The sequence below is a fragment of the Bufo gargarizans genome, chromosome 2 (genome assembly GCF_014858855.1).
Source record: "Bufo gargarizans isolate SCDJY-AF-19 chromosome 2, ASM1485885v1, whole genome shotgun sequence".
NCBI classification, from domain to species: domain Eukaryota; kingdom Metazoa; phylum Chordata; class Amphibia; order Anura; family Bufonidae; genus Bufo; species Bufo gargarizans.
Window position 1 is genome coordinate 430,538,125 of NC_058081.1, and position 144,179 is coordinate 430,682,303.

A 144,179-nucleotide genomic window follows, 5' to 3' on the forward strand; every position below is an offset into this window, starting at 1 on the left:
CTCTTGAAGCTCATCAAGAGAATGCCAAGAGTGTGCAAAGCAGTAATCAAAGCAAAAGGTGGCTACTTTGAAGAACCTAGAATATGATATATTTTCAGTTGTTTCACACTTTTTTGTTATATATATATAATTCCACATGTGTTAATTCATAGTTTTGATGCCTTCAGTGTGAATCTACAATTTTCATAGTCATGAAAATAAAGAAAACTCTTTGAATGAGAAGGTGTGTCCAAACTTTTGGTCTGTACTGTACCTGCGCTTAACACAAATCTAAGAAAACACAGAACAGAAGATTGAGGATGGTGGTTAACTAATAAGGAAACTGAAAACCCCAAACAAACTTAAATTTTGTAAGATTTCAAATATGTGCTCTTTTTACTGCTTGTAAATAGTAAGTATTTTATAGAGCTTAAACACTGTCTACACTAATTTTGGATGATAAACTGCACAAATTCCCTCCCAATATACTGCTCTTATCCCTCCCAATATACTGCTTAAATTCCCCCCAATATACTGCTCTTATCCCTCCCAATATACTGCTCAAACCTCCCCAAATATACTGCTCAAATCCCCCCCAATATACTGCTCAAATCCCAATATACTGCTCAACTCGCCCCCCCAATATACTGCTCAACTCCCCCCTACTATCCTGCACCCAGACCGACCTGATCAAAGCTAGCCAGCAATGCCCCCCAATATGCTGCACCCACCACCCCAGAATGGAGCAATGCCCCCTAATATACTGTACCCATACCCCCAGATGGCTGATAGTGCTGGGAGCATGGAGAGACCCACCGGATCAAAGCCAGCCAGCAATGCCCCTCAATATGCTGCACCCACCACCCCAAATGGAGCAATGCCCCCAAATATGCTCCACCCACCACCCCAGAATGGAGCAATGCCCCCCCCTCCCCCCAATATGCTGCACCCACACCTCCGGAGGGCTGATAGTGCTGGGAGCAGGGAGAGACCGACCTGATCAAAGCCAGCCAGCAATGCCCCCCAATATGCTGCACCCACCACCCCAAATGGAGCAATGCCCCCAATATGCTGCACCCAAGACCCCAAATGAAGCAATGCCCCCCAATATGCTGCACCAACCACCCCAAATGAAGCCATGCCCCCCAATATGCTGCACTAACCACCCCAAATGGAGCAATGCCCCCAATATGCTGCAGCTACCACCCCAAATGGAGCAATGCCCCCAAATATGCTGCACCCACCACTCCAGAATAGAGCAATTCCTCCCAATATGCTGCACCCACCACCCCAAATGGAGCAATGCCCCCCAATATGCTGCACCAACCACCCCAAATTTAGCAATGCCCCCCAATATGCAGCACCTACCCCCGGATGGCTGACCGACCTGATCAAAGCCAGCCAGCAATGCCGCCCCAATATGCTGCACCCACCACCACAAATAGAGCAATGCCCCCCAATATGCTGCACCCTCCACCCCACAATGGAGCAATGCCCCCCAATATGCAGCGCCCACCACCCCAAATCGAGCAATACCCCCATTATGCAGCACCCACCACCCCAAATGGAGCAATGCCCCAATATGCGGCACCCCCCCCCCCCAGATGGCTTACCGACCTGATCAAAGCCACCCACCACCCCAAATGGAGCATTGCTCCCCCAATATGCTGCACCCACCACCCCAGAATAGAGCAATGCCCCCCCGGATGGCTGATAGTGCCGGGAGCAGGGAGAGACCGACCTGATCAATGCCAGCCAGCAATGCCCCCCAATATGCTGCACCCACCACTCCAGAATAATAGAGCAATGCCTCCCAATATGCTGCACCCACCACCCCAAATGAAGCAATGCCCCCAATATGCTGCACCCACCACCCAAAATAAAGGAATGCCCCCCAATATGCTGCACCCACCACCCCAAATGGAGCAATGCCCCCAATATGCTGCACCCCCCCCCCCCCTCTCCCCGGATAGCTGACCGACCTGATCAAAGCCAGCTAGCAATGCCCCCCAATATGCTGCACCCACCACTCCAGATGGAGCAATGCCCCTAAATATGCTGCACCCACCACCCCAGAATGCAGCAATGACCCCCAATATGCAGCACCCACTACCCCAAATGGAGCAATGCCCCTCCATATGCTCCACCCCCCAATATGCTGCACTCACACCCCCGGTTGGATGATAGTGCTGGGAGCAGGGAGAGACCAACCTGATCAAAGCCAGCCAGCAATGCCCCCCAATATGCTGCACCCACCACCCCAAATGGAGCAGCGGCCCTCAATATGCTCCACCCACCACCCCAGAATGGAGCAATGACCCCCCCAATATACTGTACCCACTACCCCAAATGGAGAAATTCCCCAAATATGCTGCACCCACCCCCCACATGGCTGACCAACCTGATCAAAGCCAGTCAGCAATGCCCCCAATATGCTGCACCCACCACCCCAGAATGGAGCAATGCCCCAATATACTGTACCCACCACCCTAAATGGAGCAATGCCCCGCAATATGCTGCACCCACCACCCCAAATGGAGCAATGCCCCCCAATATGCTGCACCCACCACCCCAAATGAAGCAATGCCCCCCAATATGCTGCACCCACATCCCCAGATGGCTGATAGTGCTGGGAGAAGGGAGAGACCGACCTGATCCTGATCGAAGCCAGCAAACAATGCATCTGAAGCGTGCCGTGTACGCATGTGCACATTGGGAGGGTAAGATTTGACAATCACAGTGTGACAGTGTCTGTGCCATGTAATTTTACCTTATCCTTGCGCTAGCACTGAGGCGCACACCCCCAGAAGTCACGAGGGGTAAGGTATTTTGACGAAGTAAGGATTTTTGGCCATCTTGCTTTAAGTCAAGGTAACCACACCCCCTCTTGCCTGAGAGTGACAGCCTGCAGTGTGGCCGCGATTACCCAAGTCTGCCCGGCACTATAGTGCTGATGGAGAATAAAACTGCATTTTTTTTTTTTTACTTACGCAGCATTGGACAACAGGATGAAATATATGATTATTAACAGGCTGCAGGCTACTATAAGGTACTGCTGGCGGGTGTAGATGCATTTTTGAGGTGACAGGTTCCCTTTAACCACTTCAACCCCGCTAGCTGAAACCCCCTTAATGACCAGGCCACTTTTTACACTTCTGCACTACCCTACTTTCACCGTTTATTGCTCGGTCATGCAACTTACCACCCAAATGAATTTTACCTCCTTTTCTTCTCACTAACAGAGCTTTCATTTGGTGGTATTTTATTGCTGCTGACATTTTTACATTTTTTGTTATTAATCAAAATTTAACGATTTTTTTGCAAAAAAAAAGACATTTTTCACTTTCAGCTGTAAAATTTTGCAAAAAAAAAAACGACATCCATATATAAATTTTTCGCTAAACTTATTCTACATGTCTTTAATAAAAAAATAATGGTTTGGGTAAAAGTTATAGCGTTTACAAACTATGGTACAAAAATGTGAATTTCCGCTTTTTGAAGCAGCTCTGACTTTGAGCACCTGTCATGTTTCCTGAGGTTCTACAATGCCCAAACAGTAGAAAACCCCCACAAATGACCCCATTTCGGAAAGTAGACACCCTAAGGTATTCGCTGATGGGCATAGTGAGTTCATAGAACTTTTTATTTTTTGTCACAAGTTAGCAGAAAATGATGATTTTTTTTTTTTCATATTCCACTAACTTGCGACAAAAAAATAAAAAAATTCTAGGAACTCGCCATGCCCCTCACGGAATACCTTGGGGTGTCTTCTTTCCAAAATTAGGGTCACTTGTGGCGTAGTTATACTGCCCTGTCAATTTAGGGGCCCATATGGGTGAGAAGTAGTTTGCAATCAAAATCTGTAAAAAATGACCGGTGAAATCCGAAAGGTGCACTTTGGAATGTGGGTCCCTTTGCCCACCTAGGCTGCAAAAAAGTGTCACACATCTGGTATCGCTGTACTCAGGAGAAGTTGGGGAATGTGTTTTGGGGTGTCATTTTACATATACCCATGCTGGGTGAGAGAAATGTCTTGGCAAAAGACAACTTTTCCAATTTTTTTATACAAAGTTGGCATTTGACCAAGATATTTATCTCACCCAGCATGGGAATATGTAAAATGACACCCCAAAACACATTGCCCAACTTCTCCTGAGTACGGCGATACCACATGTGTGACACTTTTTTGCAGCCAAGGTGGGCAAAGGGGCACATATTCCAAAGTGCACCTTTTCGGATTTCGCAGGCCATTTTTTACACATTTTGATTGCAAAGTACTTCTGACACATTTGGGCCCCTAAATTGCCAGGGCAGTATAACTACGCCACAAGTGACCCCATTTTGGATAGAAGACACCCCAAGGTATTCCGTGAGGGGCATGGCGAGTTCCTCGAATTTTTTATTTTTTGTCACAAGTTAGTGGAATATGAGACTTTGTAAGAAAAAAAAAAATCATCATTTTCCGCTAACTTGTGACAGAAAATAAAAAATTCGAGGAACTCGCCATGCCCCTCACGGAATACCTTGGGGTGTCTTCTTTCCAAAATGGGGTCACTTGTGGGGTAGTTATACTGCCCTGGCATTCTAGGGGCCCTAATGTGTGGTAAGTAGTTTGAAATCAAAATGTGTAAAAAATGGCCTGCGAAATCCTAAAGGTGCTCTTTGGAATGTGTGCCCCTTTGCCCACCTAGGCGGCAAAAAAGTGTCACACATCTGGTATCGCCGTACTCAGGAGAAGTTGGGCAATGTGTTTTGGGGTGTCATTTTACATATACCCATGCTGGGTGAGAGAAATATCTTGGCAAAAGACAACTTTTCCCATTTTTTTTATACAAAGTTGGCATTTGACCAAGATATTTATCTCACCCAGCATGGGTATATGTAAAATGACACCCCAAAACACATTTCCCAACTTCTCCTGAGTACGGCAATACCAGATGTGTGACACTTTTTTGCAGCTTAGATGCGCAAAGCGGCCCAAATTCCTTTTAGGAGGGCATTTTTAGACATTTGGATCCCAGACTTCTTCTCACGCTTTCGGGCCCCTAAAAAGCCAGGGCAGTATAAATACCCCACATGTGACCCCACTTTGGAAAGAAGACACCCCAAGGTGAGGGGGGCATGGCAAGTTCATAGAATTTTTTTTTTTGGCACAAGTTAGCGGAAATTGATTTTTTTTTTGTATTTTCTCACAAAGTCTCCCTTTCCGCTAACTTGGGACAAAAATGTCAATCTTTCATGGACTCAATATGCCCCTCACGGAATACCTTGGGGTGTCTTCTTCCCGAAATGGGGTCACATGTGGGGTATTTATACTGCCCTGGCATTTTAGGGCCCTAAAGCGTGAGAAGTAGTCTGGAATATAAATGTCTAAAGATTTTTACGCATTTGGATTCCGTGAGGGGTATGGTGAGTTCATGTGAGATTTTATTTTTTGACACAAGTTAGTGGAATATGAGACTTAGTAAGAAAAAAAAAAATAATAATTTCCGCTAACTTGGGCAAAAAAAAATGTCTGAATGGAGCCTTACAGGGGGTGATCAATGACAGGGGGGTGATCAGGGAGTCTATATGGGGTGATCACCACCCTGTCATTGATCACCCCCTGTAAGGCTCCATTCAGATGTCCGTATGATTTTTACAGATCCACGGATACATGGATCGGATCCGCAAAACGCATATGGACGTCTGAATGGAGCCTTACAGGGGGGTGATCAATGACAGGGGTGATCAGGGAATCTATATGGGTGATCACCCGCCTGTCATTGATCACCCCCCTGTCAGGCTCCATTCAGACGTCCGTATGCGTTTTGCGGATCCGATCCATGTATCCGTGGATCCGTAAAAATCATACGGACGTCTGAACAGAGCCTGACAGGGGGGTGATCAATGACAGGGGGGTGATCAGGGAGTCTATATGGGGTGATCAGGGGTTCATAAGGGATTAATAAGTGACAGGGGGGGGGGGGGGGTGTAGTGTAGTGTTTTGTGGTACTTTACACAGCTACCTGTGTCCTCTGGTGGTCGATCGAAACAAAAGGGACCACCAGAGGACCAGGTAGCAGGTATATTAGACGCTGTTATCAAAACAGCGTCTAATATACCTGTTGGGGTTAAAAAAATCACATCTTCAGCCTGCCAGCGAGCGATCGCCGCTGGCAGGCTGGAGATCCACTCGCTTACCTTCAGTTCCTGTGTACGCGCGTTCACAGGAAATCTCGGCTCTCGCGAGATGACGCGTATATGCATCACTCTGCGCAGGGCTGCCGCCTCCGGACCGCACATCTGCGTTAGGCGGTCTGGAGGCGGTTAAAGGAATGATGTCGCCAAATTTTTTATCTGCAAGTTAAAATCATATAGTGACACAAATCCGATTTCCTGATTACATATTTTTTTATTCTATTTCCTGAACGGGTAATGGGGGCCCGAGCTGTTCTTAACAGCGTAAAAAAGAAAGCAATTAAAAAAAAAAATAAAAAAAAAAATTGCTTTACGGCAGCCCCATAAGCCATAGACATAATGGTCAGGAGGAGACCCTATTGACTTCTCACTTCTCCTCTGTGCCCTGTGGAGAGGTCACTGTACAAGGAAAGAAATTATAAGCTTTGACAGTCACCTATTGTGAATAGTGGGTTATGTCTTATCTATACACAGAGGTGATATCATTACACACAGGATTATAATTACAGATAGGTAACTGCAGTAAAATGATCTGTGCAGACCATGAAGTGGTACCTATTAGGCTTAGTGGCCAGTGCGCAAACAGGTGCTTTTATTTTATTTTTATTTTTTAAATGCTTTAATTTTTCAAGAAGCAAAAGAAAAAAATTGCATCATGAACAGACAATAGTAAACCCAGAGACACTGAATATGCATATTAAGTATGTTTCAAACCCATGGCATAATCAACACAAATATGGAAAACATAAGTAATAATGCCTAGTGAACGCTAGAACATAGAAAAATAAAGGAAGAACAAAGTTAGAAAGTCAGGGAGGAGAAGGGTAATAGAGAAAGGAACCATGCCCCCCCCTCCCCCAAAAAGGGGGGGAGTAAAGGTTGGTTTGGAGGAAAGGGGCGGTAACCCTGTCCTGGTTATGCTGCCAGTAAAGCTTAGTACTCCTGGGAGCCCTGGAATAACATCCAGCGGCGCCATGTTTTATGAAATTTGGCATGTGTATCCCTCATAGATGCAGTTAGGTCCTCTTGACCTAAATATTGCACCATCCTTTTTGAATCACCCCAAAAAACTGTACTATATGCTTATTTCTGAAAATAAGCCATTTATACCATCTTTAAATTTTTTTTTTTTTTACATGAAAGCTAATATTTTTGGCCCAAATATTTTTCACCATTTGGCTTCTACTATATGTAGGCTTGAGCGAATCGAACATCAGATCATAGATCGATTCGCTCAAGTGTATTACACTACACTGCAGGCTGCAGAAAGCCACTCACGGTCAATTCTGTCAGTTCTTCTGATGGCTCAGTCTCCAGCCACTTGTGATCTCCTAAACCAGGCATGCTCAACCTGCGGCCCTCCAGCTGCTGCAAAACTACAATGCCCAGCTGATGGCTGTAGGCTGTTCGGGCTTACTGGGAGTTGTAGTTTTGCAACAGCTGGAGGCCGCAAGTTCAGCATGCCTGTCCTAAACGATCTTCTAAGTTGATTTATGACCAAATCAAACTTGAACTGTCCAAATAAAAAGAACAATGTCCAAACAACAAGTCCAAAGAGTATACACTGTGGATGACAAAATGGGCCACAGAAAGGATAACAATATTTTAGGAATCTTTATTAATTGCCAAGTCTTATAAATTAGCACAGATAAAATAATCATTTGCATGTACTACAAATGACTTTTTACAGGGATAACAGAAAATTACAGTACAAACTGTAAAAATAAAGACAAGTTACTTGTCTCAATGATTATTTTTTTTTCAATAAGGTGAAGTGTTCTCTATTGTTAATAATTCAAAGATTTTCCTCCTACAGACATGATTTTAATGTTACAAATATTGCACTACTTTACAAAATTCAAACTTGCTAGAAATGAATATCAATTGCTATATACAGAATGTGAGACTGCTGTCCGTTTTTGACTTCCACAACTGGGTTTCTTTTGATCAAATATTATGACAAGGATAACATTTTCCCTGCCAACAGAGACCCACATTTTTCTCTACCTGTGAAATATTACAATTTTTACAAGGTCATTTGATTTTACATTTTTGTACACAAGCGATAAGAACTACCAGTTGAGTTTGAGAGCTACAGTCCACAGGCATTAAAAAACTAGACATGTCTGTCTAGTTTTTCAGTTTGCAGTATTTGCTATAGGTGTATGTGATATTGCCTGGTAGTTGAAAAACATGTACATTCAAAAATCTTAAAGAAAATTAACACAAGAATACACAAACATGGCATATTGAATCAGTAAATCTAATGAATATATTTTATATTTCTCACATATACTCAGTTTCCTGGCTGGTATATATAACACTCCCTTGATGCCAGGTGCAAATCCTCAACTGTTCCTAGGACATGGAACAATGGATGTATAGCGGCAAAAGTAAGGCAGCAGTCCAGTCTTCAAGCTCGACAAAGGCTCCACTGGTGTTGGGTGCAATAAAGTATTCACCAGAAGACCGGAGTGCCGCCTTACTTTTTTCCGCTATATATATATTTTATATATCTTATTAAAGTTACACAAGTGGACTATTTATTTTATGCAATTCATAAACAATTTTTGTGGATTAAAACAGACTGTAATATGGATGATCTATCTATAGAATAGGTCATCAATATCAGATTAGTGGGGGTTCAACTCCCAGCACCCTAACCGATCAGATGTGTGAATGAGCGCTGCTCTATTTCCATTAAAATGAAGTTAACGTCTATGTACACCTTTGAGAGCAATTTTTTAAAAATATTGCATTGTACTCATTTTGAGCTAAATCTTTTTTTCAATTAGTCTCCATTAAAAATACAGAATTTATTTTCTGTACATAGCTGAGATGCTCTAGTAGCAGCCTCTGGATTTTCTTTCTTTTCTGTCAGTTGGGGAGCTGATAGGCTCCTTATCTCTGCTCTCTTACCTTCTAAAAACTTATTATAGCTCAGTTCTTAATAAGAATGTGGCTTAAATAAGTGTTTATGACCTCTTAGTAGTTTAGAGATGAGGTTTATTAGATGACCAGCACAAAGTTAAAGTACCAGTCATGCAGTTAGAAAACCAGTTAACCCTTCGTGACAGAACTTCAAAATTTTTAATAAAGGCCAACTTATAATTTGATTTTTAGCCAAAAATGACTAAAATACAAATCAAAACAAAATTTGCCTGTGAAGTTGTTCATTGCCTTTAAGTGCCATTCACAGCTACAACCTAGCCTACGAAGTTGTCCTGTTCCTATGCCTGCTCCAGAACACAGCATCCGATTCTGACAGATATGTGGTGTGTATTCCAGGAGTGGGGCCTCCCCGATCGGATATTGATGTCCTATCAATAGGTCATCAATATTATAGTTCCTGACAACCCTTTGAATGTACTCCCTGAACATGCAACGTACAGTACTTTTTCAGTATGCACACAAGAGGTTGAACTTCTCAGGCTGTGTTATTTTGGTATTGTGGAACAAAATGGCAGCTTACGCAGAGAAACACTGCAGCTCTTGTTCACTGCATCTGAATGAGACTGTGCTGTAATATCAAATACATCCCAAGGACAACAATAGCACCATTTCTGGAAGAGCCATATTATTGGCCACATGCAACACTTACATGACAATATTCCAGAAGACACTTTTATTATTTGCATGTGATTATACTAACCCAGATATCCTAACAAAAAAGAATTGATGTCATGTAAAAATGTATCAAGTGAGGGAACCAAACTCAACAATGTTTAGAGTATTTGATGCCTGTGGTGTTGTATTGCCCCAGAAACCAGAGGTGTTGAAGTTTATACCTTCTGACAGCCTCTCTCTTCGCTTGCTCACTTGATGAGGAGCACTCATGTGCACAAAAAAATGGTGTCAGCTACCTTGATATAATACAGTTCAATATTGTGGTATAGTAAATAATAATTCCTTTACATGAATAAGGACATGTTGCTGTCCGAAATGCATCATTTTTTTTTACTTCCTCGTGCTTTTAACATTTTGAAATAAAGAAACTTTGGATTTTTTCTGGACAATTGCTGGAGAAGATGTGTTTTCACACTATTGAACATTTTATCTATCATTTTGACAAACTGACACATCAAGTCAGAGGTTTAGATCTATCTGGCTCCAGGAGCTGAAAACCCCACTGATTACTAAAATGAGAGGGCAGATGTCCTCGGCGGAGCACCGTGCGCCTTAGGTCCCTTTCACATGAGCGAGTTTTCCACGCGGGTGCAATGCGTGACGTGAACGCATAGCACCCGCACTGAACCCTGACCCATCCATTTCAATGGGTCTTTGTACATGAGCGGTTTTTTTCACGCGTTGCGTGAAAAATCGCAGCATGTTTTATATTCGGCGTTTTTCACGCAGCCCTGGCCCCATAGAAGTGAATGGGGCTGCGTGAAAAACGTATTGCATCCGCAAGCAAGTGTGATGCGTTTTTCACTGATGGTTGCTAAGAGATGTTGTTTGTAAACAGTTTTTTATCACGCGCGTGAAAAACGCATCAAAATGCATTGCACCCGCGCGGAAAAAACTGAACAACTAAACGCAATCGCAGACAAAACTGACTGAACTTGCTTGCAAAATAGTGCGAGTTTCACTGAACGCACTCTGAACGCATCCGGCCCCAATCCGCAACGCCCGTGTGAAACCAGCCTTAATTTCTGTTTGAATCTGTTCAGCTTTATCAGAGAGCGAAGAGGGTAGTGCACACAATGCCTAACTAGTTCAAAATGCATGAACTCATGTTGGTGGCCCCTTTTCTCTTTGGCTTGAATTTAAATTATACAATTTTTTATTAATTATATTTTTATATTAATTTGATATTTTATTAATTAAACTATATGTACTTTGTAAATTGTGTATACAGGGAAATGACTGTTCATTCACCTGCAACAAGCTCCCTCTCCGCTTTGCCTGTCCATAATTGCAAGCCTGCACACTGCTGCACGAGAACATAGTCAGCTAAATGTCTGCAAAAATGTTGCTCATGAAGAGACTGCTGGTCTGTCCTCTTTGCACCTCCGCTGTCTCTTCATAAGCTGTTCCTAGAGACTCCGTTGTAGTCAGGCTCATCATTACTGACAGGCAAAGCACGTCTATTGCTTTGCAGTAACCCGTTCTTCAGACTGACGATTGCCCCTAGGCAACAAATGAGCCATTATAAATAATGATGGATATGTGGTAATGTATTTATAATAAAGTAAACTTTTCTCAGTAAAATGTATTATTTCCAGAAGTTCTTAAATTTATTGTACAACACAAGAATAAAAAAGCATATTTTCCAAAACTAGAGCCAGTGTGTCACCTTGAGCAGTGTCCCATGTTTATGGACCAGAGTGGCACTGTTTCTGGAAACAACGAAATCTTTTTTCAGACACTATATGATTTATATCTGTCGACATACAGATTGTGCTTCGTAAATCTGAAACATGGGTGAACATACATTTCATTTTTACCACATACAGTATAAATTTATCCTAGTGCGCATTCTGATCTTCCGTCAAACTGGCAGACAGTTTCTTCACATTCTATTTGAAGGCTATAAGAAAGAAACGCTCCTATGATTCCAGTTACCCTTAAAAGCATAGGCCACAGCTGAACCGCTATGTTCAGTCCTGATATCCTTCTGTTAGTAAGATCACAATTGAAGCTGTAAGGTACTACTACAATCCCAGCAGCAGTCCAGACGACCGCTTGCAGTGGTATTATGGGGTATGGTGCTGTTTCAGCACGGGAGCATGCTCCATACATGATTATGCGTGAAGGGGTTAAAGGCTAATCATTTACATGCTCACTTACCAGGTATAAAGATGCGTTTTGCTTTGTATTAGTGTTCTAACTTGCTATGCTTTCAACATCATCTCTTGAAATGCTGGCTCAATATGCATACAACTATGAAAAAGTTACTTGATCTTTAAAAACTTTATTAACATGAAATTCAGAATAAAAGGTGCATTTTATTAAAATGAGGAAAATCAAAATCTATCACACATCTTTGTTCTAACTTTCCACATTACAATAAATTAATCAATAATATAGAAAGTTGTGGCAAATCATTACAAAAAAGATGACAAGGACGGCAGAAAGACTCCTTACTTAACAAAGTAGTCTACTCTGTAGTGACAATCTGCAGTTAGGAGTCGAATGCCAAAGTGGTAGCAATTCGGTGTCAATTTCCCAATGTCAAGTCAGAATAAGCATTTCATTTAGTCTTTTTCCCAATATTTAGTACCATACTCCCAATGTATAACATGGGCATTGGTAAGGGCAACAAAATGGCTTTGTATTCCTTAACATGTGCACATTGATAGAATGCTAAATAACTATGATCATAGAAAAACATAATTCTACAACTTCACAATTTGTTGTGCAGTTGCAGAAAAAAATGAAAAACTTTTTGCTGTGAGTACTATTCGTTCAAAATATTACTGTGTGTGGTTTAATATTTCACTGTATTGCTGAATGTTAAAGCACAAAGTGTTAAAAGGGATATCCCAAGACAAAGGATAGTCACAGGACAGATGATGAATGTATGATTGCTAGGGGTCTGTCCACTGGAAACAACTACAAATCACTAGAACTGAAGTCTCAAGTTTTCCCGAATCTGGAAACATTTAAATGGAAAGTATATGGGAACAGACAGTGGGACCCCTGAGATCACACACTTATCATCTACTTGGTGGACAGGTGATGAATATTTCTTGTGGGTTAACCACTTTAACCCGACTGTGCTGGATCACCTTTTCTCATTTTCAAAAGGCAAATCTATGCTTGCTTCACAAGTTCTTCAAGACCCCACACTCATACAGTTTTTTTTAAGGTTTTGCACTGAATGCACGCAAATTACTTTGGTCCTAGAGGAGGAACAAAATTGTAGCAATGGACATGCTCTTGCATATATATCATTAGTTGTAGCACTAAGTTAGGCCTTTGTTTAATCAATTCTTCTGATCTTTTCCTACTTTGCAAAACTTAGATGCAAGCTATTGCTAAAATACAAATGGCTTCTCTGTCAAATAACTTCATTTTGTATTCACAGCATGTGTTATTTTACCAAACCTTTAAGTAGAAATCAATTCTTAGGGTCTTCTGATGGCATTTCCATAGAGCCTCAATCTTCTCCTCCCTTACTCATTTCACACATGTAGGACCCTCTTCGAACCATCTGCATGGATTTTAGTTACTAGCAAAAGTCGGCTGAGGTCTGACACAACTTTGTCACTTCAGAAAGCAAAAACCATGCTCAGTGAAGGGTTGGTTCAAAAAAACAAACAAAAAACCAAAAACAAAAAACACAAGAACTGCCTCTCAATGACAGATTTTCAGCATAATGGTTTGCGTTCTCCTTTAAGATATTTCAGAAAATATACTTTATATGAAGGCTTGCTACATAACTACATTTCTATCCCTGTATGTTTTTAAGCCAATATAATGGCACAAAGCACAGGAATAATGAATGCAGACGGAAACCACATTTATGGCCTGCTACAAATACACAGGTAAAGTTCTGCCAATTTATGAAAACATTTACACATATACATGTGAGTACAAAGCCGTTTCTGTCATAGCAGCAACTTGTATTTCAGCCAGTTACATTTTGAAATCTAGCAGCAAAATAAAAGCAAAAAAAAAAAAAAAAAGAAATTAAAATCTGTTCTCTGTAGTAAGTAATCTGACTTTATTTTCTTAAATGTCTTTTCATCTCTTGAATATTGCAGAAACCGTAAGGTGCCAATATGGGCTTCTGCATAAGGGCTGCAACCACCTAGCTGAAAGCAGTGAACAGATTTTCAGCAGTTCTGGTAGACACCAGGTACAAAGGCATGTCTGAATTCTTGTAGTTTTCCTTATACACTGTAGAAAATAGCTTGTGTGCTTGCACAGATCTGTACCCATATATATGGTCACTTGATTATTTTTGCTGAAATCACAGTGTATGCACATCATATTTCATAAGGCCTAAGCCGTAGCGATACAGATGTAGCTCCAAACCACTGGACGTGATACTGTTGGGATAGATGGTTCTCATGCACACTTGCTTTGTGCAAAGCTTGTTTTTGTTTTGTTACTTGTTCACTTGTTGCTGGAGATGGAGAAGAAACTCATAGTAAGATAAGGCTGACTCTGTCCTGTCTTCAATCAAGTTTTGAAGGAAAGTAGTCTTTAGAGGACTCTCATCCCTTAGAAGAAAAATAAATACAAAAATTAGCCAGACATGCACTACTGAAGCCTTTTAGGGACATTGATGTTCAAGAAAATTGTCTTTTTAATTTCTAAGAGCATCATAAATTACGGTTTTATTTATATTTTACCCTTTGTTGTCGCTTATATAGTGCCAACCTATTCCACATCTCTGTACAGAGCCTGACATAACCCACATCACTGCCTGTCTCCCATTGGGCTTACAGTTTATTTTTCACATATACCAGGACCAATTTTTGTGAAAGCCATTTCAATTTACAGGTACCAGTATGGTTTTGGAGTGCGGGAGAAAACCCTCACACAAAAAGCACCATAAAAGCTGCATGCATCGTGCTGGCCATGGTGTAAATGATGTATCATATGTACAGCGCTATGGAATGAATGGCGCTTAAATAATAAATAATAATAATAATAATGTACGTAAGTAACACAGTAAGTGTCCAGTTTAAAATGGCTACATCTGTAACCAGACAAGGTACGGTTTGGATGTAAATCTGCTATAAGATATTAGACCATGGGTTTACCATAGCTAGAGAAAGCAAGGCATTTTCATTCCCAGGGCATCTGATAACCAGCAGCAATGCCGTTTTGCATTACTAATAAGTTAAGATAGAGGCAGCACTGTGCTGGAGAATTTAAAGGATTTTCTGCCACTTAAATAATGATGACTTCAGAATAGGTCATCAATATAATGGTGGGGGTCTGACACTAGGGTTGGGCGATATACCGGTATCACGATATACCGCGGTATAAAAAAAAACGGCGATATGGCGATATCGCCGTTTCCTAAATACCGCGGTATTTCGTGACGTCATAGAAGCGGTCATGTGCGCTGACCGCTTCTAAATCTGCGTCCGCGGCCGCCCGCCCCAGCATGAACCGTACAGCACATTTACAATTCAGCCAGCGTGAGGGAGGGAAGGAATTCTGTGACTCGCATTCCCGGCACCCGACCTCTGAGAGGACGCTGTGATCCGCGCAATTAATCCCAGCGCGGTGATCACAGCGTCCTCTCAGAGGTCGGGTGCCGGGAATGTTCTTAAGTCCCTGCATTGGTGGCAGTGGGCAGTTCTGATCGGAGTCCCAGCAGTGTAATGCTGGGGCTCCGATCGGTTACCATGGCAGCCAGGAAGCTACTGAAGCCCTGGCTGCCATGGTAGGTTAGTGAGCAGCATTATACTCACGTGCGCCGTGGCCGCCGGTCGCTCCTTCTTCTCATAGGTCTGTGCGGTGCATTGCTAATGGTATAAGCATTAGCAATGCGCCGCACAGACAGAAGAAGGAGTGCCCGGCGGCCATGGCGCACGTGAGTATAATGCTGCTCACTAACATACCATGGCAGCCAGGGCTTCAGTAGCTTCCTGGCTGCCATGGTAACCGATCGGAGCCCCAGCATTACACTGCTGGGACTCCGATCAGAACTGCCCACTGCCACCAATGATGGGGGACGACCCTGTGGCCTCCAATCAGGGCCGGCGTCAGCACTCGGCATACCCGGGCCTGTCCCTTAGGGAGCCCACTCGTTTCCGCGCCGGTCCCTTTAAACATTTACTGCTGCTGCTATCTCGCAGGATCTCCAGGCCTGCGAGACAGATCGGAGGACTGGAGGACAGCAGGGACGGAGCTGATTAGCTGCGCAGGTGCAGAAGTCAGCGCACAGCATAGCAGCCGAGCTGAAAGAAATCAGGAGTTTAGACAGGTGTGTGTGAGTGTGACCATTAACATGGCAGTCGCTTATCGCATCAGAAGGGTTCTGTGCCACAGAGAGCTGCCAGTGTATGGGACAGTAGAAGGGCTAGTGATTTAGGGTGCGGTGGTATTAATGATATGGCCAGTCGCGATATGTGTAAAGCACAAATCTCCCTCAGCAGCTAGCACACAACAGGCACCATTCATAGCTTCACCTCCTCCTACACAGCCTGTCGCCTTTAGCGCAGATATGGCCAGCATCCAGGTCACATCAGCCCCAAAAGCTCTTCATCCTTCCAGTCATGTGAGCCCCACAGATACATCCTGTCACTCAGCATGAACAGGGAGCCCCAAAATCCACAGCAGGGTTCACTGGTGCTTATGGGAAAGGAAGCAGAGGAGGAGATATCAGTGGAGTGGAGCCTTAAGTCAGCATGAGGAGAGCTGCTCCTTCCCCTCATCCATGGCTTCACCTGGCTCTGAGGAGAGCAGCCACTTTCCTAAATGCCCTGGAGAAGCAGTCTTCAGTCCCCTCACAGCCTTAGTTTTTGGTGCTGAGTTTGTCTTCCCTCCCTGTGATCCACAGATGAATCAGTGGAAAACAGTCAGTTAAAAATGGACAGTTTATCCGTTTTTAATGGACTTTTTTTTTCATTGTCATGTGCATATAGCGTAAGACCTCCTATAAAACACTGCATTTTTTTCTACTGTTTTTAATGACTTTTTGTTGTTAATGACATGTGTTGCGGAAAATGCCACAAGGGGGCCCACTGAGGCTTTATCGCCCAAGGGCCCACATGAATCTGGAGCCGGCCCTGCCTCCAATGATTAATACTGGGGAGGGAGGAGGGGGGGCCCACTGGCACCAATAATGGGGGGACGACCCTGTGGCCTCCAATGATTAATACTGGGGAGGGAGGGGGGCCCCACTGCCACCAATGATGGGAGGGGGAGGGGGACCCTGTGGCCACTGCCACCAATGATTAATACAATTAACGTCTCCTTGTGGCTGCCTAGCTGCCCCCATACAGTATAACGTCGCCTTGTGGCTGCCCCCATACAGTATAACGTCGCCTTGTGGCTGCCCCCATACAGTGTAACGTCTCCTTGTGGCTGCCCCCATACAGTGTAACGTCTCCTTGTGGCTGCCCCCATACAGTGTAACGTCTCCTTGTGGCTGCCCCCATACAGTGTAACGTCTCCTTGTGGCTGCCCCCATACAGTGTAACGTCTCCTTGTGGCTGCCCCCATACAGTGTAACGTCTCCTTGTGGCTGCCCCCATACAGTGTAACGTCTCCTTGTGGCTGCCCCCATACAGTGTAACGTCTCCTTGTGGCTGCCCCCATACAGTATAACGTCTCCTTGTGGCTGCCCCCATACAGTATAACGTCTCCTTGTGGCCCCAAGTGTTTTTTTCTTCTAAATGGGCATTTATCGCGATATATATCGTTATCGCGATAAATTTCTTAATATCGTTATCGTGGGAATATTTTTGATATCGTCCAACCCTATCTGACACCCTACTGATCAGCTGTTTCAAGCGCCGGAAAATATACAGTTGACAGATGGCGTACTGCAGCTTCGCTCCAATTCACTTGAACCCAGCACGGACAATATATAGTGTACAGAATATGGTGTATGGTTTCCAGCGCTGAGTGGGGGTGCCGGGTGTTGGACAGAGGATCTCATATTAATGAACCATTCTGAGGATAGGCCATCAATATCCAAGTAATTTATTGAAAACAACATGTCACTGCAGGTTTTACATAAAAGGGAGGGAAATCCGCTCGTCACGTGTACAATCACAAAATTTTGCGCAGCCACCTCCTGTGACTCGGGGAATGTCAGACTATTTTTTGAGTGGAAGTTTTCACCCAATTATTTGCCCAAAAATATGCTTAGTAACCTAACCGCCAAACTAGAGGAGCCATTGTCTGTTGGCTGTTGTGGCAGTAAGTCTGGATATTCATCAGGCTGCATATAGCAACCAATCACTGACAATAATGCCCATAAAAAAATAAAAATAAATTTGATTGGACGATTGTCATCAGATGCAAAGAGAAGAGACTTTTAAGGGAGAGCGGGGTACTGTGGAGGCCCCATTTTGCGGGAGAGCGGGGTACTGTGGAGGCCCCATTTTGCGGGAGAGCGGGGTACTGTGGAGGCCCCATTTTGCGGGAGAGCGGGGTACTGTGGAGGCCCCATTTTGCGGGAGAGCGGGGTACTGTGGAGGCCCCATTTTAAGGGAGAGCGGGGTACTGTGGAGGCCCCATTTTAAGGAGGTAGGGAACTTGGGGGGAGGGGGGGTCAGTATTAAGGGGTGGGGGGCTGTGGAGTTCACTATTAAGGGGGCAAGGTGCTGTAGAGGTCACTCTTATGAGATATACTGTTGATACCTTAACGACACACAGAAACTTTAAATGAAAGATAATATACCTGTTATATATATTTCTGCCAAAGAAAGGCAGTATTCTCTTTACATTTAGTAAAGAACAGTATAAAAACATTTAAAGAAAGAAAAGCATTGCAAGAATCTCATAAATCATATCCCAGTGGTCCTTTTACATAGGCACATAAATTATCCTACGCACAAAAGAAGCCGATTGGTACAAGTTGATCAGATGTTTTACAGAGCTGCCATCTAAGCACAGAGCCATACATCGTATAGTAACTGTGGTTGGTACTGCAGCTCACTGACTTGAATGGTGCGGAGCTGCAACTAGGCAATGGGACCTTTGCACAGTCACATGGCCTTCGTGATGGGCTAACCTCCGACACTTCGGCTGTGGTGAAACTACAACTCCCAGCATGCTCTATTCATTTCTATGGAGTTCTGAGAACAGCCAGGCAAGCGTGCATCTTGGAGTTGTAGTTTTATCACAGCAGGAGTGCCGGAGGTTAGCCATCACAGGCCCAGGAAGAGGCTGCGGCACTCATGGAGCGTCAGCCTCTTCTAAAGGTTGACCAGTGGGGCTCCTGGGTGTCGGACCCCATCGATCTGATATTGATGACCTATCCTCAGGATAGGTCATCAACATATATTACCGGAAAACCCCTCTAAGACAGCTAAAATATGGGTAAATGAAGGAAAGCCTTCCGCCCAAGAGGAAAAAATTAATAAAGTTGTGGAAAGGTTTTCCCGATCTCGCACAACGGGACCAATTTCCTTAATTTCACACCATTAGGGCTCATGCACACGAACGTCTGCTGGTCGTGCCCATATTGCGGCCTGCAAATGGAGGGCCCGCAATATCACAGATTCACTTGAATGGGTCCGCAATTCGGAAGTTATGGAGCGTAAGGCCACAGAAGCGAAAAAAATAGAACATGCTCTATTTGCGGTGCGGACGGATAGTGGACCCATTCAAGTTCAATGGCTCTGCATCCGTTAGCACCATGCGCGTGCATTGGGGAATGCAATTTGTGCCCCCCCCTCCCCCAATGCACGTCATGGGTGGTGCACAATCGTGTGCAAGAGCCCTTACCCACAGATATCTGTTTACCATATAGAGTAATAGGAGGGCTGGTCAGATACATATCTCTTTCCCTACAGAAGGGTGCAAGGTCAGTAAAAGAACTAGAATACAATGATATACCCAGGACTTACCGGATTATATGTAATGTTGGGAAGAAAGGCCTTTGCTCTCGAAGCCAAGTGATAAAAGCTATCAGTTTAATAGATTCAGCTGTATCCAGTTCAGGAAGCTGAGTCTGTTTTAGAATTGAAAACATTACATTACAATTAATAAGTGAGCCTTTTCCATCTACATAATTTAGATTTTCACTGAAAACTAAAATGGGCTGCGATATGGTCGCTGTTTCATGCATCTTTAGCCAGTATGCTTCAATCTGTCAGGGAATAATGCATAGCTAAGTTCCTGAAGATTGTCTAAGCTTTCTAACTCAGATGGACATGCTTACAGGTTATCCTGACAGATAAAAGCTATTGGAACGTGTATAAACAGGAAACACTTGTCATCAATCTGTTTTAGAAGAGGCTTCACCACATTAACCAAAACCAAATACAGTTCAAATCACGTTTTATGCCTCCATTTGACGTATACGTTACAAAAACGCAGCACGGCACGTTCTTGTATTCTGCACAGTCCGGTAAAAAGAAAAAAATTATATATATATTAGGGCTGAAACGATTATTCGAATAACTCGATTAAATCGAGTCAAAAAATTCATCGATGCAGTTTCCCTGCATCGAGTAATCGTTACATCACATGATCACGGAGCGGGAGTGAAATTAAGCGTCTCACTCATCCGCTCCGTGTCCTCCGGAGGCCAGAGAGGCAGAGTAGGAGGCTGCCGCTGAACACCAATGAGGACAGAGTAGGAGGAGGAGGGGAGGGACTGTGGCCACTGCGCCACCAATGAATGTGCCGGCCATGTCCTACAGGGTCCCCCTCCTCCCCCCCATCATTGGTGGCAGTTTGCAGTTCCGCTTACAGCATTAGCAATCCGCCGCACAGACCTATGAGAAGGAGCGACCGGCGGCCACAGCGCACGTGAGTATAATGTGCTGCTCTCTGCTCACTAACATACCATGGCAGCCAGGACTTCAATAGCGTCCTGGCTGCCATGGTAACCAATCGGAGCCCCAGCATTACACTGCTGGGGCTCCGATCGGAACTGCAAACTGCCACCAATGATGGGGGGGAGGGACCCTGTGGCCACCAATGATTAATACTGGCGAGGGGGGGGGGTTTGCGTTACCAGAGGGGGCAGATCAGAGGCTGGGGGCAGGCAGATGGAGAGAGAGTGGTTAATGGAGGCTGCAGGCACCACCTTGGCATGTATAAAAAGTTATTGGTTTAGAGAGGGGTTAATGAAGGCACCTCCAAGGTGCTTTCATTAACCTCTTCAAACCAATAACTTTATACATGCCCATTGGGTTTGGAGGGGTTAATGGAAGCACCTTGGCATTAGGCATGTATAAAGTTATTAACCCCTTCAAACCAATAACTTTATACATGCCTAATTACGTACGTTATTTTAAGTAGCTTTTTCTTATTAGATTACTCGATGAATCGAGAAATATAATCGATAGAATACTCGATTACAAAAATATTCGTTTACTGCAGCCCTAATATATATATATATATATATATTTTTTTTTTTTTTTTTTCCCACAATGGAACCCAATGGCGAACAGATGTCACTGTATGGCATCAGTCAGGCATCCGTTTAACATATACGTTTGTGTACGTTAAAAAGATGGGAAAAAGGTGATGCGAACCCAGCCTTACAGATAACAGAAATATGTTTTATGTTACAGGATCCACAAACATGAAGCATGAGACACTCCATGAATAGAAGCATTTGAAAACTTACCATGTCTTGAGATAATGCTGAGTAGTTAGCAACTCCAAGAGCTTGAGTCAAGAAGTTCTGTCCACAGTTGCGGCCCAGCCACAGCAGCATAATCTAAATAAATAATCCAGCAATTTTACTCATTATTATAAAGTTTTTTACTCTGTGCCATTCTACTGGCACAGTCATACTGTCACCACATTTCCAAATAGAGAAATAAAGGCAAATCTGTTCAATTTACACTGACCTGAGGCCTGACCATCTCCACTATCCTAACTGCAACTATAACATATATAACCATTTTTAAAGGCCTTTTTTTCTGGGATTTATACAATATTTTATGAAATAAAAAGTACCAATGCCAAAGAATACAGTTTTGTGCCACTCTGGTGTGGTAGACGTCAATGATTTACCAGAGTCAAAAAATAAATAAAAAAAGTCAATGAATAGGAATGCTTTTATAGACAACTCATTTTTGCAGAATATTTCTATAGGCTGCAACACAAAATGCATCATCAAAGTCATAACATGCAGCAATAACTCTTACAGCCCTCAATACAAATAAGAAATAAATTAATTTAATTAGTATGGACAGTCCTTGGTTAGAATGACAGCCCCTGTAAGCAAGCTGACAAGGAGCTAAAATATGTCCAGAGGAACAGAACACCGGATATGCCTTATCTGGCATAACTGGACAACACTAGATCCCATTCACTATCGGTTACATCAGGTCTCTATTATGAATGCCGGCATTGTGACGTACAAAAAAAAAAAAGTGCTGCACCCAGTATTTTCTTTTGTCTGACAAAATGCCAGCATTTGTACCAGACACCTGACAAACCCCATTAAAGTAAATGTGATTTGTCAGGCCCTTGCGGTGTCCAGCTATGGCTACTTTCACACTGGCGTTTTGAATTCCGTTTGTGAGATCCGTTTCACAAACGGTTCAAAATGGATCAGTTCAGCCCCAATGCATTCTGAATGGATAAGGATCCGTTCAGAATGCATCAGTTTGGCTCCGTTCAGTCTCCATTCCACTCTGGATGCGGACATCAAAACGCTGCTTGCAGGGTTTTGGTGTCCGCCAGGTGACGCGGAGCCAAACGGATCCATCCTGACTTAGGCTAGTTTCACACTAGCGTTTGGCTGTCCGCTCATGAGCTCCGTTTGAAGGGGCTCATGAGCGGACCCGAACACTTCCGTCCAGCCCTGATGCAGTCTGAATGGATGCGGATCCGCTCAGACTGCATCAGTCTGGCGGCGTTCAGCCTCCGCTCCGCTCAGCAGGCGGACACCTGAACGCTGCTTGCAGCGTTCGGGTGTCCGCCTGGCCGTGCGGATCCATCCAGACTTACAATGTAAGTCAATGGGGACGGATCCGCCCATTGACTTTCAATGTAAAAGTCTGGACGGATCCGCTCAGGCTAATTTCACACTTAGCTTTTTTTTGCCAATATAATGCAGACGGATCCGTTCTGAACGGAGCCACCGTCTGCATTAATATGATCGGATCCGTTCAGAACGGATCCGATCGAACGCTAGTGTGAAAGTAGCCTTACAATGTAAGTCAATGGGGACAGATCCGTTTTCACTGACACATTCCGGTATTCTGTTCCTCTACAGTATAGAAAGAAATGCATGTGTTTTTTATGTCCATTTTAGCTGTAAAAGAATGGACACCGCAAGCTTGTGTGTGTAAGAAGTCACAAAGCAATACAAGCCTGTTTAATTGCAGCAGAGTCATGAATTGACACATACTGACCACAGACCGCTAATATAACTGCAGTGATTCTCCCGTTAAAACATACCGTGCCGGCATCCATTAGGTAGGCTCCATCTCTGCTCAGCTTTTCTACAGACAACTGAAGAATAGGAGGCTGCGGTATTGTTCTGTCGTTGATGTTAAGTGCTCCCTGCATGAGAACAAGAGTTATTCATACTAGAAATGAACCAGCAACCAGTCAATATACGGCTTATTACTCCCAACAACATACTGCAAGAGCTCAAAGATCCCTGGGTAACATACAAGAGTTGCTCAACAGCATTTTCAGGAACAATTGTAACTTTTTATAATTACATTTTTGTTCCAAACTAAAACATAAAAAAAAAAAAAAGAGAGACAACATAATCTGATATATAGGTTACTCGTCTTAGGCTCCAAGTCCAACCCACTAGCTGAATTTAAGTAAGTTGTCTTAAAAAGTTGAAGTAGGTCAAAACTAGGGCTGTGGATAAAAGCAATGGCAACAGGTCATGAAACATAAAGAAGATATAACCCCATTGATTTCTCCTGCAACTGGGGCTGACATAGTAGTCCCAGTTACAGGGGAAATATACCCCCCCCCCCCTCCCAGAGAGGTTGTACTAGGGTTGGACGATATCAAAAATATTCAGACGATAACGATATTAAAAATTTTACCCGTTTAAAAGAAAAAAAAACACAAGGAGACGTTACACTGTACGGGGGGCGGCCACAAGGAGACGTTACACTGTACGGGGGGCGGCCACAAGGAGACGTTACACTGTACGGGGGGCGGCCACAAGGAGACGTTACACTGTACGGGGGGCGGCCACAAGGAGACGTTACACTGTACGGGGGGCGGCCACAAGGAGACGTTACACTGTACGGGGGGCGGCCACAAGGAGACGTTACACTGTACGGGGGGGCGGCCACAAGGAGACGTTACACTGTACGGGGGGGCGGCCACAAGGAGACGTTACACTGTACGGGGGGGCGGCCACAAGGAGACGTTACACTGTACGGGGGGGCGGCCACAAGGAGACGTTACACTGTACGGGGGGGCGGCCACAAGGAGACGTTACACTGTACGGGGGGGCGGCCACAAGGAGACGTTACACTGTACGGGGGGGCGGCCACAAGGAGACGTTACACTGTACGGGGGGGCGGCCACAAGGAGACGTTACACTGTACGGGGGGGGGGGGGCCACAAGGAGACGTTACACTGTACGGGGGGGGGGGCCACAAGGAGACGTTACACTGTACGGGGGGGGGGGCCACAAGGAGACGTTACACTGTACGGGGGGGGGGGCCACAAGGAGACGTTACACTGTACGGGGGGGGGCCACAAGGAGACGTTACACTGTACGGGGGGGGGCCACAAGGAGACGTTGCACTGTACGGGGGGGGGCCACAAGGAGGCGTTGCACTGTACGGGGGGGCCACAAGGAGGCGTTGCACTGTACGGGGGGGCCACAAGGAGGCGTTGCACTGTACGGGGGGGCCACAAGGAGGCGTTGCACTGTACGGGGGGGCCACAAGGAGGCGTTGCACTGTACGGGGGGCCACAAGGAGGCGTTGCACTGTACGGGGGGGCCACAAGGAGGCGTTGCACTGTACGGGGGGGCCACAAGGAGGCGTTGCACTGTACGGGGGGGCCACAAGGAGGCGTTGCACTGTACGGGGGGGCCACAAGGAGGCGTTGCACTGTACGGGGGGGCCACAAGGAGGCGTTGCACTGTACGGGGGGGCCACAAGGAGGCGTTGCACTGTACGGGGGGGCCACAAGGAGGCGTTGCACTGTACGGGGGGGCCACAAGGAGGCGTTGCACTGTACGGGGGGGCCACAAGGAGGCGTTGCACTGTACGGGGGGGCCACAAGGAGGCGTTGCACTGTACGGGGGGGCCACAAGGAGGCGTTGCACTGTACGGGGGGGCCACAAGGAGGCGTTGCACTGTACGGGGGGGCCACAAGGAGGCGTTGCACTGTACGGGGGGGCCACAAGGAGGCGTTGCACTGTATGGGGGGGCCACAAGGAGGTGTTGCACTGTATGGGGGGGCCACAAGGAGGCGTTGCACTGTATGGGGGGGCCACAAGGAGGTGTTGCACTGTATGGGGGGGCCACAAGGAGGCGTTGCACTGTATGGGGGGGCCACAAGGAGGCGTTGCACTGTATGGGGGGCCACAAGGAGGCGTTGCACTGTACGGGGGGGCGGCCACAAGGAGACGTTACACTGTACGGGGGGGCGGCCACAAGGAGACGTTACACTGTACGGGGGGGCGGCCACAAGGAGACGTTACACTGTACGGGGGGGCGGCCACAAGGAGACGTTACACTGTATGGGGGGGCCACAAGGAGCGTTATAATAAGGTCTTATGGGAGCGAGGAGGAGGGAGAGCCGGGGCGGCCGCTGCGGGGAGTAGTAAGTTTATAACTTTGTCATCAGACAGAACGCACTAGTGAGGCAGCCGCAGGAAAAGTCTCTTCAGAGACAGTACTCACACAGGGGATTGCCACATATACAATAGAGCCGGCGCCCGGCACTGGTGGGTGACGACGGTGATGATGTCAGATGGTGGGTGGAGACTTGACTAAGGGAGGCGGAGCAAGAAGGAGGCAGGCCAGGAGCGAGAGGAAGAGCAAGGTGCAGGGGCGGGCGGTAAGTGATCAGTCAGTTCCTGAAGGAGAGTTGTTAGAAGCGGGCGGGCGCACGTTTAGAAGAGGTCACAAAATACAGCGGTATTTAGGAAATGGCGATATCGCCGTTTTTTTAATACCGCGGTATATCGTGATACCGGTATATCGCCCAACCCTAGGTTGTACAGCATAATTCTGCACTGTACAGCCTCAGTGCAGGGTTGATCGAGGTCTGTGAAAGACCTGACAGTTCCTGCACTCTCCCGGCGGCCACATGACCACCGGGCCGGTACGCTTCCTGCTCACTGACAGCGGGCAACCCGCTCTGCAGCTGCATGATTAGCGTGCAGCTGCAATCTCTGAATCGATGTTCCAGAACATCCATTCAGAGTTTAACATCCAGCCATAGGACATTTATATCTTATGGGCGGATGCGAGGTGGTTAATGATATCAAGGACGAGATTAATAGCACCATTTCTATTTTTGCAGATAATACTAAGCTATGTAGAACTACTGTATAGTCTATGGTAGCTGTCCATATACTACAAGCTGACTTGAACACTGAGTGATTGTGCATAAAGAAAGTTAAAGATTGGGCTGAGCACTCAAATACTGCATATATAAGGTCAGAAATTAATATTATTTATTCTCTGCAAAGCATACACGATAAAAGCAATATAAAACTGACAAAATAAACTCTGCATAAAATGGATCCAATTAAATGTGTTGATATATTGCAAAATAATCTCAGTTGATCCTCTCACATGAAGGGGTGGTATCCACCTCAGGTTTAGGGTGTATCCACCTCAGGTTTTGTTGGTGAGTGTGAATACACCAAGTTCAGTTTGCCAGTTTCGATTAATTGATGAACAGGTGTGTTCCTCCATCTGCAGAGTTTATTTTATTCAGAGTTTATTTTATGTCCGTATTTGCTATATATGTCAGTTTTATATTGCATATATATTGCTTTTATCGTGTATGCTTTGCAGAGAATAAATATCATTAATTTATTACCTTATATACGCAGTTTTCCAGTATTTGAGTGCTCAGACCAATCTTTAACTTTCTTTATACACAATTGCGTTTGTTGGGTGGATCAACAGGGCTTGTAGCACCACTCCCTTGTTAAAGGCACAGTGAGCCACTATTACTTTTGTATTTGAGTGATTGGGCATCAACTTGGCAAATGAGGTTCAATGTAGACAAATGTAAAGTTATGCATCTGGTAGTAATAATCTCTGTGCTTCATATCTCCTAGGTGATGTAGCACTGGGAGAGTCACTTATAGAGGAGGATTTGGGTGTCCTTGTGGATGGTAGATAAAATTACAGCATACAATGTCAATCAGCTGCTTCTAAGGCCACCAGTATATTGGCATGCATTAAATGAGGCATGGACTCGTGGGGCAGGGATGTAATACTATCACTTTACAAAGTGCTAGTGCGGCCTCATCTGGAATATGCAGTTCAGTTCTGGGCACCAGTCCATAGAAAGGATGCACTGCAGCTGGAAAAAAGTACAAAGGAGAGCGACTAAACTGATAAGGGGCATGGAGGGTCTTAGTTATTAAGAAAGAATAAAAGAATGAATTTATTTAGTCTTGAGAAGAGACATCTAAGGGGGGACATGTTTAACCTATACAAGTATATAAATGGGCCATACAAAAAATATGGTGAAAAACTTTTCCATGTCAAATGCGCTCAAAAGACAAGGAGGCACTGCCTCCGAATGGAGAGGAAAACGTTTAGTCTCCGGAAGAGTCAAAGCTTCTTTACTGCAAAACTGTAAAGCTGTGGAATAGACTTCTTCAGGACGTGGTCACAGCAGAAACAGTGGACAGTTTTAAAAAAAGGGTTTAGATGAATTCTTAAAAGTAAAAAACATTAATGCTTATGAAAACGTGTAGAAATCAGAGTCTCACTTCCTTCTGATCCCCACCTATCCCTTGGTTGAACTTTATGGACATGTTTTTTTTCAACCGTATTAACTATGTAACTATGTAACAAAGGAAATGTCACCACTTCCTGAAAATTGTCATAGCGTCCCTGCTGCCACAGACAAACTTAGCAGGAAAGGAGATCCCCAGTGGCCAGCAATATAGTGCGTTTTTAGAGGCAGAAGACAGAATTTTTGTTAAATAAAGTGAAGTACATTTTTACTGTTTAGGGCAAGTTATCAATATATGCTTGGTGGGCATCCAGCACCCCTGCTGATCAGCTGTTTTAGGAGGCTGCAGTGCTCTGGTGAGTGCTGCGGCCCCTCCACAGCATACCAAACACAGCACTGTACATGCAGCCTAATTGCATTTACCAGTACTTGAATGGGACTGACTTATAATTCATTTGAAACAAAAAAAGGGGAATCTGTTATCAGTATAGGTCCTCAATATCAGATAGACAGGAGTCCAAAACCCAGCACCCCCACCGATCAGCTGGTTGAGAAGGCTGCCGCCATGCCAGTACAGCCTTTGTTTATCTGCTCACTGTCGTCATTGCAGCAGTGACCAGGAGAAATTACAAGAAACCATCCCATTTAATTTCAATGGGACAGCACGTACCAAAACACTTTTTCCCCATATCTCTAGAGTTGTAAACCTATGACCCATGACCAGACAGACTGCTTATCTTCATAGATTTTTTTTTTTTTTTTTTTTTTTTTAGAACTGATCACAATAATACATTAAAGACAATTTAAAGACACACCTCATCTGATAGATTGTCCACTCTGTACAGGTTAGGGTGTATCATAAGCATCAGGTATGCCAATGGCTGATTCTTAATCTGACACATGGAGTATATTCTCTCATCCAAACTTGCACTTGTCCCCGTTTGGAAAGCTTTCTGTAGGAGAAAGTAGAAAAGGCTGGTAAAATTTCACAGATGGTTGATGCAAGGTGATGCATGACCGCTGCGGCCAATGTTGATGTGGGACCAGAGGCATTGGAAGTGGAACCCAGCGGCCAGGAACAGGAAATAATTACCACAGCGGGTCTGGCCACCCTTCTGTGAAAAGCTCTACAAAAGTGAGAAACCCCTTGTCCAACCCCCTTACAACATATCAATATAATTTTCACTAGGCTTGAGTGAATCAAGCTTGGGATCATAAATCCCAAGTTGATTTGTTAAAAAACAAAAACAACAACAACAACTTTAAAAATGTTTTTTTTTTTATATACAGGACTAAAATGTTTGGGCTCTGTGTAGCCAAACGTCGTCTCGGCCAAAGCTGCGAGAGACTTCAGTGAATGACTACAGTATTTCTATCTGCATATTTAAAAACATTTTAAAAAAGGAATCCGAAGTGGGCTTTGGCATGAAGATACCAGCCAGTACTAAAGCCGAATTCGCATTCCTATTTTAAAATGTTTTATTTTATTTATTTTTTTAAATACGCAGATAGGAATACCGTGGTCATACACTAAGGTCTCGTGCAACTTCAGCCGAGACGAAGTTTGGCTACACGAACAAATACATTGTAAATGCTGTACGGGAACAGCATTAACGTTTTTCAACAAATTGACTTTGGCTCTATAATCTGAAGCTCAATTCGCTCAAGCCCATTTATCACATATAGGACAAAATATGAAGAGATCTAGTTCGTTAAAGAGGTTAGCCAGGATTTTCCTATCGATTTCCTATCCTCAGGATAGGACATTGATATCAGACTAGTGGGGGTCTGATTCCTGGCACCACTATCGATCAGAAGTTTTAAGTAGCTGTGATGCTCACCGGAGGTATGGCGAGTGCTGCAGCCTCTTCACAGCTCACCAAATACAGCCCCGTCCATTTGATAGCAGCTGTGCTTGGTATTGCAGCCCAGCCCCATTCACTTGAATGGGGGGTGCTGCGGCCTCTTCATAAAGCCGATTGACGGGGATCTCGGGTGTCAGACCCCCTGCCAATATGATACTGTTGACCTATCATGAGGATAGGTCAACAAAATCAATTTCCTGCCTCCATTGTCTAATAGGATCTAATATGGCTCTGTAATATATGGCTGATTGCCACATCTGAATATAAACTTAAAGAGGAGATATGCAAAATATAGTTGTTCTGCATTCATTAATTTGTGCCTTTAAACTGCATCACAAAAAGACTAACCTGCTTCAAAAGAGCCAGTACAAACAGAGGGAAGAGACGCAACGAGTGTGGCGCTAGAAGACCTGGCTGTTGTACAGTTAGCACTGAAGTACGGTAAGCAGACAGGGAATCAATTGCAGCATTAACTAGAGCATCCCGAGCATCACTCAGACTTGATGAAATGGATCGATCAACAGCTAAAACAATGCAACAAAAGTTAAATTAGTATTGCTGAAAATAAGCATTCGTTTTTATGACTACATTTCTACAATTATACTCTATATAAGGAGTACAAAACAGACATCTAAACCTTCAAAAGCTACCTGAAGATTCAACTCTTTTCCACAGAACTATACATACATTTGACCATATGTTTTGCTGCATTTTCAAGGTTAGATGGTCGCTTTAAAATGGCTGAAGAGGCATATAAAAAAGGTATAATACACTTAAGTGAATCTCAGTGGGCGAACATGCAGTGTGGTGAAGGAAAACACTCCTAAAACTCATAACGGGTAGAAAGATGACCATCTTATAAGAGGCGTATTCAGTCTCTGAATAGTGAAAAGGTTTGTCTAGGAATCATTTAAAATGGCCATCAGCAACCTGTCCTAGAATGAGAGCAGGACTTTGTGCCACCACTATCAGCTGCCTAGATTGGCGAGTAGGCACTTGCATATACTACATATTGGTGAGTCTTCCTGTCAGGCTGCTCAGCCATGATGGCATATAATAGGCAGGATCACATCATTACCACCTGTTGTAGGAGTAGTGTATTGAGTCCATGCCCCCTCCTAGACAGCTCTGCAATTGTGAAAAATTCCCTTCTAGTTGGAGTAGACAAGCAAGGGTAGCAAAAGTTGCAGTAGACAAGCAAAGGTTAGAAAACCTAAGCAAGAATCTATTTATCTCATATACAGGATCTTAAAACACTGGTTCCTTTCTCTGAACAAACATTTAACTAATGGACTTTGTATACCTACCCATATTTGCCAACAGTGCAACCACAGCCTGCACATCAGCCCCAGCATATACATCGGATAACGCTGGAACAACAGGAAGGCACATTGTGTGCACACGAATCCTTCGCTCTCCTGTTAGGAGTAGAAAGAAAAGAAAAGAAAAGAAAAAAAAAACATCAAAAAAGTCACAGCAAAAATATTATACTGCAAAACACCATTGCCATGAAACATACTGGACATTATTCTATGTCCAAGTCAACATCTAGTCTTCCAAACACAAATTACCAGTGCGGCACTGCCTCTGGATCAGGACCTTTACACAATGTACTAAACCTCCTAAGCAGAAGATAGCAGTACTTCTCTAACCTCCTGACTGGAGTACTTTTTACTCCTCTTTTCGGCCCCTTTCACACGAGCAAGAATACTGTGCAGGTGCAATGAGTGAGGTGAACGCATTGCACCAGCACTGAATCCAGACCCATTCACTTCAATGGGGCTGTGCACATGAGCGCTGAGTTTCACCCATCACTGATGTGTTGCGTGAAAACCACGGCAAGCTCTATATTGTGAGTTTCACGCAATGCAGGCCCCATAGAAGTGAACAGATGCGGTGCGATTTTCACGCATGGTTGCTAGGAGACGACCGGGACGGGGACTCGATCTTTATTATTTTCCCTTATAACATGGTTATAAGGGAAAATAATAGCATTCTTAATATAGAATTCTTAGTAAAATGGTGATGGGTTAAAAAAAAAATATATATATTATATATATATATATATATATATATATATATATATATATATATATATATATATATATATATATATATATATATATATATTAATAAAAACTCACCTTAATCCACTTAAATGGACCTGTGGTGACATCACTGTGCTCATCACATGGTCCATCACCATTGTGATGGACCATGTGATGAGCACAGTGATGTCAAAGGTCCTTTAGCCAGGTCCTGAAGAAAGTAGAAAGAAGAGAAGATCCGCTATGCGATCAAGTGGATGGGGTGAGTTAAATTTGTTTATTATTTTTAACCCCTCATTGGACATTTTACTAAGCATTCTGTATTAAGAATGCTATTATTTTCCCTTATAACCATGTTATAAGGGAAAATAATCAAATCTACACAACACCGATCCCCGAATCTCTGTGAAGAAGTTCGGGTCTGGGTACCAAACATGCCTATTTTTCTCACGTGCGTGCAAAACGCATTAAAACGCTTTGCACTCGCGTGGAAAAATCGTGCATTTTCCCGCAACGCACCTGCATCTTGTCCGGCCCTCAAACGTGACACCCGTTTGAAAGAGGCCTTATGCTTTTACATTTCGAGGGATACAATTTTTTTGTGTTTAGAGGCATAATTATGGCGGCTTAGCCCCCATTACTCCCAAGTGGGGAGCACAGTGTTTAAATGTCCATGGGACAAAATACTGTTGTACTGATATTTAAAAAGTTGCAAAAAGGGGTTTTGCGTCAAAAATGTTCTTAAATGACCCCCACAGTGCCTATTTTACTTCTTCCCATAAATGTAAGGAAATCCCTAGACATTTTGTCCAAAAATGGAGAAAAAGCCCCAGGAGTCCTCCTCTTCTGTCCAAGTCTGTTTAGTCGTCATATATTTTATATACAGTTCAGGAAAGCTTGATTATGAGCAATATCAATTAATGCCAAACTCTCCCTTCCCCATAATCTACAAAGTTATGCAAGAACACAGGGTGGGGTGCGTCACTGTGAAGAAACTATGTGAGCGCTAATGTGCTCTATAAACCTGTATCTATAGTACACCAAAATACCCCAAGAAATACATATGGCTGGCATTACAACACTTGCCACCAGTCTGAAATACCACATCTGCTTAGTTATCCTGAGATTTAGGAGCACAGAAAATGTTTTACTCTACAAACAGGCATTTGTTGTCTTACAGCTTTCCCACACGTTGGATATTGCAAAGAGAGCTATAAACCGGCCTACCCCATGTCAGACAGTGATAAAAAAAGTGACTGGGGATTGCTATATTTCTCCAAGATTCTTCTTATATGTGTACTAGGCTCCAGGAAGTATATATCTTCCAAGGAAATCTGAATGAGATATAAGGAATCCAGGAAAGCTGAGTATCCTTAGCGAACAGTAGTTGGCTAAGGGCTTTGGCAAGTCCTGTTTTCAGCCTGGATATTTAACGATGGGCAGGTTGGTAGTGGATCCCATCATTACCTTCCTGGCCAGTACAAGTTTTCTTTGTAACAAAGTCCAGCTTATTTCTGGGCTATTAAGGTGTGCACTTAGGAGTGGTTAGTAGTAAGCCACTTGTATATACAGGGAAACACATGTTTAGTTAGCACTCAGCCCAGCAGTGGTTCACTTGCATTTTTGGCCCTGGATACCCATTCTGCCTACCGCCACAGAGTTAATTCCCACACCAATATAAGCTATTAGGGGAGTTATATAATGTAAAATCATGTTCACAGACCACTATGAATAAATCTTAAAGGAGTTTTCCCAAGATTTTCTTACCAATGACCCTATCCTCTGGATCTGATCGTAGGGGGAAGGGGGGGGGGTCAGACACACAGTAATCCTGCTGATCAGCTGCTTGAGAAGGCAACAGCATGCCTATGAGTGATGACACGTTCATGTGACCTAGGAGCAGCTCAGTCCCATTTAAGTGAATGGGGCTGAGTACAACAACAAGCACAGCCGCTATACAATGTACAGCGCAGTGCTTTGTAAGCTGTGAGAAGGCAGCATCGCTCACAGGTGATCGTCGGACCCCTACCGATCAGATATTGATGACCTATCCCAGGGGTGGCCAACCTTACAGACACAAAGAGCCAGAAAAAAAAATCTTATGACTGCCAGGAGCCACAAGCTATCCGTTTACACAAATATGCGTGCACACGACAGTATTACTGCAATTGAGTTATCAAACATTTAAAAGTGCATTTAAACCACCTTTCCTACCTGTAGTGTAAACAGCTTTAGTGAGAATTCTGGCAATCTTTGTTTTTCACAATGTGTTTCAAGATTGCTCAGATGACCGCCCCATGCTCAGATGACCGCCCCATGCTCAGATGACCGCCCCATGCTCAGATGACCGCCCCATGCTCAGGGGTGATTTGACATAGGGGAGATGTGAGCATGGGGTGTCCGATTTTTCGTGTCTTATATGAGCACTGGTGAGGCTTATTTTGTGGGTCTGATGAGGATTTGGGGGTCTTATCTGAGCTCATACTACCCCCATGTCAGATAAGACCCCCAGATCAGTACTTTAATAAAATAAAACTGTGTAGGAGGCTTATCCTACCTCTGCTGCCGCTGCTCTGAAGACTTTGGCGCCCTCTCCACAGTGACCTGACGTGCACAGCGTCAGGTCAGAGCGCGGGCCTTCACGTATTAAGGGGGGGGGGGGGCACTGCGCCACCAATGACATGTCAATTAACTGCCGCGGATCTCAGCTATAGAGGTCGGGTGCGGGCTAAATTATTCTGCAGCCTGCACCCGCCTCCTGTATTTGAATAAATGAGTGCGTTACCTTCATTGGTGGCAGTGGCCACAGCCCCTCCCCTCCTCTTTCCCTCTGTATTCTTATTGGTGGCAGCGGCAGCAGCACAGGGGGTAGGGCGGACTGCTTTCTTCTTCCTTCTCCCCTGTACTGCTAATATTTTGATCCCCTGCGAGCCGCATATGTAAACGAGAGCGCGCTCCTCTGAGAGCCGCAGGTTAAGGTGCAAGGAGCCGCATGCGGCTCGCGAGCCGCGGGTTGGCCACCCCTGACCTATCCTATCCTGGAAAACCCCTTTTAACACATCTCTGTACAACCCACTCCCCCCAAAATACAAAACAAAAACAAACTCTTCAATTACATGCCAAGCTTTTACCTTTGCTAGAAGTGTATAAAAGAGCAGACTGAAAAGAGACCACAGGTGTATCGGTCAGATTCTCCTCCACAGACATCTGTACTGCATAACCAGCATCAGGGTTTACATTGGGAAGTGACAAGAGATCCGTAGAGCGAACAAAGAAGTTTCCATGAAACGTATGGATAGAAAGGCCTAAAGAAGGGTGCAAATAAAACAAGTTTAATCTCAAAACATGCTGGACATACACATTAGAAAACATTAGGATTGGCTATCAATCTAATATATATGAGAGCAACAAGCTATTCTGGTGTCAGGGGGGGCACAAGAGACCACACGTCATGCAGAGGAGGATTTTGGGGTATAGGGCTTGGAGCCCTGCTGGCGAGGACTCCAGGGAGGGTGAGGCTTGAAAGATGGCTTGCGCTTCTGCTCTGGGGCAGATTTGTCGGCTGGTTGCTTCGGGCTGGAGGAACTCCGAAAGGGCCGAAAAAGAGGTCTGCGCTATTTAGACCTGTTGAAGCGCGACCTACTCTGCAGAAAAATGGTGCTTTTACTCCCTTGTAGCATCAGAGATTATTTCATCCAGACGCTTTGCCGAAAAGCTGGAATTAGACTTACCGGTAATTCATTTTCCACTAATCAACCATGACGGCCCAGAGAGATTGACCCCTGACCTCTGTAGGGGCAGGAACAGAGATTGGTGGTGGGAGGGGTCCTTTTAACCTTTCACCAGCGAGTTCCATATTATAGTGCCACAACCACCGGTAAAGAAGTGAAACAACTCAAAAAAAAATTTTTTTCTTGGTATTAACTCATACCAAGTCTGCATAATAATTTTCTGGGTGGGATATCATGCCGTCATGGTGGATTCGTGGAAAATGAATTACCAGTAAGTCTAATTCCGGCTTTCCACTTCACCACCATGACGGCCCAGAGAGACATAACAGATTATATACGTCTTAGGGTGGGGCAACGACCTGTAGGACCTTGCGACCAAAGGCCAGGTCGGAAGACCTGGATAAATCAAGTCTATAATGTTTAACGAAAGTGTTTACACACTGGACCAGGTTGCGGCCCGGCATATCTGATCTAGGGAAGCTCCTGCTTTTTCAGCGAATGAGGCAGATATGGCTCTCGTACTGGATGCATCTGGCGGTCAATTTTGTGCAGATCCAGTATAGATGCATTATACCAGAAGACCTTAGGGGAAGGGGTGGGCTCCTACCCAGTGGTTACCTGAGGCTCAAGCTGCCGGCATGCCCAGGTGGGCTACTCACGCAGGGGCGCTCTGGAGCGGTCTGCTCCTTCTGCTGTGCATGTGAGTTTTTGAAGACATCCACTCCCAGGTCTCGCCCAGCGGCCCGGAAGTGACGTCAGACGTGCGCGCCTGCACAAACGTCCTCCCAGCCAGCTACCTACACAGGGAGGTAGGCGACCCCGCAGCAGCACAGGTCAGGCTCCCGCACAACAGGGAGCGTGACCCCGGCGTCTCCCTGTCAGCTTTGGAATGGAGTCCGCTGGAGAGCTGGGTGGGAGGCCCGCAAGGGAAGCACCCAGGTACCGAGGAAAAAAAAAAAAAAAAAAAAAAAAAAAAAAAAAAAAAAAAAAAAAAAAAGGTCCTTTATACACTTTACCTCCCTGAAAGCCAGAGAGGACTTTTCTCTATCCTGGCCGCTATAGGGGCAGGAACACACTGGTGAATGGTGGTGGGAGGGGTCCTTTTAAAGGGATTCTGTCACCTCCCCTCAGCCAAAAAACGATTTAAAAGCAGCCATGCAGCACAGCTTACCTTGATTAAGCTGTGCTGTTTAATCTTGAAATCCGTCCAGCAGTTACTTTAAAAAACGACTTTGATCAATAAGGAAATGCGTCCTGAAGGTGCCCAGAGGGGCGTTTTTTTCTTCCTAGTGAGCCCAGTACCGCCCCTCTTTCAGTGCCCAGCCCGCCTTCCTTGTATTTTCTAACTGCCGCCCCCAGCCTGCCACAGCCTCTCCTGCCTCTCCTCCCCCTCCCTCACGCCGAACGAAGTCTCGCACAGGCGCAGTACCCACTGAGGGCTGCGCCTGTGCGATCATCAGGAGACTGAGGGCGGCAGCTTCATCTTCGTCACTGGGCATGCGCCGAGCCCAGTGACGTCCGATGCTCGCTCTTCCCTCAGTCAGCAGGGAAGAGAGAGCATCGGACGTCACTGGGCTCGGCGCATGCCCAGTGACGAAGATGAAGCTGCCGCCCTCAGTCTCCTGATGATCGCACAGGCGCAGCCCTCAGTGGGTACTGCGCCTGTGCGAGACTTCGTTCGGCGTGAGGGAGGGGGAGGAGAGGCAGGAGAGGCTGTGGCAGGCTGGGGGCGGCAGTTAGAAAATACAAGGAAGGCGGGCTGGGCACTGAAAGAGGGGCGGTACTGGGCTCACTAGGAAGAAAAAAACGCCCCTCTGGGCACCTTCAGGACGCATTTCCTTATTGATCAAAGTCGTTTTTTAAAGTAACTGCTGGACGGATTTCAAGATTAAACAGCACAGCTTAATCCAGGTAAGCTGTGCTGCATGGCTGCTTTTAAATCGTTTTTTGGCTGAGGGGAGGTGACAGAATCCCTTTAACCGGTCTCTGTTCCTGCCCCTACAGAGGTCAGGGGTCAATCTCTCTGGGCCGTCATGGTGGTGAAGTGGGAAGCCTGTTACCTGCAAAGGGAAGGGATGTCAAGGCCCGTTTAGAAGCATTATCTGCTGCCCAGCAAGATAGCCACAGGGTACGGCGAATAGCCCCCAAAAGGGCTGAAAAGCGTGGCCAAAGGCGCGTCCAGACAGGTGTGGGAAAGTTACACTGCAGTATCCGAAAGTCAAACCGGTCTGGAGACCGGGAGGGAGCAGCAGGCTTGCCTCCTCCTACGGACACTAAGCTAAAACGGTTTTAACTGTTCCTAATGGCAACAGCTATACCCAAGGTCAAGCCTGTGTCCTCCAGTGATCCGGATGAGAAATGAAAGCTGTGCTGTGATTGTTTGCTATGGGCAACACAGTTTTTCTTGTAGTCAGTTTCATTAAGCCAACCCTGTGGTCTCAGTAGCCATGTACTGTACACCTTTGGTGGCTTTTTTTTTTTTTTTAAAGAGGACCTTTCGCCTGTAAAAACAACGTGAACCAAGTATGCTGACATAGAGAGCAGCGCCTGGGGATCTCACTGCACTTACTATTATCCCTGGGTGCCGCTCCGTTCTCCCGTTATGCCCTCCGGTATTTTTTTTAAAGAATAATGCAAACGGATCCAGATCCGTCTGTGCAGATACAAGATGGATCCGCACCAAACGCAGGTGTGAAAGTAGCCTTATCTGTGTTCTCTCATATTTTAAACACTCATTAAATCTCAATCCTTATCTTACTGATAAGAAAGTAGTTTAAATGAGTGTTTATGACCTCTTAGTAGTTTAGAGAAGAGGGTTATTAGATGATGGCACAAAGTGAAAGTACCAGTCACACAGTTAGAAAAACAGTTAACCATTTGTGACTCAACAGCTCACTTTTTTTTTTTTTTTAATAAAGGCATATTGAAAATATGATTTTTAGCCAAAAATAAGTTAAATGCAATCATAAAAAAATTGACTCCAAAAAGGTGTACATAGCCTTTAAATACTTCATCATACAGACCTTTGGTACACCTTATCCTCATAACAGCCTCAAACCCAATCTTCCGGGTAAGGTATCGCTTAAATTCTTTCTGAAGCTTCTCCACTTGCACTGGATTATGCTGGTGATGGTAAGCACGATAATAGTAAACACTACCGGCTGAATATCTGGAAATGCAACCTATAACAAAGAGCGAAACCTAAGCAGGCATCTTAACACAAAAACACTTACATACTAAATATTGAACGAGAAATTTGAGGCTGATACCGTACCCAAGGAAGCCAAATCCGAGTATCTGCCACTTAAGAGAAACAGATCAACTGCTACTTGCTGTCCTGAACAATCTAAAGCAAGCTTCTTGTAGAAGTCAGTTGCTGGTGTCAAATTATGAACATCCTGTAAAAATACATAATGTAATAATTCATCAACATTGTGAGGGCTGAGACTCCATATTGTGCCTTATGACTGCATCTTGTATTTCATACAGCCATTTTACGTAATAAACGGAACTTCTTTGCCAAGGTTACTATAACCTCAAGGTCACTTCTAGCCCCCACCATTCATTAGTAAAGAATTTTTTTGCAATTATTAGGAGGATGAGTCCGTGAATAACACCATGCTACTGCTGATCATCAGGGATTTTTACATACAACAATATCCAAAACATAAATAGCAAGGCCAAAGGAGAATGGTCAAAATGGCTCTTTTATGAAGAATACTGAACCCAATATGCCCTAAATATAGTATTTCAGTTGTTAATACCCCTTTAAATTTTATTTTTGTCCCTCATCATTGTTTCAGTCTGGAAATGTGGCCCCTAACCAGAAAACGTTGTACTCAAGATCAAGATCAAGGTCTGGTTTAGCAGAGTAAGTGTAAGAACCTACTCAGGGGAAGGTGGTGTGCCGGCATGCAGGAAGGGTCCAGCTACCCACCGTAAAATGTTAAATCACATTTTTCAAAAGGGTAATGGACAGGCACAGAAGGAGGGAACAAGGAGGAGAGGGGAATACTTATCAAAATCCTGAAATAACCACCCCACCTTCATCATCTCTGCTTTGGCTCCCTAATGAGACCAGTAGGGTCATCCACTCAGTGACTAGCAGGAGCCTTGTGTTAACTACAACACAAAGTACTCATTACATGGACAAAATACTGATCAGTAGTACAGTATTTCTCACTGTGGAGCACCCCACGTCTGTAGGTAATGCTAGTTTCACACTAGCGCTAAAATCTCCCAACAGAGGAACAGACTACCGGAATTCATCATAAGCGGATACTACCTCTCCCCCCCCCAGAGACCATTGACTGAAACAGAACTCGGCATGACTCTGGCCTGTTTCTGGCATTCGTGCTTGTATTTAATGAATGGTCTCTGGTGGTGAAAGGTAGTATCCGGCTATGACGGATATGGTGAACTCTGGAAGGCTGTTCCTCTGCCAGAAGATTTTAGCACTAATGTGAAAGAAGCCCAATATGGGCAGGCTATTAAACTGAATTCAGTAGGTACCATGTAAAGATTAATTTCTCATTTGCTGCCTCTACAGGAGAATTTAACACTTGCTGCTGGCTTTCCCTAGAGATTACTGCTTACTATTGTCAGTCTCTGCGACTGATCTGTTTATTGTCTGGGGTTCGTAAACAAAAAAATTAATAAATAAAAAATCTAAATAAGACAACCACCCTTAAATGATAACTGACTTTTTAAGATATATGCTAATGTATTTGCTTAAAGGGGTTCTCTGGGAATTAAGAAACTGAAATTACTTAAATATTACTTTATTATAAATATATTCCCAAATACCTTTAGTTATAATGGCTCATTTTATCTGGGGAGCGATCATTAGGATAAATAAAATGGGCACCGTCCTATTAGTATACACAAAACCTGTCCTAAACACACAGGAGGACAAGTTACTTCACTGAGCTACAGAGCTGCCTCGTCCTCCTCTCTGCTCTGCTTGTCAGTTATTATGATCCTGAATACAGTTTAATATGATCTTCAGCTGAAACTCTATAAGAATGGAGATCATGAAGAGACATGAAGTACAGAGGACAGACTGTGATAATGTGGAGCTGTGGTAATGGAGACTGCATACAAGTGCTGCTGCTCATAAGCCACATCCCTCCTCTCTGTACTTCATGTCTCCTCATGAACTCCACTCCTACAGAAATTTCACAGAAGATCTTATCTCTATTCAGGATCATAATCCCTGACAAGCAGAGCAGACGACGAGGCAGTTCTTTAGCTTAGTGCTGTGAAGTAATTTATCCTGCTGTGTGATTAGGACAGAGTTTTGTGTGGACCAACAGGACGGTGGCTATTTTATTTCTCCTAATGAAATCGCCCTAGACAAATTGAGCCATAACTAGTCAAAAGGTATTTGAGAATACATTTATAATAAAATAATATTTAAATATTTTCATTTTCTTAATTCCCGGAGAACCCCTTTAACTCCTGTACATCTTCCTCCCATCAGCTAGTTACACAGATACTCCCTCATCACTGCCCCTGTGGGAAGATTGACATGCCCATGGACATAAAATCACAAAAAATAAGAAAGAGCTGCATAACACAACAGTAAATAGGAGCAATAAAGGTAAAAGAAATACATTACAAAATTACAGCTACCATCATAAATTATTATTTTAAAGGATGTTGAAGCAAACTGGATAACCTCCAGTAATCAATGTGATTCTTTATCATTGGAGAATAATTCAGTCTGCTTCTAATAGGAAAAGGATTTATGGAATTAAAAAAATTAATTCTATGATTATAAATTTGCACAAACCATGCACTTAAACTGAGGTTTCACCTTTGCAGAGGATTTTTGGGTAGGTTCCTCTCGGGGTTTCAAGGCTCCGGCACCCACTGTTGGCAGTTGTGTCTGGAACACAGATATTCGTCCTCCAGTGGGCGATATCAGCTTGTATGCAGCCTGTAGTGCTGGTCCAAGAGCACTTTGAGTCTCTGATGACTTTGTGAACATTTGTGGAAGGTTCTTTAGTAAGTCCTGGACCAACTAAGTACAGAAAACATAACTCAATTCTTTAATAAGAAGAGCACATTTGAAAATATCCCCATTTCAGTTTTCACCTTTAGAACAAAGCAGGATATTGCCACATATTTGTTAGTTACAAATATGTGGCAATATCCTGCTTTGTTCTAAAAGGTAAAAACTGAAATGGCGACTATGGTATATATAAAGGGTCCGGCATACAGAGGTGAATTTATCATGACAGTTATATTAGAATTCAGTTTTGTTTGAGTCTTCCTTGGCATACTTTGCACTCAATTTATTAAATCTTGCAAACCGAACGCTTACACTACTCCAGTATTCTTGCACAACCCCCTACTGGACTTCGTGAATAAAGTGATAAATCCTGAGTGCAACCAATTACCATAGCGACCAAAACTCACTGTCCAAAACTTGAATCAGTGGTGTAAAAATGCAAAAAGTGCATGTGAGAAAAAAAATAAAATAAAAGAAAATAAACCCTCAAAGGCCCTAGTTGTTATTTTAACTTTTTGAAGCCAGAATTCTGCACTGCAAGGCTTGATAAATTTCCCCCTACAATCTTCATGCACACGTTGTTTACGTTTTGTGGTCATGTGCATGCTGCATTTTATGGGCAAATAAAATACATATTCTATCATTTCTGGAGAGGACATATGGATGCCGACATGTCTTGCTAGTGGTTTTCAGCCACCCTGTAGAACAGATTATACAACATATGCAATAGAACAGTCTCCTCTGTTTCACGACTTGTCTTTGATGATGCACTTTACAAATTTTATGAGTACAGTAACAAACAATAGCTCAAACACTGTATACATCGCAACATCTCAGACGAATAATGTCTGGAACTAAAAACAAAATAAAAAAGTTTACATTTTTTACATATTGCGGTGGTAAAATGTGTGCAATATTCCATACCTCTTTGCATTCATTTAAATTAACCAACAGGTTCTCAGGCATTGGGATAAACACATCTGCAAATGGACAGAAATATTCAAGTTGAGAAATACTTATTACATGGTATAGTTTTACAGCTTAGTAAAAAGTTATCCAAGTTTTAAGAATAGGACAATACTAAGCAAGGATCAACGCTTAACACTCATTGATACTTTGAAAAAATGCACAAGTGCCATGGTTCTGCTTACGCATACAGTCTTCCTCCTTGCTAAAGTACCCTTGAAGTCTGTGTAACTACTTTTGCCACAAGGGATGTACTTCATTGCCGTCAGGGTCATGCTCTAATGCATCCAGTAACCAGACAAATCAATGGTAAGAAGCAATAAAAATATTAAAGGGGACCTAAACCATTGGTGAAACCACCATCATGCAGCAGTGCCTTACAAGTGCTTTGCACCAGCAGGTTACATCTACTCTGCCCTTCCAGCACATGCAGTATAGATCCCATATACTTTCTTTGGCTTTGAACTCCGCAAGCTGGAAAATGCAAGCAGAGCGGATGTACCCGTCAGTGCAGAGTGGTCTGAGACGCGCATCTGGATGATCATGGTTTCACCAAAGGTTGGGGCCCCTTTATTAATATCTTTGATGATTATAATATATACAGTACAGACCAAAAGTTTGGACACACCTTCTCATTCAAAAGAGTTTTCTTTATTTTCATGACTATGAAAATTGTAGATTTACACTGAAGGCATCAAAACTATGAATTAACACATGTGGAATTATATACATAACAAAAAAGTGTGAAACAACTGAAAATATGTCATATTCTAGGTTCTTCAAAGTAGCCACCTTTTGCTTTGATTACTGCTTTGCACACTCTTGGCATTCTTTTGAGGAGCTTCAAGAGGTAGTCACCTGAAATGGTCTTCCAACAGTCTTGAAGGAGTTCCCAGAGATGCTTAGCACTTGTTGGCCCTTTTGCCTTCACTCTGCGGTCCAGCTCACCCCAAACCATCTCGATTGGGTTCAGGTCCGGTGACTGTGGAGGCCAGGTCATCTGGCGCAGCACCCCATCACTCTCCTTCATTGTCAAATAGCCCTTACACAGCCTGGAGGTATGTTTGGGGTCATTGTCCTGTTGAAAAATAAATGATGGTCCAACTAAACGCAAACCGGATGGAATTGCATGTCGCTGCAAGATGCTGTTGTAGCCATGCTGGTTCGGTATGCCTTCAATTTTGAATAAATCCCCAACAGTGTCACCAGCAAAGCACCCCCACACCATCACACCTCCTCCTCCCTGCTTCACGGTGGGAACCAGGCATGTAGAGTCCATCCGTTCACCCTTTCTGCATCGCCCAAAGACACGGTGTTTGGAACCAAAGATCTGAAATTTGGACTCATCAGACCAAAGCACAGAATTCCACTGGTCTAATGTCCATTCCTTGTGTTCTTTAGCCCAAACAAGTCTCTTCTGCTTGTTGCCTATCCTTAGCAGTGGTTTCCTAGCAGATATTCTACCATGAAGGACTGATTCACACAGTCTCCTCTTAACAGTTGTTCTAGAGATGTGTCTGCTGCTAGAACTCTGTGTGGCATTGACCTGGTCTCTTATCTGAGCTGCTGTTAACCTGCCATTTCTGAGGCTGGTGACTCTCATGAACTTATCCTCCGCAGCAAAGGTGACTCTTGGTCTTCCTTTCCTGGGGCGGTCCGCATGTGAGCCAGTTTCTTTGTAGCGCTTGATGGTTTTTGTGACTGCACTTGGGGACACTTTCAAATTTTTCCCAATTTTTCGTATTGACTGACCTTCATTTCTTAAAGAAATGATGTCCACTCGTTTTTCTCTACTTAGCTGCTTTTTTCTTGCAATAATACAAATTCTAACCGTCTATTCAGTAGGACTATCAGCTGTGTATCCACCTGACTTCTCCACAACGCATCTGATGGTCCCAACCCCATTTATAAGGCAAGAAATCCCACTTATTAAACCTGACAGGGCACACCTGTGAAGTGAAAACCATTTCAGGTGACTACCTCTTGAAGCTCATCAAGAGAATGCCAAGAGTGTGCAAAACAGTAATCAAAGCAAAAGGTGGCTACTTTGAAGAACCTAGAATATGACATATTTTCAGTTGTTTCACACTTTGTTGTTATATAATTCCACATGTGTTAATTCATAGTTTTGATGCCTTCAGTGTGAATCTACAATTTTCATAGTCATGAAAATAAAGAAAACTCTTTGAATGAGAAGGTGTGTCCAAACTTTTGGTCTGTACTGCACATACACACATTTCCCCAACAGAATCTGAGCTCTAACTCCTACTAAAGTACTTACCATCTATATCTGACACCACCAACATTTGGGGCTGTGACAATCCTTCTTGTAAACTGTAGAAGTGGATTGTGCTGTCAAACGTGATAAAACCTATCTTCGTCCTTGTGTTGCCAGGAAGCCTGCATGTAAAAGGAATGAATGGGTTTGTAAGAGATACATGGTCATTTCTGCAACCTACATACTTCAAGGGTCAGCTTTTGGTCATGGGGCTACACAACCCAAACCATTATTTAACTGAACAGCGTCATTACAGAGATCCCCTGCAGCAGCAGAGAATCACTGAGGAGAGTAACCTTTGGTGTTTGTTTCAAAGAACTTGCAGCCTACAGGGAAGTTGCTGGAATAAATACCAATTTAAAATATCTTAAATGTGCGGCAAAATATGTATGCCAGGCTTTTGGCAGAATTGCGTTGTTTTTAGCTTTGGAAATCTCCCTTGTTGTTTTCAATGGAAAATGTTAAATTTTTTTCCTATCCCTGTGGGAGGCACTAATTTGTGTGCCACCAACTACCATGTATGTAGGGAGATGCAATTACCATATGGCTGACTCAGTTACTGACCCAGCAAAATTGTATCATGGAAAGAACAGCCTCTTTATGCTAAAATGCAGAAAACATGCAGTACCAGCAAATAACAGGAGCACAGAGGCGTTAGAAGGTGGCAATACAGAGAGGGCTGATGACACCAATGTGCCTTCATATGTTGTACAGTGCATTTCTCTAAGAACCAGCCCGATATGGCAATACATGTGTACCTACCATTCCAGATTGTCAAGTACGGTCTGACAAACAGTGTTGAGATAACCCGTTTCTATGGCGTTATGGGACACATCGAACATAAAAAGATATACAGGAGGCTGAGGGGGGCGCAGCTGGAAAAAATAAATAAAATAGGAGGAAATGAAGCTAAGTTGATTTTGTTAATTACATAAAATTGTGTAACTAATTGTAATCGATTAATATCAAGGTAACATGACAAAGTTTCTTCAAACTCCATCCACTGGACAACTCAAATGCTCAGAGCGCCATATGTATGTACAGCTGTGGTCAACATTACTGGCACCCTTGATTGTTTAGTATGAAAGTCACTAGCTTCAGATATAAGTGGATACATACCATCATTAAAAAGATAAAATAAAGAATAACACAGCAATTAGCAGGACTAAAGGCACCCTTCCCTAATACTTGGTTGCACAACCTTCTGAATCAATGGCAGCCTCCAAACATTGCTGTAGCCATCTGTGAACTTTTTCCACTGCACTTCTCTCAACCTTGCAGGGTTCCTTTTCCCAAAAGCAGATTTTAGCTCTCTAAAGACTTTCAGCTGGCCCGAGATCAAGACCTAACGATTCTTGTGTACTTTTAGATGCTTGCTCCGAGTCATTCAAAGGGTTTACCGCTTTTGTCATTTGATAACGGATAGGATAGGACATCAATCTCAGATCGGCAAGGGCTTGACTCCCGGAACCTCCACTGATCAGCTATTTGAAGAGAAAGCAGCACTTGTATGAGTGCTGTGATCTCTTTTTTTCTTTACCTGTTGGCCGTGGACATTACAGTGGTGAGAAAGTGTAATTACAGCTCCTATTCAAGTAAATAGGAGGGAGCCATTCTATTGAAGTCAATGAGGACGGTGGAGGTGTAACTGCACCCAGAGGTAGCAGGTAAACTGAGAACAACGCTCACACCAGTCAGGCCCTTGCTGATCTGGTATTGAGAATAGGTCATTAATATAACAAATGTGGATAACCCCTTTAACCTGCTGTAAGACATATTTGGCTCCATTCAAACGTAGTTTCCTTAAATGGGTTTTCTGAGATTTTTTAACGATGACCTATCCTCTGGATAGGTAATCAGTATCTGATCATGGGAGTCCGACACCTGGGACCACCACCAATTAACATTTTGAGAAGGCAGTGGCGTTCGTACTAGCACCGTAGACTTCTCTCTTCTCACCAGAGTGGCTGTATATTGCATAGCCATGTTACCAATGAACGAGTTTTCATAAGGCCTAGACAAAGCTGCGAAAAAGCCTTGGTGCTTCTGCGACTGCCGATGCCTTCTCAAATGGCTGATGTTCACAGGTTTTACCGACTCTTCTCCCATAATACTATATATCAATCTTCTCAGATTGAATTACTTTTTTGTGGCCTCGTTACTGCAGGTGATCCAAAGGCTACATACAATTGGGATGCTTGCGTTAAAAAATAAATAAATAAATGAATGAATAAAATAAAAAATGTGTTTGTATGGTAGCTTTAAATTCAGATTCAAACAGAGATAATAAGCAAAAGGTCATTGAAAAGATTACCATGTATTCAGATGGGGCCATAAATTCAATAGTGGCATTCTGTACTTCTGGTCTTTTGTGTGGCTCACCATACACTCGTGTTACAGGGTTATACATGAATTCTTCAGGGACTGTGAATATATATAGAAAAAACTCAATGATTACTGACATTAGCAATTACATTATAAGAGACCAGTAATGTGTAAAAAGTTACTTTTTACCATCATTTACTCTGTAGCACAAGTTGCATTTCCATCGCCTTTGGTCCAGAAAACTGACGAAGGGATTGATGTATGTCCGACAAGTGCGACATCTTACGATGGTACTAGATGTTACAACGGGTAGTTGCTGGGGAAAAGAAATAAAGGCATGTTTATTCCATGCACTGCACTTGAAAATATGGTGTAGTCCGATCCTGTAGTCATATTCTTTTATCAGTCCTCTACTTCTGATTAATCTACCAAACATACTTTAGCACAAAGTAGCGGACAAATAAAAGACTGCAGGATTATCCTACAATGAATATGTTTATTGTATGTTACTACTAAACAATACATGTTTAAAACAAATAAAGATTTTTATCCCATACAAATCAAGGTCGCCTGCACTTTTTTGGGGATAGGTATATCTATAAATCACAGGTTTTAAAAATGTTGGAAGATACAACAGTTTATACTCCTCTGAAAAGTAACCCCCTCACCCTTTTTCAGCTGAAACTTATGAAGTTCTTGCAACAGCGTCTCTCAAATGGTATTTTGAGTAAGAAAGAATTGGAATATATTTATGTGGAACATCCCATAATATTGATATTCCAGCCACTGCCAAAGGGTACACAAAAGGAGAGTTTCCACCCCCTATGAGGCCAATAGTGGCAGGAATAGGCTCATATTCAGAAAGGCTCTCAGAATGGGTGGACACTCTCCTTCCACCCTTAGTGCAGCTTATACCAGGCTTCCTTAAGGATACTCATACAGTTTTGCAATCTTTTCATAATTCTGAATGGTGTGATGCTTTCACATGGATCACAGCCGATGTGGTTTCATTATATAAGAACATTCATCATAATTTGGCGATTACTGCCCTCAAACATTTTTTAGGTAGTTATAGCAACTATACTGGGGAGTTGCAAGATTTCATCTGTATTTCAGTCGATTTCTTTATGTTTGATTGCAGTTTTTTTTCTCGAGGTCTCCGGTGTTACTATGGGGTGAAATTTTCGCCCTCCATAGCAAACATCTTTATGGCATTGTGGGAGAGCAAATTTTGTTTGATATTAATAATCCCTTTTTTCATAACAAGGTGGTATGGACGTAATATCGATGACCTGCTCTTTGTATGGTCAGGTGATGTAGCGGACATTCCACTTTTTGGAGATTATCTTAATGGCAACTTGGATTGATTGAATTTTGTTCTACACCATGACCCATTTTCTATTGCATTTTTGGATCTGCTTTTATATGTAGATGGTACACAAACAAAAAAGGTTTCCTCTGTTACTTACAGAAAAGAAACCGCAGGGACCACCACATTGCTAGCAACTTCATGTCATCCTACACATGTAATGAAAAATATACCAAAAGGAGAAATGGTGAGAGCATGACGCAATTGCTCCACCAACAAATCTTTTGCTGAAGAGCTGCTGCCATTAGCTGTTGGTTACTGTCCAGGCTATACACTGCACAATCTATTAGTAAAGCCAGACAATGGGCATTAACATTAGATAGGAAGAGCCTAGTATCTCCTGGAGAACCTAGCACCAAAACAAATACCCAAGAAAAAAATGAAAAATCGGTTACTTTTACCAATTGTTAAAAAAAAACAAAAAAAAACAAAAAAAAAAAAAACACCCATCTACCAGTGCTAAACTATGATGCAGAGTGAAGTGAAGCGACTTCAACATGCATTAGATGTGCTGCGCGCAGGGCCCCTACTTTGGGGGTCACATGCTCTATGCAATATATAGGATGTACCACCAAACAGATTAAAACCAGAATACAGAGGAGTTTATCTGACATTCCTCGCTATCAAACATGCAATGTTTCTTTTGCCACTTTGCGCTTTGCCATTGTACATAAGGGTAATATAAAAAGAGTTCAGGGTATGGAGAGGGTCACGCAAGCTACTAAGTAGAGAGGCATATTTGATGTTCAAGCTTGGTAGCTGCTTCCCACAGGCATGAACAAAAAACATGACTTTATCAATGAATTTGTTAATTTTATTTTATTTTTTCCTTTTTTCCTCCCATGTTTTGCGATTTCTCCACACGTGATTATCATGTGATGTTATTTCTATGCATTTGATTGGAGGAAGCGTATTTATATGGGAGAGTCACAGATGGCATTTTATATCATGAGTAAGGATGGTTAACTTGAGATCCGAAATGCGTCAATTTAGCATATCTCTTGTTTTGTATGGATTTTACCACATTGAATAAAGGATATCGTTTTATCAGAAGCTGGACCCTTCTACTTTTCACACAGTTTATATTGGCTTTGTCCTGGCCACAGCCATGCCTCTGATACGATACTCAGGTGAGAGCTGCAATTTGACTTTCTATATCTATAAACTGCTGTATGGGCACACCACAGGACTCAGAAGAACCATTTTGCTTTTGAATGGCAGATTTAGCTGGAATGGTTCTCGGGTGCCATTTCATATTTGCAGAGCCCCTTAGGTACCAATGCAGTGTGTAACCCCAAAATGTGACCCTATTTTGGAAACCAAACCCTTCAAAAGGAATTTGCCTAAGGGAATCGTGACCATCTTGACACAGGTTTTTTTTAAAGAATAATAAAAAAAAAATTGGGACAAATAAAAAAAAATACATTGCATCTAAAATTAAAAGTTGTTTTAGCTGCAAATGTTTCATTTTCGCAAGTGGTAATAGGAGAAAAGGCATCCCAAATTTTGTTACATTATTTCTACTCCCCTCTCCAAGTATGACAATACGCCCTTTGTGGTCATAAACTGCATTTTCGGCATACAGCAGGAGAAAGAGCACAATGTGCATTTCGGGCTTAGTTTGGTGATTTAAAGTGACCTCTATTTTGGAAACCACACCCCTTATTGAATTTTCCAAGAGGTGTTGTAAGCATTTTGACCCCATGTGGTACATCAAATGCACAGCAGATGGCGTAAAGTGAAAGTTGCAATTTTTGCACAGATATGCCATTTCAGTGCCCCAAATTTTGTGTCCAGTGTATGCCAGTGTGAAAAGTCATGCCTCCTCTTATGCTGTGTTTCCTGGTTTAAGTAACACCCTACCCATTTGGCTCCAGGAGAAGTTTATAGTGGGCTCAGCATGCATGTTGGTACTTGCATCCCTGGATCCGATGAAAGCTGTAATGGCACCAGACGGGGTTAAAAGCAGAGTGTGCTTGGCATGCATGCTGTACCTGCGCTCCCTGGACTTTGTGTGGCTGTCGTGGCCCATAACAGGTAGGAACTAGTGTTAGGGACCACTCATGAAGCGACCTTGACGTGGTGAGTGGCTTATTACGCTTTGGCCAAAATGTACACCAATGCCTTATTCAACATCCAGCATAAAGGCAGGGCAGAATGCTGGTTGCAGAGTGCGATTGCATTTGTGTTTTTGCGTTTGTATCTGTATTTCGCCATAGCAATGTGCACCCCCCACACCAATTTTACATTTTTTTTTTTCCTACTTTTACACAATGAAAGCATTTTTGAAAGCCATTTTTTTTACATTTTTCTACAACTGGTCTTGTGTGACATTTTCATTAGTATGATTTTGGGGTACATAAGATTTATCCCATGATAAGTTTTTTGCAAGCTGAGGTGACCAAAAATGGCTGTTCTGGCATGGTTTTATTACATTTTTTTACAGCGTTGATCTGATGAGATGATCTATGTGATATTTTTATAGAGCAGGTTGTTACAGAAGCAGCAATAGCAAATAGGTCTATTCCGGAGAGCCATTTTTTTTATTGTTCTGGCAATGGTCTTGTGAAGGTTCGTTTTTGGCAGAATGAGGTGAAGTTTTTATTAGTACCAGTTTAGGGTTCAGACGACTTTTTGATTACTTGATATTATGATTTTTTTGGGGGTGAGGTGAAAAAAAAAAAGTCTATTTTGGCACAGTTTTTTTTTACGGCGTTCACCTGACAGTAGATCACGTGATATTTGCATAGAACTGGTTGTTACGGACATGATAGTACCCAATATGTCTTTCTTTCTTTTTTTTGCAATTGTAAATGGCTTGATTAGGTGAAAGGGACGCTAGTTTGTTTTACACATACAAAAATAAAAAAGTTTCTACTTATCTCCCTATTTCAATGCAGTACAATACATGCTATATTGTACAGCATTCAAACTGTCAGTTTCACACTGATAGTTGGCTATGAGTTGCAGCCTGAACATGGCAAGCCTGGAGGCCTTTGTAAGGCTTCTGGGTACCATGCCATCCATCGGCACCCCACAATATCATCACAGGGAACCAATGGAGTTACAATAAAAAATGACTGACCTTGAGAACACAATGTGGGAGATTTAACCAGACTGGCGTTTCCATACATCAGTTTTGATCTACCTGTAATGGAGGAAGATGCACCTAATTTATTAAGGGCCAGATGCCTCTTAATAAATTGGGCACATCTCTGGTACTCTGCCCTCTCCTCTAAATCCGGCCCCTTTGTCACTACTTTTGAAAAGTGTCGATAACCTCAAAGTCACAAATTATCGTGCAAAGATGGTGTACGCCGTAGACTTTTTTTACGCTACTATTATGGCACAAAGATATTACACTAAATGTCCCCTAATCCGTTTTAAATAATCAGAGCAATTTTCAGGGTAAGATGAGGGCTTAATTCAGTGCTCTAGCCTCGGCATAAGAGAAACTAAAACTCAGTTACTTCATACATTTCATCTTCTCTTACCGACAAATCTTTGAATGGATGTAGCAGGAGCCCAAGGGGAAGTTTGGCTTTATTCAGCAGAGCCTGTGTTTGAGGGATGTTGGTTAAAGTACAGCGGAACAGCCTATGAGAAGTAATATGAACAAAGTAAATGAGCAGGTTAATAAAAACCATTGAATTATCTGAAATAAACACGCGGCCCCCACTGTTTGTCAGTCTACAAAATTTTCTGCATGATCCTGAAACAGTCTTGAAGAACTCTCACAGACAACAGGGGGTTAATCTCCCGCAGATCTGCTACAGCTTTGGCTGTTGGTCAGCTGGGTGGTGGGTCTTTGAAAAAAGGGAGAAACGTAATCTTTTGTCCTATCGCAGACTGGGCACAGTAGACCAGCTCCTGTTTAGCCAGTTGTTTAACAGCTTGTCAGAGACTTTAAGACGAAGAAGGGGACAACTTCCAAAATCTGGCTTGTGTCTGCTACGCACTGCATGTAGGGAAGTATAGGAACAGACACCTACCAGACTGACATCTAAGGGACATATTCTCGGCTATACAGACAGCAGAAATGGGGGAATTGGAAAGGAAAAGTATCTGGCTTCAGTAAGATGAGGCTCTTCTGGCACAGAATGGTTGGCCAGTGAGAAACCAGCATAGTTTGCAGTTTTTGGTGAAAACTCAGGCACACTTTAAAGAGGACCTTTCATGTTTTTTCTTTAGTTTAGATAAATACCTTTCCTTGCGGGGTACCCCCCCCCCCCCCCCCCCCGATGATGCTGCCACCCTGCTTGTTTTTTTAAAATACCGCTTGTATGCCCCGCTGAGCGCCCCCCTGCAGTTTTACCGCTCAGTATGTTAATCCTGAGCATCGGTACAGGGAGGAGAAGACGCCAGGGTTTCTCTATGGGCGTCTCCTTCTCCCTGGCTGTGCCGCAAAAAAATCACAGCAGAGCGCGTCACAGCCAGAGAGAGCGGGGAAAAAAAAAAAGCTCACCTTCTCCCTGGCTGTGACTGGATCGTGCCACACCCAGGGGAGAAGGAGACCCCCATTGGGAAAATCGGAATTAGACTTACCGTTAATTCGGTTTCCATGAGATCACCATGACGGCCACAAAAGAGATTGTAGGGGCAGGAACAGAGAAAGCTTAAAAACACCCCCTTCAGCCACCATACACCAGTGCTTTCCAAAATTATCAAAGTGAAAGTGGAGACAATCTATAGTCTTCTTATTATCGGATTACCAGGTATTGACTCATACCCGTACTCAACAAAAAGGAAAAATAAATTGGGGAGGGAACAGGCCGCCATGGTGATCTCATGGAAAAGGAATTACCGGTAAGTCCAATTCCGATTTTCCATATAACCACCATGATGGCCATAAGGAGATATCCAAAATTATAATATCAAGGGGTGGGGACTGCCTGAAGGACTTCACATCCAAAGACAGATCAGCAGTATTATAAAAAAATAAAAAAATTTGAGGCGGCAATGCTTTTAAAGAGGTATGCACACTGGACCAGGTTGCCGCTCTACAAATGGCTTCCAGGGAGGCACCTGCTCTTTCAGCCTGAGAAGAGGACATAGGTCGAGTTGAATGTGCTTTTAGCTGGACAAGAAACTCCCTGAGCGGTATAGCAATGGGAAATTGTGCACTTAATCCACCTAGTAATGGAAGACCTAGATAGTCTTCTGGTTCAGTTCTCAGGAAAGAACAAAGGAGAGAAGTTATTGGACTTCCTGAAATTTTTTGTGCCCTCCAAGTATTTTAAAATCATACGTCTAACGAGTGACAAGAACTCTCCCCGCTATTTTTTGGATTATTGCAAAATGATGGGAGAATGATCTCTTGATCTCTGTGGAAGTCAGATACCACCTTGGGTAGGAACCCGGGTCTAGTCTGAGTACTATCCTATCTTCCAGGATTCTAAGATAGTGCTCCCTAATTGAGATAGCCTGTATCTCACCCAACCTGCTAGCAGATGTTATCGCAATCAGAAAGACTGGCTTAAAAAAGATAGAAATTTGAGCGGACTGTCTACCATGGTTACGTCATTTAAAACGGTATTAAGGTTCCAGCAAGGAACTCGTGATTTTAGTGTGGGTCTCAGTCTTGCTGACGCTCTCATGAATCTTCTGATCCACCTGTGGCTTGCCAAGTCTGCATCAAAGAAACAGCTGAGTGCCGATACCTGTACTTTTAGAGTAGATGGCTTAACTCTAGGCCCTGCTGGAGAAAAGCTAAGATTTGTTAAATCTTTGGTCTAACTAGGTTAGGAGAAGATTCCCCTGACCAAGAGCAGAACCTCATCCAGATTTTCAGGTATATGGCAGATATTACCTTTTTCCTACTGGCCCTGAGAGTAACTATGACCTTATCTGAAAGTCCTTGATGCCTCAGTATTCCGACCTTCAGGATCCATGCTGTTACCTTTACGAATTCTGGATGGGGATATAGGATTGGCCCTTGATATAGAAGGTCTTTCCTGAGTGGGAGAGACCATGGCTGGGAGATTGAGAGTCTTTTGAGGGAGGAGAACCAACTCCTTTTTGGACAGAAAGGGGTCACCAGGATGATAGTCAAATTCTCTTGTAGGATTTTCTGAATTACTCTCAAAATAATTGGCATTGGAGGGAATGCATAAGAGGTTCCAGTCCCATGTCGTGGCAAATGCATCTAACACCCAAGGATTGCCCCTGGGATCGAGGGAACATAATCTGTTCACTTTTTTGTTTTCTTATGATGCAAATAATGTCTATGTCTGGTGTCCCCAATCTGTCTACTATAATCTTGAAAACTTCTGGATTTAGGGACCATTCTGTTTGGTCTAATGTTGTTGTGCTTTTTCATACCCGACAATGTGTGACGGCTGAGGCAGTTCACTTCCTGATTGAGAGCCCCTTTGAGGCAAGTCGCCGATAAATATCCGCCTAGTGAAATATCCTATTTAAAAGGTCTACGAGCTTCTTTGATTTTGTACCTCCTTGATGTGAGAGGTAAGCCACAGTCATTGTATTGTCCAACAGTATCCTCAGGTGGTGATTCTGAAGGGTCTCTTCCACCACCTTTAAAGCTTCCCACACTGCACTCAGCTACCTGAAGTTTGAGGATTGTCTGCTTACCGAAAGGGCCCAGGAACCTTGGTAAATAGGAGTCCCCAATTTGTACACCCCAGCCCGACTTGCTGGCATCGGTCTTGATCTGGACATACGGATACTTCCTCCAAGCTTCTAAATGTGAGAGATTGCTGCTCACCTTCCACCAGTTTAAGGAGGTGTTCACGTAGCCTGGAATGTGAACCTTGCGATCGAGCGACTGCTGCTGTTTGTCCCAGATGTCCAGAATCCAGGACTGCATGGGACGGGAATGCAGCTGGCTCCACATTACTGATGGGATACAGGATGTCAATATTCCCAGCAAACTCATAGCTTCTTTCACAAAGCAGATTCTCTTCCTCTGGAAGGTCATAATTTTTCCCCCCCAAAGCCTGAATCTTGTCTGCGGGCAGGAAGGTGGCCTGTGACGGCGAGTCCAGGATGACACCCAGGAACAATACTCTGGTTGATGGATCTAAACAGGATTTCTGGGGATTTACGATCCAGCCCAGCTCCTCTAGAGTGGATAAAAATGTAGATCTGTTAGTAACTGATCTACTGTATCTCCCACTAGTAGGAAATTGTCTAGATAGGGGATCAGATTCAGCTCCTTCTGTCTCAAGAATGCGACCATCTCCATCACCAATTTTGTGAATATTCTGGGAGCAGAGGAAATTCCAAACGAAAGAGCCGTAATTTGAAAATGGCGAGTGTTGCCATGCTGGTCTTTTATGGCGAATCTTAGAAATTTGTGAGAGTTGTGGTGGATCGGGATGCAATAGTATGTGTCTTTTAAGTCCACAGTACACATCCATGAGTTCTTTTTTATTAGGGGAATCAGGGATGCCATCCTGAATTTCCTGTAGGCAATATACTTGTTTAGGAATCTCAGGTTTATGATCATACGGAATGAGCCTTCCTTTTTTTTTTTTACCAGAAAGAGACTGGAGTAAAATCCATGGCCCTGTTCTGAGACTGGGACCTGAATTACGACACCTAGTCCTATGAGGTCCTTGATACTTTGCCAAATGCTGCTCTGAGATTTCATTGACCCCAGATTTGATATAAAAAAAAAATCTTTGGGGAGACTGAAGAGAATTCTATCTGGTAGCCCGCTCTGACTACCTCCTGAGCCTAGAGGTTTGATGTTATTATTTCCCAGGCACATAAAAAAAAAAAAAATCTTCAGTCTCTCTACCCCTCCCCCACCTCTGGCATCATTGTTTATTGCTGGATTTACTCTGGGGGTTAAGGAAAAACCCTTTCCCTCCTTTGGGGTAACTCCAGCAGCCTGACTTCCCTTTACCCCTGCAGGATCTCTCTTGGCCCTGAAAGGAATGAATGGGAATTTTCCTCCTATAAGGACTATCCTCTGGAAATCCCTTCTTTTTATCTAAAGCCTTTTCCAGGATCTTGTCTAAAACTGGCCCAAATAAATATTCATTTTCAAAGTTTTGTCCCCAGACCAGGATTTCATCCAGAGTGCACGACATGCTGCGTTAGAAAGACTTGCATCCTTGGCAGAAAATCTAATGGACTCCTCTGAAGCATCCGCTAAAAAGGCCGTGGCAGATTTAAGGAGAGGGAGAGAGTTTATTATTTCCTCCCTGGGGGTCTTATTCCTCAAATAGGATTCTAACTCGTTCAGCCAAAGGTTCTAAGGTCGCAGCGATGTTAGCTTATTACACAAATCTAGGGAGGCATCTATGTTTAATCTCAAATCTATCAGCTTTCCTCTCCATGGGGTCTCTCAATTGTGATGCCACGAAGGGCAACAAGCGTTTTTTTTTTATTGACCTTGGCCACTTGTACATCTTGTACTATCTTGGGGATCTCGTCAAATAGTTTAGACTCTGCTGGATCAAACAGGCGGTTCTTGTATTCTCTGGACACTCTTAGCCTCCTCTCAGGGTCTGACCATTCTTCTAAGATCACATCTCTAATTTTTTAGTCAATTGGGAAAATCTTGGCTCTTTGTCCCAAACATCTCCTCTGGAATGGAGTGAGGTTTTTGAACGTCCTCCACCCCCATGGTGGCTCTTACAGCTTTTAGGAGGTCCGACATATCAGTGGCAAAGTCAAATTTTGTACTGCCCTCCAGGATCTTAAGTTCCGAAAGAGGTTCCCCCCTCCCACTGCCTGGATGAGGAAGCATAGTCACCCATGCATTCTGAATTAGAAGAGGAGGGTGGAATAATTTTTTTGCCCTTTGGGAGGTAAGAGTCCCTGGTCAGACTCCGACCTTTGGGATAATGTAGCCTTGACCTCCTCCTGAATCATGGAACGGAACTCGTCCCTTAGAGACACCAGTTCCTCCTGGACAATGAAACAGAAGATACATTTAGCGTGTTTTTGTTTCTTCTGTGCCTCTTTAATTACGTATGAGGCGAGAACAGATCCAAATTTTTTTTAAATATATATATATATATATATATATATATATTTTATTATAATATCTCTGTACAGATGCTCATTAGTATTAACATACTGAGTGGGAAAACTGCAGAGGGGCACAGCGGGGTAGGAGCGATATTTGAGAGGGGGGGGGGGGGGGGACAGGCAGGGTGGCAGCATCAGCGGGTGTACCCTGCAAGGAAAGATATTTAACACAACATCAAAGGTCCTCTTTAAGTTAAACATCACTACCAGTTTAGCGAAAGTGAATGGGATGGTACGCACATTTCTCAATTAAGTGCCTGGTGCCCAGTGGTTTACTAACCTGTTCAAGCTCCAGCAAGGTCTGCGCGCTAATCACTGATCTACAATTAGGCTGCCAGGACTCCTGCTATACAGACAGCCAATTTTGAGTTGCAATTTCAGGTTCAGAGCTTCTGAGAAGAGGGGCAATAAGTATCACCTAAACTTTTCTTTAAGCATATCCCAGCCACTTATATTGGCCATGCCTTTAAACACTTCAAATCTACTAATCTAAAAGTAGGATATATATTCTTCAACACACTTTGAGATTAACAAAGACCCTAATTCAAACCTCAGAATAAACAGACCCAAAATAAGCACAGTCCTAAGAAATAAGCACAGACACCAACCCCCCCCCCCCCCCCCAATGTACCCCAAAATAGAGACCTACAACAGAACACAAAATAAATACAAACCTCAGATCGGGCCTCTAAATACAGACTCAGATCAGACCCAAGCATAAATACCTAGCTCTGACCAGACCACAGAATACAGACCCCAGAGAAACTACAAATCCCAGACCAGACCTCTCAAGTAAATACTGAGCCCAGATTAAACAAATGTATACCTCAGCCCACCCCTGAATGAACAAACGCGCCAATCTAGACCCCTTAATAAAATATGTATTCCTGATCAGACCTTAATAAATATAAACATCAGATTAGAGCCACAGTACAGACCCATGAATGCATATATACCCCAGATAACGTCTAAATAAACAGACCCCCAACTCTCTCAATTATTCCAATCCCCCTTGGGGAAAAAAAAAAAAAAAAAAAAAAAAAAAAAAAAAAACAATCACAGGCCCCCGCACTACACCCCACCAAAACTTAAAGGAGTTGTCCGGGTTCAGAGCTGAACACGGACATATCCCAGTTGTCGCCCCTCCGCCCCCATATTAGCATCGGAGCATTTCATACTTCAATGCTGTATTGCGCCGGCCAAGGGCTTTTTTGTTTAAAATAACACACTGCTGGGAGGAGGCTTTACAGGCTAGGGCAACACTAAAGCCTGCTACCGCCTTATTCCAGCGCAAGCCATACAGGGCCATAGAGCCCCACATCACTGCAGCAACCTGCCACCCACTGTGGGTACTTTAACGCTACGCTTTTTCTCCACCTATGCGGCTCAACCAGTTGTACTGAAGAAGGCTATATGCCGAAAAACATTTTTTGACTGGAACTGCTCTTTGAAATAAAAGCATTTATCCAAACAGCAAAGTGGAGTACAGGAGTCTGAATTTATACTAAAGCCTGCCCATCAGTGCCGGTGATGTCACCAGGCTCACTGCTGGGGCGGAAGCCTCCACCTAGCAATCCATATGGAGAGCCCAGTACATCACCAGAACTCCATAAAATGCCTTTGCACTGCGAGATTCAGTGCAGGACAAAAGGAGAGCATCGGAGCATGAAATGCTCTGATGCTCATATCAGGGGGCTGGCTAGGTTAAAATGTGGGTATGTCCTGGTTTAGGGATATATCTCAGTATCTCACACCCTCCTCTGTGGAGCTTTGTGGATTCACTCACTGAGGGAAGATTTCTGAAACAGCTTAAAAGAAAACCTGTTTTTGTCGCCCACAGCACCAGTCGGGGCTCAGCTTCAGTTTTAGTAAAATGCCTTGCCAAAATGAAAGCTTTACTGTGATTGGTTGCCAAGACCGTTTTCATAAATCTGCCCCACAAGACTCAACATCTGCAAAGATATGGCCCTGTAACCTTATATGCAGGTCCTTCTACTCTAGAAGGACCTGCAAAGAAATCTAGGATAACTGCATGTCAATTCAATCACAATTTTTGCACAGCAAAAATAGAACAAAAGTGAAATGTGCATAAAATCTAACTGGGAAGGGGAATGTCCAGTTATTTTATATTTAATCCATAAATACTCAGGAGGAATAACTGAGGAATGAAAAAATGTAGAGCTCGAAGAGCTCCAGAATTATTTCATCAAAGGTAATACACATTCAGTCAGACGTGTCAGTAGAGGCGACAAGTCTTGATCACATAACTACATAAAACAGAGGACAAACATACTCTGGGCTACAATTCAGCTTCTGGATATCTTCCTGCAGACAAGGTGCAGGAGCCTTGAAGGAAGTTGGTGGCAGTATGTTCCTCTCTTGGAGAAGATTCACAGCTCGAAGTCCATCCAACTGCTGGGCTTGATGGATACTCAGACCCCCTACCGATGACGCCAAACTGTTCACACCAATGCTGGGCTAAAAGGGAAAGAAGATACACTACTGTAGATAAGGCACATTCAAAAGACAGAAGCAACATACACACATCGCCAATGAAGACAGACCTACTTCTAAAAGGGAATAAAAGTTTTTTGCTGCTTTAACCAAGGGCAGCATAAACTATTGACTGCTGAAACCTTGTAGTGAACAGCTCCAGCGCTGGAGCTCTTCAAGACAGTGATGAATCCTAATATACATGAGGACTTTTCTCCCCTGACGATTTACAGATTTTCCCTAGTGCAGACAACAGCACGGAGGGCGAGGACAGCCGGGTCTCATTATCCTGCGCTGGAGCTCTTCAATACAAGATTTTTAGCAAAATGGCTATTAAATAAACTGACCTTGCATTTTGCTGAGGGGATCCGTTACTAGTTTATGCTTCCATTAGTTAGGGTAGCAAAACCGTGCCGATAGATTCACTTTAAAAAATAAATTATTCTGTTGTTTCTAGGGAACAGGTCACTGGAATAGGCCACTTTACATTTATTACAAGAATGTGGATGTCTATATGTGCAATTGTGCAATAATAATCTAAAGTGATGCATTAATATACATTTCCTTAGCCATTATGTTGTCACACAGAAGTCTACACCGCTCTATCTTGCTTTTAGCATTGGATTATGCCACTTGCGTTATCCTACAGAATTTTTTCTGTTCCAGCAAATAGACTATGAAATACGCTGGGCAGCTGCTGTTTTCTGACTGGATTCTGGATTCATACCTGTAACAATCTGAGAGCTGATAGTTGACTAAATTGTATTATTATATTTTACAGTTTTGACTTTGGCAAGATATATTACAAATCTTGGTCTATTTAAATACTGAACCAATCATATGTTAATAAAATGTTTGTTTTGGATCAGATCTGAATAAAGTTTTGTTTCTCATTTAAAGGGGTTGTCTCATATCAGCAAGTCACATTTATCACGCAGAGTGTTAATAACTCAATTAAAGGCACTTACTAATGTATTGTGATTGTCTATATTGCTTCCTTTGCAGGCTGGATTCATTTTTCCCCATCACATTATGCACTGCTCCTTTCCATGGTTACAACCACCCTGCAATCTAACAGTGGTGGTCATGCTTGCATACTACAGGAAAAGACTAGAATGAGGTGGCTCTACAGTCTGACTTAGTGGTGGCAGTGCTCTTGCTATGCTTCACCCAGGCTCAAATGGAAATTTATACAATAGTAGCAGGCACTCGCTATTACAGCTGGATACACGTATACTTTATTAAGGAAATAAAAAACAGATAAAGATATGAATAAAATTATCAATAAAAATTAGTATAAACAGAGCTCTGTGACTTCTCAGCTATCTCTCTAGGTAAGCTGGATGTGTATTGTACACTTTGATGAAGCGGCTCAGTAGGGTTAATTGCCAACAGTCACTGTATATTTATAGGTCTGTTGAGTTAATACAGTATAACAAGTCCCGACATGGCAAGTGTTGAAATAAAGCAGTTCTGGGTACAATAATATTACGATTCCATTATTGCATTGAAAGTAAGAGTAGGGTCTTCCTCACTGATGAAGGGACCTTGCGTCTCGAAACGCGTTTGGGAAAAGAAAGGGTCCATCTTACACTAAAGTGATCACGAAAGACCTGAAGGAAAAGATTCCTAAAGCATTTACCATTGAACCAGCATTTGGTCTACGGAGCTCTTGGGTCACATGACCGGAGCCTGAAGTCACGTGGAGAGGCACGTCATCATACCCGGAAGTACACGCCGCCGGGAACCTCGAGGAACGCTGACCGACGTGCTCACACACAGCGCAGCACCTAGCTCCGGCTAACAGAACACCAAAAGAAGAAAGCACTCCATAAAGGGGAAGGTCATAATCAGAGGTAAGAACAGTGCCATAGACTAAGCGGGACGCCGCGTCCAGGCACATCCTCGAGACGACATCACCCCCAGAAACGCGAGTTACCTTATTAGATGAAAGGTGTAAAATTGTTCTGGAAACATTTGTCTGCAACACATGAAGTTTGAATTGGACACTAGTGTTTGCATTACGGTGTGTGAAACCAGCTATTTGATTACCATACCTGGCATAATCAGTATGGGGACTTTCAATGCACTAATGGAATCATAATATTATACCCAGAACTGCTTTATTTCAACACTTGCAATGTCGGGACTTGTTATACTGTATTAACTCAACAGACCTATAAATATACAGTGATTGTTAGCAATTAACCCTACTGAGCCGCTTCCTCAAAGTGTACAATACACATCCAGCTTACCTAGAGAGATAGCTGAGAAGTCACAGAGCTCTGTTTATACTAATTTTTATTGATAATTTTATTCATATAATTTTTATCTGTATTTTATTTCCTTAATAAAGTATACGTGTATCCAGCTGTAATAGCGAGTGCCTGTTACTATTGTATCATACTACAGGAAAAAGTGAGCACGCCTATGCCCACTCTAGTGGTCCCGGCCACCATAGAGACTAGCACTTTTTCCTATATAGTCTTCAAGCATGGTCAACTCTGATGGATTGCAGGGTGGTCATAACCATGGAAACGAGCAGTGTATAACATGATAGAAAAATGAATCCAGCCAGTAAAGGAAGCAATATGGATAATAACAATACATTAGTAAGTGCCTTACATTAACTTTATCTACACAATAAATGCTACTTACCGACATGAGGCAGCCCTTTAAGATTTGAAGGTCTAACATGTAAGAGGCAATACATAAAAAATAAAATAAAAAAGTCTACCTGTGAAAGAGGCTGTGGTCTATTAGGATACTGCTGGTTGGTAGGCGTTAAGCCTGGGCCACTTGCTGGAAAAACATTCTGGTAGCCAGGTGGTAATGATGGGTACGCATTCCTTGCTATTTTAGGATTCTGTGGTGGAGTAGGCTGAACAGGTTGAACCATCCCTAGGACAGAAAAAAAAAAAAAAAAAAAATAAAAATTAATTATCATAAATCCCACATTTTTTTCAGCTTCCAGATCTTTGTAATTAGTCCAGTATGGAACCAAATGTGCCATTTGAAGACAGATAGCTGACTATAGTAGGGATGTAACATAAAAAGACATTAATTGAGATAGTGTTCTCCCTAAATGCCTAGGTTTTGTACCTGTGGTATATGTAGCCTTGGAGGTACACACACCATATATGTCTCTTGTATGTATCTCAATCGTCATGCTAAACTTTGAAAGTGCAGCACAGTATGATCATGGCCTGGTACAAATTATAATTAATAAAAATATATATATATATATATATATATATATATATATATATATATATATATATATATATATATATATATTATAATTTGTACCAGGCCATGATCATATATAATCTATATACAAAAAAAAAAGTTCAGGAATATTTCCAATTTTTATAAATACATTTTCCCGAATGCCATATTAAAGATAATACAAACAGATCCATTCTGAACGGATGTAGACTGTTGTATTATCTCAACGGATCTGTCCATGACGGATCCGCACAAAATGCGAGTGTAAAAGTAGCCTAAATTAAAACAAGTGCCAATATGCTATTGTAGAGCCTATGTAACTCCTCCACCTTGCTGGCTGCCCTGCTTCTTATGACGACTCTCTCTGCTCTCCTCTTCAGGTTCTCAGCATTAGAGATAGTAGCAGCAAGTTTTGCAAATTGGAACAGAATGTGGAGAGGGGAAAAACATTCACATTTTAAGGGAATAGATCACAGTCTGTAGAAAGGGGAGTAAGAAGGACATCACATATAGTATGAAGTAGGGTTGTTGCGGGTATCGAAATTTCGATACCCAATCAATACTTTTGTCCCGGTATCGATACGATACCGGGATTTCAGTTTTTTCGATACTGAGCTGCGCTTCTGCGCAGTCTAGTATCTCTGAACATGAGCGCGCTGCTATCGGCGCGCTCATGTTCTCTCTCAGCAGCACGGGGAGAAGGAAGCTGTCCTCCCTCCCCCTGTGCTGCTGCCGCTGCCACCAATGAGAAGAGAGGGGCGGAGGAGGGGCGGCAATGAGAAGAGAGGGGCCGAGGAGGGGCGGCAATGAGAAGAGAGGGGCGGAGGAGGGGCGGGCGCACTGCGCCACCAATGATAGGATTATTTCCACACAGAGCGGCGCCCAGCGATGTCCCAGCACTCACCATTAGTCCTGGGCGCCGCTCCGTTCGCCCGCAGTGCCCCATTACTGTCTCCTCTCCTGCTCCACATGCTGCTGATTACTATTGGAGCGATGGGAGGAGACATCAGCTTCACTAGTGGGCGTTCCTTTTCCCTGCGCTGCGATTGGACAGTGCTACAGCCAGGGAGAAGGAACGCCCACTAGTGAAGTTGATGTCTCCTCCCATCGCTCCAATAGTAATCAGCAGCATGTGGAGCAGGAGAGGAGACAGTAATGGGGCACTGCGGGCGAACGGAGCGGCGCCCAGGACTAATGGTGAGTGCTGAGACATCGCTGGGCGCCGCTCTGTGGGGCCTAATAGTGAAAGTCTGGACTCATATACAGTAGTCAGTCTTTAACACATACGGGTGCAGCAGAATCGCATTACCGGCACCCTGCCCCTAACAGGGAGCTGCGATCAGCGGCAGTTAACTGCTGCTGATCTGCCAGTACCCGCCTCCTGTATAAAGGGGTAATTATCATTGGTGGTGCAGTGTGCCCCCCCCCCCCCCAACCCCCCATCCCATTAAAATCATTGGTGGCACAGTGCGCCGGCCCCTCTCAACCCCCTAGTATTAAAATCATTGGTGGCAGTGGCCACAGGGACCTCTCCCCTCCCCCTCATTGGTGGTGCAGTGGCAGCTTCTGATCGGAGCCCCAGCTGTGTAAGCCTGGGGCTCCGATCAGTTACCATAGGAGCCAGGACGCTACAGAAGCCCTGGTTGCCATGGTAACATCCCTGATGCTGTGTGCACAAAGCACAGGGCAGCAGGGACAGTGTGGAGTCCTATTCACCCTGATAGAGATCTATCAGGCTGAATAGGAAAAGGGATGAAAGATCCCAGGTTCTAGCCCCTAAGGGGGGAAATAGTTATTAAATAAAAAGTGTAAAAAAAACCCCACTAAATATGAAGTATAAATCACGCCCTTTTCCCATATAAAATATATAAATAATAAACATATTACATTGACACGTCAGAAAAGTCCAAACTATTAAAATATAAATAAAATAAAAAATCTAGGTGGTGAATGCCGGAACAGAAAAAATAAAATAAAAACTGCGCGATTCGCCATTTTTAAAAATGAGGAATGCACGTGGCTTTTTTTGTTTATTTTTTTCGCGTGGTATCAAATGGTATCGAGTATCGCAATACTTTTTCATGGTATCGAAACCGAATCAAAAATTTGGTATCGCAACAACTCTAGTATGAAGGCAGAGAGAAAACATAGCACCAAAAGTAAACTATGCAGGTAGAGAAGGAAATCACAAACTTGTCATGTGCAGTAAAAGCAGAAATTAAGCTGCGCTAATACAGGAGAGCTAGTAAAGATAGCAGCCTACTGGACAAACAAACCTCACATAAAAGAAGTAAAATAAATAAATAGAATATCTTCTTCATGTCAAACAGGTCCATATCCTTTAACCACTTCCAGAACAGGCCATTTTGCCCCTTCCTGATCAGCCCTATTTTTGCAAATCTGACATAAGTCACTTTATGTGGTAATAACTTTGGAACGCTTTTAAGCCAGTGATTATGCTCTCGTGACACATTGTACTTCATGTTAATTGTAAATTTGAGTCAATATGTTTTACATTTATAAAAAAAATTAAATCCAAAAGTTAATTAACATTTGAAAAAAATTAACTTTTGTATAATTGAATCTCTGCTTTTAAGACAGACAGTGATGCCTCATAAAATACTCATTCATTAAACATTCCCCATAAGTCTACTTTATATTGCCATCATTTTGGTAATGTCATTTTAAGGACGTTAGAAGGTTTAAAATTTTAGAAGCAATTTTTGAAATTTAAGAAAATTTCCAAAGTCAGCTTTTTTAAAGGACCAGTTCAGTTCTGAAGTCACTTTGTGGGGCTTACATAATAGAACCAACCCATAAATGACCCAATTTTAGAAACAACACCCCTCAAACTATTCAAAACTGGTTTTAGAAATGTTGTTAACCCTTTAGGTAATCCACAGGAATTAAAGCACAATAGAGGTGAAATTTCAAAAAATTTCCCTTTTTTTTTGCAGCCTTTTGCTGGGAGTTATAGTTTTGCAACAGCTGGAGGCACACTGGTTGGGAAACACCAAGCTAGATTATGTGATATTATTATAGAGCCGGTCATTGCGGACACGGTGATACCAAATATGTCCCAATTTTTTTCTTCAATTTTTTAGGGTACTTTCACACTTGTGTTGTTGGATGCCGGAACTGCCAGCCGAATCCGGTAATCTGTATGCAAACGGATACCATTTGTAGGCAGATCCCTCTCACAAATGCATTGCAATACCGAATCAGTCTCTCTGGTTGTCATCCGGAAAAACTGATCCGGTATTTATCTTTTTCACATTTTTAAAGGTTTGCGCATCCAAAAACCGTACGATAACTGAACTAAAGACATTCTGATGCATAATGAATGGATTGCTCTCCATTCAGAATGCATTAGGATAAAACTGATAATTTTATTCCCGGTATGGAGTCCCTAGGACTGAATTCAATACCAGAAAAGTTTAACTCAAGTGTGAAAATATCCAAACATTTTTTAAATGACGGATTTGGGGGGGTATTTTTTATGTGAAACAATTTTTTATTTTTCATTTTACATGTTGTGTTCCCCCCATAAGGGCATACAAGACCTATGGGGGACATTTAACATGCATATATATTATATTTGTGGTCATGGCTACGGCCAAGAGGTATCCGGAAAACCCTAGGGAGAAAACAACGGGAACAACCTAACCCAGCTAGGCGTGTCTTAGCTGACCTCACTAAATGGCTTGTTGTGTGCCCTAAGCCATGATCGTGGGTAGGCCTATAAGTGGGCAAAAACCAAGCCAAGTAGGGTAGAAGAGGAATTTGAATGGCATGTACAAACTAATCCCCAAGCCAACTGCAAGGCATCCGGGATCTAGAGCGAAAATTCGGGGTATGTGAGGCAAGACCAGTAGGAAACCTACAACCCATCTTGTGGATGACAAGGCCAAAGACATGATGCTCAATATTGCGGATATTGCACAAAAGCAGAATGGAGGACCGAGAAAACGTTGTGAAATGGATCATAAAAAACAACTGAAACTTGTAAAGTTTGGTTCTAGTGTGAGTACTGGCAATGCCCTAGCGTCAGGAGATCATGGGACCAAAACCTAACTGCCTAGACTATGCAGGAATGAGGGCCAAAAAGAACCATGTAGATAGGAAGAGAATCCTTGAATAGTTACCCAGACAACAGCTATCCGCGCTTTGTTCTACTGTGCGCCCCTGAGAATTGTTTTTTTACGCTTGAGACGTGAAGACCGACCTACTATCTGAATCTTCTACCGTGAGAAAATGCTGGACCTTGTCCAAAATCCGATTCAGCGTGGTTGTAGGGAGTCGGAGGTTAGTGCGGCAAGAAGCTATGAAGCCATAATATACAAGATTCTGTCTATGCCCTCCCATGAGTGAGGGAATGCAATGCAATGAAGCTACTGGCGAAAATGAATTCCTGGTCGTGGTAAAAAGGCAAAGACTTTGCGTGGGGACATGGTTGACAAGATATGATCGACTACAATCAGAGACTGAAATGCTAGAGCGAATTGCCCTACTTGTTCTTCCTCTGGCAGGACCTGAACAAAAGCATGAACAATTAAAGAAAGACGAAATATCTGCGTAAGACATGACAATAATGCTGTAGGGCGAACCGGACCAGTTTGCGGTCAAAACCTAAAATGAGCGATCAACGTGGATTATTAGGGAAGCAGGTATGTATGCGATACATAGGGGCCATGGGGCCGAAGCAGTCGTTGGCCCCCGAAGCCATGGGGCCGAAGCAGGTCGTTGGGCCCCCGAAGCCATGGGGCCGAAGCAGGTCGTCGGGCCCCCGAAGCCATGGGGCCGAAGCAGGTCGTCGGGCCCCCGAAGCCATGGGGCCGAAGCAGGTCGTCGGGCCCCCGAAGCCATGGGGCCGAAGCAGTCGTCGGGCCCCCGAAGCCATGGATCAACATGGAGCGATCAACATGGATTATTAGGAAATTAGGGAAGCAGGTATGTGTGCGATACATAGGGGCCAGCCTAGCTGCACAGATGGACAACCAACCAGGCAATCAGCCCAGCAGGACTGAAAACAGTCGTCGGGCCCCCGAAGCCATGGGGCCAAAGCAGGTCGTCGGGCCCCCGAAGCCATGGGGCCGAAGCAGGTCGTCGGGCCCCCGAAGCCATGGGGCCGAAGCAGGTCGTCGGGCCCCCGAAGCCATGGGGCCGAAGCAGGTCATCGGGCCCCCGAAGCCATGGGGCCGAAGCAGGTCGTCGGGCCCCCGAAGCCATGGGGCCGAAGCAGGTCGTCGGGCCCCCGAAGCCATGGATCAACATGGAGCGATCAACATGGATTATTAGGAAATTAGGGAAGCAGGTATGTGTGCGATACATAGGGGCCAAATCAGCTTAGATGCACAGATGGACAACCAACCAGGCAATCAGCCCAGCTGGTTTGAAAACAGTCGTCGGGCCCCCGAAGCCATGGGGCCGAAGCAGTCGTCGGGCCCCCAAAGCCATGGGGCCGAAGCAGTCGTCGGGCCCCCGAAGCCATGGGGCCGAAGCAGTCGTCGGGCCCCCAAAGCCATGGGGCCGAAGCAGTCGTCGGGCCCCCAAAGCCATGGGGCCGAAGCAGTCGTCGGGCCCCCAAAGCCATGGGGCCGAAGCAGTCGTCGGGCCCCCAAAGCCATGGGGCCGAAGCAGTCGTCGGGCCCCCAAAGCCATGGGGCCGAAGCAGTCGTCGGGCCCCCAAAGCCATGGGGCCGAAGCAGTCGTCGGGCCCCCAAAGCCATGGGGCCGAAGCAGTCGTCGGGCCCCCAAAGCCATGGGGCCGAAGCAGTCGTCGGGCCCCCAAAGCCATGGGGCCGAAGCAGTCGTCGGGCCCCCAAAGCCATGGGGCCGAAGCAGTCGTCGGGCCCCCAAAGCCATGGGGCCGAAGCAGTCGTCGGGCCCCCAAAGCCATGGGGCCGAAGCAGTCGTCGGGCCCCCAAAGCCATGGGGCCGAAGCAGTCGTCGGGCCCCCAAAGCCATGGGGCCGAAGCAGTCGTCGGGCCCCCAAAGCCATGGGGCCGAAGCAGTCGTCGGGCCCCCAAAGCCATGGGGCCGAAGCAGTCGTCGGGCCCCCAAAGCCATGGGGCCGAAGCAGTCGTCGGGCCCCCAAAGCCATGGGGCCGAAGCAGTCGTCGGGCCCCCAAAGCCATGGGGCCGAAGCAGTCGTCGGGCCCCCAAAGCCATGGGGCCGAAGCAGTCGTCGGGCCCCCAAAGCCATGGGGCCGAAGCAGTCGTCGGGCCCCCAAAGCCATGGGGCCGAAGCAGTCGTCGGGCCCCCAAAGCCATGGGGCCGAAGCAGTCGTCGGGCCCCCAAAGCCATGGGGCCGAAGCAGTCGTCGGGCCCCCAAAGCCATTTTTTTTTTTTAAGAATTATAACTATGAAAAGTGACATGAATAAGGTGCACGTGAATTAAACCATGAGCCTGACCGATGTGGCAGGTGATACCCAAGATAAACTACGTGGCCTGAATAACATGCAAGGCGAAATATCATTAGGAACAAGACCTGACCAACGTGGAAGGTGACCCCAATAGTTCAACTGCATGACCTGAAAAGACAAGGGGAAACGTGACAGAAAATGGAGATAATAACGGACATTAACTCAAATTAATAACATAAGCAGGTAAAGATATGAGTCATTCAAAAGCATAGCTGCACAGGTGGACAGACAACCATTGGTCAGACCCCTGAAGCCATGGGGCTGAAGCAACCACCAGGGGCCCATGGGGCCGGGCAGCCGCCGGGATGCGAACCTTAGAATTAAGGACGGCTGGGGAAAAGATTGGGCCTTAACCCAACGGGTTTAGTAAGCAACCGGGACTCGAGAACCTAGAAAGACAAAGACATGGACTCGCATAACCTCCAACAGAAACCTGGGACACTAACCAGCCTACAACCATGTCGTACCCTTAACAAACAAAACATGAAAAGCGGTCAAGGGGCCCCCGGAGCCATGAGGCCGGATCGGTCATAGGGCCCCCGAAGCCAGAGGGATGACGTTGTGGTGACGATAAGTAATTAAAACGTAAGCCGGACTTGATGGCATATGAAGCGACTTGAATGATTGGATTGGTTAGAAGGTGGCCTAAGGAACATGACTGCCAACAGGCGTTAAAAATATAGACATTAGTAATCCGAAGCACGTGCATACATAAAACACTAACCACCGTGAACCATAAACGTAAACATGAAATGCCTGGGGCATTGCGAGTTCGCTAAGAGAAGTCTCTTATCGTGACAAACAAATGAACAGCTTGTGAAAACATACCAGGAAACGGACTCCTATCGGCGCACTGACCTCCGCTGAGGAGCTGTTTGGTGAACTGGGGCAGGAGACCAGTCTGAGTAAATACGAAACAGGATTAAACAGAAACTAGGCCTATGGAATGTGACAGACCACCGAGGAAGGGAACGTAAGCCTGAAAAGAACGCAGTTATGTTTGTCAGGAGAGAGGTACCAGAGCGGTGGGTGCAGACTGCCCCGGTGAGATTGAGCAAAACCATGATGTAGCAATAAACAGGAGAATGCAGCTTTGAGTGGGAGCAGAGTACAACACATGATGTAACAACAAATGGGTGAATGCAGCTTTGGATGTGAGTGGTACCCAAAAACATGGTATAGGCGCATGAAAAGCATGGTATAAAGACGTATAAATGCAACCTGAAAGTGAGCAGAGTATTGACGTGATGCGAAAGCAGACATGTGGACGCAGCTCTAGTAGTGAAAGGAGTATAGGACAAGATGTGAAAAGCAGACATGCGGACGCAGCTTTGGATGTGAACGGAATATTAACTTGATGTGACCGCAGACATGGAAAGCGGCTTTGGTGAGTGGGGTATACAACCTGGTGTAGCAGTAGAACTGTGAACACAACTTTGGGTATAAGCAGAGCATGAAGATTGGTATAAACGCAGCTCTGGTTGTGAGTGGAGCAAGGTGGGAACACCAGGGTGGTGCGTCCAGAGCATGAAAACGGAGTAACAGTAGCAGCTATGGCTGTAAGCCGAGTATACAACATGTAATAACAGGCATGTAATACGGATCTGGCTGTCGGCTGGGGATTAAATGAGATGTAACAGCCAACAGGTGAGCGCAGCTTGAGTGTGAGACCAATCTGAGTGAATACGAACCAAGAGTAGAAAAGTGCAGTACAGTGAAGACGTGCCGATGCAGCATAAGACATTAAATAAAAGCCGAAAGTGTAAATGCCGCTCAGGATAACAGCGGAGCATGAAAGTATGAGATTGTGAAGAAGCTCTGCCTGTATATTTATGTTTAAATTGTACTGGAGCTGTCATTTGGCATTCCGGGCACTAGAGGCCGCTGTTTTGCAGCACAGTCAGCATGCTTCTGGGTGAACCAGTAAGTGTTGATCTGACACGGTGGAAGGATTGTGCTGTGAGGGGCTGAATCCGATTCCATCCTGGCTTGCAGATGTCCGGCAGTGAATGGACACTCAAAGGAAGGAGAGCATCTGCTGTCCCCTGTCTGGATCCAGCACTTTGTAAGGGAGGTTGTCCCAGGAAGACCAGTTCCATTGTATGGACAGAAAACCTTAGCATCAAGCAAGGCCGCACGGTTGCTGAGAGCTTGGTGGCCATCCTGGGTAAGCGGCATCCTAGGGCCCAGAACGGACGCAGGTCAGTACACCTGATTACCAATTGTACTTCACTGTTTGGCGCCTAAAGTAACAGAGACTAGCCTAGGCCTTGTATGAGCTAGTTAGATAGGGTTATAGCTTTGTTAGGCCTTACTGTACTGGACTGCAGCGCAGTAATTGACTTGCAGACTCTGCTGTGTCTGCCAGGTGTGTCTTCTATAGCGGCACAGTGCAACTTGCAGGCTCTGCTGGGTACGCCAGCAGGCTAGGCCTGTCCCTCGGATAGGGACGGTGACTGTGGGCCTGGGGTATTACTTATACTGTTTGTACTTGTGTTAATACTGTTTCCAAAGTAAAGTTTATATTCTTGCATATAAAGCTGGTGTCAGTGTTGCTTCCATGTCTGTGACTTTGCTGTATCCTGGGGCGCCCACCCCGGTACACGGCTTACGAAAGTGAAATACATGAAGTTTAAAGATGGTGGTAGCGGGGGGAGGGGGGGGGAGACACATGGCAAGGAACAGCTACAGCAAAAGGCCTAAACAATAAACGCTGCGTCCGATCTCCAAACATGACGTCACGTGCAGCCCGGGTAACTCTTACTTCAGCCGGATTGCTGTAAAGAAACTTTTCATACGAGACGAACGAAGCAAAGTGAAACTTGTAAGATTTATGGGAACCAACTCTTATTACCAACAAACAAAAATGAAAAGCAAATGGAAGTATTTAGGCCCAAACGAGCAAACCTGAGGTAGCAGATTCTGAGGCGAAGCCTCCCGTTCGCTAGCAAAGTCGGATCCGACCGGCCTGGAGAGGCGGCCCCAGCCCAACCTACTTACGTAATATGGCGCGTGCATGCTACTGTAGCAGAGAGCAAAATAACAAGCTCCATGCTGCAAAGAAAGACTCCTACCACCAGAGAACCTAGTGTGCTAATGACACCCAGCGGCAGCTGTGCACCTGAAAACACACACCTGTGAGTGAGGGTGTGGCTCGTATATGAAGAGCCTCCGCCCCTCCCACAAATGCAGGCTGACTAATCAGCCTTACAACTTATATATATATATATTTTTTTACTATTGATTTCTCCTGTAACTGGGGCTGACATAGCATCCCCAGTTACAGTGGAAATACACCCCCCAGACAGGCTGTACAGCATAAGGCCTCATGCACACGACAGTTTTTTTTTCACGGTCCGCAAAAACGGGGTCCGTGGGTCCGTGATCAGTGACCGTTTTTTCGTCCGTGGGTCTTCCTTGATTTTTGGAGGATCCACGGACATGAAAAAAAAGTTGTTTTGGCGTCCGCCTGGCCGTGCGGAGCCAAACGGATCAGTCCTGAATTACAATGCAAGTCAATGGGGACGGATCCGTTTGACGTTGACACAATATGGTGCAATTGCAAACGGATCCGTCCCCATTGACTTTCAATGTAAAGTCAGGAGTCCCTTTACTTTCACACTTGTGTTCATAATGCCGACGGTGGCTCCGTTCAGAGCGGATCCGTCTGCATTATATTGTTAAAACATTTCTAAGTGTGAAAATCGCCTCAGACGGATCCGTCCAGACTTTACATTGAAAGTCAATGGGGGACGGATCCGTTTGAAAATTGAGCCACAGTGTGTCATCTTCAAACGGATCCGTCCCCATTGACTTACATTATAAGTCTGGACGGATCCGCTTGCCTCTGCGCGGCCAGGCGGACACCCGAACATAACTTGAAGCGTCCCCATCATGGGAACGCCTCTACGTTAGAATATACTGTTGGATATGAGCTACATCGTGAAACTCATTTCCGACAGTATATTCTAACACAGAGGCGTTCCCATGGTGATGGGGACGCTTCAGGTTAGAATATACTGAAAAACTGTGTACATGACTGCCCCCTGCTGCCTGGCAGCACCCGATCTCTTACAGGGGGCCGTGATCAGCACAATTAACTCCTCAGGTGCCGCACCTGAAGGGGTTAATTGTACTATCATATCCCCCTGTAAGAGATCAGGGCCCTCTATTGTTATAAATCGTTGGTGGCACAGCGTGCGCCCCACATCGCCCCCCCCCCCCCCTCCCTCCCTCTATTGTAATAAATCATTGGTGGCACAGTGTGCGCCCACCATCGCCCCCCCCCTCTATAGCAGTAACAACATTGGTGGCAGTGTGCGGCCTCCCATCTCCCCCCCCCCCCCCCCCATCATTGGTGGCAGCGGAGTTCCGATCGGAATCCCAGTGGCTCCGATCGGTAACCATGGCAACCAGGAAGCTACTGCATCCCTGGTTGCCATGGTTACTTAGCAATAGTACAATTGTAGAAGATTCATACTTACCTGCTTGCTGCTGCGATGTCTGTGACCGGCAGGGAGCTCCACCTACTGGTAAGTGAAAGGTCTGTGCGGCGCATTGCTAAAGAACTGTCACTTACCAGTAGGAGGAGCTCCCGGCCGGTCACAGACATCGCAGCAGCAAGCAGGTAAGTATGAATCGTCTACTGTTGTACTATTGCTAAGTAACCATGGCAACCAGGGCTGCAGTAGCTTCCTGGTTGCCATGGTTACCGATCGGAGCCCCAGCGATTAAACTGGGACTCCGATCGGAACTCCGCTGCCACCAATGATGGGGGGGGGGGGGGGGAAATGGGAGGTCGCACACTGCCACCAATGGTTGTTACTACTATAGAGAGGGGGGGGCCGGTGGTGGGCGCACACTGTGCCACCAACGATTTATTACAATAGAGGGGGGGGGCAATGGTGGGCGCACACTGTGCCACCAACGATATTCAAACTGGGGAGGAGGGGGTCTGCCCCCTGCTGCCTGGCAGCCCTGATCTCTTACAGGGGGATATGATAGTACAATTAACCCCTTTAGGTGCCGCACCTGAAGGGGTTAATTGTGCTATCATATCCCCCTGTAAGAGATCGGGTGGCTGCCAGGCAGCAGGGGGCAGTCCTGTACAAAGTTTGTAGTGTATTCTAACTAGAAGCGTCCCCATCACCATGGGAACGCTTCTGTGTTAGAATATACTGTCGGATATGAGTTTTCACGAAGTGAAAAATTAGATCAGAAAAAGCTTTTATGCAGACGGATCTTCGGATCCGTCTGTATGAAAGCAACCTACGGCCACGGATCACGGACACGGATGCCAATCTTGTGTGCATCCGTGTTCTTTCACGGACCCATTGACTTGAATGGGTCCGTGAACCGTTGTCCGTCAAAAAAATAGGACAGGTCATATTTTTTTGACGGACAGGATACACGGATCACGGCCTCGGCTGCAAAACAGTGCATTTTCCGATTTTTCCACGGACCCATTGAAAGTCAATGGGTCCGCGAAAAAAAACTGAAAACGGCACAACGGCCACGGATGCACACAACGGTCGTGTGCATGAGGCCTAACTCTGTGCTGTACAGCCTCAGTGCAGGGCTGATCGAGGTCTGTGGAAGACCCGACAGCTCCTGCACTCCCTCAACCCCCACATGACCACCAGGCCAGGCAGCGTATATTGCTGCCTTTCTGTATACACATCGCTCATGCAGTGCTGTGCATACAGCGATCTAGAAGGCAGGAACACCCAAGAACGGTCCCTGCCTTCTCTCTGGGGTGCCCTGCTGTCACTGACAGGGGGCCCCCCAGCTCGGCAGCTGCACGATTAGCATGGAGCTGCCATCTCTGAAAGGACGTTCAGAAACGTCCGATCAGAGATAAACCCCACCGCCCAGGACGTTTATGGTCAATGGGCGGTTGGGAAGTGGTTAAAAGGAGTTGTCATAACTGACGCAAAAAATGAAAATAAGACATCATGTAGTACATGACAATCTCACAATCTCTTTCTAACAAAGCTAGAACCAGCCCTGTACCTCACATGGTCCAGAGATCTCCCCATTCATTGCTCCATTTGTTCTGTTAGATTTAATTCAAGCTGAAAGCTGGGAGGGATGTGACCTTTCAGCTGTAGGTCTTTCCTTGCCACAGCTTCTAATAGAAGATATGGCAGGTGGTAAATGAAGATTTAGGCCTCTTTCACACGGGCGTTGCAGGAAAGGGTGCGGGTGCATTGCGGGAACATGCGTGATTTTTCCCCGCAAGTGCAAAACATTGCAATGTGTTTTGCACGCACATGAGAAATCGGCATGTTTGGTGCCCAAACCCAAACTTCTTCACAGAAGGCTTGGGATCGGTGTTCTGTAGATTGTATTATTTTTCCCTTTCATGCAACGCACAAGTGATGCGTGAAAATCACCGCTCGTGTGCACAGCCCCATAGAAATGAATGGGTCAGGATTCAGTGCGGGTGCACTGCATTCAACTCGCACATAATACTCGCCCGTGTGAAAGGGGCCTTAAACTGAGTGTATGCGACCACCTCAGTGAGGTGGATGGAGAAATAAGGAAAACAACAAATAGCAGGCTGGGCTTTACGAATATTGAAAAGCTTCATTGCGACACTAAATCTTTAGTTACGTGCAGATACAAAAGTATTCAGATCCAGTTGCAGGTTTCAAAAAAATCAAGTATATTTTTCATAACACAGCTCCTTCAAATAATGGAATTGCAGTGCAGTTTAGGTATGTTTTTACTCAAAAACAGGAGTGGAACAAAAAAAGAATATATGGCGCAATATAAGGTGTTTGCCTATTAATTGACCTGTCTAACATCTCTTTCTAGTTTTGGTTTAGATACACACATGTAAGAGGTGCCCTAAAACCACAAAGCCTTAACCATAAAACCAGTATAAGTTCCCAAATAAATCTGTTACTGCTGAAATAACAGTTTTTTGTAGAATAACAGTTTTTTTTTTTAAAAAGAGCTCAACCGCATCTTTTCTTAACACTCTACATTGTGCCATACCTCTGCTATTCCACCTAGAAGAGAATTCTCTCATGGGGGAGGAATACCAGTATTTAACATGTCAGGGGAGCAGACAGGTCCTTGTTTATATTTCCTGACATTTAACAACGCTGAAAAACTATTTACGGTAAGAAATAATTGATCTTTATTCCAAATGCTTTTTAACAAAATCTACCCGTAAAGTGCTTGTTGAGGCTCTGTCACAGATTTCATCAAAGAGACCGAAAAAAAAGTCCTGCAGGAAGGCGCTTTTCATTCCGGTTGAAAACAGGGCTAGGAGCAGAACGTTAATATATCAGCTATTTGCGGCACCTGGCATTTCCGTTACTTTAGTTGTTCTGCTCCTATAAGGGTACTTTCACACTAGCGGCACGGACCTTCAGTGGGTGAACAGCCTGTCTGATCGTCCTTCCGCTAGTGCACGCGTGCACCCGGACTACTGCTCCAGCCCCATTGACTAAAATGGGGGCGGGGCGGAGTTCCGGCAGCGGCACGGCAGCCACACCGAGAGGCCGCCGGAATAAAAGTACGACATGTAGTACTTACTCCGGCGGCTTCTCAGTGTGCACTGCAGTGCTGTTGCCGGAACTCCGCCCTACCCCCAACCCCCCCCCTCTCCATTATAGTCAACTGGGCCAGAGCGAGGGCACGCATGAACTAGCGGCAGGACGGATCAGACAGGCTGTTCACCTGCCGGAACAGCCTGCCAGAGTCCCTTGCCACTAGTGTGAAACTTGCCTAAAAGGGCAGAACAATGGAAATATATAGCAGTGATGTGAACTCAACCTAAGGCTTTATGAGGAAAGTGAACAAAGTATAGTAGATGCCTCATACCCATCATGGAGTCTTAAATGGAATGCATCAGCTATATATTTGTTTCTGCCATTTAAAACAGATAGGGACATATTTTCTAATCTGTTTTTATTTTCTGATTGCGGATTTTTGTTTCCTGAACATTATTATAGAGGCTGCCATCTTGTCTGAGCATTTAAATATATGCATTACAGCATGGGCCATAGACAATGGTCAGGAGAGGACCTCTGACTTCTATGGGAGTGTTTTCTAGGTATGCTCTGTGACCTGTGCAGAGGTCAGGATGGAGCAGATAAGCTTTCAGCTATTGTCAATGATAGATCCTTTGTTATCTATATATAGAGGCGACATCTGCCATTGTAATCCTGCCTGTAATGATAAGCAGATAACTGCAGTTAAGTGACCTGTACAGACCAAAAAGTGGCCTCTATTAGACTTTGTGGCTCTTGCAAAAAATGCTGGATTTTAGGTTTTGTTTTTTAAAATAGATATTGGAAAATTTTAAAACCACCCAAAACTCTCTAAAACTATGTTTAACATAGAAAAATTATTTAAACGATAGATCATTCCCTTTAATATGCCATGACTTAGTAGTGAATGGAAGCTAAGCTGCAGTAACCCGGTACGGCCACACATTTAACAAAGCTGCGTTCTTCAGAGCTGGTACTTTACTGTTTCTATAAGGCTACTTATGTTGTATATTGTCCTGATGAAGGGGGCTCTCCGCCCCTGAAACGCGTTGACTGAAAATAAAAAGTATTGTGTTATCAATACCTACCTGCTTCCGACTCCTGCTGACAGCGCCATCCAAAAGTTTCATTCTCTTTCTTCTTCTGCAACTATAAGGCTACTTTCACACTTGTGTTTTGTGCGGATCTGTCATGGATGGATCCGTCTTGAACACCATTGAAAGTCAGTGGAGGACGGATCAGATTTCTATTGTGCCAGTGAAAACGTCCCCATTGACATACATTGTGTGCCAGGACGGATCCGTTTGGCTCAGTTTCATTAATCGGACCCCAAAACGCTGCAAGCAGCGTTCTGGTGTCCGCCTCCAAAGCGGAATGGAGACTGAACTGATGCAATCTGAGCGGATCATTTTCCATTCAGAATGCAAACTGATCTGTTTTCGCTTGTGAGAGCCCTGAATGGATCTCGCAAATGGAAAGCCAAAATCGCCAGTGTGAAAGTACTCTTACACAGTTTAAAAACTTGCTTACAGTAATTTTGCATTTAGTGTGAAAGAGGCCTTAGGGAGACCACTATCCCAATTAATGTATTTTTATGTTACATTCCTACTATCTTTAGCGATCTGTCATTCAAATGGCAAAGCGGAATGGAGACGGAACTGAGGCAACTGATGCATTCTGAGCCGATCCTTATCGATTCAAAATGCATAAGAATGCAAACTGATCCGTTTTGGACCGCTTGTGAGAGCCCTGAACGGATCTCCCAAATGGAAAGCCAAAACGCCAGTGTGATAGTAGCCTTACTCCCATAGCAGTAAATGGAAGCTTTGCAAGCTTGGATCACCCAGCAAGCTAAACTGCTTCCATAACTCCTGAATTAGGGCTCATGCACACAAACTTTTTTTTTTATGCATCTGAACCGCATTTTGTGCGAGTTGGATGCAGACTCATTCACTTCAATAGGGCCGCAAAAGATGCAGACAGCACACCGTGTGATGTCCTCATCCGTATATCCGTTCCATTGCACCCGCAAAAAATAGTCCTATTCTTGTCCGTTTTACAGACAATGACAGGACGTTTTATAAAAAGGCACACAAAACATGGAACACTCACTCTGGATCTGTTATTTGCAGACCATGTACATGAGCCCTTACGGAAACCGTGTTGCTTGCTCTGCTTTCTTGTTTGCATACAACCCATTTACGGCTATGAAAACAGCAGAGTGGCGCCCACTCAGAGGTTTCCACAATTCCAGCCAATCACGGACTGTGCCTACTGTGGGTTATTCCCATGAGATAGGACAACCAGTTTATTCTCACTGTCACAATAATAACTACTATCCAAACATGCGGTAAAGGGACAAGGGCTTAGTTTAGACCTCAGAGCGTTGTGATAATAGAGAAATGGCAGGCACATACCCATGAACCCACCGCCTTCTATTGTGTCGTAGCTGTTCTGAACAGAAGTGCTGTCACTGGTGGGGAGCGGAGAGACACCTGAAACACACAAAAAGAAGCAATTTATTTATTTACAGCAAGCATTGTGTTTGTGTTTGGCATGGGGAACTGAAGAAGCTGGATCCGGTATCAAAACCCCTGTAAGTCAATGGGTGCCGAAACCAGTTTCCTCATTTCCCATATAATACAACCAAACCCGTTCTGATCAGATGCCAGTTGTATCATTAGAACAGTTTTGAGATCTCCTACCGGAACGCAAAATCTTACAACAAAAAAAGTATGTGAAAGTAGCCTAAAAGAAGTGGTTCCCCATACCAGAACTGATTTGCACCTCATTAGAGCTTTGCTTTTTATCATAACCTTATCATGGGTCTGTGCTGGTGTGGGGGTCCGTTTTTGTTATTTCTGCCCCCCTTGTATGAACGGTGTGTGATTTAAAAAAAATAAAAATCTTTTTTACAGTGTCAAGATGCATGATAGATGCCAGCTTTACGGTTTAGCACTGCCCCTCGTACACACTAGTCAGTTATGACCGGCGCATGATTACTGCACAGTGTAAATGGATCAGCAGTCTAAATCATTTGACCCACGGCTTTCAACTTCGTGCGAAGCATCTGAAGCGAGAAGTCTTCGTGTACATTAGTTTAACATATCAGCAAAAGAAACATTATGAAAAAAGTAATAAGCAATGCCCAAATGATAAGTAAACGGCACAAATGGCGCCGGCTGGCACAGGCAGGGTCTTCAGGTGCTCGACTGGAACACATAATTACAAGCACCCAGAGCGCGCCACTCTAATTATAGCCCCGCATAGAGTTTCACCAGTATATTTCTGTTCTCCGGGGAGGCGTCCTTCCCAGGGGATCGACGGGAGTAAATATCAGCACAGCAAAAATACAGCTTGGCGAAACCTACTGCAACTCAAGCTGGTAAGAAAATACCTATTACAACATGACATGGAGAACTGACTGTACCAACACACAAGGGGAGAAGCTCTGCAATACATTTCACTTAGAGAATTGACAGTAGCTATAACTGCTCACAAAAACAGGGTCTTCTCATACAATCAATTACTACAAAAATACTGAGAAAACTACCACAAGCAAGTTTCCAACCAATGATTCAAAGAAAAGGGGGATAAGTTACTGATGGGTGGAGGTCGGGCCGCTGGGACCCATACCAATCTAGAGAACGGGGGAGAGGCTGGCCGAGCATATACACTGCTGCTCCAGTCAGTCATTCTCTATAGGTCTGCTGGAGACAGCCGAGTACAGCGGACCCCCACCAATCCATGGATAGGGGATAACTTGAAAACGCTGCACAACCCCTTTATTAAATAAATAAATAAATATATAAAACATACATCTATAATCAAGAATGAGCAAACTCCAGCTGAGCAGACTGCAAGTCGCAGTTGAGGTGCACTTAAAGGGGTTGTCCACTTTTTACTGTGGATGACCTCTCCTCAGGATAAGTCTTCAATATTAGATTGGTGGGGTTGCTGGGCCAATCAGTTGTTTGAAGAGAAGGCAGTGCTCATATGAGCTCTGCTCACCTGCCGCAGCAATTGCAGTGGTGAGCAGTGCAATTACAAGTGAATGGGGACACCATACTTATAATTACACCTGCAATTGCTGATCCCCCCCCTTAAGGCTAGGTCTACACAACGACATTTGTCGCGCGACAGATAGGGCACAACTACACTGCAACATTTGTTGCGCAACAATGTTTATAATGGCATTCTATGGTGTCGCACTGCAACGCAACAGCCACAGAAAAATCCATCTTGAATGGATTTTCTGCAGCTGTTGCGTCGCAGTATGTCGCATGTTGCAGTGCAACACCATAGACTGCCATTATAAAAATTGTCGTGGTGCAACAATGTCGTCGTGTAGACCTAGCCTAAAATCACATGGGGGAGGTGGGTTCTAGTTTGGTGATAAACAGTGATGTGACACGTGACATTGCATCTCATGACTGCTGCTGCTGTTTGACATGCAAAGATCCCAGATAATATAACACTTGGAACTTAAGTGACAGGGTGCAAGTCACACAAGACTTTGCCATCATGAACCCCACTGCAAGTCTTGTGGGACTGCGATTTAGTTGTGCTTATCAAGCCAAATAACAGTTCTCAAATAGCTGTGCAATAGCAAATTGCACAAATGTCCTGTGGAACATGCAGCAGTGTGGCTCCTGCCTTATCGTGTATCCCGTGGTTGCATTTTTACAAGTGAAACATAAAATTAATGTGTAAAATAACTCAATCTCAGAAGGGTCCTAGAAGTGGATGTTTCTACACCACAGGTATTTTTAGGGTGTTTTTTCAAAACAAACGTGTGGATAGTGTTTGTGAGGCATTTTCCCCTATAGCAAGGCAAAAAAAAATCCAGATAAAAAATAAATAAATAAAAAGCCACAGCTTCAACATGCTGCCTTTTTAGAAAAACACCAGACACATCAAACTGAAAAAAAAAAAAAAAATATACAAAAAATACTAAAATAAAATGTGAAAAACATTTCTACTGCTCTAGGGCAGACTCATTGATGACTAGTCACTGTGCAGACCCAGCTTCCAACTTTTCCTACACCTAGCTAAGATTTGGCCAGGCCAGACAGATTTACCCTCTCTATACTGAGCCATCCGTATACACACAGAATATAAAATCAATATAAATAGATATACTTAGGGTACTTTCAGACGTTTTTCTTTTCTGGTATTGAGTACTGTCCTAGGGGCTTAATACCAGAAGAAAACTAATCCTAATGCATTCTGAATGGAAAGCAATTCGTTTAGTAGGAATCAGGATGTCTTCAGTTCAGTCACTGTACAGTGTTTGGATGGAGTAAATACTGCAGCATGCTACGGTATTGTCTCAGTCCAAAATTCTGGAACACTCGCCAGAATGCCGGATCCGGCATTATTTTACATTGAAATGCATTAATGACGGATGCGGCCCTAAGTGTTCCTGAAAAACTGATCCAGTTTTGCGGTCTGCGCATACCTTCAAAAACTGTGAAAAAGATAAATACCGGATCCGTTTTTCCAAATGACAACCGGAGAGACAGATCCGATATTGCAATACATTTGTGAGACGGATCCACATCCGGATCCGTTTACATACAGACTGCCAGATCCAGCAGGCAGTTCAGGCGATGGAACTGCCTGCTGGAATCCAGCAACGCTAGTGTGAAAGTACCCTTAGCACACCTCCAGAGAGGTGGTTATCCACTGTGGTCTGAAGCAATCAGTGTGAAGCCATTACGTTAGATCATTTCTGTAGTCTGCAGGAGCCGGATGTTACATTATCAATTCCCAGTTACAAACTTAACTCGAGCCGTCCATAATGGCATTCTGCATAAACTGTTTTAGGAACATTTCAAGCACTACAGCTGTAAATAAATAGCGGCAAAACTAGAACAAAGACCACAAAGCAATAAATGCCATTTCTGACGGTGTCAAATTCACCAGTTTACTAGCTTTTCATGCATATAATGCAAGTACATGAGAATTTGTACATTAGAGAGTTTAATATTGATGACTGCCTGAGGACAGCTCATGAATACCTGACCGGTGGAAGACTGGTAGTGGTGGTGCTGATGAACGGGGCTGAGCTGTGCCTAGGCCATGTAACTGATCAAAATGACATCACCGACCCATGGATTGTCGCAGCCTCTTCATCATAGACATAGCTAGGACAAGCCCCCCCCCCCCCCCCCAAAAAAAAACCTTGGCAAAATAATTCTTGCATCGCCAATTTGTATTTCCGTCCACACAACTGTACGAGGGCTTGTTTTGGGAGGAATTGAATTTTTTATTGATACCACTTTTGGGGTGAATACAAATTTTTGATCAGTTATTCGATAAATTTTTTTTAGGTGAGAAAAAAAAGCATGTTTTTATTTTTTTCTGTTACAGTGTACAGTAGAAATATTTTTATATTTTAATCGTTGAGACATTTTCAGATGCACCAATACCCGTTATGTGTATTTTTTGATGGTTTATATAATTTTATATGTAAAATTGGGAAGGGTGGTGTTTTAATCCCTTCAGGACCCTCTCATATTTCACTTTAAGGACCAGGCCATTTTTGGCAAATCTGACCGCTGTCACTTTATGTGGTAAAACCTTTTTACTTATCCAGGCCATTCTAAGGCCCCTTTCACACGGGCGAGTATTCCGCGCGGGTGCAATGCGTGATGTGAACGCATGTGAATCTGGACCCATTCATTTCTATGGGGCTGTGTACATGAGCGGTGATTTTGACGCATCACTTGTGCGTTGTGTGAAAATCGCAGCATGTTCTATATTGTGCGTTTTCCACGCAACGCAGGCCCCATAGAAGTCAATGGGGCTGTGTGAAAATCGCAAGCATCCGCAAGCAAGTGCGGATGCGGTGTGATTTTCGCGCACGGTTGCTAGGAGACGATCGGGATGGAGACCCGATCATTTTATTATTTTCCCTTATAACATGGTTAAAAGGGAAAATAATAGCATTCTGAATACAGGGGTTAAAAAAAATATTTAACTCTCCTTAATCCACTTGCTCACGCAGCCGGCATCTCTTCTGTCTCTTTCTTTGGTGATTGAAGTCAAAGGACCTGTGGTGACGTCACTCCGGTCATCACATGGTCCGTCACATGATCCATCACCATGGTAAAAGATCATGTGACAGACCATGTGATGACCGGAGTGCCGTCGCCACAGGTCCTTTGACTGCAATCAGCAAAGAAAGAGACAGAAGAGATGCCGGCTGCGCGAGAAAGTGGATTAAGGAGAGTTTAAAAAAAAAAAAAAAAAAAAAAAAAAAAAAGGAACCCCTCCAGCGCTATTGTACTAAGCATTCTGAACTGAGAATGCTATTATTTTCCCTTATAACCATGTTATAAGGGAAAATAATACAATCTACAGAACACCGATCCCAAACCTGAACTTCTGTGAAGAAGTTCGGGTTTGGGTACCAAACATGCTGATTTTTCCTCATGTGCGTGCAAAACGCATTACAATGTTTTGCACTTGCGCGGATAAATCGTGCATGTTCCCGCAACGCACCCGCACCTTTTCCCGCAACGCCCGTGTGAAAGAGGCCTAAAGGTTGTATTCTCGTCACATATTGTACTTCACGAGACTGGCAAAATGGATTTTTAAAAAATTCTTTTTTATGTATAGAAAAAAATAAATACCAAATTAACCAAAAACTAGCAAATTTCAATTTCTCCACTTTGGCTCTCAGAATATGGAGACACTAAAACATGATTTTGTTTTTTGTGTCATAGTTTTTTCAGTTTTTGGGCGATTGTCTTAGGTAGGGTATAATTTTTCGGGATGAGATGACTGTTTGGCACTATTTTGAGGTGCATATGCCTTTTTGATCGGTTGCTATATTTTTTTTTTTTTTTTTTTTTTTACACAGTTTTTATTTTTTCTTAGGACATGTGGTAGTTTTATAGAGCAGGTTGTTACAGACGCTGCAATACCTAATATGTATACTTTATTTACTTAAGTTTAACACAATAACAGCATTTTTTAAACCAAATAATTATGTTTTAGTGTCTCCATATTCTAAAAGCCATAGTTTATTTTTTGGGCGATTGTCTGAGGTAGGAGCTCCTTTTTCGTGGGATGAGGTGACTGTTAGATTGGTAATATTTTGGGGGGTATAAAAAATAAAGTGACAAAAAAATGTTTTTTTCAACAGTTTTATTTAATTTTTTTACATTGTTCATCTGAGGGGTTAGGTCATGTGATATTTTTATAGAGACTGTCGATACAGACGCGGCGATACCCAATAGGTCTACTTTTCCCTATTTTTTACTTTATTTTTTTTGTAAAACTTAATGTTTAAACTTTTTTCCCCCCCCTTTTTTTTCCTACTCGGGGACTTCAACTTTTTGGGCTCTGATCCCCTTTACAATGCCTCTGTATTGTAAAACATTGGTTGTAAGTATTACCAGTGTAATATACTTACAGCCTGCTTGCCTGTGATATCCAGGGGGCTGGATCTCACAGGCTCTCCCGGAGGCAGCCATGATGCCCAAGTAAGGCATCGGGCTGCCTTTCATGCAATCGGGTTCCTGTCACAGCAGTGAGGGGACCCGATGGCAGCTCCAATCCCCGCATGAATAGTGTATGTGCTTCGGTCAGCGCAGACCGCGGCACATCAAGTGTTAATGCGCTGGCATCTGTGTTTTCACCAATGCCGGCGCATGCAGCAGGGGTCCGGCTATCAGTGACTGCCGGACCCCTGCTGCGGATCGAATGAGATGGGCGCAGCTCCTGCACCCGCCCGATTACCGCGCCATACATGTACGGCGCAAGTCCACTACGGGTTAACCTTTTATTATTTTTTTACCAATAACTCTGAGGGCTGCGGGAGCTCCAATCGGAAGGCAGAGGGAGCTGCACAGATGCAGCGATCGCTGTTGAAGGCACCATATGACCAATTTCGGCATCATCGTCTATCCTGGTCGTTGCGGCCGGGTTCCTGCTGACATCGCAGCATACAATCCCTCAGCCACTGTGATGTACATCACGGTGGCTGAAGGGGCTCATGACTTAAAAGGGGTTGGCCCATCTGGCAAATAGCTAGGATATGCAATCAACATTAGATAAGAGCGGGTCACAGACATGGGACCTGCGACTAGCTAAAAAAAAAAAAAAAAAAAAAAGGGACCCCAAAATGAACACCCACACGTTCACTGCTATAAGACTTCTGAAAACAGTTGACTGTGGCCCTAGTAACATGCAGTTGGCAATTTATTTTTAAATTTCTAGGAGCAATAAAAGAGAAAAATAACAGTTATAAGAAGAGATGCTCCAGAATTGCTATTTTCTGGGAAATATGAGTTTTTACTATGTCATGAGAGGCGACAGATCTTTACAAACCTCCACAAATACTTGCCTATGACTTGAGGCCTCCAGAAGGATTGCATAAGATCTACCTTCTTTATTATATGCATTTATGCATTTCCCATGTGGGGTAAATGCATTATTCAATTACAGGTAAATCTTGCATGGACCTAGAGATTCAGCAAATACTGTCCTTTAAATCCCAAAGGCAGCCAAAGAGAAGGGCTATACACCAGGGATGGCCAACCTGTTCTCCAGCTGTTGTAAAACTACAACTCCCACCATGCCCTGCAGTAGGCTGATAGCTGTAGGCATGCTGGGAGTTACAGTTTTGCAACAGCTAGAGGGCCGCAGGTTGGCCATCCCCGCTTTACACCAAAAAAGCAACAAGAAAGGAGTAGCCCAGACTGATTATCCTCTAAACATAAGAAACGTTCTGCTAGCAAAAGTGAAGAACATAAAACAAACTCTACAAAGTGCTCCCAAAAGGAGGGCTGTAAAAGGATATTCCTTAGGCTACTTTCACACCTGCGTTAGGTGCAGATCAATCTGGTATCTGCACCGACGGATCCGCACCTATAATGCAAACAATGGTATCCATTCAGTACAGATCCGTCTGCATAACTTAGTCAAAAAAAGTCTAAGTGTCAAAGTGTCAGTCAAACGGATCCGTCCTGACTTTACATTGAAAGTCAATGGGGGACTTACAATGTAAGTCAGGACAGATCCGTTTGGCTCCGCACCGCCTGGCGGACACCAAAACGCTGCGAGCAGCATTTTGGTGTGCGCCTACAGAGCGGAATGGAGCCAAACTGATGCATTCTGAATAGTTCCGCATCCATTCAGAATGCATTGGGGCTAAACTGATCCGTTTGGGGCCGCTTGCGAGAGCCCTGAAACGGATCTCACAGGCGGACCCAGAAACGGCAGTGTGAAAGTAGCCTAAGCATTTTGGGTGCCTTTTTTTTTTTTTTTTACACACACACACCCTATAGGAAAACATGAGAGAGAGAGAGAGGGGGGGGGGGGGGGGGGGAACAATTTGCCACTCACACAGTAATTGTAAAGAAAGAAATCCATATTTCCTTACTTACAGCTAACACTGGGCAGCTTATTTGAGGGGGGTGAGAAAAATATAGAGAGAAAAAAAAAAAAAGTCTTTTTTTTCTTCAATGAAAGTCAATTGCAAAATGATCCATGCATAAGATTAGACATTTGCATGTTTCCACAGGATTGTTTGACAAAGAAAAGCATCAAGGTAACAGGATTTTTCATAAGAGAATGGGCTGAAAGCGGTTACACGTCAACACAGACACAATGGGGGCAAGTTATCAAAACTGGTGGAAAGGAAAAATAGCTCAGTTGCCCATAGCAACCAAATTCCATCTTTAATTTCCCAAAGGATTGATTGCTACGGACAACTAAGCCAGTTTTCCTCTACACCAGTTTTGATAAATCTCCCGCAATGGACTTTTCCGTGCCAAGTATAAAAACATTTGTCCGTACCAGTATGAATGACCCTAGACTGCAGGTAACTGGAGACTCAATTGTATACATGAAAACCAGATGACAGGATGAGGTGACATCTTACCCAATACTGGAGGACAGCGTACAGCAGGTAGTCAGGACTATGTCTAGTTTACAGCAGACAGACACACGGCTTTACACATAAGAGGGAGCGCTGGAAACTGGAGATGTAAATGCTGTATTGTGCTAGTCTTCAGGGAACACTCAGAGGAGAACTTCTAAGGAAGGGACCTAGGGACTTGACATGTCAGGCAGCGTATGGCTGGCTTGTAGCAAATCAGCAGTCAGAAGGCTTATTCACCATGCTTCAGGTCCATATACTCTAGAATGTACACAGTGCGGGGATTCGCTCTGGTGGGTAGGATTAGCGGATGCAGCACAGAGGCAAAGTACAAGTTCTTGGTTCAAAACATCAGTGTTTATTCACACGTTAAAAGCAAAACAAAAATGCAAGTTGCTTGCTGATCGTTCACACACATGAAAAGTTCATATACAAAACAGTCACCTTTTCTCCTGGGTGTTACTTCACACCCTGTTGGAAGTTCATTCAGCTCCATTTATACCAGTTCTCTGACATTGTGACGGTCTGCCATAAATGTGATTTGTGGCAGACAGTCACACTGGTATATGATTAATTAGCTGTATAATAATTGACACCAACATTGCCATCAATAAATGTACCTTTACACGAGACTATTATCGTGTAAATTATTAAATCGAGAGAAACTGCACGATTATCGAGCAGTGTAAAAGCAATGAACGACAGAGCGACAACCGACAATCGGTAGATTTCTCGTTGGTTCAATTGTTTACACATATGAAATAGTTAACGCCAAACAGGAATCGTTCACTGCATGCACAATTAGACTATTAATTTGTGCACAACACAATGCAACAGTGTGTTTTACAAACGCTGGAATATGTGTCTAAAGGGTCATTGTTAAAATGTTCACTACACCAAGAAACGACTCGTTCGTCGCTCAATCGTACAGATCATCTACTTGTTTAATGGTACCTTAATATAGAAGATCTTGATAGATTTATATCAATTCTAATAACACAAGATATAATCTCAGGAGGAGGAGGAAAATAAGAAAAAAAGAAATAATGTCAGGACATCTGATCCGCAAAACACAAACACCGGCAATGTGCATTCCGCAAATTGCGGACCGCACATCGCCGGCACTATAATAGAAAATGCATATACTTCTCCATAATTGCGGACAAGAATAGGACATGTTCTATTTTTTTGCGGAAGTGCGGATGCAGACAGCACATTCCGGCCCCATTGAAAATGAATGAGTCTACACCCGTTGCGCAAAATTGCGTAACAGATGCAGACCCGTTTTGTGGATGTGTGAATAGACCCTTAGAAAGAAGTAGTGAGGGAGGGGTTGAAACGCCACTTGCGCTTAGATTTAGGCGCAATCGAGTATAAAATGATGCAAACACGAGCTTTGATTTGATTTTATCAAGCCGTACACTCCAGAATTAAGGCTTAAAAAAAACACATTCTTGGTGTTGCATTTTACACAATTCACCACCAGTTTTGAAACGTGGGTATGAAGTGGGTGTGGTTAGCTACGCGAGAAGTACGATAACTGTCACAAAGCAGACCAACAGAAAAGCTGCTTCAAAGATAACCTTCCATAACCTGGATGAAACATCCGAAGTTGATTTGCATAAAACTTTGTTTCAATACTGTACAGAAATAGAATGTATTGGCTCAGATGAGCCGAAGTTATTACTTCGCAAAGTCTCGCAAGACTTCACATAATAACTTCAGAAATTGATTTATACTGTATAAAATAAACACTTCCCGAACTTGGGATCGGTTCCAAGTGGTACCTTGGAACCGAACCCAAGTTCGGGAAATGTTATTTTTTACAGTATAAATCAATTTCTGAAGTTATTATGTGAAGTCTCGCGAGACTTCGCGAAGTAATAACTTTGGCTCATCTGAGCCAATACATTCTAATTCGGTACAGAGCACTCGCTCTGTATAGTATTAGCGAATCGACTTAGGATGTTTCATCCGAAGTCTATTTGCTCATCCATAGTCATGACCCCCAATATGTTCTCATTAAAGCACTTTCCGGTGCTTACAGCTTACGTTAAGATTTGCTTAATTTCCTTACCAAGTTGCTGAGGAGGAGCACTGACTGGTTGACCAGATGGGGGTGCTGTGGGTCTGAGCAATGAAGATGTTGACGTGGGTGGAGGCAAAGGTTGACGTGCTGGTTGAGACTGGCTCATCGGTGGCAATGGAGGACCTGCAAATATCAGGGCATAAAAACCAGAGCTTAGGTAATTGTAGCATTTACAAGGCAAACTAGGACGCTCGCTAATGCAAATCACTTCTTTTCCTCACGAAACAACTAGAAAATAGCAAACTATGAAATACAGATTAGTATGAAGAAAAATAGACAAGGACAGGGACATAAAAAAGGTAAAGTGAGAAAGAAAGCATCAAAATGTTTATTATACACCCCCCCCATACACAGTATATTTTATACACCCCCCAATACACAGTATATTATACACCCCCCCCATACACCGTATATTATACACCCCCCCCCATACACCGTATATTATACACCCCCGCACAGTATATTATACACACACACACACCACCATACACAGTATATTATACATACACAAACCCATACACACAGTATATTATACATACACAAACCCATACACACAGTATATTATACATACACAAACCCATACACACAGTAGTGACCTTCTTTACTGATGCGTTTTCAGTTTTTATGTAGTCAATTTGCATTAACTCAAAATTGTTAAGAAGATTGATTAGTTAAATTACAATTACTTGCAAGGTCATTCTTGCTATTAAAAATAAGTCACAAAACCCCAATTTCAAATGCATTTGAGCCCTGCTAACATAATTTCAATATCTTCTCATTAACTCAGGTAAAGTGTTATTCCTATCTCGGACATTTGGGAGCATATCGCTAGGTGTGGATCCCACCAATACTTAGAACAGAGCCTGTAAAATGCTGGAAGGTACACTGCACAAGCGCAGCAGCTTTCCAGTCATTCCTGTGAGAGCTACGAACATAGCTGAGAGGCACGGAAGTCCCATTGAAATAATTAGGAAGTGCACTGAGCAAGTGCAGCCACTGCTCTATTCACTTTTATGAGGGCTGACAGAACTAGGCGTGCCAGTGCATAGCTATTTTCTAAACTCCCATAGGAATGAGTGGGGGGCAGCCACACATGCGCAGTGTGACCTACTGCACTTTGCAGGCTCTGTTCTAAGAATAGGTGTGGGTCCCAGAGTTTAGACACTCACCTATCAGACATTGGGGGCATATCGTTAAGATGGGAATACCCCTTTAATAAGGACAAGGTAGCTGATATCAGTCTGTCATGGAGATTGAATTAGAAGAGCAAACTGGTTGTTTTAAAAAGTGCTTGAAATAATTTTTCTTCTTCTGTTAACCACAGTTACCTCCAAGGAAACATTCACAGTCATCATTGGTTTGCATCAAAGTTACTAAATATGCAAAGGCATTACTGCTTGTAAGATTGCACCTAAATAAACCATTTTAAAGGGGCAAGGGTTCTTATTTACAACACACTGCTGGGCAGAGGCTTCTGCCAGCAGTGTGTTCGGTGATGTCACTGGCTCTAATGGGCAGGTTTTACAGGCTAGGGCAGCGCTAAAGCCTGCCCATCAGTGCCGGTGGCATCACCGGGATTACTGCCGGGCAGAAGCCTCCGCCTGGAAGCCCCATGGAGAGCCCGGTCCGTCACCGGAACGCCAGAAAATGCCTTTGCCCTGCGCGATTTACGGCAGGGCAAAGGAGAGCATCGGAGCATGAACTGTTCCAATGCTCAAGTCAGGGGGGCTGCCTGGTTGAAAATGGGCATATGTCCGGGTTCAGCTCTGAACCCGAACAACCCCTTTAAGGAGAGAGGTTCAATTGCTGTGAAGGTTTCAGGGCACCCAAAAAAGTCCAGCAAGTTCTAGGACAGTTTTCTAGAGGATTCAGCTACAGGAACGGGTCACCACCAGTGCAGAGCTTGCTCAGAAATGGCAGCAGGCAGGTGTGAGTGGCGAAGGCTTTTGGAGGATGACCTGGTGTCAAGAAGGGCAGCAAGGAAGACACTTCTTTCTAAGAAAAACATCAATAACAGACTGACATTCTGCAGGAAGTACAGGGATTGGATTGCAGTGGACTGGGTTACAGTCATTTCTTCTGACGAAGCCCCCTTCAGACTGTTTAGTACTTTTATAAAAGTGATACCCCAGGGGAATATTAAAAAAGGTTAGCGCTACTGTGTCATGCCAACAGTAACGCATGCCAAGATCATTCATACTGCAAAAGCATCAAACGATCCAAAAGCAATATGGTGGATGAACAAGCTTTTTAGACCATGATGGAGCACCATGTCACAAGGCGAAAGTGGTAACTAAGTGCCTTTGTGACCGAAACATTGACATTTTGGGTCCATGTCAGGAGAAGCTGTGGCCAATCCTCAAAGTGGGTGGACAAGTAAAAACACAGAAATTGAGATAAACTCCAAGCACGGATTACAGAAGAATGGGTTGCCATCAGTGAGGATTTAACCCGGAAGCTGATATCCAGCATGCCAGGGTGAATTGCAGAAGTCTTGATAAAGAAGAGTCAACACTGAATATTGAGTGAATTGAGACAATGTGGCCTTTGAAAACGTTGCTCAGATACTTGCTTCCAGAACATCAACTTGAAGACCCGACTGCTTATTTGCTGAATAAATTATATTGCATCAATCGACAAGGACAATCGCCAAGTCCTAAAGTAACGGAGGCAGATACCAACAGCATGCCTATTACTGTAAAAGATGCCGACTACACCGCCAGCAAAACATAACGTGGTAGATGCAGATACTGCCCAAACTGTTATTTGTCCCATTTCCCTACAACTATGGAGCAGGGGCTCCAGGAACTGCTGCCAGATATCTCTGCTACTGCCAAGCTGCATGGGAACCAGATAAAATACATTCGATTAATCTTGCCTATTCTATGACCGTTCCTACAGAGACCTCCACAGGCCTGTGTATCCCATAGGCATCACTGATGGAGAAAAAATAAATACATTCCTTCTAGCCCTTCAACAGGCGACACTGGACTACAGACAAGCTACAGCCCAACAAACAGATACAGTGCTTTTCCGCAGGCTGCAAACTGGTTTTCAGTTAAAAAGGTTAAGTGGTTTCTAGAGAGATCAAGGGACAAGAAAGGGCAAAAAAAAAAAAATATATAATAATAAATTAAATTAAAAAGAAATGATAAAATATAAAAGCATTACAGAGCTCACCAAAGTGGGCATTCCAAGCCATTTCCTGTGTATCAAGATAGGACCACGGAGTGTAACGTAGCGGGAACTAGATCCATATTGGAAAGGCAGTGGAATCAGTGATGATGGCTTTTAAGTTTTAATCTTTTAGCGATCTCCCCAGAAATCCCTTTTAAAGGGATTCTGTCACCTCCCCTAACCCAAAATCCGATTTTAAAGCAGCCATGCAGCACAGCTTACCTTGATTAGGCTGTGCTCTTCTATCTTGTAATCCGTCCAGTAGTTTCTGTAAAAAACGACTTTTATGGTTATGCAAATTAGCCCTGAAGGTGCCCAGAGGGGCGTTTTGTTCCCCTTAGTGAGCCCAGTAACGCCCCTCTTACAGTGCCCAGCCTGCCTTCCTTGCGACTGTCTAACCGCCCCCAGCCTCCCACATCCTCTCCTCCCCCTCCCTCACAGCCGAGCGAACCCTCGCACAGGCGCAGTACCCACTGAGGGCTGCGCCAGTGCGATCTGCAGGAGACTGAGGGCAGGAGCTTCATCCTCGTCACTGGGCATGCGCCGAGCCCAGTGACGTCCGATGCTCGCTCTTCCCTCGGTGCATGCCCAGTGACGAGAATGAAGCTCCTGCCCTCAGTCTGCTGCAGATCGCACTGGCGCAGCCCTCGGTGGGTACTGTGCCTGTGCGAGAGTTCGTTCGGCCGTGAGGGAGGGGGAGGAGAGAAATGAAAGGCTGTGGGAGGCTGGGGGCGGTTAGACAGTGCAAGGAAGGCGGGCTGGGCACTGTAAGAGGGGCATTACTGGGCTCACTAAGGGGAACAAAACGCCCCTCTGGGCACCTTCAGGGCTAATTTGCATAACCATAAAAGTCGTTTTTTACAGAAACTACTGGACGGATTACAAGATAGAAAAGCACAGCCTAATCAAGGTAAGCTGTGCTGCATGGCTGCTTTAAAATCAGATTTTGGGTTAGGGGAGGTGACAGAATCCCTTTAAAAGGTAATATATTGGGAACTGAATATACTGCAGTCCTCTAATATGCAAGCTTAAAAGGCTTCTGTATGATTTTTATATCGATGGCCTATCCTAAGGCTAAGTCTTAAATATCAGATTAACGTGGGTCCGACTCCTGGTTCCCCTGCAGTAGCTCTGGTGCCGGAACCACAGAGTGGTTACTGCTGCGTTTCTCCCACTAAAGTGCATGGCGGCAGCACTGCTGTAAGCGGCTCCATTGACTACACAGTGGACAGGGCAGTGTGGGTGTGTGTTGGGGTACTGCAGAACAGCCGGTCAGCAGGGGAAGCGGGAGTCAGCCCCCACCAATCTGAAATTGATTACCTATACTAAGGATAGGACATTAACGTTAAAGTCCCTTTAAAGAGGATTTTGGGGTTTTATGAAAGTAAAGCTTAACTGCTGTATACGAATTCTACTACTTTAGGATATCCTTTGTTGTAGGCTTGTTTTCACTTACTTTCAGTGACAACCGGTACATACCGAGAAAGGAGGAAAAGCTCTGTGCGCAATAGTTCTGATAGTTCGCTACAATAAATCCGGCTGAACTCAAGGCTGATCAGACGGGGGGAGCTTTTTGGGGTCTCCACATAAGGCTTCAGAGATCAAGGCATGAAGAAATTGTGGTGGATTTTGCACTGAAATTATCGGACAATTTATAACACAAGTGAATGCGGTTTTCCAAGAAATCCCTGCAAATTCATAGCACGCTGAAGAGTTTGAAAATCGAATGTAGAAACGTGGCAGATCTTCACTTTCACGACTTGAAATACAGAGTAAAATCTGCTTCTGCGTTCATTGTTATACAAGGTCTTTCTGTGCGCAGTATTACAGCACCAGGAAAGTGGAAGAGATTTGCTAAATCTCATGTACACATAGCACATTGGTTTACATGTTCGGTTCACACGTCTGATTCGGACTGCGTCAAACAATCCCACTCTGGGTTTAGACCCATTAATTAGAGGTAAACTGTGAGCAGGCTTCTGCCGCAGCTCTCCAAGGTGTGCGTGTGGTAACCACAACAATTTCATTCTTGGCGCCGTCTGGAAAACTGCATGTGAAAAAATGCTCAGCCACATGAACTGCAGCGTGACCTACCATTGAAAACAATGGAAGGTGGTTCAGGGCAGATTTGGCACACTGAGACTGAATCTGTGTGAACATAAACAAAATACATAGCGTGTAATTCACCATTTGCAAAGCAAAGGGTGAGATCAGGGTCCCATATTAAAGGGGTTATCCAATTTCTCAAACAGCCCCCCCTCCCTCATGTGCCGAGCCCCTCATAGGTAATATACTTACCTTGCTCTGGCGCTGCTCCTGGTCCCCGCACCGCTGCTGCTGCTTTTCCCTGTATACTGGTAAAAACATCCGTGTCGGGGGGCAGCAGGCAATGGCAGATGGGGACAAGCCACCCTAGCGTCACCCGCAATGCTAGGGAGGCTTGTCCCCATCTGCCATTGGCTGCTCCCCCCGACACCGGATGTTTTCATCCATGTACAGGGAGAAGCAGCAGCGGTGTGGAGTAAGTATATTACCTGTGAGGGGCCCGGCACATGGGGGAGGGGGGCTGTGTGAGAAATTGGATAACCCCTTTAAAATCCAGAACAAACACATGGAGATTTTGGTGTGGAAATGTAGAGAAATCCGCATGAAAATCTGCACCGTGTGCACGTACCCTTAAAGTTTGACTGGCTGTAAAATGTGCAGCAGCCAACATGTCTGGCCTCAGCCTTAGGCCGAATGCACACAGCCGTGAGCGGTCCATGGAACGACGGCCTGGATTCCTGCTGAGAGCAGGAGCGCCGGCATCATTGGTTGCTATGACGCCGTGCGCTTCCTGCTGCCGCAATACAGTATTACACTGGTATGATCTATACCAGTGTATTACTGTATTGGGGCGGCAGCAGGAAGCGCACGGCGTCATAGCAACCAATGATGCCGGGCGCTCCTGCTCTCAGCAGGAATCCAGGCCGTTTGCATTCGGCCTTACAGAAAGCCACAAGCTGTATGACTTGAGTGTGTGCACAACACCCTGAGGCCTCTGTCACATGAACGATATGGATTGTACCAGGATGTGTTCATTGAAACCCGCGCCATTTTTCAAGCAAGTTCAGTGTTTGCTTTTTCTGCGTGGGTGCAATCAGTTTGGGTGAGCTTTTCACACGTGAAAAAAACTAAAATGCAATGCATTTTTCAGAGGAGCTCCATTCACTTCTATAGGACCAGGGCTGCACGAAAAACACAATATGGCCTCATGCACACAACCGTTTTGTGGTCCACAAATTGCGGATCCGCAAAACATGGATGGCGTCTGTGTGCATTCCGCAATTTGTGGAACGGCACAGACAGCCATTAATATAACTGCCTATTCTTGTCCGCAAAACTGACAAGAATAGCCAGATTATATTTTTTTTGTGGACCACAGAACTGAGGAAACCGTGTGAACGGGTCTGCATCAAAGCTGCAAATACTGCGGCTCGGAAGCGGACCAAAACAACGGTCGTGTGCATGAGGCCTGTAGGACATGCTGCAATTCTTAGGCCTCTTTCACACGGGCGTCATATTTTTGGCCCGGATAAGAGGCGTGTGCGTTGCGGGAAAATGCGCAATTTTTCTGCGCAAGTGCAAAACATTGTCATGCGTTTTGCACTCTGCGTGAGAAAAATCGCGCATGTTTGGTACCCAAACCTGAACTTCTTCACAGAAGTTCAGGCTTGGGATTGATGTTCTGAAGATTGTATTATTTTCCCTTATAACCATGTTATAAGGGAAAATAATACATTCTGAATACAGAATGCAAAGTAAACTAGTGCTGGAAGGGTTAAAATAAATAAATGGTTTAACTCACCTTAGTTCACTTGATCGCGGCCCGGCATCTGTCCTTTGTTGAATAGGACCTGTGGTGAGCAATAATTACAGGACCTTTGATGACGTCACTCCGGTCATCACATGGTATACGCCACATGATCTTTTACCATGGTGACGTACCATGTGATGACCGGAGTGACGTCATCAAAGGTCCTGTAATTATTGCTCACCACAGGTCCTATTCAACAAAGGACAGATGCCGGGCCGCGATCAAGTGAACTAAGGTGAGTTAAACCATTTATTTATTTTAACCCTTCCAGCACTAGTTTACTATGCATTCTGTATTCAGAATGCTATTATTTTCCCTTATAACCATGTTATAAGGGAAAATAATACAATCTTCAGAACATCAATCCCAAGCCCCGTGTGAAAGGGGCCTTACACAACACATAACTGATGTGTGAAAAAACGCACAGAAAAAAGTCACTCGATTGAAATAGGCCTAAAAGTGCATGACATATCAAAAACGAGAATGAGATGTGAAAACCATTTCACTGCAACGTTTTACTTTAAAAAAAATCTTCATAGACATAACTTATTTGTTTTTTCAGGTTTGTGGTTCTATTAATTAACTGGCAAAAACCATAACTCATGAGCCTTATTAAAACTAATTGTGGGTGGGTAGGAATTTTCACACACTAAGGCTCCATGCACACGAACGTTGTTTGTTTCCGTGTCCGTTCCTTTTTTTGCGGCTTGGATGCAGACCCATTAATTTCAATGGGTCCGCAAAAAATGTCTATCTGCATCAGTATGTCTGTTCCGTAGGCCCGAAAATAAAAACAAAAACAACATTGAACATGTCCTATTCTTGTCCATTTAGGCACTGTTACAATGGATCCACACCCACATTTTTTGCAGATTGCACATTGAGCCGTTCATTTCTACTGGTCTGCAAAAAAAATTCAAAAGAACGGACAACACACAGAGGTCATTCATGTGCTGTCCACATCCGTATGTCCGTCCTCCAGATTATAGAATATGTCCTATTCTTGTCCATTCTGTAGACAAGAACAGCCATTTAAAATAAATGGAACTGAGGAAAATGCAGATTGTACATTGAAGGTATCCCTTTTATTGCGGATACGTGGGTTAAGTACAGCAAAACAGATAGTCATGTGCATGAGGCCTAAAGTGTTTTTTTCTTTCAAGAGCCTCTGTCAGAATGATCAACCCTATCAAACAAGCATGATGTCTCACATTTCTGGATAAAACAAGTGTTACAGCACTCCACAACCGTGCTCCCAGTCTATGTGCCCTCCAGGTAGGCAAAAACATTTAGGAAGCTCTGTCCCTCTACACAGGATGTGGTCTACTTACCATACTTACCAACCTAGTCCCTCCCACTCTGCCCTTAGAGTGTGCTCCTCCTCTGGCACTTAGACGGTCAGCACACGTGCGCCTTAATCTCCATCATCCTATGGCTGGCCTTAAAGCAATTTCCACAATGGGAGGGTGCCTGAGCAATAGGTTTGCCTTGCTAGTGCCTGCCATTTGCCTACCAGTGTAACAAACTGATTCTTCACTACCTGACCCATACCAGATTACTGCACTGATCCTTTACCGCCTACCCTGACCTTTGGACTGTTTTACAGATTCAAATGTACTCTGCCCTGATATTGACCTGTTTCTGACTACAAGTTTGACTGTTCATTTTGTGCTACGCACCAGTGTCTCTTGACCCCTGTTAGTCAGAAGCCAACCACACGAATGCTACTCCAGGTGGCAGCAGTCTGGTGGCTTCCATGCAAAGTCCAGATCCATGAATAAGGGTTAAAGAGTAAGAACCAGTGAGCAGCCAGCATAACATCCTTAGGTTTCGCCCCAAGTCAAATGTGTTGGCTGGCACTGTGGTTTCACGCCCACTGCACAGCAACCAATTAAAAATAAAAATGATCAAAATTGGATAAGCAATATATTTATAAATTAAACAAGCTTACTAAAATGCTTTACAGGGATACATACTACAGTACTGGGAAAAAAAAGGCAGAAAATTTCCAATTTCTATAGAGTGCATGCAGATTTCATATACTACCTGAACTCATAAAACTGTTTTGATGAGGTGGAACTCCATATGATGCTCCATACTGCTGAGTAGTGGGTGGCTGGGAACTTCCAAGTGTTGGTGGTGGGCGAGGTGCGACTCCTGCCATGGACGACACATGATTGGTCATAGGAGGAGCCTGTCCATGACTTAAGGGTGAAGGAAAATACTGCCAGCCTGACTGGGCTGGCTGGCTTCCATGAGGATAACCGCTGCCTACTGATGCTGGTGGCCCAACCGAATTCTGAGAGGGAAGAGGCATCCTTGGTGAAGATGCTGTATTTGCAGCGGGTGGGGCTGGTGATGTTCCAATAGGTGGTCTATTGAAAGCCTGTCCAGATCCCTGATGAATTCCTGGTTGTGGAACAGTCTGAGATCCACCATAGCTATACAGTCCAGGGCCTGCTTGTGGAGGAGCTTTAGCTGGCATTTGTTGTGGGTATGAGCCTGGCAGTGCTGACACATAGCCCTGTCCCAATGGTTGCTGTGGTGAATACATTGTGGAGTTCTGAAGAGGACCTGGGGAAAGAATAAAAATGTACATTTTTAATACATGAATGACATATATATATATATATATATATATATACACACACACACACACACACATATACACAGTTCAAAGCAATCAAATTACTTTACCAATATGCAATCTACATGGCCACCTCTACTACAACTCTGTTCATACGCTTTGTACCATACTATACTGCTAATTTTCTGTGACAAATCTACACCAAAAAACCACAAGTAAACTACTATACACCAAGTACCAAGAGAATTAACCACATACTTAGGGAAAGGGCAGCCTACAAGCATCAGGTATCAAACATCTTTGCAAATCATCTTAATTACAGAAAGAAACAAGTTTACGGTAATTTATCCATTCTGGCTTCGAAAAACAATATCTGAGTTTTCTTGCAGGTCCTGGTTGACTATAAGGCTACATGCACATGACAGTATGTGTTTTGCAGTCCACAAAAAAAAAAAAAAAAAAACACGGATGACATCCGTATGCCATCAGTTTTTTTTTTTTTCTGATCCACTGTAACAATGCCTAAAACGGACAAGAATAGGACATGTTAAAAAATAAAATAAAAATAAAATTGTGGGGCTATGGAACGGACATACTGATGCAGACAGCACATGGTGTGCTGTCCGCATTTTTTGCTGACCCATTGAAATTAATGGGTCCACATGTTATCCGCAAAAACAAAACAAAAACCATGAACGGACATAGAAACAAAATACGTTTGTGAGCATGTAGCCTAAAACACACACACACATATATACAAAAAAAAAAGACGTATATATGTATGTGTGCAGCTCCACAAAAACTCAAAAAGCACAACCATCCATTTCAACGAAACTTTGTATACACATCCCTTGCTACCTGGAAATAAATCTTGCGGGGGTCTCAACTCTCTAGGACGTACCATTCCTGAGATATTCCCCAAAAATGACCTGCATTATCCAATACAAGCCTGCCAGCCTTTAACTTAAATCCTAACTGCCATATACACGGTTACATGTACCTTATGAGCCAATAAAAGCTTGCAGGTTCTATTCCAGGTTGCCATAACGAATTACAGGTTTTAGCAGTTCGCAGGTCCTGAAATATTTTGTCGTATGACGGCACAACTACACTGCTACATGCATGGGGGACAGGGGGCACTATTAAACAGACGGGCATCGTCGAGGCCACTGTTGAAGGGGCGGGCACCATGAAAGTCACTGTTATAGGGGCGGTTACCATTAAAGGGGTTGTCCGGGTTCAGAGCTGAACCCGGACATACCTCCATTTTCCCCCAGGCAGCCTCACTGACTTGAGCATCGGAGCAGTTCATGCTCCGATGCTCTCCTTTTGAGTTCGGGTGACGAACCAGGCTCTCCATGGGGCTGCCAGGAAGCCTAGTGACGTCACTGGCACTGATGGGCAGGCTTTAGCGCTGCCCTAGCCAGTAAAACAGCTAGGGCAGCGCTAAAGCCCGCCCATCAGAGCCGCTGACGTCAAAAACACTGCCGGGCAGAAGCTCTGAACCCGGACGGCCACTGTGAAAGTCACTGTTATTTAATATAAAATTGCAATAAATACCCGAGCAATGCCGGTTCGATAGAGATGATAGAGAGATATCTCCTCCTGTACTCCCTCTTATACATTCGATATACTGGACTCTGCTCCGCAGGCTCAATATGAAGCCATCTTCTCAGGAACTGCTAAGGAGAAGTGTGCAGCAGTGCACTCTCTTGACAACATGCCTCCTGCCCCAGTGGCCGTTACAGTAGGATCCCTGCAGCCTGCACCGGGATTACTAGCACGGGCAGTAGGGACTTAAAAAGACCCGCACTTGCTGCACTGATACAGTGCTCCAAAATGGGGGGAATTAATGTCACAAGAATAAAAAATTTCAGGCTCAAATAGGTAACTTAATCAAATTAATTTGATAAACCGTGCAACTTTAGGTACATGTAGTGAAATGAGTATCAATTTTTTTGGGTGAATTGGGGTTGTCACGATACCAGAATATGAACTTCTATGTTATATTGTTCTTCTCCTATAGACTGTACGCCTGCACAGGCAGGGTCCTCGCCCCCTTCCTACCAGTATGTTAACCCAGAAGCAATATATGGTGTTAAAGCCAAGGTTAGGTTTGTAATGGTTTCCTAATTTACTGTATGTTGCTTGATTTTGCTGGAATACGGCCATTTTACCCATAAAATTGCATGTCCACTTGAATGGGTACGGAATCCAGGAGATGCAATGGGGTGCGGAACGGAGGCACGGATCGGAAGCCCATGGAAGCACTACGAAATTCTATTTTTTTACGGTGCGGACGGATCACAGACCCATTCAAGTTGAATGGGTCTGGATCTGTCGCGGTTTCCGCATGGATGAGGCCCACAACGACAGTGTGCATGAGGCCCTTAGAGTTAATGTATGAGGTAAATGATGAGTCTACTTACAGGCACATGGAAGTACAAAATTAATAACGCCATAGGGGGAATTTATCATAGATTAGACATCCTCCTGCATTCAAATGTCACGTTCTGGTGTGGGAGGGAAACACCACACAGAACATAGCAGGGAAAGGGGTGAGGGAATAAAGCCTGGAAGCTAGGGAAAGGAGATGGACACCTCCTAGCAAAACCCTAATCAAAGTCCTGACTAACTACCAGTATGAACAGACCCCAGAGGTAGGCGAGTTCATACACAGGAATACCTAATGTCCTAACTCAGGGCTCGACAAATCCCAGGCGCCAGGTCGCCATGGCGATCAGGAATTTTGTCCTGGCGCCTGGGTATTTCCCCCTGCTTGAAAACAAGTCCAGCACACCAGCAGCTGGGTGCAGCCGCTGGAGGGTCAAGACCGCAAGGCTAACAATGTGACAGGCGGTGCACATGACAGGTTAAGCCGAGTGACATCACTCCCTCTCCCCGCTGGCTGTCAGAGTCAGCTGGCCGTGGAGTGACACACAAAATGTACGTGTCAGCGCTCACCTGCCTGCTAGGCACTCTCCACTGCACGCCTCATGTCCCGGGAGCGGCGTAGGCGACTACGGCGGGGTTTCAGCTTTCCTGTATGAAGACTCTTCCAGCGTTTCCCGGAAAGGAGCCGTCTCATCACCGTAAAAGCCTCATGCACACATCCGCGGACCGTGTGATACCGGCCTGGATTTCTTCTGAGTGCGGTTGCTATGACGCCGTGCACTTCCTGCTGCCGCCGCAGTACATTGGTACACTGGTATAGATCATAGTGTTAATGTCAGGACTGAGACAACCAAATGGAAAGACGAACAGGAGTCTCCCTTAGGCCTTAATACAAATGACAGGGAAATGCAAAACACAAAATAACCCAAACAAAATACAAAAGGGAAAGAAAAACACTTAACTTCAAGTGGCTAAGGCAAGATCCACACACCAGCTATCCACAACTCAATAAGAAGCTATAAACCGCATAGCATAGCGGGAGAAACAATAATAGAGAAGGTTAAATGACCATAATAGCCACACCTAGAGAAAGGAAGTGTGGCAAGAACTAGAAACAACACATTTGTGTTGATCCAAACAGAAAACATGTCAGATCAAATCACGTGTTGCCAGGCTCACAGATCTCCTGCCACCTGTCAGCGGGAACGTCCGTGACATCAATGCCCTTGACTGAAATCAATGGCAGCTCTGAGCTGCTGTACATTTCCTTCTTTTACATAAGAAAACTGGAGTAAAAGAATATAAAATTGGACAGGGAACTCCCACAGGAAAGTGGCGAGGGTGAACTACACTTGTGCCTAGATTTAGCTGCAATGGCATTTAAAAAGTCGCAAACATGAGGTTGGCAAAAAAGTGGTGAGGGAGGGAATGATAAATTGCCCCCCCACCCCGTTTGCCTCACATTAATATTAGTCACCCCATCATTTACCTCACATAATGGCAACATTGGGGTGGATGCGAGATCACATTAACCCCAAATTTCCTCTACACTGGCTGCTAAAACAGGTACTCTACTAATGCTCTACTCCCAATGGCGCGAGTGACACAAGCAGGCAGGGGCACTGGTACATCATCATGAACTGGCTGGCTGTGTCACTGTTGTCCTCCCTCCCATTGTGATACTCCCCTCACTCCCAGCGCAGACTACATATCATTAGTGGCAGTGGAGAGGAAAAAAAAAGGGGAGGAACAGGATGTGGGTGGCACTGCATTACTGAAAAGCAGTGAGTGGGCACTGATGAGAACATGGCATGCACCAAGCAATATACATGCCATGATCTCTGTAGTAGACAAATATGTAGGGTGCATGCCATGTTCTCTGCACAGACAGACCTGCTAGTAAGCTGTGTGTAGCTTAACCGCCTCCGGACCGCCTAACGCAGATCTGCGGTCAAGGGGGGGGGGGGGGGGGGTCGCGTCATCAGCTTGCCAGCCAATGATCGCGGCTAGCAAGCTGATGATTTTTAAAAAATCCAATCAGAAGCCACACACTAGCCCCAGATCACCCCCTGCACCCCAATTAACCCTTTGATCACCCCTTTGATCGCCCCTGTCAATCACTAGTGAAAGGAAAAAAGTGATCATTTTTTCACTGGTATTGACTGTAAGGTTTTAGGGATAGCTTAGGCCCCTTGGTTAGGTAGTTTAGGGATCAGTTAGCGCCCAGCCCACCGCACCGCAGTCACTGATTCGCTGATTAGCGTATCGCTAATCAGCATTTGTACTTTTATAGTATCTGGAAGTGATCAAAACTGATCACGGTCAGATCTATAATAGTATTAGTGTCACTTTAGTTCGCCCTCCACCCAAAACGCAGTGTTTGCCCGATCAGGCCTGATCGGTCGCCCACACATGCGTTCGCCCACACCCGCCCCACCGCAGTGACAAAAAATATATATTTTTTGATCACTGCACATTCACTTTACACGCGCTGCGGCGATAAAAAAATAAATAAGTTTTGATATTTTTTATCAACCGCAGCGGCCTCCGGTACTTCGCTAGCCTCCCATTTGTAAGACAGGCTTGCTTTTTTTCTTGGGTAGTCTCAGGGAATACCCCTAAATTTAGTTGCCCAAATGTCAAACAGGGGGTATTCTTCTGAAGAGGCCTACAGGCTTCTGACCCAGTCGGATTAGGAATGGGAACCCTCATCTGACGAATCTAGCGGGTCAGAATATGAACCTGTAGAAAGCAGTGGCACTCTGACCCAAAGTTCGGACGAGGAGGCTGAGGTCCCTGATACCACCAGGCATACCAGGCCCCGTGTCGCTAGACCACAGGTTGCGCAGGATCCGCTTCAAGAGCAGCAGAGTGGGGCTGGTGCTGTCGGATTACGTGGTGAGGCATACACCAGCAGCGCAGCCCTCACTGGACCTAGTACCAGCACTGCCGTAGAACATGGTGAAGTGGCGAGCACCAGAAGGGCAGTTGAAGCTGGTACGGTGGCACGAGCAGTAGTGACCCCGTCGCAGCCACCGCAAAGACAGGCCCGTAGACCCCCTAGATCCCTGGGGTGCTGGCAAACCCCGATTGGCAGTCCCCAACTTCAGCCGCACCTGTAGTTCCCCCTTTCACCGCCCAGTCTGGAGTTCGGGTTGAGACAGCTCAGATCGGTTCGGCCCTGGGATTTTTTGAGCTGTTCTTGACTGCGGAGCTCTTGGACTTAGTCGTGGCCGAAACAAATCGGTATGCCACACAATTTATAACCGCCAACCCGGGAAGCTTTTATGCCCAGCCTTTCCGGTGGAAACCAGTCCAAGTTTCCGAAATTAAAACTTTTCTGGGCCTTCTCCTCAACATGGGTCTAACTAAAAAGCATGAATTGCGGTCATATTGGTCCACGAACCCAATTCATCACATGCCCATGTTCTCTGCTGCTATGTCCAGGGCACGTTTTGAGGCCATCCAGCGTTTCCTGCACTTTAGCGACAATAGCACCTCCCGTCCCAGAGGCCACCCAGCTTTTGACCGGCTCCACAAAATTCGGCCCCTCATAGACCATTTCAACCAGAAATTTGCAGATTTGTATACCCCAGAGCAAAACAGCTGCGTAGACGAGTCCCTAATACATTTTACCGGGCGCCTTGGCTTCAAACAATACATCCCAAGCACCCCGGTATGGGGTCAAATTGTATAAGCTCTGTGAAAGGGCCACAGGCTATACCCACAAATTTTGGATCTATGAGGGAAAAGATCAGACCCTGGAGCCGGTCGGTTGCCCTGACTACCTGGGGAGCAGTGGGAAGACAGTCTGGGACTTGGTGTCACCCTTATTCGGCAAGGGGTACCGTCTTTATGTGGACAATTTCTACACAAGTGTGCCCCTCTTTAGGCATTTGTTTCTAGAACAGATTGGCGCCTGTGGCCCCGCACGAACTAGTCGCGCGGGCTTCCCCCAACGGCTCATTACCACCCGTCTTGCAAGGGGGGGGGGGGGAGAAGGCTGCATTGTGTAACGAAGAACTGCTCGCGGTGAAATGGAGAGACAAGCGTGACGTTTACATGCTCTCCTCCATTCACGCAGACACGACAATACAAATTGAGCGAGCAACCCGTGTCATTGAAAAGCCCCTCTCAGTCCATGACTATAACCTTCACATGGGAGGGGTGGACTTCAATGACCAGATGTTATCTCCGTATTTAGTTTCCCGCAGAACCAGACGCTGGTATAAGAAGGTGTCTGTATATTTGATTCAATTGGCTCTGTATAATAGTTTTGTTCTCTACAGTAAGGCTGGGAGAACAAGATCCTTCCTCAAATTTCAGGAAGAGATCATCGAGAACCTCCTGTACCCAGGAGGTTCCGTGGCCCCATCCACCAGTGTAGTTAGCCGTCTACACGAGCGACATTTCCCCAATGTCGTTGCCGGGACCTCAACCCAACCGTCACCCCGAAAAAGATGTCGTGTCTGTAGCAGGAGTGGAATAAGGCGTGACACACGCTATTTCTGTCCTGACCACCCTGCCCTATGCTTAGGGGAGTGTTTCCAGAAGTACCACACACACAGGTACACCTAGCATAGGGATCACATCTCACCAGGACAGGCACACAGGGCTATTAGGGCCCATTCACTCACAGCTGCTGCAAACGTCTCCTTTCACCTGGGACAAAGTGCATAACGCACTTCGCCACATCTTTGGGCGATTTGCGCTTTGCACATTGACCCATGGGGAAGGAGAGGTTTGTTCTATAAAAGGTAAAAAAAAGTTAATGTTCTGTTTAAATTTTTTTTTTTTTTTACCTTCCAGGTGGACCAACCGATCGACTAGCTGCAGCACTGATGTGCATTCTGACAGAAGCATTGCGCTGCTGTCAGATTACACGCAAGTCTGTGTATGCGGCGCTGCAAGACGAGATTTCTCCTCTGCAGTAACAGATACGTTTGCCAAGGCATACGAGCTGAGGAGGAGGCGGTGTTCCTATGCTTTGGCAAACAATTTGTATATAAAAAAAAAAAAATCCCGGCAATTATTTATTCATCCACATCGATTGATGTGAATGGAGAAATCTGGTTTGCCAGGGCATACGAGCCAAGTGGGTATGGATGTTGGGCCGAGCTCCTATGTCCTGGCAGACGCCTTTCCCCTCTTTTTTTTTGGCAGAGATTTTTTCATCCACATTGATCGATGTGAATGAAGAAATCTGTGCCGTTCATTTTTTTCTTTCAGCCCAGAGGCTGAACGGAAAGAAAAAAAAATAAAAATAATCTCATTACCTGTATGCTCAATATAAGGAGAATAGCAGAAACTCCTAATGCTGGCCATACATGTAATGATTACGGAGACCCTCAAATGCCAGGGCAGTACAAACACCCCACAACTGACCCCATTTTGGAAAGAAGACACCCCAAGGTATTCACTGAGGAGCATATTGAGTCCGTGAAAGATTTAAATTTTTGTCCCAAGTTAGCGGAAAGTGAGACTTTGTGAGAGAGAGAAAAATAAATAAAAAATTTCCGCTAACTTATGCCAAAAAAAACAAATTTTTTATGAACTCGCCAGGCCCCTCATTGAATACCTTGGGGTGTCTTCTTTCCAAAGTGGGGTCACATGTGGGGTATTTATACTGCCCTGGCTTTTTAGGGGCCCTAAAGCGTGAGAAGAAGTCTGGGATCCAAATGTCTAAAAATGCCCTCCTAAAAGGAATTTGGGCACGTTTGCGCATCTAGGCTGCAAAAAAGTGTCACACATGTGGTATTGCCATACTCAGGAGAAGTTTGGGAATGTGTTTTGGGGTGTCATTTTACATATACCCATGCTGGGTGAGATAAATATCTGGGTCAAATGCCAACTTTGTATAAAAAAAATGAAAAGTTGTCTTTTGCCAAGATATTTCTCTCACCCAGCAAGGTTATATGTAAAATGACACCCCAAAACACATTCCCCAACTTCTCCCGAGTACGGCGATACCACATGTGTGACACTTTGTTTTGCAGCCTAGGTGGGCAAAGGGACCCACATTACAAAGAGCACCTTTCGGATTTCACAGGGGCATTTTTTACAGATTTTGATTGCAAACTACTTCTCACACATATGGGCCCCTAAATTGCCAGGGCAGTATAACTACGCCACAAGTTACCCCATTTTGGAAAGAAGACACCCCAAGGTATTTTGTGATGGGCATAGTGAGTTCATGGAAGTTTTTATTTTTTGTCACAAGTTAGTGGAATATGAGACTTAAGTCTTAAGTCTTAATGTAAGAAAGGAAAAAAATATATATATATAATTTTCCGCTAACTTGTGACAAAAAATAAAAAGTTCCATGAACTCACTATGCCCATCAGCGAATACCTTAGGGTGTCTACTTTCCGAAATTGGGTCATTTGTGGGGGTTTTCTACTGTCTGGGCATTGTAGAACCTCAGGAAACATGACAGGTGCTCAGAAAGTCAGAGTGCTTCAAAAAGCGGAAATTCACATTTTTGTACAATAGTTTGTAAACGCTATAACTTTTACCCAAACCATTATTTTTTTTGCCAAAACATTTTTTTTTATCAGACATGTAGAACAATAAATTTAGCGAAAAATTTATATATGGATGTATTTTTTTTTTTGCAAAATTTTACAGCTGAAAGTGAAAAATGTCATTTTTTGCCAAAAATTTTTTTGTTAAATTTCGATTAATAACAAAAAAAAGTAAAAATGTCAGCAGCAATGAAATACCACCAAATGAAAGCTCTATTAGTGAGAAGAAAAGGAGGTAAAATTCATTTGGGTGGTAAGTTGCATGACCGAGCAATAAACGGTGAAAGTAGTGTAGTGCAGAAGTGTAAAAAGTGGCCTGGTCATGAAGGGGGTTTCAGCTAGCGGGGTTGAAGTGGTTAAAAGGGTTATCCCACTTTGCACTTTAATACTTACCTGCTGCCAGTGCGCCATTCACTTCCTGGATTCTGGCTGGGGGCGGGCTTCCTCTTGATTGAAGTCTTCTCCCGGCCGGGCCATGCGCTGGACTGAATGCGCACGCCGCCGCGCATGCGCCATGGTGACTTCTTCCTGACAAGTATAGTACAGAGCTGGCATGCACGTTCGCGGCTCTGTACTATTCTGGCCAGGAAGAAGTTACCATCGCGCATGCGCGTCGGTGTGCGCATTCAGGACAGCAAGCGGCCTGGCCGGGATTCCGGGGAAGAGCGGTGGCCGTAACCAGGGGAGACCAAATGACAACGGTGGGAATTGGTTAATCAATTATATTTACAAAAATAATCACTGTCAAATCATTAACAGATTTAACAGTGATCATTATGATGGGATAACCCCTCCGTCAGTAATGAGACAGAAAGTACAGAAATAGTACTGTTATTTTGATGCATAGTGCAACCCTAGTGTGAATGGTAGCTTATTCTGAGTAGTCTACTCAAGTGCTGACTCCAGATAATCCAAGTTAAAGGGCTTCTGTCAGCCCACTAAACCGTTTATTATTATTATTATTTTTGTTTAATAATAATCCCTATACTGCGAGCTCTGCATACATAAGCTAAATAATCATTTTGGTTCAGTAGAATTTGATAAAAAGCTATTTTTATAATATGTAAATTACCTTGCTACCAGCAAGTAGGGCGGCTACTTGCTGGTAGCAGCCGCATCCTCCGATCCTAATGACGCCCCCTCCGCTGTGTGATTGACAGGGCCAGGGAACGGAATCGTTCTCTGCTGGCCCTGTTTGAATTCCAAATCTCGCGCCTGCGCCGTACCTGTCTTTAATCGGCGCAGGCGCACTGAGAGGCGGCCGCTCTCTCAGCCGCTCCATCCTCAATGCGCCTGCGTCGGGTGTAGATGTGACGTCATCGGCGCAGGCGCATTGAGGATGGAGCGGCCGCCTCTCAGTTCGCCTGCGCCGATTAAAGACCGGTACGGCGCAGGCGCGAGATTTGGAATTCAAACAGGGCCAGCAGAGAATGATTCCGTTCCCTGGCCCTGTCAATCACAATGCGGAGGGGGTGTCATTAGGATAGGAGGATGCGGCTGCTACCAGCATGTAGCCGCCCTACTTGCTGGTAGCAAGGTAATTTACATATTATAAAAATAGCTTTTTATCAAATTCTACTGAACCAAAATGATTATTTAGCTTATATATGCAGAGCTCGCAGTATAGGGATTATTATAAAAAAAAAAAAAAAAGTTTAGTGGGCTGACAGAAGCCCTTTAAAGTACCTAGGAGTTCAGCAAACCATAAGTAAAGTTGGTCAGACCCTCCAAGGAATTCTTCCAAGAAGCTCATGCTTATGGGGCAGCCTCTTCCCACTCCCACTGAATGCTCATCCGATCCAAGTGTACATTACTATAGGGGAGTAGGATGAGAAAGGGACAGTTATTTAAAATGCGTAAAGCTTTAAGCAAGTGTTGTAGTAAAATGTACGGATACGTTTGTGGCATGCTGTTGCACTGGAGATTTGCTTCAGGCAGGTTTTCTAAAATATAGAGGAAACGTGCACTGGGCAAGGATTGGCAACGAACCTTCCATTTTCGATCATTGTCCCACTGTTCAACTGCATTTATACGCAGCAATCACCCCCCCCTGTGCGGAAGACCTCTATTGCGATTTCTCACTCCCATACAGATGCATTGTTTGTCCTGACTAACGGCCAGATCATCAGTAACAAGCATTCGTAGTAACACTCATTACTGATTATCTGGCAGTGTAATACTGTCTACGATTACCCATTCACACTCACGTTTTGTGCGGATCGGTCATGGCCGGATCCGTTCAGATAATACAACCGTCCGCATCCGTCATGAACGGATCCGTTTGTATTATCTGTAACATAGCCAAGACGGATCCGCCTTGAACACCTTTGAAAGTCAATGGAGGACGGATCATAATGTGTCAGTGAAAACGGATCCGTCTAGCTCAGTTTCATCAGACGGACACAAAAACGCTGCAGGCAGCGGATCCTTTTCCATTCAGAATGCAAACTGATCCATTTTGGACCGCGTGTGAGAGCCCTGAACGGATCTCCCAAACAGAAAGCCAAAATGAGAGTGTGAAAGTAGCCTAAAACAAGCAAACACTTGTTCATCGGGCAATCCAGAATTTCAAACTGGTTTAAAAGAATAATGCCGACAGCAGATCTTTCTGTCTAATCACTACCCAGCAACCAACGAGTCTGTATGGTGACAAGCGATGGCTGAGGAGGAGATCGCTGCATGTAATAGCAGTGGTATCCTCCAGAAACGAGCAGGCGATTGCCGGGAGGGAATACAGTCCTAAGATTTTTGGAGCTGCACGAAAGATGCCATCACCCGATGAACAAGCACTTGATCATTTGTCAGATAATTATCCAGATCCTCTGCCTGTGTAAAAAGGCCTTAAAGTAGGCGAGACACTGGTCGCACCACACTAAGGACTCTTGCACAGGACCGTGTGCTGCCTGTGGCCGTATTGTGGCCACATACGGCGGGTCCACAATACACAGGACACCGTCCGTGTGCATTCTGCATCATCCGGACTCATTCATTTGAATGGGTATGCAAATCTGGAGATGTGGTGCGGAGTGGAACGGAAGCACTATGGAGTGCTTTTGTGGGGTACCGTTTCACAAAAAGATTATCCTAACTTGTCCTATCTTTTTGCGGAATGGACGGATCGTGGACCCCATTCAAGTGAATGAGGTTGCGATCCGCATGCGGCTGGCCCACGGACCGCAATTTGCAGGCCGCAGCACATATGCAAGAGGCCTTAGGCCAAGTTCACACTTCACCCAAAACCAGATACGAGTCAAAAACACTGAACAGTTTCCTTATACCTGATCTGTGTGGAGGCTTCACTACTGGTTTTGACTCAATCACTGACCAAATAAATGAAGCGTGAATAGCACAAAATAAACCAGTTCATAAAACTGCATCATCACTGAGCCAAGCTGAACAGAAGGAATTCATGTGACAGGAATCCACAGCAACCATATTACTGTAGAAAACCACATGAAGTTCTCATGAGCGGATCATATGATGCTACAGGTGACTGGAATCATTCCAATCTCCTCTGCCACCAACCCTGTTTAAGCGGTCTTGTCATGTGTCTTCTGTTAGATTCTCCAGCTAATAAGGCTGGTGTCGAAGGCGTATGAACCTCAGCCGCTGTCAATGTTCGATCAAGGTGGATAGTTTCACGGCGGCTCTGGCAGCATGATCTTTTGAGACTTAAGCTTATATTAGACATACAGATAATAGCACATCGTAGTAACGCTTGTTAGCCATGATCTGGCAGTGTAATACTGCCGCCGATTACCCAGCTCGTTCATCGGGTAAGGTGGGTTCACATCTGCGTTCTGGATTCCCATTAAAACGGAAAATAACGGAATCCATAAGCTGGAAGTGAAAACGGAAGCCCAGTATGAAGTTTCCATTATGCAGAACGGAGAAAAAAGTCCTGTCGACAGGGCTTTGTTTTCCGCCTTGCATAACGGGAACCAGACGGATCTGTTATGATTCCCATAGACTTCTGTGAAGACGGCTCAAAACGGAATGTCTCTTAAAGGCTTCCGTTTTCACTTCCAGCTTATGGATTCCGTTATAACCATGTTATTATGGAAAGCCATAACGGAATCCAGAACGCAGATGTGAACCCACCCTAACTGGAATCTTTCAGTAGGTTTAAAAATCATCGTTTGCCAGCGGTAGATCGTGCTGCCAACAAATTGATGATTCAGCAGCCGCGCCAGTGGGATCCAGCAGCCAAACCATAAGTAGCCTGCCTGTGGCAAAGGCTCCAGTCCCACGTACTAAGGGGCCCTGAAAGCAAACGTATTCTTTGTCTGTTCCATTTTTTTGCGGCCTGTATGTGAAACCATTGACTTCAATGGGATCTCAAAAAAATAACATGGAAATGACTGTGTGCGTTCCGTGTCCGTTCTGCAAAGAACATGTCCTATTAGCTGCATTACGGGAAAGGATAGGACTGATCTATTAAGGGACGGCAATTTGCGGACCGCAAAACAACATTGTGTGCATAAATCTCCTCAGTATGGGATGGAGCGATTGCTAATGCCATCGCTCGTCCCCATACTGAATCATTATTTGCCAGCAGCAGATCGTCATGACACAGCACAATCTGCCATCAGCAAACGATTCTTAAAACTGCTAAAAGATTCCAATCACCCGATGAATGAGCACTGGGTTGTTTATCGGGTAATCTGTGGCAGTATTACACTGCCAGATCATCCCTAACGAGCGTTACTACGAACTATTGCTAATGATGATCTGTACGTCTAATATAAGCTTAAGTACTGTACACCCCATGGAAATGCTAATCTGATGAGATGGTTAAGATCTCATCAAATCATGCTGACCAGGTACATGGCTCGTGGTCACTGGTTGGTGGAGACCACCGTCTGTCAGTTTAATCACTGATACGCATATCAGCCACAGAAACAAACAGGGCCACTTGTGGAGGAACAAGGCCTCCTACAGAAAATAAAAGGCTCCACTACCAACGGAACCAAGGAGTGAAGGCATGGCAAGTAGTAGTAAGCTGGCGATACACATGCACCAGTCCACTGATGGTAGGGGGTTTGGGTGGACAAGTTCTTAGCAGAGTAAGACTATGTTCACACATGCAGATTTTTATTTTTTTCCCCCATTACACCCCATGACAGCACCTCTGAGATCCTCCCCCAGTTGCTGTCATGGGCTAATGGTAAAAGTAATCTATGTATTACTGTTCCAGCATGACTGTGAGGTCCATAAAGACACAGTTGAGGAGTTTGATGTGGAGGAACTCGAGTGGCCTGCACAAAGCCCTGAACTCAACATGAATGTGTTTAGGGTGAACTGCAACCCTAATCATGAACCAGACTTCTAGACCAAAATCAGTGTCAGACCTCTTAAACGTTACGTGGGGGCCTATTAGATGGGCCTGGAATCAAGCGTTCACTCGTTAGCGTTTATCTGGGGGTCTATAGGTGCCACTGATTACCTGATGAACGAGCAAAACAATTATTCAACGGGTAATAGAATCATTTGTGTGGAAACCTAAATCGTTGTTTGCCGGCAGCTTAGTAAACCCCCCCCCAAACAACGATCTGTATGGGGAAGAGTGACAGCATTAGGGATCACTTCTCCTTATACTGTGGAGGAGATCACAGCATGTAAATACAGCGGTGTCCTTCACTGGCGAGCAAACAATTGCCGGGTAGGAACCTTTTGTTCCTGATAAACTAAGATTGGCGTAAAAGGGCCTTTGTAAACGTGTCCCTATATCTGGAGGAACATTTACCATTAGGTTCATGAACATCATAAACCAATTTAAACCCGTTCTAACATTTTACACATTAGGACAAAGTTTTGGCAGCTCCCTTCCCATGGCACATACAATTTGCAGTTAATGGATAACCTATCATGACTCCCTACACCAGTACTTGGCGTACACAATGTTTATATACCACCCCACATTGGGGAGTGGCAGGGGTCTTGTGGGGGACCCTGGAGACTTTAGTCTAGACGCACACAGGGCCGTCTTTAATATCGATTGGACCCTGGGCAAAAATTTACTTGGGCCCCCTGGATCCCGCCTTCCCACACCTTAGCAGGCAATCACGCCCTCCACCACAACACACACACACAAAAATCCACACATCTGGTAGAGTACAGTGAATGACTGTAAATACTTCCAGTTCTGAAGACTCCAGCGGCTCAGGATCAGTGCTCTGGGCAGCTGGGCTCAGGCTGGAAGTGGGCACCGCTCTGCAGGAAGGAGACCAGGGCTCGGCTCACCCTAGTGTAACAGTGCACCCCAGCACCCTACAGTATGCAGTATAGCACCCTATAGTATACAGCACCACACAGTATGCAGTACCCCACAGTATATAGTAGAACAGTATAGCACCCCACACTATACAGTACCCCACAGTATATAGTAGAACAGTATAGCACCCCACAGTATACAGCACCTCACGGTATACAACACCTCACTGTATACAGCACCCCAAACTATACACGATACAGCCCCCCACACTATACAGTACAGCAGTATAGCACTCCACACTATACCGCACCCACAGTATACAGCTCCCCACACTATACAGTACAGCAGTATAGCACTCCCCCCCCCCCCACTATACAGCCCACCACACAGTATACAGCCCACCACACAGTAGTTTACAGTATATTAACATAACAGCCCCTGTCACCTTTTTCTGATGTAATCTTTACACAAAAAAGCTCCACAGTTAACTTTTGCAACACTCAGTAGGACCTGTGATGACCTCATAGCCATGTGACCAGTAATTGCTAGGTTACTGGCCACATGGTAATGATGTCATTAAGGTCCTAGAGCAAAACTCATTAAGGTCCTAGAATTAAGATCATTAACACAGTACGATCATGATTCCTGTGTAGCCGACAGCCTGACACCCGGGGCAGTAGCTAGCAGGGCTCAAGAGGCAGCTGCCTTGGGCCCAGGGCAGCTGCCCCTTTTGCCCCTTGGTAAAGACGGCCCTGGACGCACAGACTGTATGCCTCGTCATACATTAGGCACACACTTCGGCAAGTGTCACAAAATGCTGCTTTCTAGACCCTGAAATCTTTGTTCACAATAATGTACAGTCTTAGGATCTGTCCACCTAGGGCATAACTTCTGCAGCGTTACAAAGTACCAGCTAAGTCAGTGATGGCAAACCTTTTACGGACCAAGTGCCCAAACTGCAAAACCTACTTATTTATCACAAAGTGCCAACACAGCAATTTACTCTGAATACCAATATAGTATCTTCCATATACTTTATCATTTACCTATAATAGCCTGCCTACATTCAGTGCGCTGCCTGTGCTGTTCATAGTGCGCCCTGCGCTGAGGAACGGCAGGAAAAGTCTAAGCCATATTGGTACACCATAGACTTTTTCCAGGGTATGGGTGCCCACAGAGAGGGCCACGAGTGCCGCCTCTGGCACCCGTGCCATAGGTTCGCCACCACTGAGCTAAGTGGTCTGCAGCGGGAAGCCCTGTGGTATTTGGGTAACTGACCCTGTATTTGACAGCCTCTGGAGGTTGAGCAGATTTTACAGTAATCATATGCTTGGAGTCATGGGAAATTTATAAAATTCATTTAATTAATTAGCCCTTTAACTGTGTGACAATTTTATTTATTTATTATATCGGCACACCAAATTTTTTCACGAGTCCCTACTGCCCACGCCATTAAAGAGGTTGTGTCACTCCAGCAAATTACGTTTATCATGTAGACCAGGTAAATACAAGACGCTCACTAATGTACTGTGACTATCCATATTGCTTTCTTTACTGACCTATTATACACCTCATATAATGGGCAACATGGGGTTAATGATGGTGTCACTTAATATGATGCACATGGAGGGTTAAATTTAATAACACCATGTGTCTCCCAGTAACCCTTTAACGCATAATGCCGTACACGTACAGTATTAAGCGCAGAGAATTGTATAGGCCGGGCTGCTCCATAAGTGGCAGGTGCTGGCTGTATAACACAGCACGCACCCGGTCACAATGATGGGGAAAATGCGATCATGCCGAAATTAGTCAATTAACCCCTCAGATGCCGTATCTATGAGGTTACAGCCCCCGCAGTGAAATTGCGGGGCTGCATTCAGTTACCATGACAGACTGGGCACTGCTGAAGGTTCTCAGGCCTGCCATGGTAAGCTTCCTGCTAAGCTGTGTATGAGGCACAGCTAAGCAGGGAGTGTGTCAGAATCCCATTCACCCCAATAGATCCCCCAAAAAAAAAAAAAAAAAATCACGCTGTTTTTTTAATATAGTTTGGACTTTTCGGACGTGGCAATATGTGAAATGTTTTTTTATATATAACATTGGGAAGGGTGGTGATTTATACTTAATATTTTGTTGGTTTTTGTTATACTCCCCCCCCCCCCATTTTTCTATTTAATAACCATTTCTACATTAGGGGCTAGAACCTGGGATCTTTTAATCCCTTGTCATATTCACCCTAATAGAGCTCTATCAGGGTGAATAGGACTTCACACTCTCCCTGCTGTCCTGTACATAGTGCACACAGCAGCAGGTAGATTACCACGGCAGCCAGCTTCAGTAGTGTCCTGGCTGCCATGGTAACCGATCGGAGGCCCAGGATTACACTGCTGGGGCTCCGATCAAAAGCTGCCACTGCACCACCAATGAAGAGCGGACCCTGTGGCCACTGCCACCAATGATTTTAATACTGTGGAGGGGAAGGCGACGACACTGAACCTCCTCCGCCCCTCTCTCGCCCCATTGGCGGCGGCAGCACGGGGGGGGGGGGGGGCAGAAAGAGTGACTCCTCCTCCTCCTCTGTGCAGCTGAGGGAACATGGCGCACGCTGACAGCAGTGCACTCCATGTTCTCTGCTACTAGCTCTCATACAGCTCTGTAGACCAAAAATAAAAGTCAGGTTTATAAATAATAAAGCAAAATAAAAACTATATTTTTTTGTGGTATCGAATAGTATTGAGTATCACAATACTTTTTTTTTGTATCGAAACTGAACCAAAAGTTTGGTATTGTGACAACCCTAGCAAGTACGACTACTGCTGGATTGCAGGGTGGTCACAATGTAAAGGGATCTCATACTTTCCATATTATGTATGGCCCAGTGTAAGGGAGCTGATAGGTACCCACCAGTGTCTGGTCACGTATCGTAGTCAGACACCACTACAGGGTTCTGCAGTATGACTGACGGCCATACAGTGCCTATCTGTACAGTATGCCCGTGGGGGGGACCCCGTACTGTGCCGCCATGTCCACAAATTGGCTATTAGTACTGGATCTACCTGTGGACATGATTGCCTAAAATATAATTAAAGAAAATAATTAGTGTTGTTGACATGTTTTATAATTTATAACTTATAATTTTGCTAATTAGAATCGAAAACTAACTCACGTCTAACAGTCTACATATAATACATAAAACGTGATAGAAATGGCAGAATTGCTGTTCTTTCTACCATTCCTATTAGAGAGTTCTATACGGTAATCGCTAGGTTATATGCACCACAAAATGACACCACTGAAAAATACAAACGGTCCACAAAAACCTCTCCTCTATACAGATACTCTGCCAGTGAAATATAAAACGTTACTGCACTTGCAATGCGACAATGGGAAAAAAAAGCTCTGTTTGGTGGCCCCAAAGGGGTTAATGAGGTGACTCCACAACTACTGGGGCACTCGTGTCAATGTTTGAGTTCAGAAAGTGGCGTCCTGGAGTCCACCAGTAGTTTCAGTGATCTGACTTACGTAAGGAGACATGGATTAATCCTCAGGAACAAGAAACCGTCAGATCCTGCTCCTGAGATATCAGGTTATGTGAAGACAGGAGAGAGAACCAGCACAGATCTTACACCGCCTAATATATGGTAAAAGCAGGGAACACAAGAAATCCCTTCTCTGAGGAGCCACCACTCCCATCATCCATCCCTACCTGTACATCTGGGGGTACAGTGGACATCACCAGGCAATGACCAAAGGTGACAGCTGGAGCCTCCAGCCCCACAAGAAACGCTGTGACCTTTGGTCTCCAGAGCCTGAAGGAAGCCAGCTCCAGGCCAACCTACAGATCTATAGGACTTAACCCCTTCCCTGCTGTCAGCAGAGCCACTCAGGTCACCTCTTATGCAACACGGGCGCTACGTGTCCTAGGACTGTGCACACCGGCAAGGTGACCACACGTTCCAGAGCCCCCGTGCTTACCGTTCTGGTAGTGCGGCGGCCCTGATCCCCCATTTTGGGAGTTGTACCCGGCGTTGGACATGGTGGCTGAGCCCGGTGAAGGAGGGAGGGATCCGGAGAACACACCCGTTCGGAGAGGTGACAGCTGGAAGCGGAGAGCTTAGTCGCACATCGTGGCTCCTCTTGGCCGGTGGCCGGAGGCTGGGGTCAGGATGAAGCAGGCCCGAGACTATTGGCGATAATGTAAGAATTTAGCGCTGGGTATTAGGTAGCAGGAAGTGCAGAGTCCCAGCCCCGGGGCGGCCCCGCGCATGCGTGCTTAGTACACGTGGCACTTCCTGTACGTGTTGCTCTGGCAGTGCACCGGACACTGTTCGGTGTAGGAGGGTGGCAGAGGGCAGTGCTAGTGTGTGAGCGTCCACATGACAGTACCCGGGTCATCTACGGGCGTTCATACCAGCTGACAACATGCAGCTGCCGTGTGTGGCGCTATACGTGTCTGTGGGACGGTGCCAGCGCCTTGTGGTGTATGTGGCACTGAGCTTATGTAGTGACGTCTATAGGACGGTGCCAGTTTGTGTTAGGATGACCCCAGAGCACTGCTCTGACGTATGTGGCACACAGCACAGTGCCAGGCTTGGGCAGGACTGGTGTATGGGAACGGCTTTCTATAGTTTTTTCTACTTTGTTTGCATGTGTCCTCCACTGGTTACACTATATACAGTAACCCTGCCAAACTGTTTATACTGTGGGGATATACTAGTATGCAGTTATCCTAGAACTCCAGCTGTTGTGGAACTACAACTCCCAGCATGCATACTTGCTCTGCTCTTCTCAAAAATGAATGGAGCATTCTGGGAATTGTAGTTTCACAACAGCTGGAGTGCTGAAGGTTGCTCTGCCCCAACCTCAGACTGCGCTTACTCCACCAGCCTGGATCTCAGCGTGTCTATAACTACCTTTTGGTGCTCCAGGCTGGTGTCAAGGACCCCCATGGGTTGGTTGTCTACTACACAGAGACTACTCCAGCAGGTAATGGTCTGGTGGCTTCTCTGCAGCAAAGTCTGAATCCCTGTATCAGAGTTAAAGTGTGAATACAAGCAGACTGCCAGGATAACATCCTTGGGCCCCTTTCACATAAGAGGCCTTAGGTCAAATCTGTTGGTTACATGACACCCTGTGCGAGAAGTTTTTTTGGCACTCCCCCTCCGACATATCTCCACAACCATGCATGACCACCCTTTAATTCGCCATTATGGGACCTTCAAAAATAGCTGAGCATTGGCTAATTTCAGAAGTTCCATAGCAGTGAATGGGGAGGACACTGTGTATGCACAGAAGTAGTGGTGCCATACCAAGCTCGTCACATGAATACAGCACCAGAACCAAGCTCATCACACAAATGCAGCACCAGAACCAAGCTCATCACACAAATGCAGCACCAGAACTAAGCTTATTACATGAATACAGCACCACAACCAAGATCATCACACAAATGCAGCACCAGAACCAAGCTTATTACATGAATCCAGAACCAAGCTGATTATATGAATACAGCACCAGAACCAAGCTTATTACACGAATACAGAACCAAGCCGATTATATGAATACAGCACAAGAACCAAGCCGATTATATGAATACAACACCAGAACCAAGCCGATTATATGAATACAGCACCAGAACAGAGCTCATTAAATGAATACAACACCAGAACCAAGCTGATTACATGAATACAGCACCAGAACAGAGCTCATTCAATGAATACAGCACCAGGACCAAGCCGATTATATGAATACAGCACCAGAACAGAGCTCATTCAATGAATACAGCACCAGGACCAAGCTGATTACATGAATACAGCACCAAAACCAAGATCATTACATGAATACAGAACCAGAACTAAGCTCATCACATGAATATAGCACCAGAACCAAGCTTATTACATGAAAACAACACCAGAACCAAGCTTATTAAATGAATACAGCACCAGAACCAAGCTTATTATATGAATACAGCACCAGAATCAAGCTTATTATATGAATACAGCACCATAACCAAGCTTATTATATGAATACAGCACAAGAACCAAGCCGATTATATGAATACAACACCAGAACCAAGCCGATTATATGAATACAGCACCAGAACAGAGCTCATTAAAGGAATACAACACCAGAACCAAGCTGATTACATGAATACAGCACCAGAACAGAGCTCATTCAATGAATACAGCACCAGGACCAAGCCGATTATATGAATACAGCACCAGAACAGAGCTCATTCAATGAATACAGCACCAGGACCAAGCTGATTACATGAATACAGCACCAAAACCAAGATCATTACATGAATACAGAACCAGAACTAAGCTCATCACATGAATATAGCACCAGAACCAAGCTTATTACATGAAAACAACACCAGAACCAAGCTTATTAAATGAATACAGCACCAGAACCAAGCTTATTATATGAATACAGCACCATAACCAAGCTTATTATATGAATACAGCACCAGAACCAAGCTTATTATATGAATACAGCACCAGAACCAAGCTTATTATATGAATACAGCACCAGAACCGAGCTGATTATATGAATACAACACCAGAACCAAGCTCATTACATGAATACAGCACCTGAACCAAGCTCATTACATGAATACAGCACCTGAACCAAGCTCAACACATGAATACAGCACCTGAACCAAGCTCAACACATGAATACAGCACCAGAACCAAGCTCATTACATGAATACAGCACCAGAACCAAGCTGATTACATGAATACAACACCTGAACCAAGCATATTGTAATAGCAGCTGCTGTATGCCGGTGTTCCCCCATTTACTGCTGTGGTCCTGGGCGCCATGCTCAGTGGTGATCCTTCCTTCCACCACTGCATTACTGGATTCTGGTATGCTGGAACAGAATACCGAAATCTTATGGCAAGTGAATACCTAGCCTTACCCGATGAATTGTGCCCGCTGCTGCTACTTTTTATACAGAGTGTCATCCTTACCCCATGGACTGTGCCTGCTCCTGAATTTACCCCACCAGAGCGTCTAGCTTAGGGGGAGACATGGGGGCAATGACACCTTTGGTAGGCAGAAAGTTAAGCGTTGTTAGGGGCCTTGTTTCTCTTCCCTGTATCTCTTTTCCCGCCCTTTTTTCTATTACAGGTAAAATCACCTCAGAGATGTCTTAGGCTACTTTCACACTAGCGTTCGGGGCTCCGATTGTGAGTTCCGTTTGAAGGCTCTCACAAGTGGCCCCGAACGGATCCGTACTGCCATAATGCATTCTGAGTGGATGCGGATCCGCTCAGAATGCATCAGTCTGGCAGCGTTCAGCCTCCGCTCCGCTCAGCAGGCGGACACCTGACACAATATGGCTCAATCTTCAAACGGATCCGTCCCCCATTGACTTTCAATGTAAAGTCTGGACGGATCCGTCTGAGGCTACTTTCACACTTAGAATTTTTTTTACAATATAATGCAGACGGATCCGTTCTGAACGGATCCACCGTCTGCATTATATGAGCGGATCCGTCTCAGACGGATCCGCTCTGAACGCAAGGGTGAAAGTAGCCTTACCTGCATTCCAGAAGTTTCCAGCTGCTGCGTTTCAAGAAGGCAGCTGATTGGTTGCTGCTTGTTGCTGGGGGAGATTTCCAGCTCCCTGATTTGTTGCTGGCTTATCGGCGGGAATCTGTTTCCTTTTATATTTCCAGGTTCGGCGGAGCTGGCTCAGAAGTGCCTGAAGAGCTGACCAGCGTCCCACCCCCCCTTCCCCTAATTTTTCACTGTGTCACCTGTCGCTAGGCTCTATTAGAGGGGTAGTGTCGCTCAGCTCATGCTGAGTGGATCTTGGTCTTTATATGGTTAATTTATTATTGGTCTTCTGGTATTGGTTATGATGGTATTTTAAAATTTATTTATTTATTTAACGTATGGTTGTAAAATATTTTAAGTGACCCTTAATAAAGCACAGCGGCCATTTCCTCCAGTATATTGTTGATGTCAATTATTTATTTTGGAATAAGTTAGTATTAGAGTGTGTCATTTGCCCCCATGCTTCACCTCCTCCCCAGTGCTGACTTACTGTTTGTGCTGCTGGCAGAGCGGAGTCAGGGCCTGGGGCAGATCTTCACGGAGATAGACTGGTGACACTGCTGGATCAGGTCAGGTCCGGACTGGTCAGGTCACAGTGCGACACATGCTGGCAGAGAAACGGGACAGGGACATTTTACAAAGTGCAGACACAGAAAACTAAGGGATTTAATCCAGTCACAACTGATGTTTCTCTGACTGCTGCAGAACCTCCTAATACAAACCTCAGCTGCTGGATGGCTGTGGGCTCGCTGACTATGGCTTGCTGGTTGGCAGGCTGTGGGCTTGCTGGCTGTAGGCCTGTGGCTGGATGGCTGAGGACCTGGGGGTGGCTGGCTCTGGGGCTGGCTGGCTCTGGGCCTGTGAAAAGAAAAAAAGATAGAGGGTTAATCCAAGACTTTCCTGAACAAAATTCAGGGGAGGTCAGAGAGTAACAGGCAGGGTACCAAAGGGTGGATATTTTAGAGATTGTTTAGAGTGATAGGTTGGACAGTTATGATAAAGCAATGGAAGTCTAGAGAGGCTGCCGATGGTGGTTACATATGGTGGCGCCAGTCTATCTATAAGAAATATTATCCGTATTCAGGCTATTAGGTCTGCCCGTATGGACTGCTCAATGTTTATAGACGTATATCAGTATATAGACATGTAATATAGTATATAAATGTGCTTCAGTGATTAGAAACGGACCGATATACCTGTAAGACACCATGACCATAGAAGCGTGTAGAGGTCAGTGTGGTCCCCCTTATGTCTTTGGGGTGCCGATGACCAACGGTTGGCCCACAGCAGACAAGGTAATTAATAGAAACTTAAAAAGGAACAGCACTCACTTCACCAGGGAGGAGGTTTGTGGGATAAAGCTCAAGACACCCACAAAACTTCCTCCCTCGCCTTGGTCGCTTGTAGAATCTTTGGAAGGAATAGCAGTCCCTTTGGTAAAGTGAATGGTGTTCCTTTTTAACCGCCTCCGGACCACCTAACGCATGATCGCGGTCCGGAGGCGGTCGATTTCTTCCTCCTTGACGCCCACGCGTCATCTTGCGAGACGCAAGATTTCCTGTGAACGCACGCACACAGGAGCGCACGTTCACAGGAACAGGAGGTAAACGAGTGCATCTACAGCCTGCCAGCGGCGATAATTCGCTGGCAGGCTGTAGATGCGATTTTTTTTTTAACCCTTGAAAGGTATATCAGACGCTGTTTTGTTAACAGCGTCTGATATACCTGCTACCTGGTCCTCTGGTGGTCCCTTTTGCTTGGATCGACCACCAGAGGACACAGGTAGCTCTGTAAGTAGCACCAAACACCACTACACTACAACCCCCACCCCCTGTCACTTATTAACCCCTGATCAGCCCATATAGACTCCCTGATCACCCCTCTGTCATTGATCACCCCCCTGTAAGGCTCCATTCAGACGTCCGTATGTGTTTTGCGGATCCATGGATCCACGGATCCGCAAAACACATACGGACGTCTGAATGGAGCCCTACAGAGGGGTGATCACTCCATATAGACTCCCTGATCACCCCCCTGTAAGGCTCCATTCAGACGTCCGTATGTGTTTTGTGGATCCGATCCATGGATCTGTAAAACACATACGGACGTCTGAATGGAGCCTTACAGGGGGGTGATCAATGACAAGGGGGTGATCAATGACAGGGGGGTGATCAGGGGTTAATAAGGGGTTAAAAAGTGACAGGGGGGATGTAGTGTATGTGGTGCTTGGTGCTACTTATTACAGAGCTGCCTGTGTCCTCTGGTGGTCGATCCAAGCAAAAGGGACACCGGCAATGTGTTTTCCGCATTTTGCGGATCCGCACATTGCCAGAACCATATATAGAAAATGCCTTTTCTTGTCCGCAATTGCGGGCAAGAATAGGACATGTTCTAAAGGCTCTACAAAAAACGCAGTGTTCACCCGAATAACACCCTAAAATCGCCGCGGCGCTATAAAAAGATCACTTTTGAGGGGCATTGCGAGTTCATAGAAGAAATTTTTTTTTTTGGCACAAGTTAGCGGAATTTTTTATTTATTTTTTTCTTACAAAGTCTCATATTCCACTAACTTGTGACAAAAAATAAAATCTCACATGAACTCACCATACCCCTCACGGAATCCAAATGCGTAATTTTTTTTAGACATTTATATTCCAGACTTCTCACGCTTTAGGGCCCCTAAAATGCCAGGGCAGTATAAATACCCCACAAGTGACCCCATTTTGGAAAGAAGACACCCCAAGGTATTCCGTGAGGGGGCATGGCGAGTTCCTAGAATTTTTTATTTTTGGCACAAGTTAGCGGAATACCTTGGGGTGTCTTCTTTCCAAAATGGGGTCACATGTGGGGTATTTATACTGCCCTGGCATTTTAGGGGCCCTAAAGCGTGAGAAGAAGTCTGGAATCAAAATGCCCTCCTAAAAGGTACTCATTGGAATTTAGGCCCCTTTGCCCACCTAGGCTGCAAAAAAGTGTCGCACATGTGGTATCGCCGTACTCAGGAGAAGTAGGGCAATGTGTTTTGGGGTGTCTTTTTACATATACCCATGCTGGGTGAGAGAAATATCTCTGTCAAATGACAACTTTGTATAAATTTTTGGGGAAAAGTTGTCTTTTAGAGTGATATTTATCTCACCCAGCATGGGTATATATAAAAAATATACCCCAAAACACATTGCCCTACTTCTTCTGAGTACGGCGATACCACATGTGTGACACTTTTTTGCAGTCTAGGTGGGCAAAGGGGCCCACATTCTAAAGAGCACCTTTAGGATTTCACAGGGGCATTTTTTACACATTTGGATTTCAAACTACTTCTCACGCATTAGAGCCCCTAAAATGCCAGGGCAGTATAAATACCCCACAAGTGACCCCATTTTGGAAAGAAGACACCCCAAGGTATTTCGTGAGGGGCATGACGAGTTCATGTAAAATTTTATTTTTTGTCACAAGTATTTTTTGTCACAACTTGTGACAAAAAATAAAAACTTCCTTGAACTCACTATGCCCATCAGCGAATACCTTAGGGTGTCTACTTTCCAAAATGGGGTCATTTATGGGGTGTTTCTACTGTCTGGGCATTGTAGAACCTCAGGAAACATGACAGGTGCTGAGAAAGTCAGAGCTGCTTCAAAATGCGGAAATTCACAATTTTGTACCATAGTTTGTAAACGCTATAACTTTTGTGCAAACCAATAAATATACACTTATTGCATTTTTTTAAATCAAAGACATGTAGAACAATAAATGTAGAGAAAAATGTATATAGATTAGAAATGTAGTATTATTTGAAAAATTTTACAACTGAAAGTGAAAAATTTCATTTTTTTGCAAAACGAATTGGTAAATTTCGATTAATAACAAAAAAAGTAAAAATCTCAGCAACAATGAAATACCACCAAATGAAAGCTCTATTAGTGAGAAGAAAAGGAGGTAAAATTCATTTGGGTGGTAAGTTGTATGACCGAGCAATAAACCGTGAAAGTAGTGTAGTGCAGAATTGTAAAAAGTGGTCTGGTCATTAAGGGGGTTTAAGCTAGGGGAGCTGAGGTGGTTACGTTTCTTACGAAGCCCCGTAAGTTCGGGGCCAAAGCCCAGAATTTCGGGCCGCGGATGCGGACAGCACAGGATGTGCATCTTTTCTGTCCCCATAGAGAATGAATGGGTCCGCACCCGTTCCGTAAAATTGCGGGACGGATGCGGACCCATTTGCAGATGTGTAAATGGAGCCTAAATAAATATCAAAAACAAATACAAAAAAGTTTGCGAGAGATGTTGGGATGTAGAACAATACAGGCTTCCCCACAAAGCGGGTACAGTGGTTAAGGCTCAACGAATAGAAGTGCAAGCACATTTAAAAGCAAGCCATATACAGTACAGGCCAAAAGTTTGGACACACCTTCTCATTCGAAGAGTTTTCTTTATTTTCATGACTATGAAAATTGTAGATTCACACTGAAGGCATCAAAACTATGAATTAACACATGTGGAATTACATACATAACAAAAAAGTATGAAACTACTGAAAATATGTCATATTCTAGGTTCTTCAAAGTAGCCACCTTTTGCTTTGATTACTGCTTTGCACACTCTTGGCATTCTCTTGATGAGCTTCCAACAGTCTTGAAGGAGTTCCCAGAGATGCTTAGCACTTGTTGGCCCTTTTGCCTTCACTCTGCGGTCCAGCTCACCTCAAACCATCTCGATTGGGTTCAGGTCCGGTGACTGTGGAGGCCAGGTCATCTGGCGCAGCACCCCATCACTCTCCTTCATGGTCAAATAGCCCTTACACAGCCTGGAGGTGTGTTTGGGGTCATTGTCCTGTTGAAAAATAAATGATGGTCCAACTAAACGCAAACCGGATGGAATAGCATGCCGCTGCAAGATGCTGTGGTAGCCATGCTGGTTCAGTATGTATACAAAATGCAACTGGGAAAAATATTGACCTTAAAACAAACCCAACTCAATTAGTAAATAAAGCTAAATAGTTATTAACATCATATAAAGTATGGGTTACTGACCACACTGGGGAGGACCGGAAGCCCGACGTACGTTTCGCTTGTGCATTTCCTCCAAGGGGCGTGCCTAACTGCATCTCTAACCCACCTATATATACCCCATATAATCAGCATGAATTGCTCCATGGACGTCCCTCTATGGCTGCCGACTAATGGGGGAATCACCCGATATCTGCGCATCAGACATGAGAAAGCTGCCCCATAGCCGTTCATTGGGACGGCCTAAGTATCGCAAGATCGGCCATATAGCCGCTTGCTATGCCGGCCCAACTGCCGCAGGACAGTGACATAGGATCACATGGAGAAACCACATGATCCAACACGTGATCTCCTCCGCAGGTCCTTGCTCAATCTTACCTAGTGTAGGGACGCAGATAACCTTGCCTCCTCAACACAACATCAAACTGCCTGCTGGGGACATATACAGTCATCAATATAGATATAAACTCTGCATCAGGTTACATTAGGGAACTTTCACACTTGCGTTTTTCTTTTCCAGCATTGAGTTCCGTCCTAGGGGCTTTAATACTGGAAAATAACGGATCAGTTTTATCCTAATGCATTCTGAATGGAGATCCGTTCAGTATGCATCAGAATGTCTCCAGTTCAGTCTTTTTGACTGATCAGGCAAAAGATAAAACCGCAGCATGCTACAGTTTTAACCTTGGCCCAAAAAAACTGAAGACTTACCTGAATGCTGGATCCAGCATTTTTTTCCATAGGAATGTATTAGTGCCGGATCCGGCATTCAAAATACCGGAATGCCGGATCGCAGACTGAAAAAAAGGTTAAAAAAATGGCGGATCTGTTTTTCCGGATGACACTGGAGAGACAGATCCGGCATGTCAATACATTTTTCTGACCAAGCATGTTTCAGACTGATCAGGATCCTGATCAGTCTTACTAATGCCATCAGTTGGCATACGTTTTGCCAGATCTGGCAGGCAGTTCCGGCGACGGAACTGCTTGCCGGATCACTCTGCCGCAAGTGTGACAGTGGCCTAAGTTTGGACCATATACATAAAGGTGACTGAAACCAATAATAAATTCACCGATATTAATATAGATCAATGACATTAAAGGAAACCATCATTTATGCGTATGTGCAGAATAAAAATTATTATTCTATTAAAAAAAAAGTGTACTTAATGCCCATATATGATAACAAAATGAGAGTGATTTGTGAAATTAATACATAAGGAAATCAATTATTTTCTTAATAAAACAGTGCTATACTGATGAATAAATACATAAAAAAGTATTATAAAATTCATATACATTTATGAAGTGACAAATCTAAGTGAAACAAAGTGCAATGTGACAAGTGCACTTTGTATTTGTATGTACTCATCAGTATAGCACTGTTTTATCGAGAAAATAATTGATTTCCTTATGTATTAATTAATTTTATTTTTTTCTGTTTACTTTCCGTTTTTTGTGTTCCGTACACGGACCATATACGGAGTAAAAAAAACAAAAACAGAAGGTACTCCTTATGTCTTCCATTTCCGTTCCATTCAAAGATGGAACATGTCCTATTATTGTCCGCATAACGGACAAGGATAGTACTGTTCTATCAGGGGCCAGCTGTTCCGTTTCGTAAAAAAACGGAATGCACACAGACGTCATCCATATTTTTTGCAGGGGGCTGTATTGTGCTACATCCCAACATCTCTCTCAAACTTTTATGTATTTGTTTTTGATATTTATTTACAATAATAAAGATGTAATGTTTGTACCTTTATGTGTAGCTTTGTGAATACATTTATTTGGAACTCTCAGTATGTCCAGGCTGTTACTATTGGATACAAGTGGAAGTTACACAGAGAGAGTATAAAGCTGTTCACATCACTGTTTAGTTTTCCGCACTTCTGAACCATCAGAAGAACAGAAAAATATTTCAAGCATCAGTTCTGCACATTTGGCATCCGTTTGATCCACTTCCATCTGAGATCCATTATTTTAGATGGAAAAAAGTCCTTCACGCAAAACGGTCAACTAAACGGTGATGTGAACCCAGCCTAAGATGGCTGGGGCATCATGCAGTTTTACTAGGTGAAAGCTTTAACCACTCCACATCCAGGCCATTTGCCCCCTTCCTCACCCGGCCTAATTTTGCAAATCGGACATATGCCACTTTATCTGGTAATAGCTTTGGAACGCTTTTACTTATCCAAGCCATTCTGAGATTGTTTTCTCGTGACACATTGTACTTCATGACAGTGGTAAATTTGAGGGTATATATTTCACCTTTATTTATAAAATAATCCCAAATTTACAAAAAATTTTGAAAACTTAGCAATTTTCTAAATTTCAATTTTTCTGCTTTTAAAATAGTGATACCTCATAAAATATTATGTTGGCATCATTTTGTAAATGTCATTTATTTTTTTTAGGACATTAGAAAGCTTATAATTTTAGAAGCAATTCTTAAAATTTTTAAGAAACTTTCCAAAACCCACTTTTTAACTCCTTAACCCCTTTAGGACACATCCATATTTCACCTTAAGGACCAGGCCATTTTTTGAAAATCTGACCAGTGTCACTTTAAGGCTACTTTCACACTGGCGTTTCTGGGTCCGCCTGTGAGATCTGTTCAGGGCTCTCACAAGCGGCCCAAAACAGATCAGTTTAGCCCCAATGCATTCTGAATGTATAAGGATCCATTCAGAATGCATCAGTTTGCCTCCGTTCAGCCTCCATTCCGCTCTGGAGGCGGACACCAAAACGCTGCTGCTTCCGTCCTGACTTACAATGAAAGTCAACGGGGACGGATCCGTTTTCACTGACACAATATGGTGCAATTCAAAACAGATCTGTCTCCCATTGACTTTCAGTGTAAGTCAAAACGGATCCGTTTGCATTACCTTTTTTTTTTTTTTTTGTTCATGGTAATGCAAACGAATCTGTTCTGAACGGATACCAGCGTTTGCATTATAGGTGCGGATCCATCTGTGCAGATACCAGACGGATCCGCACCTAACGCAGGTGTGAAAGTAGCCTAAGTGGTGATAACTTTAAAACTCTTTTACTTATCCAGGCGATTCTGAGATAGTTTTTTTTGTCACATATTGTACTTCATGACACTGGTAAAATGAAGTAAAAAATAATAATTTTTATTTATAAAAAAATACAAAATTTACCCAAAATTTAGAAAAAATTGCAAATATCCTAGTTAAAATTTCTCTACTTCTATAATACAAAGTAATGCCTCCAAAAATAGTTATTACTTTACATTCTCTATATGTCCCCATGTTTGGATTATTTTGGGAATGACATTTTAGTTTTTGGGGACGTTACAAGATTTAGAAGTAAATCTTGAAATTTTTCAGACATTTTTAAAAACCCAATTTTTAGGGACCAGTTCAGGTCTGAAGTCACTTTGTGAGGGTTACATAATAGAAAGCAGCCAAAAATTACACCATTCTAGAAACTACACCCCTCAAGGTATTCAAAACTGATTTTACAAATGTCGTTAACCCTTTAGGTGTTCCACAAGAGTTAATGGAAAATGGAGATAAAATTTCAGAATTTAGATTTTTGGGCAAATTTTCAATTTTAATCCATTTTTTCCAGTAACAAAACAAGGGTTAACAGCCAAACAAAATGCTATGATCATTGCTCTGATTCTGTAGTTTGCAGAAACACCCCATATGTGGCCGTAAACTACTGTACGGGCACACGGTAGGGCGTAGAGGGAAAGGTGCACCATATGGTTTTTGGAAGGCAGATTTTGCTGGACTGTTTTTTTTTTCACCATGCCTCATTTGAAGCCGCCCTGATGCACCCCTAGAGTAGAAACTCCATAAAAGTGACCCCATCTAAGAAACTACACCCCTCAAGGTATTCAAAACTAATTTTGCAAACTTTGTTAACCCTTCAGGTGTTGCACAAGAGTTCTGAGACAAATGGGGTTAGCTCATGGGGTATTTTTATAGAGCAGATTCTTACGGACACTGCGATACCTAATATGTCTACTTTTTTATTTATTTTAGTTTCACTAAATAATATTTTTGAAAAAATATATTTTTTGTTTTAATGTCTCAAGTCTGAGAACCTGTTTTTTTATCCGATTGTCAGTGGCTAAATTGGGATATAAATTTAGTACTCCATGGAAGTGTGATACTCCCTGAAGCAACCAATAATGCAGAGGCCCGGATGATCGGGGCACGTGTCACACTGAGTAGTGGTGTCCTTCCGTATCCCCCTTCTGTGACAAACTCTGCACTTTTTTGGGGGTCTGTCCCTTCTTTCCAGTATGGGGGACCACACCTGGAAAGTGTTGGCCAGGGATGATCCGGGCACCTCCAGTTCCCGAGGTAGTCCGGCCTGCTCTTTCCCGGTCAGAAAAGATCAGGGTCTTGAGGACTGCCTCATAGAACTGAAGGAATGTCCCTGTGTTGCCAGTGCTCCGGGACAGCACAAAAGAGTTGTACAAGGCAACCTGTACCAAGTATACCGCAACTTTTTTGTACCATGCCCAGATTTTGCGCATGGCATTATATGGCTTAAGGACTTGATCAGAGAGATCAACTCCTCCCATATACCGATTGTAGTCGACGATACAATCGGGCTTGAGGACCGTTGCCGTGGTACCTCGCACAGGGACGGGGTGATGCCGTTACCATGAATTGTGGACAGCATAAAGACATCCCTCTTGTCCTTATATCTGACCAGCAACAGGTTTACACTGGTAAGGGCACGGGTTTCACCCCTGGGGATAGGTACCTTAGAAGGGGTAGGTAGGGAGGCCGCGTTGATTTTTCCACACGGTCCCACAAGCGGACGTGGATCTGGCGGCGAGGAACTGGAACAAGGGGATACTAGTATAAAAGTTATCCATGTACAGGTGGTAACCCTTATCTAGCAGTGGGTGCATAAGGTCCCACACAAGTTTCCCGCTAACACCCAAAGTGGGGGAACATTCTGGGGGTTGAATACGGGAATCTCGCCCCTCGTACACACGAAACTTGTAAGTGTACCCTGAGGTACTCTCACAAAGTTTTTACAGCTTCACGCCATACCTCGCCTGCTTAGAGGGAACATACTTGTGGAAAAGGAGTCTCCCCTTGAAAGCAATGAGAGACTCATCAAACGCAACCTCCCTTCCAGGTACATAGGCCTGTACAAATTTGGCCCCAAAGTGATCGATGACCGGCCTGATTTTATACAGGTGTTCATAGGCAGAATCACCTTGGGCGGACATGCTGCATTATCTGCATAATGCAGGCATTTCCAGATGGCCTCAAACCGGGAGCGTGTCATGGCCGTACTGTAAAGTGGGGTCTGGTAGAGGACGTCCCCACTCCAGTAATGCCTGACACTAGGTTTCTTGACTAGGCCCATGTGCAGCATAAGGCCCCAAAATGTCTTCATCTCGGCTGCACTGACCGTGGTCCAGCCACCGGGCCTAGCCAAAAAGGATCCCGGGTGTTGAGCAACAAACTGTTGGGCGTACAGGTTTGTTTGCTCCACCATTAGATTTACAAAGTTGTCACTAAAAAAAGACTAAAATAGTCATATTCAGTAAAGCCCACTGTGGAAATCTGAATTCCTGGTTGGCCTACAGAATCAGTAATCACGGGCTCAAAACTCTCTGGGGTATACCAGACAAGTTCACCGGTAGTTGGCTCCGGTGGACTTAATTGGTGGGCCGGAAAAACTAGTAGGAGCCCCATAGCTGCACGTACTAGTGTGGGCCACAGTGTCCCCTAGCATGGCGGTCCCCTTGCTCCGCCTGGCGGCGTCTCTGCCGCCTTGGCGCTCATCATCATCGCTAGATGATGAGGAGGACGCAGATGACAAAAGGAAAGTGGGGTTATCCTCGTCCTCACTGGGAATCTCAGAGTCAAAGGCAATCTGGGCGTATGCCTCCTCGGCTGAGAACAGTCGGCAGGCCTTAGGGGAGTGTGTGCGCGCGTGATAAACTTTTTTTGAGGTGCGTGTGTGGGGGCACGGGTGTTCTCGAACTTACCCTAAACCTAACAGACAAAAAAAAACGAAATAAAAAAAGGCCTAAAAATGTGAAAAAAAATTCAAACTCGCTGATCAACCGTCCGAACTTGATCAACGGTGTGGTGCCGGACGCTAAGAGTTCTTGCGTCCCCAAAAAAGTTGTGGGGGGGGGCAGGGGGGCAAGCTGTAGCACCCCTGGGTGGGTCTAGGGTCACACCCGATTTTAGGGTGATGCAACAAATACTGTTTTTTTTTGTTTTTTTTTTCACTAACTTTCCCTGAATATCCCTGCCTAACCTAATCTTTCCCTAAATACCTTGGGGGTGCTGGCTGATGATCCCTGAACAGATGGGAGTGCTGACTCTGGAGATAGATGTGCAACGCCCCTCTCTCCCGCCCAGCCGACCAATGAAAGGCGATCCTGAGAGGTGATGTCACCATCACCTCTCAGGATCGCAGGATGGTGATTGGTGGTGTATTATCACACCACCAATCACCATCCTGTTCCGGGTTATTGGGTCCCCAGAGACCCAAATAACCCGGAAACACAGCAAACCGCAGGTCTGATTGACCCAAGGTGTCTGCTTAATGATTTGAGCAGGCACCCAGTTCCGATCACCGCCCACCAGGCGGCGGTGATCGGAACTTTACATGACGTACCGGTATGTCATGTGCCCTTAAGTACCAGGACAACATGCCATTTTAATCCATTTATTTTCTTTAACACATCGAGGGTTAACAGCCAAACAAAACTCAATATTTATTACCCTGATTCTGAGGTTTACAGAAACACCCCACATTTGGTCGTAAACTGATGTAAGGGCACACGGCAGGGTGCAGAAGAAAAGAAGCGCCGTATGGTTTTTGGAAGGCAGATTTTGCTGAACTGGTTTTTAGATGCCATGTCTCATATGAAGCCCCCCCCCGATGCACCCTTACAGTTGAAACTCCCAGAAAGTGACCCCATTTTGGAAACTAGGGGATAAGGTGCCAGTTTTATTGGTACTATTTGGGGGATTTTTAATTGCTTTATATTAAATTTTTTCTGAGGCAAGGTAACCAAAAAATGTCTGTTTCAAATATGTCTACTTTCTTTGTTTGTTTGTTTTACATAATAAAGCATTTTTGAAAAAAAAATTGTTTTGTGTCTCCATTTTCTGAACACCATATTTTTTTTTTCTTTTTCTGCCGATCGTCTGATGCAGTGGCTCGTTTTTTGCAGGAAGAGTTGACGTTTTTATTGGTACCATTTTTGGGTAAATATGATTGTTTGATCATTCATTATAACGCTTTATGGGGCAAGGTGACCAAATAATTGGTTGTTTTAGCACAGTTTTTATTTATTTTTAGCATTCACTTTAGGGGTTAGGTCATGTGACATTTTAATAGAGCAGATCGTTACAGACACCTAATATGTATACTTTTTCTTATTTGTTTAACCTCTTCTGGACATAGGGCGTACAGGTACGCCCTTATGTCCTGTCCACGGCGGGCGGTGATCGGGACCCCGTGCCTGCTCAAATCATTGAGCAGGCACCTGGGGCAAATGCGCCGGGGGTCCTGTGACCCCCCAATGTATGTGATCGCAGAAAACCGCAGGTCAATTCAGACCTGCGGTTTTCTGCGTTTCCGGGTTATTCGGGTCTCTGAAGACCCGATAACCCGGAACAGGATGTTGATGGTGATGTGATTTCACCCCACCAATCAGCATCCAGCGATCCTGAGAGGTGATGGTGACATCACCTCTCAGGATCGCCTCTGATTGGTTGGTGGGCGGGCCGGCGGGATATTCAAAAGATGCAAGCGCTCCACTCCTCCTCCTTTTGTGTTCCGGAGCCGGAGGAGAGAGGAGCTGCCTGCACGTCGTCGTCCATCGCTGCCAGCATCACCCTCTCTGTGCCCCCAGGACCCGATCTGTGCCCCAGCACCCCCCATCTATCCAGCAGGTACATAGGGAAAGTTTGGGTTAGGCAGGAAAAATAAAGGGAAAGTTAGTTTGGTAAACTTTTATTGCATCACCCTAAGTTAGGGTGTCTGGGGTACACACTGTGTGATTAAACACTAGAAAAATGCGTTGATGGTGGTTGTATATAGTATTATCTATCACAGAGGTCAACCACCTAAAATATAGCTTTTAATAGAAAATATAAAAAATTACCATAAATCCCTCACGTGGGGACAATAGAACAAGACAGACAAACAAACAAGCATAAGTAGGCTAGATCAAGGACAGGGGGGAAGGATGGTATGGCAGGGAAAAGGGCAGGCCAGAAGGGTCCCTAGTATCACCCTAGGGCAGTGATGGCTAACCTTGGCTCTCCAGCTGTGGTGAAACTACGACTCCCAGCATGCTCCATTTATTTCTACAGAGTTCTGAGAGCAGCCAAGCAAGGGGGGCATCTTGGGAGTTGTAGTTTTGCCACAGCTGGAGTGCCAAGGTTAGCCATCACTGCCCTAGGGTATCCCTTACTCGTACTCAGCCCAGAGATGCACCCAGATGGTGGGAGCACTCTTTCCCCGTACCTGCCCTATCTGTCCTTAGAACAGCCCTAAAACACACAATAGACCCTTATGGATGCCCAGGTCATATAATATAGTAAGATATAAATACCGAAATGATTGTCAAGATTTAATTAAAGATTCTCGTCTCGATGCGTTTCCCCATTAGATTTGGTTTGTCAGGAGACAACTAGAGCTATCACACCGCTAAGTCTATACATACACAATCCACAAAAGGAATATAAACCAAAATACTGGAGCACCAAAAAGACACGTTCAAACCGCCTGACACACAGCCAAATATGCAATGATAATGCAACTGACCAGATGATGTAAAAACAGAGCATGCGGCAAATGAGTACAAACATCCACCTAAAAATTAGTCAACGGTGCTGTATTTGTCATTTAGGCAGAGCATGCGGCGGAAGAGTGCACCTATCAACCTCGGAAAGAGATAAATCGTGCTGTACTTATCTTTGGGAAGTGTGTCCAGGCGGTTTGAGGTGCTCCAGGGGGCACTAACATGAGGCTCCCACACTGTGTGACCCTAGACCCCCCCAGGGGTGCTGCCGCTTGCCCCCCCCCCCCAACTTTTTTGGGGTGCAGGATTTTTTTTTGTGTTAGCGCATCGCACACCCCACCGCTGATCAACTTCGGACGGTTGATCAGCGGTTTAGAATTTTTTTTAAACATTTTTTTGCCCTTTTTTTGTCATCTTTTTTTTTCTGTTAGTTTTAGGGTGAGTTTGTGAACCCCGGTGCCCCCACACACACACACACCAAATAAAGATTTACACACACGCACATACACACGCAGAGACACACTCCCCTATGGCCCGCCGGACGTTCTCGGCCGAGGAGGCATATGCCCAGCTTGCCTCTGACTCCGAGAGTCCCAGTGAGGACGAGGATGACCCCACATTCCTGTTGTCATCCGCGTCCTCCTCATCATCTAGCGATGATGATGAGCTCCCAAGGAGACGCCGCCAGGCGGAGCAAGGGGACCGCCATGTTAGGGACCCTGTGGCCCAGCCTAGTACGAGCAGCTCTGGGCTCGTACTGGTTTCCCGGCCCACCAGTTAAATCCACAGGAGCACCCTGCCGGTGAACTAGTCTGGTGTAGCCTAGAGCGATACGAGCCCGTGATTCCTGATTTTGTAGGCCAAACAGGAATCCAGATTTCCACAGTGGGCTACACTGAATATTACTTTTTTTGTCATTTTTTCAGTGACCCACTGGTAAATCTGATGGTGGAGCAGATGAACCTGTACACCCAACAATTTGTTGCTTAACACCCGGGCTCCTTTTTGGCCAGGCCCGGTGGCTAGACGCCGGTCAGTGCAGCTGAAATGAGGACATTTTGGGGCCTCGTGCTGCATATGGGCCTGGTCAAGAAAGCCAGTGTCAGGCTGTACTAGAGCGGGGACATCCTATACCAGACCCCACTTTACAGTACGGTCATGACACGCTCCCGGTTTGAGGCCATCCAGAAATGTCTGCATTATTCAGATAATGCAGCATGTCTCAACCCCCCCCCCCCCCCCCCGAAGTGATCCTGCCCATGACCGTCTGTATAAGATACGGCCGGTCATCGATCACTTTGGGGCCAAATTCATGGAGGCCCATGTACCTGGAAGGGAGGTCGCGGTTGATGAGTCTCTCATCAGGGGAGACACATTTTCCGCCAGTATGTGCCCTCCAAGCGAGCGAGCGAGGTATGGCATGAAGCTATACAAAATTTGTGAGAGTACCTCAGGGTACACTTACAAATTTCGTGTATACGAGGGGCGAGATTCCTGGATTCAACCCCCAGAATGTTCCCCCACTGGGTGGTACCGGGAAACTTGTGTGGGACCTTATGTACCCACTGCTGGATAAGGGTTACCACCTGTACGTGGATAACTTTTATACCAGTATCCCCTTGTTCCAGTCCCTTGCCGCCAGATCCACGTCCGCTTGTGGGACCGTGCAGAAAAATCAATGCGGCCTCCCTGCCCATCCCCTCCAGGTACCTATCCCCAGGGGTGAGACCCGTGCCCTTACCACTGGAAACCTGTTGCTGGTCAGGTATAAGGACAAGAGGGATGTCCTTATGCTGTCCACAATTCATGCTAACGGCATCACCCCTGTCCCTGTGCGAGGTACCGCGGCAACGGTCCTCAAGCCCGATTGTATCGTCGACTACAATCGGTATATGGGAGGAGTTGATCTCTCTGATCAAGTCCTCAAGCCATATAATGCCATGCGCAAAACCTGGGCATGGTACAAAAAAGTTACGGTCTACTTGGTACAGGTTGCCATGTACAACTCTTTTGTGCTGTCCCGGAGCGCTGGCAACACAGGGACATTCCTCCAGTTCTATGAAGCAGTCCTCAAGGCCCTGATCTTTTCGGACCGGGAAAGAGCAGGCCGGAGTACCTCGGGAACTGTAGGCGCCCGGATCGTCCCTGGCCAACACTTTCCAGGTGTGGTCCCCCATACTGGAAAGACGGGACGAACCCAAAAAAAGTGCAGAGTGTGTCGCAGGAGGGGGATATGGAAGGACACCACTACTCAGTGCGACACGTGCCCCGATCATCCGGGCCTCTGCATTGACGGTTGCTTCAGGGAGTATTACACTTCCATGGAGTACTAAATTTATATCCCAATTTAGCACTGACATCGGATAAAAAAAACTGGTTCTCAGACTTGAGACACCCAAAAAAAAAACGGATACTGCAGCTTACAGAAATGCCACATTTGTGATCGTAAACTGCTATATCAGTAAAAGGGAGGCCGCAAAAGGAAAGTACCGACATGGTTTCTGGAAGGCTGATTTTGTTGGCCTTTTTTATAGACACTGTGTCCCTTTTGAAGCCTCCCTGATGCCCCCCTAGAGTAAAAACTCCCTAAAAGTGACCCCATCTAAGAAACTACACCCCTCAAGGTATTCAAAACTGATTATACAAACTTTATTAACCCTTTAGGTGTTCCTCAACAGTTAATGGCAAATGGAGATGAAATTTCAGAATTTAAATTTTTGGTAACCTTGCCTCACAAAAATGTAATATAGAGCAATCAAAAATCATATGTACCCTAAAAATAGTCGCCCCAAAAATGCCACCTTATCCCGTAGTTTCCAAAATCAGCCCTCCAAAAACCAAACGGTGCACCTTTCCCTCTACGCCCCGCTGTGTGGCCATTTGCCAATAACTCTTGTGCAACACCTAAAGGGTTAACGACGTATGTCAAATCAGTTTTGAATACCTTGAGGGGTGTCGTTTCTTAGATGGGGTCACTTTTTTGGAGTTTCTACTCTAGGGGTGCATCAGGGGGGCTTCAAATGGGATATGGTGTAAAACCAGTCCAGCAAAATCTGCCTTCCAAAAACCAAACGGCGCACCTTTCACTCTATGCCCCGCTGTGTGGCCGTACAGTCGTTTACGGACACATATTGGGTGTTTCTGTAAACGGCAGAGTCAGGGCAATAAAGATACAGTCTTGTTTGGCTGTTAACCCTTGCTTTGTTAGTGGAAAAAATGGGTTAAAATTGAAAATTTGGCAAAAAAATGAAATTCGCAAATTTCATCCCCATTTGCCAATAAGGCCTCATGCACACGACAGTTTTTTTTCACGGTCCGCAAAAACGGGGTCCGTGGGTCCGTGATCCGTGACCGTTTTTTCGTCCGTGGGTCTTCCTTGATTTTTGGAGGATCCACATGAAAAAAAAAGTCCTTTTGGTGTCCGCCTGGCCGTGCGGAGCCAAACGGATCCGTCCTGAATTACAATGCAAGTCAATGGGGACGGATCCGTTTGACGTTGACACAATATGGTGCAATTGCAAACGGATCCGTCCCCATTGACTTTCAATGTAAAGTCAGGAGTCCCTTTACTTTCACACTTGCGTTCATATAATGCAGACGGTGGCTCCGTTCAGAGCGGATCCGTCTGCATTATATTGTTAAAACATTTCTAAGTGTGAAAGTAGCCTCAGACGGATCCGTCCAGACTTTACATTGAAAGTCAATGGGGGACGGATCCGTTTGAAAATTGAGCCACAGTGTGTCATCTTCAAACGGATCCGTCCCCATTGACTTACATTGTAAGTCTGGACGGATCCGCTTGCCTCCGCATGGCCAGGCGGACACCCGAACATAACTTGAAGCGTCCCCATCACCATGGGAACGCCTCTATGTTAGAATATACTGTCGGATATGAGCTACATCGTGAAACTCATTTCCGACAGTATATTCTAACACAGAGGCGTTCCCATGGTGATGGGGACGCTTCAGGTTAGAATATACTGAAAACCTGTGTACATGACTGCCCCCTGCTGCCTGGCAGCACCCGATCTTAGGGCCGTGATCAGCACAATTAACTCCTCAGGTGCCGCACCTGAAGGGGTTAATTGTACTATCATATCCCCCAGAGATCAGGGCTGCCAGGCAGCAGGGGGCAGACCCCCCCCCCCTCCCCAGTTTGAATATCGTTGGTGGCACAGTGTGCGCCCACCATCGGGCCCCCCCCTCCCTCCCTCTATTGTAATAAATCGTTGGTGGCACAGTGTGCGCCCACCATCGCCCCCCCTCCCTCCCTCTATTGTTATAAATCGTTGGTGGCACAGTGTGCGCCCACCATCGCCCCCCCTCCCTCCCTCTATTGTAATAAATCGTTGGTGGCACAGTGTGCGCCCACCATCGCCCCCCCTCCCTCCCTCTATTGTAATAAATCGCTGGTGGCACAGTGTGCGCCCACCATCGCCCCCCTCTCTCTATAGCAGTAACAACATTGGTGGCAGTGTGCGGCCTCCCATCTCCCCCCCCCCCCCGATCATTGGTGGCAGCGTAGTTCCGATCGGAGTCCCAGTTTAATCGCTGAGGCTCCGATCGGTAACCATGGCAACCAAGAAGCTACTGCAGCCCTGGTTGCCATGGTTACTTAGCAATAGTACAATTGTAGAAGATTCATACTTACCTGCTTGCTGCTGCGATGTCTGTGACCGGCCGGGAGCTCCTCCTACTGGTAAGTGACAGTTATTTAGCAATGCGCCACATAGACCTGTCACTTACCAGTAGGTGGAGCTCCCGGCCGGACACAGACATCACAGCAGCAAGCAGGTAACTATGAATCTTCTACTATTGTACTATTGCTAAGTAACCATGGCAAACAGGGCTGCAGTAGCGTCCTGGTTGCCATGGTTACCGATCGGAGCCCCAGCGATTAAACTGGGACTCCGATCGGAACCACGCTGCCACCAATGATCGGGGGGGGGGAGATGGGAGGCCGCACACTGCCACCAATGTTGTTACTGCTATAGAGAGAGGGGGGCCGATGGTGGGCGCACACTGTGCCACCAACGATTTATTACAATAGAGGGAGGGAGGGGGGGGCGATGGTGGGCGCACACTGTGCCACCAATGATTTATTACAATAGAGGGAGGGAGGGGGGGGCGATGGTGGGCGCACACTGTGCCACCAACGATTTCTAACAATAGAGGGAGGAAGGGGGGGCCTGATGGGGGGCGCACACTGTGCCACCAACGATATTCAAACTGGGGAGGGGTCTGCCCCCTGCTGCCTGGCAGCCCTGATCTCTTACAGGGGAATATGATAGTACAATTAACCCCTTTAGGTGCCGCACCTGAAGGGGTTAATTGTGCTATCATATCCCCCTGTAAGAGATCGGGTGCTGCCAGGCAGCAGGGGGCAGTCTTGTACAAAGTTTGTAGTGTATTCTAACTAGAAGCGTCCCCATCACCATGGGAACGCTTCTGTGTTAGAATATACTGTCGGATATGAGTTTTCACGAAGTGAAAACTTGGATCAGAAAAAGCTTTTATGCAGACGGATCTTCGGATCCGTCTGTATGAAAGCAACCTACGATCACGGACACGGATGCCAATCTTGTGTGCATCCGTGTTCTTTCACGGACCCATTGACTTGAATGGGGCCGTGAACCGTTGTCCATCAAAAAAATAGGACAGGTCATATTTTTTTGACGGACAGGATACACGGATCACGGCCTCTGCTGCAAAACGGTGCATTTTCCGATTTTTCCACGGACCCATTGAAAGTCAATGAGTCCGCGAAAAAAAAACGGAAAACGGCACAACGGCCACGGATGCACACAACGGTCGTGTGCATGAGGCCTCTCTCTTGTGCAACACCTAAAGGGTTAACGACGTATGTAAAATCTGTTTTGAATACCTTGAGGGGTGTAGTTTCTTAGATGGGGTCACTTTTAGGGAGTTTCTACTCCAGGGGTGCATTAGGGGGGTTGAAACAGGACACGGTGTAAATAAACCGGTCCATAAAAATCTGCCCTCCAAAAACCAAACGGCGCACCTTTCACTCTACGCCCCGCTGTGTGGCCGTACAGTAGTTTACAGCCACATATTGGGTGTTTCTGTAAATGGCAGAGTCAGGACAATAAAGATACAGTCTTGTTTGGCTGTTAACCCTTGCTTTGTTAGTGGGGAAAAATGGGTTAAAATGGAAAATTAGGCAAAAAAATGAAATTCTCAAATTTCATCCCCATTTGCCAATATCTCTTGTGCAACACCTAAAGGGTTAACGATGTATGTAAAACCAGTTTTGAATACCTTGAGGGGTGGTTTCTTAGATGGGGTCATTTTTGGGTGGTTTCTATTATGTAAGCCTCGCAAAGTGACTTCAGACCTGTAGTGGTCCCTAAAAATAGTTTTTTTGTAAATTTCTGAAACATTTCAAGATTTGCTTCTAAACTTCTAAGCCTTGTAACATCCCCAAAAAATAAAATATCATTCCAAAAATAATTCAAACATGAAGTAGACATATGGGTAATGTAAAGTCATCACAATTTTTGGGGGTATTACTATGTATTACAGAAGTAGAGAAATTGAAACTTGGCAATTTGCCAATTTTTACAAATGTTTTATAAATTAGGTATGTTTTAATGCAAAAATTTTTTTTTTTTTTACTTCATTTTACCAGTGTCATGAAGTACAATATGTGACGAAAAAACAATCTCAGAATGGCCTGGATAAGTCAAAGCGTTTTAAAGTTATCAGCACTTAAAGTGACACTGATCAGATTTGCAAAAAATGGCCTGGTCCTTAAGGTAAAATAAGGCTATGTCCCTAAGGGGTTAAGTTTTACACAATAATAGCATTTTTGAAACAAAAAAAAGATGTTTTAATGTCTCCATAGTCTGAGACCCATAGCTTTTTTAATTTTTTGACTGATTGTCTTAGTTAGAGTCTAATTTTTTGTGGGATGAGGTGACAGTTTGATTGGTACTATTTTAGGGGGCATACGCCTTTTTGATCACTTGGTGATGCACTTTATGTGATGTTAGGTGACAAAAAATAGCTTTTTTGGCACATGTTTTAATTTTTATTGTGTTTATCAGACTGGGTGGATCATGTGACATATTTATAGAGCCGACCGTCACTGATGCGGCAATACTAAATATGTCTATTTTATTTTAAGAAATTCTATTTTGAACATTTTTTTTAATTCCTTACTTGGGTGAAACCTTTTTTTATTTTTTTATTTAAACACTTTATTTTTATTTTTTATTTTACACTTTGCATCTCCCATAAGGTCATACAAGACCTCTAGGGTACATTTAACTTCACTTTTTTTTTTTTTTTTTTTGGTCCACTATTAATTTCTCCTGTAACTGGGGTTGACATAGTAGCCCCAGTTACAGGGAAATACAGCCCCCAGAGAGGCTGTACAGCAGAATACAACACTGTACAGCCTCAGTGCAGGGCTGATAGAGGTCTGTAGAAGACCCGACAGCTCCTGCACTCTCCTGACCCTTGCGGTCACATGAATGCCTGCCTGGGACAGGAAGCGCATCTAGAAGGTATGGACACCTGGGAACCATCCCTGACTTCTCTCTGGGTTGCCCTGCTGTCACTTACAGCAGGGCAACCCGCTCTGCAGCTGCATGATTAACGTGCAGCTGCGATCTCTGAATGGACGTTCAAAAATGTCCATTCAGAGATAGAGATCCACCTCCCGGACGTTTATAGTCAACGGGCGGACGGGAGGTGATTAAAGGGAGTCTCTCACCTCCATATGACCATATACAGTGCTTACATTGTCCTATAGCACACCTATACATGAATGTAATGGTATCTTTGTTATTTTCTTTACACTTGCAGAAGCTGGAAAAACTACATTCAATTCATATGCAAATGAAGCGCTGGATCTTGGCTGGACCGCAGGATGATGCAAGAAAATAGGGGGCGGGCATAAGCAGAGGCTGGGGCAGAGTAACAATGAAATGAGGCAGAGCAGCCTGGGCTCCTACACAGTGATCGCCGCCCCTGGGCACTTATGAGTGCTCATTTACAAATTAATCAAACGTCTTCTGCAAGTGTAAATACAATAACAAAGGTACCATTACATTCATGTATAGGTGTGCTGATGGACAATGTAAGCACTGTACAGTATATAGTCATGTGAAGGTGACAGATTCCCTTTAAACGGAAATAACTATAACCCCCAGTATGGCTATAGGGGGTATAAGAGGAGAGAACTACAACTCCCAGC

General features: G+C 44.6%; 1 protein-coding gene across 1 annotated transcript; it reads right to left on the reverse strand.

Annotated features, from left to right (window-relative positions):
• Positions 1-11,318: 11,318 nt before the first annotated feature.
• On the reverse strand, positions 11,319-118,889 carry SEC24A (SEC24 homolog A, COPII coat complex component). The gene is made up of 23 exons (XM_044280918.1): positions 118,595-118,889; positions 98,944-99,471; positions 89,853-89,987; positions 79,299-79,376; positions 62,459-62,622; positions 59,522-59,706; positions 51,720-51,822; positions 47,046-47,172; positions 46,846-46,955; positions 45,294-45,406; positions 44,535-44,653; positions 42,212-42,267; positions 41,090-41,296; positions 38,546-38,669; positions 38,295-38,453; positions 34,672-34,845; positions 30,800-30,910; positions 29,841-30,016; positions 28,443-28,580; positions 23,170-23,274; positions 21,383-21,475; positions 19,650-19,753; positions 11,319-14,330 (listed from the first exon to the last, which is right to left on the reverse strand). The coding sequence occupies exons 1-23, from the start codon at positions 118,653-118,655 to the stop codon at positions 14,216-14,218; spliced, it is 3,285 nt and encodes a 1,094-aa protein (XP_044136853.1). The 5' UTR covers positions 118,656-118,889; the 3' UTR covers positions 11,319-14,215.
• Between the last annotated feature and the right edge of the window lie 25,290 nt (positions 118,890-144,179).

Coding starts and splice junctions, on each gene's coding strand:
- SEC24A (XM_044280918.1), bottom strand. CDS start 118,655: ATGTCCAACGCCGGGTACAACTCCCAAAATGGGGGATCAGGGCCGCCG. Junction 59,707..62,458: donor GACCACAGCCTCTTTCACAG/GTAGACTTTTTT, acceptor TTTCCCTTTTAG/CCCAGCATTGGTGTGAACAG. Junction 45,407..46,845: donor TGGCCCCATCTGAATACATG/GTAATCTTTTCA, acceptor TATTTTTTCCAG/CTGCGCCCCCCTCAGCCTCC.